The sequence below is a fragment of the Stomoxys calcitrans genome, chromosome 5 (assembly GCF_963082655.1).
Source record: "Stomoxys calcitrans chromosome 5, idStoCalc2.1, whole genome shotgun sequence".
Lineage (NCBI taxonomy): Eukaryota > Metazoa > Arthropoda > Insecta > Diptera > Muscidae > Stomoxys > Stomoxys calcitrans.
Genome location: NC_081556.1, coordinates 129,341,052 through 129,462,282, shown reverse-complemented (window position 1 = coordinate 129,462,282; position 121,231 = coordinate 129,341,052). Strand labels below are relative to the sequence as shown.

General features: G+C 37.3%; 8 protein-coding genes across 15 annotated transcripts; 5 read left to right on the top strand and 3 right to left on the bottom strand.

Moving 5' to 3' along the window:
• The first annotated feature begins 9,686 nt into the window (after positions 1 to 9,686).
• Positions 9,687 to 27,809, top strand: LOC106089401 (ubiquitin-fold modifier-conjugating enzyme 1). Its single transcript, XM_013255240.2, has 4 exons — positions 9,687 to 9,902; positions 9,982 to 10,113; positions 10,176 to 10,343; positions 27,451 to 27,809. Exons 1-4 carry the CDS (start codon positions 9,780 to 9,782, stop codon positions 27,520 to 27,522), a joined length of 495 nt encoding a protein of 164 aa, XP_013110694.1. The 5' UTR covers positions 9,687 to 9,779; the 3' UTR covers positions 27,523 to 27,809.
• Positions 27,810 to 28,059: 250 nt separating this feature from the next.
• On the bottom strand, positions 28,060 to 49,735 carry LOC106089400 (transmembrane protein 131 homolog). The gene is made up of 5 exons (XM_013255239.2): positions 48,431 to 49,735; positions 38,873 to 40,555; positions 37,869 to 38,795; positions 34,425 to 37,240; positions 28,060 to 28,699 (listed from the first exon to the last, which is right to left on the bottom strand). The coding sequence occupies exons 1-4, from the start codon at positions 49,088 to 49,090 to the stop codon at positions 34,454 to 34,456; spliced, it is 6,057 nt and encodes a 2,018-aa protein (XP_013110693.2). The 5' UTR covers positions 49,091 to 49,735; the 3' UTR covers positions 28,060 to 28,699; positions 34,425 to 34,453.
• A 5,226-nt stretch (positions 49,736 to 54,961) lies between these two features.
• Positions 54,962 to 85,908, bottom strand: LOC106080979 (ATP-citrate synthase). 5 transcript variants are annotated; one of them, XM_059370619.1, is made up of 9 exons: positions 85,807 to 85,908; positions 78,941 to 79,197; positions 68,073 to 68,258; positions 67,521 to 67,970; positions 66,878 to 67,460; positions 63,314 to 63,509; positions 56,362 to 57,595; positions 55,944 to 56,284; positions 54,962 to 55,879 (listed from the first exon to the last, which is right to left on the bottom strand). In XM_059370619.1, exons 2-9 carry the CDS (start codon positions 79,097 to 79,099, stop codon positions 55,711 to 55,713), a joined length of 3,318 nt encoding a protein of 1,105 aa, XP_059226602.1. In that variant the 5' UTR covers positions 79,100 to 79,197; positions 85,807 to 85,908; the 3' UTR covers positions 54,962 to 55,710. The 5 variants fall into 5 exon arrangements, with proteins under 5 accessions (XP_059226602.1, XP_013098083.2, XP_059226604.1 ...); XM_013242629.2 differs by lacking the exon at positions 85,807 to 85,908 and adding an exon at positions 79,930 to 80,020; XM_059370621.1 differs by lacking the exon at positions 85,807 to 85,908 and adding an exon at positions 79,930 to 80,020 and having other exon boundaries at positions 63,314 to 63,506.
• A 1,995-nt stretch (positions 85,909 to 87,903) lies between these two features.
• LOC106080986 (probable methylthioribulose-1-phosphate dehydratase) lies at positions 87,904 to 91,075 on the top strand. 4 transcript variants are annotated; one of them, XM_013242644.2, is made up of 6 exons: positions 87,904 to 88,078; positions 88,150 to 88,349; positions 88,645 to 88,739; positions 90,328 to 90,441; positions 90,504 to 90,860; positions 90,915 to 91,075. In XM_013242644.2, the coding sequence occupies exons 3-6, from the start codon at positions 88,729 to 88,731 to the stop codon at positions 90,997 to 90,999; spliced, it is 567 nt and encodes a 188-aa protein (XP_013098098.1). In that variant the 5' UTR covers positions 87,904 to 88,078; positions 88,150 to 88,349; positions 88,645 to 88,728; the 3' UTR covers positions 91,000 to 91,075. The 4 variants fall into 4 exon arrangements, with proteins under 4 accessions (XP_013098098.1, XP_013098096.1, XP_013098095.1 ...); XM_013242642.2 differs by having other exon boundaries at positions 88,131 to 88,349; XM_013242641.2 differs by lacking the exon at positions 88,150 to 88,349.
• Positions 91,071 to 92,197, bottom strand: LOC106080987 (transmembrane protein 208). Its single transcript, XM_013242646.2, has 4 exons — positions 92,001 to 92,197; positions 91,781 to 91,936; positions 91,585 to 91,721; positions 91,071 to 91,518 (listed from the first exon to the last, which is right to left on the bottom strand). The coding sequence occupies exons 1-4, from the start codon at positions 92,004 to 92,006 to the stop codon at positions 91,296 to 91,298; spliced, it is 522 nt and encodes a 173-aa protein (XP_013098100.1). The 5' UTR covers positions 92,007 to 92,197; the 3' UTR covers positions 91,071 to 91,295.
• A 2,544-nt stretch (positions 92,198 to 94,741) lies between these two features.
• On the top strand, positions 94,742 to 96,430 carry LOC106080967 (peroxisomal membrane protein 11B). The gene is made up of 3 exons (XM_013242605.2): positions 94,742 to 95,005; positions 95,127 to 95,242; positions 95,305 to 96,430. Exons 1-3 carry the CDS (start codon positions 94,944 to 94,946, stop codon positions 95,856 to 95,858), a joined length of 732 nt encoding a protein of 243 aa, XP_013098059.1. The 5' UTR covers positions 94,742 to 94,943; the 3' UTR covers positions 95,859 to 96,430.
• A 1,932-nt stretch (positions 96,431 to 98,362) lies between these two features.
• On the top strand, positions 98,363 to 99,729 carry LOC106080968 (protein suppressor of variegation 3-7). The gene is made up of 3 exons (XM_013242606.2): positions 98,363 to 98,531; positions 98,599 to 98,925; positions 98,983 to 99,729. The coding sequence occupies exons 1-3, from the start codon at positions 98,461 to 98,463 to the stop codon at positions 99,566 to 99,568; spliced, it is 984 nt and encodes a 327-aa protein (XP_013098060.1). The 5' UTR covers positions 98,363 to 98,460; the 3' UTR covers positions 99,569 to 99,729.
• Positions 99,730 to 102,731: 3,002 nt separating this feature from the next.
• Positions 102,732 to 107,628, top strand: LOC106080988 (palmitoyltransferase ZDHHC3). Its single transcript, XM_013242647.2, has 4 exons — positions 102,732 to 103,099; positions 103,192 to 103,413; positions 106,803 to 107,015; positions 107,088 to 107,628. The coding sequence occupies exons 1-4, from the start codon at positions 102,830 to 102,832 to the stop codon at positions 107,241 to 107,243; spliced, it is 861 nt and encodes a 286-aa protein (XP_013098101.2). The 5' UTR covers positions 102,732 to 102,829; the 3' UTR covers positions 107,244 to 107,628.
• Positions 107,629 to 121,231: the final 13,603 nt, after the last annotated feature.

The following is a 121,231-nucleotide window of genomic DNA, read 5'->3' as shown; positions in this document are numbered from 1 at the left end:
AATTAAAAATAAAACCATAATTTATATACATTTGAAAACAACAAATATATGTTTCAATTAAAAAATTAAAAATATTTAAAACCGCACATTATTTTGTCCGACAGTAAACATACTAAATGTGGTTTTTATACTCCCACCATAAAATGGGGGTACGCTAATTTCTTCAGGGTTCACATACTACATATGAAATAATGAGACTTTAAAGCACTTCCATTGCCCGAATCTCTCCTGAGGAAGATTCTAGCGATTGGGATCGGACGTTATGCAAATTTGACCTTGAACTTCCATTACGGAACAGGGCCAAACTTCTCACATATCAATGAATGCTCCTTTTTATAGCAGAGTCAGAACGGCGTTCCGCAGTGCGACACCTCTTTGGGGAGAAGTTTTTACATGCCAAAATACCTCACCACACATGTCGCCAAAGTACCTCACACATGTTCTCGCCAAGATTCGAACCCAGGCGTTCAGCGTAGTGAGCGTACATGCTAACCTATGCGCTACGGAGGCCTCCAATTACCAAACCAATAGGCTTATAAGATCTAAAGCTGTGCATTGAACGCTTTACTGAGTCACTTAGTTTTCTGCCAAGATGTCCACTTCCACCACCATAAGCAAAGCATCAAGCAAATTCTGCATCAATAACGAAGCCGCCACATGATAAGTGATAATTTACACTTTATTAACACATACTAATGGGTCAAAGGTAATAATATAGAAGCACAAATCGCAGGCCATTTTTTCCATGGTTATAATTTTAGAAGCACAATTTTGGAAAGCACACCCCCTAAAGTTGATAATTTGTTACAATTGAGGATAGTCAGCGAGACAATCGATTGCCTCTGCTAACAAATAAAACATGATTACCACCTACGTTTAAACAGTAAAAAAAACAACTACAGCCCTATATCATTGCCTCTTATCCAGAAATTAAAATATTACAATAAAAAACACACGCACACACATACATATAAACAAACGTGTTTACATTTAGGGAAGGCGTTCAAGAGTAGTTGTTTAGTGATATTGAATTGACAAACAGATAGACGGAGAAATAAACATGTCTCACAATGTCACTACATCTGAAAGAGTATGTAAGAGGGAGAGAGAGAGAGAGCACACAAATAGGAAACTCCTTAAATATGCCGACAACGACGAAAACTACAACAACTGGCATACACAACAAAGCGTAACGACTCAATTTAGCCTAAAGATGCTATTTAGCAGAGCCCCTGGTGTTTTGTTGCTCTAGCAAAGACGCGGTGGTTTGGGTTTGACAAATTTGTTCTGCTTGCAGAAACAGGAGTAATAAACCAAAATATTATGAAAACTCCCGCTGTTCGACAAGACCTGCAGAGTTCTGCGATTTGCTGTGGTCGGGTCCCTCTTGGGCAAGAGCCTAGCCGACAAGAAGAAAATATATGGAGATATGTCTGAGTACAACAACAATATCATAGCATGTAGGCTTCATTCTTGCCTTGAGATTGGCTACGATGGTGTGGTGACGCTACTGCTACCAATTTTGTGGATTTCCAACAGTGCACAGAGTGTTTCGTCGTTGAGAGTGAGTAGAGTGTGTGTTTGCGAAGCTGTGATGTTTTTGTGCAAAGCATTTCGTTGCCTTCGGGCTTCTCTTCGGTTGGATCTCACTGGGCATAGCAAAATGATCTTTTCAATTTTCGTTATTTTGTGTGCCTAAGGTCTCCGTCTGTTTTTGTCACACAATTTGCAATGCTCATTGAGTGGTCTGAGCCTAGTCGTTTTTTGTTTTTTTCAATCCATATAGTGTAAGTAGAAGTTTTGCAGCCTAGCATGACATTTGTGTAGTGTTGCGGTTGCCATTTTTTCGGTGTCCACTATAGTTTTCCAAATATTTACCACGAATGATTTGTAACGCATGGGAGGCATAACTAAAGCGTTGACAAAACATTGATATCTCCATACGCTTGATGGATGGCTGGATGAACGGCTTATTTTGTCTAAACACAACAAATAGAAGCACAAAATAGAAACCACCATAGCAATCCACCATGGCAAACAAAATTGACTACTTCTTTAACAAACCGATAAGACAGTCGCAACAAAGTTGTATGCCCCCGCAGTGCATTTAGGCCTAGGTATAAAATTCAAAAGCAAATATAAAACCAATGTGGTAAGATAATTTTACACACTGAAATTGTATCGGCCATTGCGTACTGGTGCTTTATAGAAGTTACTTCGTTTTAGTTTCGCAACAACTTTTGAAACAAGAGCTGCTAAATTTTAAGATTTTCCACATAGAACTCAAAATGCTTGTATTTCCGTAAGTGGTGTACAGGGTAACTGACAGGAATTGCTACCAATTCCAGAGACAGATTTTGTTTTATGTGAAAATATTGTTTTTTATTAATTCAAATGCCAAAGATGTCTCGAAGTTATCCTAATTTCTGAATATATTCACAGTTACTCGATAAGACCATCTTTCCCCTTGACTTTTGCTCTGAGTCGGTCAAAAAAGGAATTGAAAGCTACACGAATGTAATCAGCCGGTATTTTGGCCTGTTTCCATTAGAGCTGGCAAAATATCGATGGTACTATCGATATTTAATTTTTTGGCTAAATATCGATTGTTATTATTTTATCGATATTTTTGACAAAGTTTCGCCATTTGTAAAATAAAAAAAAAAACTGCTAAAAGCTTGCTAAGTTCGGTCGGGGAGAATCGTGTTAACCCACCACCATGGATTCTGCTAAAAATTCAGCTTCCTGGTGATAGCAGTTGCTGCAGAAATCACGCCGTCCCAGCGGTATGTATGAACTTGTGTCTGGTTAAGTCTGATTTGCTTCTGAGTTTTTTCAGGCAGACGGCCCACCTATAACTTTACCTAATACGCTTGCTTGGCGGTTCGTCGGTCAATTTCTCTATATTCCTTCGAACTCTTTTTCTTTTCTTGTTTTATTTTGCAAAATCTAGGAATTTTAGACTGAAATGTATGTTTTTTTGTTTGTTTTAAAGTTACTGAAATTAAGGATAGTATAGTTCCTATACAATGGCTTTCTTCAGCCCATCCATAATTGCATATTTTATAGAGCGGCCAAGGACGGTCACAGCAGCTCTTATTATCTCTTAAAATGGAAAATTATTTCGCCGTTCGCAGGTTAACATTTTCGTTCCTTCGAAATATTTCTCATTAAGGCTCTATTACACGGCATTGATTGTCTTATGACATGTCAAATTTAGCACATGTTGAGTTGTACATGTCGTGTGATACAAACGAAATTAACATACCAATATCACTTATGAAAATTCCTTCTGACGAAAACATAAAGAAATAAGCTGTTTTTGTTGTCAGTCGAATGAAAGCAACCCCAAATTAAATCGTTTTCACAAATGTACGCATTAAAAAAACAAGATTTTAATCAAATATTTAGGTTATGTCACATCGTATGTAAATTGACATTTTTGAGAAACATTTTCAATTACATGTGATTACAAAAGTGACATGTTATACGACATCTACATGCCATTTCATAGCGACTTTAGAGAACTCGATGTGCGAAATTCACCACATTCAATTGCCACTACGCACTATGGGCAATAACCGGTTTAGCAGCTAGTTGTGCACAATTTTGGCGCTTGCTGTGAACCTCGGACGAAATATATATATGACAGCTATAAATAAATCTGAACCGATTTCTGTGATATTCACCAGAAATATTAGAAGACATAAGAAAATCCTTCTCGCCAAATTTTAAGAGCATCGGTTAACAAATGAGCACTTTATTGCAATATTTCTCAATATCAGACGAACATATACATATATAGGAGCTATATCTAAATCTGAACCGATTTCTAGGAAACTTCTTAGATATTGTCGTGGTCATCGTGGAAAGCGCTGTACAAAATTTTGGCAAGATTTGTCAATAAATGTGCTTGCAGTGACCATAGAAGTGAAAATCGGCCAATATATATATATGGCAGCTATATTTTAATCTTTACCGATTTCTATGAAATTTGCCACTAAGGTCGAGAGCTATAAGAAAACCCTTTGTGGCGAATTTCGAGAGAATCGGTTAACAAATGACCATTTTATTGCATGATTACTGCAAATCGGACGAACATATATATGGGAGCTATATCTAAATCTGAGCCGATTTCGAACAAACTATAGATATTGTGGAAGCCGTCGAGGAAGGCATTGACAAAATTTTGGGAAGATTGGTCAATAAATGGGCTTGCAATGGCTCTAGGAGTGAAAATCGGGCGATATAAAGGGTGATTTTTTTGAGGTTAGGATTTTCATGCATTAGTATTTGACAGATCACGTGGGATTTCAGACATGGTGTCAAAGAGAAAGATGCTCAGTATGCTTTGACATTTCATCATGAATAGACTTACTAACGAGCAACGCTTGCAAATCATTGAATTTTATTACCAAAATCAGTGTTCGGTTCGAAATGTGTTCAAATTTTGACAAATTTTGTTCTGCGATGAGGCTCATTTCTGGTTGAATGGCTACGTAAATAAGCAAAATTGCCGCATTTGGAGTGAAGAGCAACCAGAAGCCGTTCAAGAACTGCCCATGCATCCCGAAAAATGCACTGTTTGGTGTGGTTTGTACGCTGGTGGAATCATTGGACCGTATTTTTTCAAAGATGCTGTTGGACGCAACGTTACGGTGAATGAACACATTTCGAACCGAACACTGATTTTGGTAATAAAATTCAATGATTTGCAAGCGTTGCTCGTTAGTAAGTCTATTTATGATGAAATGTCAAAGCATACTGAGCATCTTTCTCTTTGACACCATGTCTGAAATCCCACGTGATCTGTCAAATACTAATGCATGAAAATCCTAACCTCAAAAAAATCACCCTTTATATATGAGAGCTATATCCAAATCTGAATTGATTTCTATGAAAATCACCAGTAATGTCGAAAGTCATAGGAAAACGACCATTTTATTGCATAATTATTGCAAATCGGACGAACGTATATATGGGAGCTATATCTAAATCTAAATCGATTTCGAACAAACTTTACAGATATTGTGGAAGTCATCGAGGACGGCATTGTACAAAATTTTGGAGGTATATCCAAATCTGAACCGATTTTTTCCAATTTCAATAGGCTTCGTCTGTAGGCCGAAAAACATGTCTGTGTCAAATTTGAAGACGATCGGATGAAAATTGCGACCTGTAGTTTGTATACAAATTAACATGGACAGACGGACATAGCTAAATCGAATCAGAAAGTGATTCTGAGACGATCGGTATACATATCAATGGGTCTAACTCTTTTCCTTTTAGGTGTTACAAACTAATTCACTATGTTATAATACCCTGTACCACAGTAGTGGTGTAATGTATAATTACTTAAACTGTCAAACATAAAAATCAACGACAACTTTACCATATGATTTCTTAATAAAGAGTTGGCACCTAGGTCAAACATTTTGTTTTTGGACTTGACATTGGTATGTTTAAAAATTTACAGATATACCAGTGTTAACTTGGTAACACTGTATACATCTGTCAAACTAGCACTGTATATATCTGTCAAACCTGTGCATTCATATAAGACGATAGGAAACCTGGATGGAAGGGAATAGGTTTCCGATTGGAGACCTGTGACGGACCATAACGGAGAAAGGGAGAATGAAAGGGCAGATGATTTGGCGATAAAGTCCAGATGACTTCGGTCAATAAACTTGGATAACCCGAAGCCTTTCTGGTCGATGCAGTCCGTGTAAAGGGCGTGGAACAGCGAAACAGTCGGTAGGACGGCGAAAATCCTATAGGCTGTTCCGGACCGTAAGATGATGAGGCTATTACTGAAAGGAAGGAAGGAGGAGGTCAGGATAGCTTATGCAAAATCGGTGCGGCAAGTGATAGCATGTGTAGGGCCTGTGGGAAAGATGACGAGACGTTGGAGCATTTCCTATGTCATTGCTCGGCTTTTGCTGTTAAAAGACACTAGTACTTAGGTGGGGACACAATATAAGATATGAACCAACTTAGGGGCGTGGCATGGAGAGCAATTAAGGATTTTGTAAGTGGCAACGAATTTCTTATTTACATTTTCTTTTCGAGTTTACTTTTTTAGTACATAGAGCGCACAACAAGCCGATTACTGGCTTAGGTGTATGTCCATAGTGGCATGGGGCGGATTAATATCTACACCCTCTTTTTCAACCTAATCTATAAGACAATTGGCCTGCCAAGATCCAGACCTACCAGAATGGTGCTCTATGTATTGCGACGGGCTGACTCCGTCTTTATTCTCATGGGGCTTCCTCCAGACAAAGATTCTTCTCTAGTCTAAACAGTATATGCAGTACTCTTGTAACAACAGTTATTTTAATCTTTATATGTGGATGGGAAACCATCGCCCAAAGATCTTTACGATCTACAGGAAGAAATTCAGCCCTCTCAAAGAGAGCCTCTAGACCAAGCAACGCATCTGACGGGTGATGTGAGCAGTAGAAGTTCTGTCTCAACTAGGAAGAAGCAGATACAGCCGCCTCAATACCCATCGGACTAGGATTGCTACTAACGCTCCAAATTAGTGTTCCGCTTAAAAAGTCTAGCCAGTCCTTACTAACTACCAGATCTACTTGATAGGGTAAACGCCTTCTACAATGAGGCGGGAGCTGTTGCTCTGGTTTGCCGAGTGGCAAAGGTCTTTTGGAGGAAAAAACCGGATAATGGGTGAACAGCACTTTCCGTGACTGGAGTATCTCCAAGCACTCAAGGTGGAGTTACATACCATGCGAAGCACTATTACATACCATGCGCCTTTTGCTTCACAAGAATTTCTAAAAATCAACTTATTTATGTCATTTCCAAAGTTAATTTCAATGGAAATGGTTACACTGATAGAAAAATGACGGTACTTTACTAATACCACCAGGGATTATATTGTTCGCGTCATTGGCAAAGATTTTTAATACCATTTGGTATCAATTCAATATCAGACAAAGGAGGCTATTAAGAATTGACGGCGTCACATTTGTATTCTTGTCATCGCGCCAGAAGTGTTGTTGAGCTTTGTACTTAAAATATTGACGCCATTATAAAACGTTTGTTAAACAAAAAATAAAATGTTTTAACACAGTTGGTAAAAACCTGTTCAAATACTCAAAAGCGGTGGAAATGAAAATATTACAAATTCTAAGGACATTCTACATCAAAAACAATACACGAAGTCTTTCCGGTCGACGCAGTCCGAGTTAAGGGAGGGAGCGACGAATGCGCATGCAACATGTGGAACAGCGAAACGGTCGGTAGGACGACGAAAATCCTATTGGGGGGATTCAGATTGTGAGAAGACGAGGCTATTACTGAAAGGAAGCAAGAAGGAAGTCCGTATAGCTATTGGTATCATAGCGGGACACATAAGACTACGAGCTCACTTATGTAAAATCGGTGCGGCAAGTGATAGCATGTGTGGGGCATGCAAGGAAGATGATGAGACGTTGGAACATTTCCTTTGTCATTTCCCGGCTTTCGCGTCCGACAAATACCGGCACTTAGGTGGAGACACAATATCAGACATGAACCAACTTAGGGGAGTGGTTTTGAAAACAATTAAGGATTTTGTAAGTAGCACGGAATTCCTAACTTAAAATTTTCTTTTTTGAGGTTACTTTATAGTTTTTAGAGCGCACAACAAGCCGATTACTGGCTTAGGTGTATGTCCATAGTGGCATGGGACGGATTAATATCTGCACCTTTTTTTCAACCTAACCTAACCTAACATTAAAAATATGATAGTCTCTTGTGTGGAAAACGTTGCTGTGTTGGTGTATTCATATGAAAACCACTTCTGGGAATCAATGGATATGGAATCAATTGTTGAATACAAAGAATTGAGTTTGATCATAGTGTAACAATACTTTTTGTAATTATTAACATAATAATCGAAATAAAATTAGATTAAAATTATTTTCAATGTTTTTTTTTGGTTAAATTTTTGGGTGAAATAGTCAGTAACGGTTTGGCACCAAACCCAATAACGGTCTGGTGCTTAAACCAATAACAGATTGGTATTTAAACCAGTACCAGTTCGGTAATATGTAACAAAACGGTACTATGGCTAGTACCAAACTGTACTACTCATTTCATGTTTCATCCATACCATCCGGTATCGTTTTTGTACTATACGGTGTTGCTTTACTGTCAATACCGTATGGTACTGAAATGAGCACGTTTGGTTTTTTCTAGGTTTAAGCAACAAACCTGTTATAATGATGAATGAAATGTAAAACACATTTGAAGAAGATAAGCTACAAAACCAGGATTCATTAAAAGAAGGTCAGGTCACTTGAGAAAACATAAAGTGGATTAGTCCTATGGACGCCATTGAGGATGTCAAATTTCATCATATAGGAGAAAACGTAAACAAAGAATGTATATAAAAAAAAACAAGTTGACTTCCTCAATGCCAAAAACTGCAAAAAAATATGTCGGCTGATCGCTTGCCTTATCCTTATTCAGTTAATCCTGCTGCAAAACAAAGTTTATTTCTAAAACCACTTTGACATTTGAAATTATGGCATTTGCTAATCAAAGTAGTTTCGTTGGGTGTAGATTTAAATGTACCATGGCATACTCCAAAAAAATTGATTTACAGGCGGAAAAATTCAAATACAACACTGCGATTGTATTTAATACCGGTTATTATCGGAATTTTCTACAGTAATTTCTCAACATCTGACAATTTCTTATTGAAATTATAATATCTTTTAGTTATATTTAATAAAATCGCTTCCCCAATTTAGTTGTTGACCACATTATATGTGCTGAACACAATAAAAATACTGATAAAAAACGCTGTTAAAAAAATCCCTGTTGACAATTACAAATCACTTGAATCGTAGTGTATCATGGCGCAACAATTAAAGGTGGTCTCATTTGAACAGCAACCGCAAATCATATGATGCAATCCGCCATCTTGTCATCAAGATGATCGACGTTTGCCAACACACACAAAGAACAACACGCGTCCATGCGTAGGGAATATGCGAGAAAGAAGATAACAAAAAAGAGAATGCAAACAAAATGCAAACGAAAATCTGAGATCTTCATACCGTCAAGCCTGGACGGCTGTTAACAGCTGTTTGCGTCAGACCACCTTTATAAATCCACTTTGGTAGTGTTTTTTGCTGATTACAATAAATGCGCTCTAAATAAATTTGTTGCTGCCAATTTTACTTTGAAATACAAATCACTTCAAGCATTTGACCAACAACAAAAAACCGAGCAGACTATCTGTCAAAATTAGTGTTTTGTTTAGCTCTGATTTTGAGTATGTTCTAGTTCGTGCTATTTTTCGTTGTTTGTGTGTTATATTTCTTAACTATAATACACACACACAACCAAACGTTACGAAACCTCAATGACAGATACTCCGAAAGAAAAAAATGTGCTCAGCCGTTTTCAGTACACTACATAGTTTAATTTGTCTTGGGCGTATCTCTATCTGTTTTCCTGCATCTTTATTTCTCTTCTACTTCTTGTCAAGGGCAAACGTAATGAACTAATGTTCATCTATTTGTATAGCATTTTCATTTGTATAGTCTATCATCACCTCTAGCAAATGTTTCAATGTGAACGCCCCCTTTATGTTATGTTGTGACACTTGATTTGGCATCACTTTTATTTGGAAGACTAAACCGAAGTATTTATTCGGCCGGTCTCTATTCAAAATGACATTTAGTTGACATTACGTGGCATTCTATTTATTTTATTCCATTAACTAAACATAAACATATTTGCAAATAATTTATCCAGCCACAATGGTAGATGAGTGCACCAAAAAAACCCTGAGTAGCATACCTTTGCTACAAACCAGAGCCGGTCCTAGAGATAAAGACATATGGGTTCAGAGGCTGAAAGAGGAGTATATGGCATTAATCAAAGCAAGTTCCTTTCACCGAAGACAGCTGTTTGAAATTGTTGAAGGCTTCTAACATTCAAGAAAAAAACTTTATTTTGCAGTATGTCCAAAACAACAAAGAAAGTGGCTCGGATTGGTTCCATTTGGAATCGAACAAAGAGGGCACCAAATGGTTTGGCAAATGTTGGTATATGCATAACCTTTTAAAATATGAATTCGATGTGGAATTTGATGTGGGTGCTATACGTTGTTTTTGTTTTTTTAGCATTCAATTGTTGTTTTTCTTTTTTTATAGATACCTGTAACATATCCAGTGACGGCGCCAGAAATTGCTCTGCCAGAATTGGATGGAAAAACAGCAAAAATGTATCGCGGAGGAAAAATATGTTTGACAGACCATTTTAAACCTTTGTGGGCAAGAAATGTACCTAAATTTGGTATAGCTCATGCCATGGCATTGGGGGTAAGTTGAGAGAAATTTGTTGGCTTCAATTTCGCCATGTAGTGATCAAAAATAGAATTAATCTTTAGTTATGTTGTAACAAGCTTTTTTTTATTGTTTTTGATGACATTTATGGCAATTTCAAATACCTCGCCAAAGATTTAGTGCTAATATTGCTGAAAAATTAATTTAATTAATAATTTACTACTTCGGCGGTCTCTAGAAAAGCAATGGACACATTGGGGATGGGCATAGTTCACCAGTGACCGGTCATCCGACACTGGATTGCTGTGATGTTCATTGCTGTCACGAGAAGCTTAGCTGCGAGCTACCGGACGCGTTCACAGGTTGCGGATAGTGGAATACTCCATACGGAGTAGATGCAACAGCAGCTGCGGACAATCAGCGGTATCGGGCCGAGAGTCTTAGTGAGAAGCCGAGCGGCACCGGCTCTTCTGAAATTCTGAGTGCCTATTATGCTCGATATGACAAGGCGAGTAATTGGCGCCTTTAAATAAACAATGCCCACATTGTTCTCGGGGCGATCGGCCCTTTGGACCGCAACGAACTTGCTCACCTACAGGAGCTTGACGGGGATCGCCACCTCCACATGAAAATGTGGCTACAACAACAACAGTGACCGGTCAATTGTCTTATTATTAGCAATCGACTTGGTTTCTGTGTCAGTAACTCAAGTGCTAACGGCAAGTGCTCCTAGGAACTTGCTTCTACTTCTAACTGTCACAAATTGCTGCAATTAACCATAATTTTGGTGTGGGCATGTTTTCATTCATCGTGCAAAGAGTGAAGCCCCCTATGTGCTCTTCTAAAAGGAACACTACTCGTACCCCCTTGGTTGTCACCCAGGATTGAATGCCAAAATTCGTAATACGCATTGAAGTCTCCTTCGGATGATTATAGCCTGACTGCAGGCTATTGTTAGGTCTATACACCGCGGAATGGTGTATTTAAACAACTAGTCCAAACCAAAGCAACATCTCTTATGCAACACATTATAGCCTGGAGTTGTCGATAAGCTTCGTATAGTGAACCTTTCAACTCATTAGGTCTATGATTTCGTAGATTTTACCTCACTGACCGTTGCTATTAATTTGCAAGAAACTTGCAGAGTAGTTATGGCTTAATTACGTTCTGTCAGATACAGCCGTCTTAATGCCCAGACAACCTTACATGCCCCCTAACTTCTAGATCAATCTGAATGCAACCCATTCAAGTGGCAGAGTTCCTAGAACTGAATATTTAACAGAACGCTGCAAGCAAATTAAAGATGAAGACACAACTGCTTCAACACCAACACACTACCGACTATTCTGGCTACTACTTTCAAGGTTGTTGTGTTTTTGGAGCCTCTAATGTGCATAGGCTGATGATCCTGGATTTGAATTTCGAAAGTCGAAAAGCATAACTTTCGTTTTTATTTTTTTTTTTTTTGCTCTTTTTAAGGTAGCATTTCTAAAAATTTGAATTTTTTGCGAAAAATTTATATTTTTTTGCATTTTTTTTAGCAAAGACTATCCTTATATAAAATTTCAGTTTTTAATGCGAAAATCGAATTGAGTATACAGTATTGTAGATTATGGGAAAAAACTCAGCTTAGCGCAAATCCTATTTTTTTTTTCTTAAAAAAGACAAGCTCAACATCGCAAAATTACCCCCTATGAAAATTGTCAATTTTTGATGCGAAAATATTTTTCGAGTTGAGTATACGGTATTGAAGACTATGGCAAAAAGTTCGGCTAAGTGCAACTCCTATGTTTTTTCTTCAAAAAACAATCCCAAATTCGCATAATTGATATCAAACAAACTGCAAAAAATCAAATCAACAAAAAATCAAAAAAGCAATACTGTAAAGGTTTCAGTTAAGATCATCGTAAAAACCAAATTTTATTGGGAGCGAATATTCAAAGTCGTTTTCAAGGCCTAAAACGCTGCAACTCCTTCATTTTTTCGAACTTCGATGTTTTTAGTGCATTTCGCGGTTCTGAATTCGAAGACGATTCGTTAAATAAACAGAGTTACTAAAAATTTCACATTTTATTTTTTTGCTTTTTTTTTAGCAAGGCTAACCCCTTATGAAAATTGTCATTTTTGATGCGAAAATATTTTTCGAGTTGAGTATGCAGTATTGAAGATTATGGCATAAAATTCGGGTTAGTGCAACTCCTATGTGTTTTCATCCAAAAACAAGTCCATATTCGCATAATTGATATCCAAAAAACTGCAAAAAATCAACGTTAGTTTGAAATTGCTGTAACTTTTTAAGTTTTGCGAACTTCAAAACTCTGAAAACACCGTTGGGTTCGTGAAGAAAATCTCTTTCAATATAGGTGCTGGATAAAGCAACACTGTAAAGGTTTCAATTAAGATAATCGCAAAAAGCTAATTTTTTGGGAGCGAAAATGCAAAGTCGTTTCAACGCCTAAAACGCTGCAACTCCTTCATTTTTTTGAATTTCGAATTTTTTAGTGCATTTCGCAGTTCTGAATTCGAAGACGATTCGTTAAATAAACAGAATTATTAAAAATTTCACATTTTATTTTTTTGCTTTTTTTTTAGCAAGGCTAACCCCTTATGAAAATTGTCGATTTTTGATGCGAAAAAACTTTTTGAGTTGAGTGTACAGTATTGAAGATTATGGCCCAAAAATTCGGTTTAGTGCAACTCCTATGTTTTTTCTTCCAAAAACAAGTCCATATTCGCATAATTGATATCCAAAAAACTGCAAAAAATCAACGTTAGTTTGAAATTGCTGTAACTTTTTATGTTTTGCGAACTTCAAAACTCTGAAAACACCGTTGGATTCGTGAAGAAAATCTCTTTCAATATTGGTGCAGGATAAAGCAATACTGTAAAGGTTTCAGTTAAGATCATTGCGAAATCCAAAAATTTTTGGTAGGGAAAATTCAAAGCGTTTTCAAGGCCTAAAACGCGTGCAACTCCTTCATTTTTCGAATTTCGAAGTTTTTAGTGCATTTCGCGGTTCTGAATTCGAAGACGATTCGTTAAATAAACAGAATTATTAAAAATTTCACATTTTATTTTTTTGCATTTTTTTTAGCAAGGCTAACCCCTTATGAAAATAGTCAATTTTTGATGCGAAAAAATTTTTTGAGTTGAGTATACAGTATTGAAGATTATGGCCAAAAATTCGGTTTAGTGCAACTCCTATGTTTTTTCTTCCAAAAACAAGTCCATATTCGCATAATTGATATCCAAAAAACTGCAAAAAATCAACGTTAGTTTGAAATTGCTGTAACTTTTTATGTTTTGCGAACTTCAAAACTCTGAAAACACCGTTGGATTCGTGAAGAAAATCTCTTTCAATATTGGTGCAGGATAAAGCAATACTGTAAAGGTTTCAGTTAAGATCATTGCGAAATCCAAAAATTTTTGGTAGCGAAAATTCAAAGCGTTTTCAAGGCCTAAAACGCGTGCAACTCATTCATTTTTTGGAATTTCGAATTTTATAGTGCATTTCGCAGTTCTAAATTCGAAGACGATTCGTTAAATAAACAGAGTTACTAAAAATTTCACATTTTATTTTTTTTTTGCATTTTTTTAGCAAGGCTAACCCCTTATGAAAATTGTCAATTTTTGATGCGAAAATATTTTTCGAGTTGAGTATACGGTATTGAAAAATATGGCATAAAATTCGGTTTAGTGCAACTCCTATGTTTTTTCTTCCAAAAACAAGTCCATATTCGCATAATTGATATCCAAAAAACGGCAAAAAATTAACGTTAGTTTGAAATTGCTGTAACTTTTTAAGTTTTGTAAACTTAAAAACTCTGAAAACACCGTTGGATTCGTGAAGAAAATCTCTTTTAATATTTGTGCAGGATAAAGCAATACTGCAAAGGTTTCGGTAAGGATCATCGTAAAAACCAAATTTTTTTGGTAGCGAAAATTCAAAGCGTTTTCAAGGCCTAAAACGCGTGCAACTCCTTCATTTTTTCGAATTTCGAAGTTTTTAGTGGATTTCGCAGTTCTGAATTCGAAGACAATTCGTTAAATAAACAGAATTATTAAAAATTTCACATTTTATTTTTTTGCATTTATTTTAGCAAGGCTAACCCCTTATGAAAATAGTCAATTTTTGAAGCGACAATTTTTTTCGAGTTGAGTATACAGTATTGAAGATTATGGCCAAAAATTCGGTTTAGTGCAACTCCTATGTTTTTTCTTCCAAAAAAAGTCCATATTCGCAAAATTAATATCCAAAAAACTGCAAAAAATCAACGTTAGTTTGAAATTGCTGTAACTTTTTAAGTTTTGCGAACTTCAAAACACTGAGAACAACGTTGGATTCGTGAAGAAAATCTCTTTCAATATTGGTGCTGGATAAAGCAATACTGCAAAGGTTTCGGTAAGGATCATCGTAAAAACCAAATTTTTTTTTGTAGCGAAAATTCAAAGCGTTTTCAAGGCCTAAAACGCGTGCAACTCCTTCATTTTTTCGAATTTCGAAGTTTTTAGTGCATTTCGCAGTTCTGAATTCGAAGACGATTCGTTTAATAAACAGAATTATTAAAAATTTCACATTTTATTTTTTTTGCATTTATTTTAGCAAGGCTAACCCCTTATGAAAATTGTCAATTTTTGATGCAAAAATATTTTTTGAGTTGAGTATACAGTATTGAAGATTATGGCCAAAAATTCGGTTTAGTGCAACTCCTATGTTTTTTCTTCCAAAAACAAGTCCATATTCGCATAATTGATATCCAAAAAACTGCAAAAAATCAACGTTAGTTTGAAATTGCTGTAAATTTTTATGTTTTGCGAACTTCAAAACTCTGAAAACACCGTTGGATTCGTGAAGAAAATCTCTTTCAATATTGGTGCAGAATAAAGCAATACTGTAAAGGTTTCAGTTAAGATAATCGCAAAAACAAATTTTTTTGGGAGCGAATATTCAAAGTCGTTTTCAATGCCTAAAACGCGTGAAACTCCTTCATTTTTTCGAATTTCAAATTTTTTAGTGCATTTCGCAGTTCTAAATTCGAAGACGATTCGTTAAATAAACAGAGTTACTAAAAATGTCACATTTTATTTTTTTGCATTTATTTTAGCAAGGCTAACCCCTTATGAAAATTGTCAATTTTTGATGCGAAAATATTTTTCGAGTTGAGTATGCAGTATTGAAGATTATGGCATAAAATTCGGGTTAGTGCAACTCCTATGTGTTTTCATCCAAAAACAAGTCCATATTCGCATAATTGATATCCAAAAAACTGCAAAAAATCAACGTTAGTTTGAAATTGCTGTAACTTTTTAAGTTTTGCGAACTTCAAAACTCTGAAAACACCGTTGGGTTCGTGAAGAAAATCTCTTTCAATATAGGTGCTGGATAAAGCAACACTGTAAAGGTTTCAATTAAGATAATCGCAAAAAGCTAATTTTTTGGGAGCGAAAATGCAAAGTCGTTTCAACGCCTAAAACGCTGCAACTCCTTCATTTTTTTGAATTTCGAATTTTTTAGTGCATTTCGCAGTTCTGAATTCGAAGACGATTCGTTAAATAAACAGAATTATTAAAAATTTCACATTTTATTTTTTTGCTTTTTTTTTAGCAAGGCTAACCCCTTATGAAAATTGTCGATTTTTGATGCGAAAAAACTTTTTGAGTTGAGTGTACAGTATTGAAGATTATGGCCCAAAAATTCGGTTTAGTGCAACTCCTATGTTTTTTCTTCCAAAAACAAGTCCATATTCGCATAATTGATATCCAAAAAACTGCAAAAAATCAACGTTAGTTTGAAATTGCTGTAACTTTTTATGTTTTGCGAACTTCAAAACTCTGAAAACACCGTTGGATTCGTGAAGAAAATCTCTTTCAATATTGGTGCAGGATAAAGCAATACTGTAAAGGTTTCAGTTAAGATCATTGCGAAATCCAAAAATTTTTGGTAGGGAAAATTCAAAGCGTTTTCAAGGCCTAAAACGCGTGCAACTCCTTCATTTTTCGAATTTCGAAGTTTTTAGTGCATTTCGCGGTTCTGAATTCGAAGACGATTCGTTAAATAAACAGAATTATTAAAAATTTCACATTTTATTTTTTTGCATTTTTTTTAGCAAGGCTAACCCCTTATGAAAATAGTCAATTTTTGATGCGAAAAAATTTTTTGAGTTGAGTATACAGTATTGAAGATTATGGCCAAAAATTCGGTTTAGTGCAACTCCTATGTTTTTTCTTCCAAAAACAAGTCCATATTCGCATAATTGATATCCAAAAAACTGCAAAAAATCAACGTTAGTTTGAAATTGCTGTAACTTTTTATGTTTTGCGAACTTCAAAACTCTGAAAACACCGTTGGATTCGTGAAGAAAATCTCTTTCAATATTGGTGCAGGATAAAGCAATACTGTAAAGGTTTCAGTTAAGATCATTGCGAAATCCAAAAATTTTTGGTAGCGAAAATTCAAAGCGTTTTCAAGGCCTAAAACGCGTGCAACTCATTCATTTTTTGGAATTTCGAATTTTATAGTGCATTTCGCAGTTCTAAATTCGAAGACGATTCGTTAAATAAACAGAGTTACTAAAAATTTCACATTTTATTTTTTTTTTGCATTTTTTTAGCAAGGCTAACCCCTTATGAAAATTGTCAATTTTTGATGCGAAAATATTTTTCGAGTTGAGTATACGGTATTGAAAAATATGGCATAAAATTCGGTTTAGTGCAACTCCTATGTTTTTTCTTCCAAAAACAAGTCCATATTCGCATAATTGATATCCAAAAAACGGCAAAAAATTAACGTTAGTTTGAAATTGCTGTAACTTTTTAAGTTTTGTAAACTTAAAAACTCTGAAAACACCGTTGGATTCGTGAAGAAAATCTCTTTTAATATTTGTGCAGGATAAAGCAATACTGCAAAGGTTTCGGTAAGGATCATCGTAAAAACCAAATTTTTTTGGTAGCGAAAATTCAAAGCGTTTTCAAGGCCTAAAACGCGTGCAACTCCTTCATTTTTTCGAATTTCGAAGTTTTTAGTGGATTTCGCAGTTCTGAATTCGAAGACAATTCGTTAAATAAACAGAATTATTAAAAATTTCACATTTTATTTTTTTGCATTTATTTTAGCAAGGCTAACCCCTTATGAAAATAGTCAATTTTTGAAGCGACAATTTTTTTCGAGTTGAGTATACAGTATTGAAGATTATGGCCAAAAATTCGGTTTAGTGCAACTCCTATGTTTTTTCTTCCAAAAAAAGTCCATATTCGCAAAATTAATATCCAAAAAACTGCAAAAAATCAACGTTAGTTTGAAATTGCTGTAACTTTTTAAGTTTTGCGAACTTCAAAACACTGAGAACAACGTTGGATTCGTGAAGAAAATCTCTTTCAATATTGGTGCTGGATAAAGCAATACTGCAAAGGTTTCGGTAAGGATCATCGTAAAAACCAAATTTTTTTTGTAGCGAAAATTCAAAGCGTTTTCAAGGCCTAAAACGCGTGCAACTCCTTCATTTTTTCGAATTTCGAAGTTTTTAGTGCATTTCGCAGTTCTGAATTCGAAGACGATTCGTTTAATAAACAGAATTATTAAAAATTTCACATTTTATTTTTTTTGCATTTATTTTAGCAAGGCTAACCCCTTATGAAAATTGTCAATTTTTGATGCAAAAATATTTTTTGAGTTGAGTATACAGTATTGAAGATTATGGCCAAAAATTCGGTTTAGTGCAACTCCTATGTTTTTTCTTCCAAAAACAAGTCCATATTCGCATAATTGATATCCAAAAAACTGCAAAAAATCAACGTTAGTTTGAAATTGCTGTAACTTTTTATGTTTTGCGAACTTCAAAACTCTGAAAACACCGTTGGATTCGTGAAGAAAATCTCTTTCAATATTGGTGCAGAATAAAGCAATACTGTAAAGGTTTCAGTTAAGATAATCGCAAAAACAAATTTTTTTGGGAGCGAATATTCAAAGTCGTTTTCAATGCCTAAAACGCGTGAAACTCCTTCATTTTTTCGAATTTCAAATTTTTTAGTGCATTTCGCAGTTCTAAATTCGAAGACGATTCGTTAAATAAACAGAGTTACTAAAAATGTCACATTTTATTTTTTTTCCATTTTTTTAGCAAGGCTAACCCCTTATGAAAATTGTCAATTTTTGATGCGAAAATATTTTTCGAGTTGAGTATACAGTATTGAAGATTATGGCCAAAAATTCGGTTTAGTGCAACTCCTATGTTTTTTCTTCCAAAAACAAGTCCATATTCGCATAATTGATATCCAAAAAACTGCAATAAACAACATTAGTTTGAAATTGCTGTAACTTTTTACGTTTTGCGAACTTCAAAACTCTGAAAACACCGTTGGATTCGTGAAGAAAATCTCTTTTGATATTTGTGCAGGATAAAGCAATACTGTAAAGGTTTCAGTTAAGATCATCGTAAAAACCAAATTTTATTGGGAGCGAATATTCAAAGTCGTTTTCAAGGCCTAAAACGCTGCAACTCCTTCATTTTTTCGAATTTCGAAGTTTTTAGTGCATTTCGCAGTTCTGAATTCGAAGACGATTCGTTTAATAAACAGAATTATTAAAAATTTCACATTTTATTTTTTTTGCATTTTTTTTAGCAAGGCTAACCCCTTATGAAAATTGTCAATTTTTGATGCGAAAATATTTTTTGAGTTGAGTATACAGTATTGAAGATTATGGCCAAAAATTCGGTTTAGTGCAACTCCTATGTTTTTTCTTCCAAAAACAAGTCCATATTCGCATAATTGATATCCAAAAAACTGCAAAAAATCAACATTAGTTTGAAATTGCTGTAACTTTTTACGTTTTGCGAACTTAAAAACTCTGAAAACACCGTTGGATTCGTGAAGAAAATCTCTTTTAATATTTGTGCAGGATAAAGCAATACTGCAAAGGTTTCGGTTAGGATCATCGTAAAAACCAAATTTTTTTGGTAGCAAAAATTCAAAGTCGTTTTCAAGGCCTAAAACGCGTGCAACTCCTTCATTTTTTCGAATTTCGAAGTTTTTAGTGCATTTCGCAGTTCTGAATTCGAAGACGATTCGTTTAATAAACAGAATTATTAAAAATTTCACATTTTATTTTTTTTTGCATTTATTTTAGCAAGGCTAACCCCTTATGAAAATTGTCAATTTTTGATGCAAAAATATTTTTTGAGTTGAGTATACAGTATTGAAGATTATGGCCAAAAATTCGGTTTAGTGCAACTCCTATGTTTTTTCTTCCAAAAACAAGTCCATATTCGCATAATTGATATCCAAAAAACTGCAAAAAATCAACGTTAGTTTGAAATTGCTGTAACTTTTTATGTTTTGCGAACTTCAAAACTCTGAAAACACCGTTGGATTCGTGAAGAAAATCTCTTTCAATATTGGTGCAGAATAAAGCAATACTGTAAAGGTTTCAGTTAAGATAATCGCAAAAACAAATTTTTTTGGGAGCGAATATTCAAAGTCGTTTTCAATGCCTAAAACGCGTGAAACTCCTTCATTTTTTCGAATTTCAAATTTTTTAGTGCATTTCGCAGTTCTAAATTCGAAGACGATTCGTTAAATAAACAGAGTTACTAAAAATGTCACATTTTATTTTTTTTCCATTTTTTTAGCAAGGCTAACCCCTTATGAAAATTGTCAATTTTTGATGCGAAAATATTTTTCGAGTTGAGTATACAGTATTGAAGATTATGGCCAAAAATTCGGTTTAGTGCAACTCCTATGTTTTTTCTTCCAAAAACAAGTCCATATTCGCATAATTGATATCCAAAAAACTGCAATAAACAACATTAGTTTGAAATTGCTGTAACTTTTTACGTTTTGCGAACTTCAAAACTCTGAAAACACCGTTGGATTCGTGAAGAAAATCTCTTTTGATATTTGTGCAGGATAAAGCAATACTGTAAAGGTTTCAGTTAAGATCATCGTAAAAACCAAATTTTATTGGGAGCGAATATTCAAAGTCGTTTTCAAGGCCTAAAACGCTGCAACTCCTTCATTTTTTCGAATTTCGAAGTTTTTAGTGCATTTCGCAGTTCTGAATTCGAAGACGATTCGTTTAATAAACAGAATTATTAAAAATTTCACATTTTATTTTTTTTGCATTTTTTTTAGCAAGGCTAACCCCTTATGAAAATTGTCAATTTTTGATGCGAAAATATTTTTTGAGTTGAGTATACAGTATTGAAGATTATGGCCAAAAATTCGGTTTAGTGCAACTCCTATGTTTTTTCTTCCAAAAACAAGTCCATATTCGCATAATTGATATCCAAAAAACTGCAAAAAATCAACATTAGTTTAAAATTGCTGTAACTTTTTACGTTTTGCGAACTTCAAAACTCTGAAAACACCGTTGGATTCGTGAAGAAAATCTCTTTCAATATTGGTGCAGGGTAAAGCAATACTGTAAAGGTTTCAGTTAAGATCATTGCGAAATCCAAAAATTTTTGGTAGCGAAAATTTAAAGCGTTTTCAAGGCCTAAAACGCGTGCAACTCCTTCATTTTTTCGAATTTCGAATTTTATAGTGCATTTCGCAGTTCTAAATTCGAAGACGATTCGTTAAATAAACAGAGTTACTAAAAATTTCACATTTTATTTTTTTTTTGCATTTTTTTAGCAAGGCTAACCCCTTATGAAAATTGTCAATTTTTGATGCGAAAATATTTTTCGAGTTGAGTATACGGTATTGAAGATTATGGCCAAAAATTCAGTTTAGTGCAACCCCTATGTTTATTCTTCCAAAAACAAGTCCATATTCGCATAATTTATATCCAAAAAACTGCAAAAAATTAACATTAGTTTGAAATTGCTGTAACTTTTTACGTTTTGCGAACTTCAAAACTCTGAAAACACCGTTGGATTCGTGAAGAAAATCTCTTTTGATATTTGTGCAGGATAAAGCAATACTGTAAAGGTTTCAGTTAAGATCATCGTAAAAACCAAATTTTATTGGGAGCGAATATTCAAAGTCGTTTTCAAGGCCTAAAACGCTGCAACTCCTTAATTTTTTCGAATTTCGAAGTTTTTAGTGCATTTCGCAGTTCTGAATTCGAAGACGATTCGTTTAATAAACAGAATTATTAAAAATTTCACATTTTATTTTTTTTGCATTTTTTTTAGCAAGGCTAACCCCTTATGAAAATTGTCAATTTTTGATGCGAAAATATTTTTTGAGTTGAGTATACAGTATTGAAGATTATGGCCAAAAATTCGGTTTAGTGCAACTCCTATGTTTTTTCTTCCAAAAACAAGTCCATATTCGCATAATTGATATCCAAAAAACTGCAAAAAATCAACATTAGTTTGAAATTGCTGTAACTTTTTACGTTTTGCGAACTTAAAAACTCTGAAAACACCGTTGGATTCGTGAAGAAAATCTCTTTTAATATTTGTGCAGGATAAAGCAATACTGCAAAGGTTTCGGTTAGGATCATCGTAAAAACCAAATTTTTTTGGTAGCAAAAATTCAAAGTCGTTTTCAAGGCCTAAAACGCGTGCAACTCCTTCATTTTTTCGAATTTCGAAGTTTTTAGTGCATTTCGCAGTTCTGAATTCGAAGACGATTCGTTTAATAAACAGAATTATTAAAAATTTCACATTTTATTTTTTTTTGCATTTATTTTAGCAAGGCTAACCCCTTATGAAAATTGTCAATTTTTGATGCGAAAATATTTTTTGAGTTGAGTATACAGTATTGAAGATTATGGCCAAAAATTCGGTTTAGTGCAACTCCTATGTTTTTTCTTCCAAAAAAAGTTCATATTCGCAAAATTAATATCCAAAAAACTGCAAAAAATCAACGTTAGTTTGAAATTGCTGTAACTTTTTAAGTTTTGCGAACTTCAAAACACTGAGAACAACGTTGGATTCGTGAAGAAAATCTCTTTCAATATTGGTGCAGGATAAAGCAATACTGTAAAGGTTTCAGTTAAGATCATTGCGAAATCCAAAAATTTTTGGTAGCGAAAATTCAAAGCGTTTTCAAGGCCTAAAACGCGTGCAACTCCTTCATTTTTTGGAATTTCGAATTTTATAGTGCATTTCGCAGTTCTGAATTCGAAGACGATTCGTTTAATAAACAGAATTATTAAAAATTTCACATTTTATTTTTTTTTTGCATTTATTTTAGCAAGGCTAACCCCTTATGAAAATTGTCAATTTTTGATGCGAAAATATTTTTCGAGTTGATTATACGGTATTGAAGATTATGGCATAAAATTCGGTTTAGTGCAACTCATATGTTTTTTCTTCCAAAAACAAGTCCATATTCGCAAATTTAATATCCAAAAAACTGCAAAAAATCAACGTTAGTTTGAAATTGCTGTAACTTTTTAAGTTTTGCGAACTTCAAAACTCTGAAAACACCGTTGGATTCGTGAAGAAAATCTCTTTTGATATTTGTGCAGGATAAAGCAATACTGTAAAGGTTTCAGTTAAGATCATCGTAAAAACCAAATTTTATTGGGAGCGAATATTCAAAGTCGTTTTCAAGGCCTAAAACGCTGCAACTCCTTCATTTTTTGGAATTTCGAATTTTTTAGTGCATTTCGCAGTTCTAAATTCGAAGACGATTCGTTAAATAAACAGAGTTACTAAAAATTTCACATTTTATTTTTTTTGCATTTTTTTAGCAAGGCTAACCCCTTATGAAAATTGTCAATTTTTGATACGAAAATATTTTTTGAGTTGAGTATGCAGTATTGAAGATTATGGCCAAAAATTCGGTTTAGTGCAACTCCTATGTGTTTTCATCCAAAAACAAGTCCATATTCGCATAATTGATATCCAAAAAACTGCAAAAAATCAACGTTAGTTTGAAATTGGTGTAACTTTTTAAGTTTTGCGAACTTCAAAACTCTGAAAACACCGTTGGATTCGTGAAGAAAATCTCTTTTGATATTTGTGCAGGATGAAGCAATACTGTAAAGGTTTCAGTTAAGATCATCGTAAAAACCAAATTTTATTGGGAGCGAATATTCAAAGTCGTTTTCAAGGCCTAAAACGCTGCAACTCCTTCATTTTTTCGAACTTCGATGTTTTTAGTGCATTTCGCGGTTCTGAATTCGAAGACTATTCGTTAAATAAACAGAGTTACTAAAAATTTCACATTTTATTTTTTTTTGCATTTTTTTAGCAAAGCTAACCCCTTATGAAAATAGTCAATTTTTGATGCGAAAATATTTTTTGAGTTGAGTATACGGTATTGAAGATTATGGCATAAAATTCGGTTTAGTGCAACTCATATGTTTTTTCTTCCAAAAACAAGTCCATATTCGCAAATTTAATATCCAAAAAACTGCAAAAAATCAACGTTAGTTTGAAATTGCTGTAACTTTTTAAGTTTTGCGAACTTCAAAACTCTGAAAACACCGTTGGATTCGTGAAGAAAATCTCTTTCAATATTGGTGCTGGATAAAGCTATACTGTTAAGGTTTCAGTTAAGATCATTGCGAAAACCAAAAATTTTTGGTAGCGAAAATTCAAAGCGTTTTCAAGGCCTAAAACGCTGCAACTCCTTCATTTTTTGGAATTTCGAATTTTTTAGTGCATTTCGCAGTTCTAAATTCGAAGACGATTCGTTAAATAAACAGAGTTACTAAAAATTTCACATTTTATTTTTTTTTTTTTGCATTTTTTTAGCAAGGCTAACCCCTTATGAAAATTGTCAATTTTTGATGCGAAAATATTTTTTGAGTTGAGTATCCAGTATTGAAGATTATGGCTAAAAATTCGGTTTAGTGAAACTTCTATTGTTTTTTCTTAAAAAAAAGCCCAAATTCGCATTTTTTTATAATTTTTATTAGGACTGAGTTACACTCATCTAGTAATATTAAAATTACGTATAGATATATAATATAAATTAGAAAATTTAGCCTAGTTCGAATTCATGCTGTGTAAATATTTCAGTAACTACATCGTAGTATCTCCTCGGATTTATGGCCTCTTAAGGAACTAGATCTATCAGTATAGTTCTTTGGAGTCTTCTGGTGGCTGGATAGTTTCGAACAATATGATTTAAGTCAGAGTTAACATGACTCTGTAGTTTGTTTGCATGTTTCAGAGCGTGGATGGATATTTCTTCCGATATTGTCCTCACTTCTAAGTCTCTGTGTAGGTCGGTGTTTCGTATGTACCAAGTTGCATTAGCTATAGTACGAAGTATTACATTTTGATTTTTTTGGATCTTTTCTACTTCATTCTTGGCAGCGCAACCGTCCATTCCGTAGGTCCATATTGGTTGGATCATTTGATTATACAAAAGAAGCTTATTTTGAATCGATATTCTATTGTCAACTAGCATCCAGTACAACACGGAGAATTTTATTTTTATTTCCTTATTTTTTTTCTTCACGTGCTCTTTCCATTTAATTTTTGTGTCTAGGGTCATTCCCAATTATTTGGCTGTGTTTGCGAATGGTATTACTTTACCATTCAGATACAATGGTAAATAACGAGGGTCCATGTTTGTGAACAGTATGTGGATTGACTTATTTTCGTTTAGATTCATTCTCCATTTGTTTATCCAAAATAAAATATTTAATAGAGCTGCTTGAAGTTTATTTGTAGCTTCAGTTTTAGTATTGGCAGTCGTAAGAATTGCAGTGTCATCGGCAAATGTTGCAATTGTTGCATCAGTGGGCTTTGGGATATCTCTGGTGTAAAGAAGGTATAAAACAGGGCCTAGGACAATCCCCTGAGGTACTCCAGCCTGTATTGGTTTCAATTTTAAATACTTTTTTTCTATTTTTACTCGAAAGTACCGGTATGACTCCGAAATTTCATAGTATTCCTATGGAAGATCGTTGTGAAGTTAAATACACAGAATTACTAAAAATTTCACATTTTATTTTTTTAAAATTTTTTTTTATGAAAATTGCCAATTTTTGATGCGAAATTATTTTTCGAGTTGAGTATACAGTATTGAAGATTATGGCCAAAAATTCGGTTTAGTGCAACTCCTATGTTTTTTCTTCCAAAAACAAGTCCATATTCGCATAATTGATATCCAAAAAACTGCAAAAAATCAACGTTAGTTTGAAATTGCTGTAACTTTTTAAGTTTTGCGAACTTCAAAACTCTGAGAACACCGTTGGGTTCGTGAAGAAAATCTCTTTCAATATTGGTGCAGGATAAAGCAATACTGGTAAGATCATCGCAAAAACCAAAATTTTTTTGGGAGCGAATATTCAAAGTCGTTTTCAAGGCCTAAAACGCGTACAACTCCTTCATTTTTTAGAATTTCGAATTTTTTAGTGCATTTCGCAGTTCTAAATTCGAAGACGATTCGTTAAATAAACAGACTTACTAAAAATTTCACATTTTATTTTTTTTGCATTTTTTTTAGCAGGCTAACCCCTTATGAAAATTGTCAATTTTTCATGCGAAAATATTTTTTGAGTTGAGTATGCAGTATTGAAGATTATGGCTAAAAATTCGGTTTAGTGCAACTCCTACGTTTTTTCTTCTAAAAACAAGTCCATATTCGCATAATTGATATCCAAAAAACTGCAAAAAATCAACATTAGTTTGAAATTGCTGTAACTTTTTAAGTTTTGCGAACTTCAAAACTCTGAAAACACCGTTGGATTCGTGAAGAAAATCTCTTTCAATATCGGTGCAGGATAAAGCAATACTGTAAAGGTTTCAGTTAAGATCATCGCAAAAACTAAACTTTTTTGGGAGCGAATATTCAAAGTCGTTTTCAAGGCCTAAAACGCTGCAACTCCTTCATTTTTTGGAATTTCGAATTTTTTAGTGCATTTCGCAGTTCTAAATTCGAAGACGATTCGTTAAATAAACAGACTTACTAAAAATTTCACATTTTATTTTTTTTGCATTTTTTTTAGCAAGGCTAACCCCTTATGAAAATTCTCAATTTTTGATCCGAAAATATTTTTTGAGTTGAGTATGCAGTATTGAAGGTTATGGCCAAAAATTCGGTTTAGTGCAACTCATATGTTTTTTCTTCCAAAAACAAGTCCATATTCGCATAATTGATATCCAAAAAATTGCAAAAAATCAACGTTAGTTTGAAATTGCTGTAACTTTTTAAGTTTTGCGAACTTCAAAACTCTGAAAACACCGTTGGATTCGTGAAGAAAATCTCTTTCAATATCGGTGCAGGATAAAGCAATACTGTAAAGGTTTCAGTTAAGATCATCGCAAAAACTAAACTTTTTTGGGAGCGAATATTCAAAGTCGAAATTCCTTCATTTTTTAGAATTTCGAATTTTTTAGTGCATTTCGCAGTTCTAAATTCGAAGACGATTCGTTAAATAAACAGACTTACTAAAAATTTCACATTTTATTTTTTTGCATTTTTTTTAAGCAGGCTAACCCCTTATGAAAATTGTCAATTTTTGATGCGAAAATATTTTTTGAGTTAAGTATGCAGTATTGAAGGTTATGGCCAAAAATTCGGTTTAGTGCAACTCCTATGTTTTTTCTTCTAAAAACAAGTCCATATTCGCATAATTGATATCCAAAAAATTGCAAAAAATCAACGTTAGTTTGAAATTACTGTAACGTTTTAAGTTTTGCGAACTTCAAAACTCTGAAAACACCGTTGGATTCGTGAAGAAAATCTCTTTCAATATTGGTGCAGGATAAAGCAATACTGTAAAGGTTTCAGTTAAGAAGATCATAAAAACCAAATTTTATTGGGAGCGAATATTCAAAGTCGTTTTCAAGGCCTAAAACGCGTGCATGTCCTTCATTTTTTCGAATTTCGAAGTTTTTAGTGCATTTCGCAGTTCCAAATTCGAAGACGATTCGTTAAATAAACAGAATTATTAAAAATTTCACATTTTATTTTTTTGCATTTATTTTAGCAAGGCTAACCCCTTATGAAAATTGTCAATTTTTGATGCGAAAATATTTTTTGAGTTGAGTATACAGTATTGAAGATTATGGCCAAAAATTCGGTTTAGTGCAACTCCTATGTTTTTTCTTCTAAAAACAAGTCCATATTCGCATAATTGATATCCAAATAACTGCAAAAAATCTCATCATTTTTAAAGTCGAAAACGCTGTTTCTCCTTGTTTCGAACTTGGACAATATAAAACCATTCCCTCTTATCACCATTCGAATAATTTAAAATGGCACAACTTTTCTTCTTACATTTCAGTTGGCCCCCTGGTTGGCGGTTGAAATTCCTGATTTAATAGAAAAAGGCGTTATAAGCTACAAGGACAAGTAATAAGAAGCCCCGGCTGGAACTCACAACCCATAACACAGTATCAAATCAGGAAGTGGAAATAAAACTGCATTTTATTTTGTTTTTTGTCAACCTCTTATAGGCTTCAATGCTTGTTTTGTTTTTTATTCATAGTTAAATAGTTTCATCCGCTGATTGATTTGTTTGAAGGGGGTGTTTTGGAAATAGTATTTGAAAATTGTTAAAATTAAAAAAAACAACAAATTTTCATTTCTTACGTTTTTTTTAAATACTAGAAACAATAAAGAACAAAATTTTGTAAGCTTTAAGGCGCGCTTTTCTTTTTGGTGTATCATAGTTATGCAATTTTGAAAATTTAAGAAAAAAAGAAACTTAACAACTTTTTTCATAAAAAAAAATAAAATAAAAAAAATATATAAGAATATTCCTTTGCTTTAGATATTTAATCAAATGTGTGTGTGTGTGTGTTTTTTAAATACATTGGCCAGTAACAAAAAACGGAATAAAAAAGATAAACCAAAATTTATTGTTTCATGAACTTTGGGAACACACAAGAAATAATTTGTTATCCAGGTGAGTGAGTATTTATTCGAGTTTTTTTTTGGAATTGAAAAGAAAATTTAATTGTCATTTAGATTTGATACAAGTGGTAGAGGATTCAAAATAGGTTACTGGTGGTGTTTTATAAACGGTTAATTACTTAAAATATATGTTGTATAGGTGTTGTATTGTTGTTGTTATAATAATTGTTTGCGTTTGTTGGCTTGTTTCTTTTTGTTGTCGCTGGTTTTTGGTATATACTTTTGTTCGGAAACAACACAAAAATGTCAAGTTCTTGTGGATTTTATATTTGTGGAAAATTCAAGGATTTGGATAAAATTCTAAGAATTAGAAATAACTTTAAAATTAATTAACAAAAAAAGAAATATATGTGTATGGGAGAAAACAAAGGTTTGCAATAATGTCAAGTGTGTATTTTTGTTGTTTTGGTTAGCTTAAAATTGTTTTTTGGCTACGGCATCGAATTTTGTTTGAGTCCTTAGATCATTGAAATCTTAAATATGGAGAAGTTTTGCATGGAAAATTTTGGCAATACCAGCCACAAAGCAAAAATATGTTGGCAAAGTTAGGTTGGACTATATCAGAGCGGCTTTCTTTTATAAGAGTGATGTGCGTGCGTCTGCCATTTAGCGGTCATCTGAAAGGAAAAGCGGAAAAAAGACTATTTAGAAAAATTATATGGTAATATAAGTTAAAATTTTTTAATTCATAGTGTATTTGTATGCCACCTTTCTTAATATATTCAAATATTTATTTTACTTCAAACTTAAGGGCTTGGGCATTGGTGAGAATTTTCAAGAAAATCGAATTTAAAACACAAGGAATATTGAATACTGAACTGAGAACTGATATGCTAATGGAGCTATATAAAGTTATAGTCCGATTCGGACCATAAATGAATGCTGAACATTGTAGAAGTCATGTGTAATATTTTAGCTCATTCGGATAAGAATTGCGCCTTGTAGGGGCTTAAGAAGCAAAATCGGGAGATAGGATTATATGGGAGCAGTATCAAGCTATTGACGTATGTTGAAGGCCATGAGAGAAGCCGTTGCACAAATTTTCTGCCAAATCGGATGCGAATTGGGCCCTACAGAGGCTAAAGAAGTCCAGATACCCGATCGATTTATATGGCAGCTATTGCATATAGGGTTATGAACCGATTTGCGCCAGTTATTGGAAGTCATAACACAGTTATTGAAAGTCAACAAAACACCTTATGGAAAATTTTAGCCAAATCGGATGAGAATTGCGCGCTCTATTGACTCAAGAAATCAAGATCCAAGATCGGTTTATATGACAGCTATACCAGATTATGAACCGATTTAAATCGTACTTAACACAGTTATTGGAAGTGATGCCCCAACACTTCGTGCAAAATTTCAGTCAAATCGGACGAGAATTGCGCCCTCTAGAGGCTCAAGAAGTCAAAACCCAAGATCGGTTTATTATGGCAGCTACATCAAAACATGGACCGATTGGGCTCATCAGGATATAGAACTATTTGGAGCGTCTTTGGCACAGAACAGGCACCACATGCAAAATGTCATTCAAATCGGACAAATAATGCGGCTTGTAAGGACCTAAGAAGTCAAATCGGGAGATCGGTTTATATGGGAGCTATATCAGATTATAGACCGATTTGGACCGTACTTGACACAGTTGTTGAAAGTCATAACAGAACACTACGTGCAAAATTTCAGCTAAATCGGACAAAAATTGCGGCTTCCAGGGGCTCAAGAAGTCAAATCGGAGATCGGTTTATATGGGAGCTATATAAGGTTATAGACCGATTTGGACCGAACCTGGCACAGTTGTTGAGAGTCATAACAGAACACTACATGCAAAATTTCAGCCAAATCGAACAAATACTGCGGCTTGTAAGGACCTTAGAAGTCAATTCAGGATATCGGTTTATATGGGAGCTATATCAGGTTATAGACCGATTTATACCGTACTTAGCACAGTTGTTAGAAGTCATAACAGAACTTTGCATGCAAAATTTCAGCCAAATCGGATATAAATTGCGGCTTCCAGGGGCTCAAGAAGTCAAATAGGGCGATCAGTTTACATGTGAGCTATATCAGGTTCATGACCGATTTGAACCGCACTTGGCACAGTTGTTGGAAGTCGTAACAGAACACCCAATGGAAAATTTCAACCAAATGGGACAAAAAAGCGGCTTCCAGGGACTCAAGAAATCAAATCGGGAGATCGGTTTATATGGGAGCTATATCTAAATCTGAACTGATATGGCCCGTTTGCAATCCCCAACGACCTACATCGATATTAAATATCTGTGCAAAATTTTAAGCGGCTAGCTTTACGCGTTCGACCTCTATTGTGATTTCGACAGACAGACGGACGGACGGACATGGGTAGATCGATTCAGAACGACGAGATGGTCAAGAATATATATAATTTATGGGGTCTTAGGTGAATATTTCGAGGTGTTACAAACGGAATGACTAGATTAGTATACCACCATCCTATGATGGTGGGTATAAAAAGAAGAGACAGACGACGGTCATTCCTACTGATGCTGACAAAACAATTGGCACTACCAAACATAGAGGAACGTGCGCTGAATAACCGCATTTCCAAGCATACGGAACGCAATGGATGCATATGATGTAAAGGTAAGAAAAAACAATTATAATGTTCAAAGCAGAATAACTACACAATTTTGTTCTTTTCAAATATTATCAAGACCAGCAGAAGGAGCTGCACCGTCGTTTGCGTCTAGAACAAACAGATCATGTCGGCTATGCTGTACGGACGGGAGCGGAAAACATGGGCCTATTACCTTTCTTGTAACAATCCAGTTTGTGCAGAGCATGCAACACATGCATCGATGCTACACCAGCACATATATCATTTTGAACGAGAGACAATCTACACAACTATAGGTGTTTTTCATATAAAACTCATAAAAAATTGCTAATGCAAATTTTGCCCATGAACATTCCACTAAGGATCAGGGGCAAACTTTTCACATATCAATAAGTGCAGTCCGATTCAAGTTTAAGCTCAATGATAAGGGCCTCCTTTTTATAGCCGAGTCAAAACGACGTGCCGCTGTGCCACACCTCTTTGGAGAGAAGTTTTACATGGCATAGTACCTCACAAATGTTGCCAGCATTAGGAGGGGAAAAAATTAAAAATTAATAATGTTATATATAAAAAAAATCGATCATTCATTATACACATATAATTAGTAAATAATAATAAAGCAAAACAAAAACAAAATTACAAAAATGCCTTTTCATATAAAAAGGTATATGGTGGACCTTGCACTTCGTATAGGGCCGTCGGAGGGTTAGGTACCTTAATCAGATTTGACCTAAATTGGCCCATACTTGAACATTGATGTAGATTTAGTAGGTTTTTAATAAAATATAATAAATATATACAAGCTCGGCAAGGGTGAACTTAAAGCGTTTTTACTTGTTTTTCAAAATTGCTTTCGGTATATGCTTAAGAAGTAAAGTAAAGAATGATCTGTTTATATAGGAGCAATAGACACGGATTCAGACCATACGTGGCATGGTTGTTGGAGGTTATAGGAGTATTCACTGCGCATTTCGGTCAAATCAAATATAATAATGGCGCCCTCTAGACGCCTTGGGAGTAAAATCGGGAGGTCGGATTGTACGGAAGTTAGAGGCTTTAGATATATATCCGTCCCATGACATACAGATTAAATGTAAGGCAGCCACTGCAGATATGAGACTTAAGGCGATGGGAGAATGGATTGAGGATGGAAGCAGCTCATATCATCGCGGTATAATCGAGAAACCTAGAAGGAAGGGAAGAGGTTTCCAAACGGATACCAGAGATTAATCTTGAAGTCGAGTGCGAGGCACTGCTGCCATCGGCACAGTCTTGGATTGACGGAACCCTAGTATTGCCATCTGGAAGATCATGTTACACGGATGGACCAAAGCTAAAGAACAAAGTGGGCTTGGGGGTCCACATTGAGAAACCAGGGACTGAGGTCTGTTTTAGACTGCCTGACCATAATACGGTCCTGCAGGCGGAGATCCGGGCGATCACGGAATGTGAGAAGTGGTGTGGCGCTAACGCGAGAACGTCGAGTGTGAACATCTTTACCGACAGTAAAATTTCCATAAGGGCAATAACAACCAGGACGGTAAGGCCACGAAAAGTCTTGCAGTCTAAGAAGGAGATTAACGCCTTCTCTGAAGATGGCAAAATCCGCATCCTTTGGGTGCCGGACCATAACTTAGTAAGGGGAAATGAAAGGGCAGACAATTTGGCGATGAGGCCAGAGGACTGCCGTCAATAAATTTGGTTAACCTGAAGCCTTTCGGGTCGACGCAGTCCGAGTTAAACGAATAGGCGACGAATGCGTATGCAACATTGTGGAACAGCGAAACTGTCGGCAGGACGGCGAAAATCCTAAGGGGGGATCCAGATCGTAAGAAAAAGGGGTTATTACTGAAAGGAAGTAAGAAGGGGGTCAGTATAGCTATTGGTATCATAACGGGACACACAGGACTACGAGCTCATTTATGAAAAAACGGTGCGGCAAGTGATAACATGTGTAGGGCATGCGGGGTAGCATTGCCCGGTTTTGCGTCTAACAGATACCGGCACTTGGGTGGGGACACAATACCAGACATGAACCAACTCAGGGGAGTGGTATTGAAAACAATTAAGGATTTTGTAAGTAGCACGAAATTCTTAAATTAAAATTTTCTTTTTAGAGGTTACTTTATGGTTTTTAGAGCGCACAACAAGCCGATTACTGGCTTAGGTGTATGTCCATAGTGGCGTGGGGCGGTTTTATATCTGCACCCTCTTTTCAACCACAGCTAGAGGTTTTAGGAGAAATTATGCAAAATTCTATCCAAATTGCATAAGAATTGCGCCCTCTAGGGGCTTAAGAAGTAAAATCGGGAGATCAGTTTATATGGGGGCTATAAAAGGCTGTGAACCGATTGAGATTTTACAATACAAAAATGTTGGAGGTCATAAAAAAGGCCAGTTTGCGAAATTTCAGCCAAATCGGGAACAAGGAGGCCATAGGTTATTTAAAGACGCTCAAAACTCGCCTTGTCATATCGAGCATCATAGGCACTCAGTATTTGCTCAGTAGAGCCGATGTCGCCCATCCTCTCACTGTGATGCTCTGCTCGATACCGCTGATTGTCCGCGACTGCCGTTGCAGCTCCTCCGTATAAAGCTTTCCACTATCCTCAACCTGAGGACGCGCCCTGTAGCTATGAGCTAAGCTTCTCGTGACAGCAGTGAACATCACACAAATCGGACCTCAATGTTCCAGCCTGTGTGGTGCTCACAGCTATCCCGTGCCGGGAATAGTTTTTGTGACAACAAATAATACTGAGTCTTCCGTGCATTAAAATCTCATCTAATTCGACCTTACTCTCTTTCGTGACGAGCTTAATGATCGGAGATCTTTGAGAAGGAAAGCCAGAGATCACAACTACTATGGGACGTGTTTCGTCTTTCGTTGGAAGACTTTTCAACCATATTAGGTGTGAAGGCTTCAAGCGCCATACATTGGTATGGTCGTACTTATATCAAATATACCACGAAAACGTGTCTACGATGTAAGCACGACACTAACACAAGTTGGACACTTTTCACACTAGCCCTTCTCTTCCATCGCATGTATTCTATAGTAATAGACTTTTTTTCTATATATACTTTCTAGCTTCCATGGTATACACATGCCATCTTTGCATCTTTTGCAAGTTGTTTGATGCCTTCGAACGCTAGACAACGGCAACGGCACTCGCTTTTGCTCCATATGCCCATATACCAATCCCGGTCAGGCACTGCCGAATTTCAATCTTATTTCATAAAATAAGCAAAATATAATTTCTTAATTACATATCAAAATCCTAAGTTCGAAACCCTAGATTTAAGATAAATTTGCTTTCCGTAATGGTGCTGGTCAAAGCAATATTTCGCACTTTTCTTTGAAAACATTTGCAAAAATTGTGTTTTGTCAACTATTATGGCACTCAGATACGAATACAGAAAGAAAAGTAGTAGTTGTTGTTGTTGCTGTAGCAGTGTGTTGTACACTGAGGCGGCAGCTCTTGCCGATGAAAGACTTCATCGGGTCAATCCGATACGTACAACCGGCTGCCTTGGGATTGGGAAAGAAAAGTGACACACCAACATTAAGCCCATGATTAATGGATGAAGATACAACACACTGCTAAAACCATTGTGTTGATGTGCTTGCCAGCATTTTCGTTTGGCAATCATTTTTTTTGTTTGCATTTGTTATTTGTAATAGTTTCTTAATAGATAAGGTTTTTTTTTGTTTATTTGATTGTAATATGAATTTAAATCCATGTACATACCTTAAGAAATTTCATACTCTTCCCCGTTCTTAGTCTTGCTTTGAATTGGGCTTTTGTGATTGCTGCTGCTGTGTGGAGGGTTTTTTCCAATTCTCATCCCAAAGGCAGCTTAAATCGCGACCAAATAAATTAAACAAGGGCATATTGTCAGCAACGGTATTGACATTGGAAGTACAAGAAGAAGAAGAAGCAGCAGCAACAGTATTAGGAATTGAGTCGCCTCCATTCATTGCCAAACTTGTGGCTGTGGCAGTTGACGAAATACCAGAAGATGAAGAAATGCTAACACCAGGTGCCACAGCATCAGGAGTAAGCGGCAAATGTTGGATGACGGCATAATGACTATCCATGGCCGCTGGCGTACTCCTCCAGGTAGCCGATGGTGTTGAAACCGAAGGACCTCCAACAAAGATATCGGCGTTGCTGCATGCCGCCAGATTGTTACCATTGCTGTTTACAAATGGCGTCCATGGTGTTGCATTAGCTGTTGGCCAGTTATTATTGATGGCATTCAAATATTGTTGTTGTTGTTGCTGCTGCTGTTGCAACATTAGATGTTGCTCCAATTGTACCATCATTATTTCATGCGCCTTTATAGCCCGCAATTTTGCAGCAATATCGAATTCATGCTGTTGTGCCTGTTGCGTTTGTTGTTGTTGTTGTTGCTGGTGTTGGTGTTGATTTTGTTGCGAATTGGCCGAAGCAATTTGTTGTATAGTCTGCCTAGCTGTTAACAAATCATTAAAACCAAAATTGTGAGTTTGTAAATCATAGGGCAAAGGGGGTACTGAAGTAGACGTTATGGTTGTATTCAATGGCCTTGGCAATGGCATTGGTATGGCACTATTTGTTGTCTCCCACGGGGGAGTTGAGGAGGGCGACTTCTTGGAACCAATTGGTCCCAAATCACTCGCAGTGGGCTTAATGGGTCTTTTCGGTGTAAGGGCGGCAGTAATTTCCGAATTTTCCATACCCAAATTCTTGCCAAATTGTACAACATTCTGCTGCATCAGCCCTGGTGGCGTTGATGGCGATGACCGTGGGCCGACGTTGGCACTCCCATCAAACAGGGAGCTTGAATGTTGCATGAGATCAGTATTGAGCAGCGTTGAGGGCGAAGCATTCAAAGCTGCCGCTTGTGAATTGGCAAACTGTTGGGTTTGTTGCAAAACATCGCTGAATGTTATTTGACTGTTATAGTCCCACAGGGAATCTGAATTGAAAGTTTGATCGTTATGGCCATTGGCTGCAGCCGCCATGGAGGCGTGAGACACGTACAATGACGAATTCGTCGCATGGCTGTTAAGGGGAGAGAACTTTAGCGAATTCATAGCCTTATTTTTCGTTTTGCGTTCATAGCGTTTACTGGTGCTGGCAACTGGTTGCTGAGTTAGGGAGCCCAGGGAAGATGAAGTCGATGCCGAAGAACAGGATGAGGTGGCCGGAGAGGTATTTTGTGCAGATTGTTTTCTTCTTTCCCTGCCGGGGGTCTTACCCAGTTTGCGTCCATTTGCAGCAAGAGCTTCTTTATGGGGAATTTGCTGATTTGTAATTTCGGCCATGGGAGTAATTAAAAGCGACAAAGTATTAGATTTGGAATTAGTCTGTTGGTTCAGCGCAGGTGGTGGAGTGACATGTGGAGAACTTGACAGCAATAATTCCACCTGTGAAGTGTTACTGCCTGTCTCGCACGGTGTCTCAAATTGTTTCCTGTGCTGCTCTTTGGCTACTGGAAGCACTTCTTGCGCTTTTGGTGATGGGGTCTTTGTTAGATGGGATTTTTCCCTTTTTAGCTCCTTTTCTGTCGCTGTCAGCACCACCTCATCTTTATTTGTTTTGTTCTGCTCCTCTCCGCTGATTTTAATTGCCGCAAAAGATTTTTCCACTATTTTGACTGGTTTTTTGTTCGGTAGCACCTTTTTCACGTCATCGTCCATCTTGTCTATTAGCAATTTTTCATTACATTTTGATTTTGGAACTTTCGCCTCAAAACTCGTCGCATTTGAACCATTATAACTTGCTGATGTTGCTGTCGCCGGTGCAGTTATCGTGGACGTCGTAGTATTATTTGTAAATTCTTTGGCTTTGTTTGTTTTGCTGGACTTTTTAGTTGTTTTGTTGCCAAATGTCCAACTGACCATTTCGGCCAACGTCAAATTGGGTAAAGCAGCAAAACTACTAGGCATGGACGAGGTTGGTGGAGATGATTCACCATTGCTGGCCTTTTGACTCTTACTGCCAGAATTACGTTTTCTCAATCCTGTCTTATTCCTTTGTGCCATTTCGATCCCTTCAGCCTCGGCGAATTCATTGAAATTCTGATTGGTTGAACGCATGGCTATATTTCGCAAATTAAATGTAGGATGTATGCGGCTTTTCTCTCGTGCTCCATATATTGTGGCCTGCGTGTACATTATATTGCCGTAATCTATGTGCACGGCAATTACAACCAAGACAAAGGTAATCATAAGCATGACTATTGTGGCATTACGTATTTTCTCTTCCCACGGTGGTCTTGGCAATAATGGAGTACACTTTTCCATACCCTTGGAAGGCAACTGAGCCACCAACATATAGGTGACAGCATATGTGAGATTTGTTTTCAGTGTCAGCGTCTTTTCCATGCGGGTAACGGTGAAATCTGTTTGAAATAATATCTCTATGACCTTGGAGGAATTCGCCTTCAATTCGAAGCTAGAGCAATTCATTATCTGGAACCCATAGCCCATACAAGGTTGATCTCCTATCCAGAAACTATCTACCCAAATGGGTAGTTCACCTGAATTGCGAGCTGTGAATACACGACGCGAGAAAACCTGAAAAAGAGAAGAACAGTAAAAGAAGTTAGTAAAACGAGGTTAGTTACTTAGTAAAGAGGATTAATGTAATCTGGACAAAACTTTTATAGGACAAATAAAAGCGTGCTAAGTTCGTCCTTGCCGAATCTTATGTACTCTCCTCTATGGATAGCATTTGTCATGTTCTTTGTCCGTAATCTCTTTATAGGAAAACAAAGGATAATGGATAAAAATTGCTAATCTATATCAGGTTATGGAACGATTCGGGCCATACTTGACTTGCACGTTGAAGACCATAGAAGATGTCGTTGTGCAAAATTTCGGCCAAATCGGCAGTAAAATGAGAAGATCGGGAGCTATACCGAAACCATATTCGGCACGAATTAGCCAAATCAGACAAAAACTGCGCCCTCTAGGGGATCAAGAAGGAGATCGGTGTACAGTCTAAAATCGGTGTACAGATTTTAGACCCTTACTTTGCAGTTCATACGAGAGGTCATTGTGCAAAATTTCAGCCATTTGAATTACGGCTCAAGAAATACAATCGGGAGAACGGTTTATACGGGAGCTATATCATAATATGACCGATAAGGCCCATTAACAATCCTGAGAATTAAATTTTGTTGAAGTTTTCATAACTATTTACCTGTGGATGTGTTGTCTGCTTCTCGAAACTTTCCTCTTTTGTGGAACACGCTGCTGAAATTTGTTGCTCACTTATATCGAACAGCAAGGGCGTCGGAGATCCTGGTTTTCGATTACCCAAACGGAATTGGGATTGTACCGCTTTTGCACTTATCCAAATGCCTTCGTACAGTGTCAAATTGTTGCGTATGTGCAGTAGGGTACAATAATTACCCAAAGAAGAGGCTTTGAATTGTATGGGCACCTTAATGGAGGTAAGGCCTGGTATCAGAATGGGTTTCTTTGGCGCTGGAGTGACCATGGAAAAAACCGGTTTGTCGGTTAAATAACAACTGGGTGTCAGAATTATCACTTCCAGCGGCAATGATATTTGCGTTTGTTTTGCCAATCTGGGGTCGGCCAGTAAATAATCTATGAGTATGGGCCTATCTGAAGGATTGGAAATTTTCACTTCAAAAACTTGCGTTTTATTCACTTCAATTGTGGGCAACACTTGTCGACTTGTCACCAATTTGGGCCATTGTATTTCAATCATAAGATTTAGCTGAAAATGTTGCATTGCCTTGGTGGTCATTGTAAAGTCCAAGTTTTGAAAGTAGTACTTAAATTGGCGATACAATTCTGTGCGGCGCCTTAACTCCAATTCATCGAAATGGGGCATATTAATGGAGTTGATGGCGTTGCTATGCGTACTAGGGAATACACTGCTCTCATCTGTGTACTCAGGTATATAACATCGTGTCTCACACAACGCGGAGGGCTCAAAGAATATACGACCCACGGTGGTCACCGAATTCGCGGCTAACTTAGACCCATGGGAATTTTTATCTTCAAAACTTAATCCGGGATCGGTAAAATTAATATATTTCATTTGTATGGCTTGTTTGAATGTAGAACGTATACTCAGCTCCGAGGAACATATTTTACCCTGCAAAAAAAAACAAACACAAAGGGGGAAATTATGTATCAAGGACCCCTTAGTGATGATTTTAGTCAGCCACTTACCGGAAAACAATTTGCAAAATGCAATTTTTCTTGATCCACTTCAAGTTTCCCCAAAGCAATGCTAAACTTTACGGCTATTGTTAGATTCTCATATGGTGTGGCTATTCTTAAATAGGTGGTTCTCAACTCCGAGGTATATGGCTGTAAACGAATGGAAAAAACTGCCGCACCACCACTTGCTTCTATCCCCGAGTCAAGTTTGTAGTCGAACTTTTCTAAATCTACGCTGTAATCATTGCTCTTGTTAATGGCCGCGGCTCGTATAAATCCCACAAATGTAGCAGAAAAATATATGCCTGGTGCCTTTTCTATATTCCAATCGCTCAGTTGTATTGGAATCGCATTGGGGTTCTGCAATATAACATAACCTTGTTGTGAGATCTCACGCAAAGGTACGGAACTTAATTGTAACTCTTTGGTATAAACGGAATTATTTGAGCGCCATATTGACTGTGTCTGTGTGGTCACAAACAACCGAGTTGAACTTATAACAATGGGTATTTCAAAATTTGTTATATTCGTGTAAACATAAATGGCAGTCTTATAATTTCTTGTAAGATCTTTAAGATCTTCCTGTTGTTCTTCTTCTCCTTTATCTTCTTGTTTTTGTTGCTGTTTTCTTTTAGCTAATCTAAAAGCCACTAATAGATCCAGTGTAAGTCCTGGTTGCAATACCAGTTGCCCCAGCTGCTGATTATCTTTTTCCAGAGGTTGATGAATAAGTTGTAAGCTTAGCTTAGACAAAGAATCATTTTGGGTTGTGGTTGTTACATTGTACACGACAAGGGGAACTTGGAAATCATTGCGTAACACTATGTGTCTCTGTTTGCCAGAATCCTCATCCACCCCCTCTTTGTGCTCCCCCAGCATCGACTCGTGCTCTTCCCCATTCTTAATTGGCTCTTCCTGGGCGGCTTGGTCACCCATGGATTGGTCATCAATTGAGGAGTTTATTTTATGATCCAAAAACACCGTGGAATTGGCATCATAGTGAAGTGAGCCCTTGAATATGTGGGCTCGTATTATTAGCTCAACATTATGATATGTAAAAGCTGCTGCTGTTGCTGCTGCTGCTGATGATGACATTGTTGTTGTATCCTTTAGGACCAACTTGAGTTTTTCATTTAAAATTGTAACTGGATTAATTATATCCTCGGGATATATGGTTAATGTTTCGATATCAGCAGTAGGTTTCAGTGTAACCCCACTTATAGGGGTTATTGATTCAAATTTCAAATTATCTGCTTCCAAATGTCCTTTGGAATGTCTTAAAGATAGTTTTTGTTCAATAGGCTTAGTCGCCGTGGCACCTTCACCAATGGCAATATATCCAAATTCTAATACAGGATTTTCAGCGTACAACCCATAATCTGGTAATATTTCAAATTCAACGGGTATTACCAAGACTTGTTCTTTTCTATGAGGTGGTGTAGTCGCAGAGGATTGATCCACCTCCTCCTCGTAGTCTTCATCGTCATCTTTTGATTCCTGAGGATGTTTGTTATCCATGGGTTCGGATATTTTTATGCGTATGTATGCTGAATAATTTCCCGCCAAATATCCCTGAAAACGTATGCGTATTATTGGTTTCGTCGAATACGGAGGTATCTGCCACAGACCCTGCGGAGCTTCAGGATCTCCACTGGGCAATTCTAATTGAAACTGACCACCACTGCTGTATATCTAAAAATAAGAAATGAAAATGAGTTAATAAAAAAAACGGCATTACTTCATAGGAAAAAAAATCATAAAAATTTTGATATCCAGGGAAAAGCAAAGAAAATCGACTGACATGAGTGGCACTCAGTGGTCAGATTGCCAAAATATTGGTCTTAGACCGCAAAAAGTATATATATGTATTCTTGATTGCAATGACATTCTAAGTCGATATAGCCAAGTCCGTCCGTCAGTCTGTGGAAAGCACGCTAACTTTCCAAGGAATAAAAGTAGGCGCTTGAAATTTTGCACATATACTTCCAATCCGTTTAGGATTGTAAAAGGGCCATATCGGTCCATGTTTTGATATAGCTGCTATAAAAACCGATCTTGGATCTTGACTTCTTGAGCCTCTAGACGGCGGAATTTTTGTATGAGGTGTTTTGTGATAACTTACAACTGTTTCAAGTATGGTCAAAATCGGTTCATAACTTGATAAGACTGCCTTATTAATCGATCTCGGATATTGACATCTTGAGCCTCTAGAGGGCGCAATTCTTATCCGATTTGCTGAAATTTTGTACAACAACTTCTCCTATGACTTTCAACATATATGTGTCAAATATGGTCTGAATCTGTCTATAATCTGATACAGCTCACATATAAAGCTATCTCCCGATGTTACTTCTTGGGCCCAACCCCAAAACCTACCAAATATATATATACACCAATCACGACAATATGATACTCAAATGAAAGGTATTTAAGATAAGCAAACGTATCTGATATCCAATTGTAGAACCAAGAGTTTGGGGGACCACCCCAACCCCCAAAACACTCCTAAATTTGACATATTTACCGACCATGGCAATATGGGACTCAAATGAAAGGTATTTGCGAGTAAAATACGAATCTGATATCCAAATTTGGGACGTTTCTGGGGGCCCACCCCTTTACTAAAACACCCACCCAAACAGGACTTATTTACTGACCATGGCAATATGGGACTTGAATAAAAGGTATTTGAGTGTAGAATACGAATCTGATATCCAGATGTGGGACCAAGTGTTTGAGGGGCCGCCCATCCCCGAGAATATCTCCCAAAGAATACAAATTTACGACCTTAGCAATATGGGACTCAAATGAAAGGTCTTTTGAAGTAAAATCACGAATCTGATATCAATGTTCGGGAAAAGTGTCTATGGAAGTATTTGCTGATCATTGCAATATGAGGCTCAAATAAAAGGTTTTTTAGAGTAGAACACGAATCTGATATATATTTTCAAAGCCAAGTCACTGAGTTGTCGCCCCATCCCCCAAAACACCCCTCAAACCGGTCATGTTTATTTTATCTCCAATAAATTAGGAAAACTTTAGAATTTATAACGACATGATGCCATATACGGCAATAGTTGGATGCAATTTGACCGGACATCTTTCCATCAAAAACGGATTTACGATCGATTTTAATAAAGTTCGGAGAAGAAATTAGCGGCATCATTTAAGCAGAACGTAGATGACTCGTCGTAAAATTGGTCAACATTAATTTTTTGTGAAATATTTAACATTTTTAGTGTTTAATTTTTCTTTTAATTTTTAATTTTTTGCGTAAAATTTTATAGAAAAAAGGTGATTTGAAACCAATTGACCGAAATAAACAATAACCTGTTGAAATCATAAAACTAGTTTTAGTGCAAATTAAAATAAGCGCAAAAGAAAAAATTTCATACATATTGGGTTGCCCAAAAAGTAATTGCGGATTTTTTAAAAGAAAGTAAATGCATTTTTAATAAAACTTAGAATGAACTTTAATCAAATATACTTTTTTTACACTTGTTTTCTAAAGCAAGCTAAAAGTAACAGCTGATAACTGACAGAAGAAAGAATTCAATTACAGAGTCACAAGCTGTGAAAAAATTTGTCAACGCCGACTATATGAAAAATCCGCAATTACTTTTTGGGCAACCCAATATATTGAAGCTGATTCGCCAAAACTATCACTATAAAATTAAGATATTCACAAAGACAACCACATTTTGAAGGCTTTGAAAGATTAGGATCGGCCTATAAATAGTGTGTTGGCAAGTCAGCAGTACAAAATTCAGCTCTGACTTTAACCAAATGCCACCGCCGATGGGCCAGTTCTTACCAGAAGAGACCACAATTTCAAAAAAAAAAAAAAATTTCACTGTAACAGAAGAATTTTGGCAATTTTCGATGTTGTACATGTTATGTACATACATACCCAGCCCAAGGTGTGTATGTACGTCGCCGGACTAATACTATGTTATTTCTAAATTTTCTACTTCTACCCTTTTTCGTTCTCCACTGGCAAATACTTTTTATTTGAGACACATGTTGACATGTTCAATAAATATGTCTGGTTTGGTTTTGGTGGTGGATTGGAGTAGCCATACCCTTCCTCCCGAAAGATTAGATTAATACACTATTCACAAATAGCTTTCTTTTGAGCCCCATATAGCCATGGTCTATGTATATATGTCTGGTTTAGGGGGAGTTTATGGGATGAGGCGTCCTCTTACACTTGGCCCCAAAATTGGTTACCAAATTCGTTTTCTACTCTCAAATACCTTACATGTGGCCCTCGTATTGTCAGTTGAGCCTTGAAAAATTATCAGCATCGTGCTTTACTCTCAAATACCTTTTCTGTGAAACCATTGTAGCCAAGGTCAACAAATATGTTCTATTGTTGATATTTAGTGGGGAAAAAGCGAGCAATGCTTGCTGAGGAGTCCTCCTAAACAGAAAATAATCCGCATTTCATAAAAAAAAAATGGAAAAACATCGGTATTGTATAATGTAAGAGTAAAATGGTATTGGGATTCTTTTCGTACCAAGTTATTCATACAATAAATTTGATTAGAATATCTATGAAAGCATGCCAACATTCTTGAAGAATTTATGCTGCCATATGATTCCTTAGAAATGCCTCTGGTATGGATCTTCCAACAGCAAACGAGAAAAAATGAGGTATGCACACAATTTAAAAAGTCTCATAAAGTGGCCAGAAAAGTCACTTAATTTAAACTCAATTGCAAATTTTTGTGGGCAGAAATTAAGAAAAGAAGATATCCAAATGCGCCAACAAGACATGAATGCCTTTGAAATGTAATACAGGATATCTGGGCTCTTTTTTTTCCAAATAAGATACCAAAATCTTGTCAATTCTATTGGAAAACGTTGCTTTGACGTCATTACCCACAAGGGACACGTAACCAAATACTTTTGATTGTTCCAAACTCTAAGAAAAATTATCAATTCGTTGCTGTTTCTATTTTATCAATATAATTTTTGGCCAATTCGTTATATGTGGTGCTATGATTTTAACTGCATGTTTTTTTAGTTTTTGTCAAAAATTTAAGAAATATGATTGCTGTATGTTTTAAGCCCTTAATAAATTCCACTAATTTGCAAAGCTTAAATGAAATGTTTAAAACAAAAACTTAAAGGGTTTGTAAGTAGAATGGAATAAAACCTCGAATTTAAATAAAAAAATTATATTGGTGCTATTGTGTTGGCCACTGCTGTATGTTTACATTTTTTTTATAGATAACTTTGTCGAATTTTGATTTTCATAGAATTTGGTATCAAAAATTATATTTAAAATGCTTTAATTTATTTGGTCTCCATTCATTATCGTTTTCTTTTATTTTAAGTCATTATTACTGCGTCATTTTGATCTATGCAAGTTTGTTTACTACTTTTTCTACACGTTATAATTGAATCTGAATTAACTTTTCATCTCGCATCAGACAAGTTATTGGCAACATAGCACATGTATACATAGATTTATGTATAAGATTATTGTTAGCACGACTAACAAATTCAGTTAACTGTCTGGAGTTCTATTCTAATGACCTTGGCTTCAATGTCAGCTTAAATAAACACAAAAAGCCTTCATGTGTAACAAATACGTATGTATGTATGTACGTAGGTTAACACTTTCAAATAGATTTAAACTGAAGGTAATGCGCAGACTTGACCTTGATTTTAATTGTCCGAGATTAGAGATTATCTTAATGACGTAGTAATAGCTTTTTAATTGTGAAATTGAAAAGTTCTACTTTACACTTTCATAACAGCCACAGAAAATTCCCAAAAATTAAAAACCACGGTAAAATTCAGTGGAACACTATTTTTAAAGGCGACATTTAGCCTTGCGATTTTGACCAAGTGGGTCAATGGATTTGTCGAAAGCTATAGAAAATAGCAGAAAACCGATCTATGGAATCTGCTAGAGCATTCTGAGCTTAAAAATTATGTATGTTTTAGGTGTGGCAGTCTTTAGAAGGCCGCCGTGGTGCAGAGATTAGCATGTTCGCCTTTGACACCGAACGCTTGGGTTCAAATCTCGACGCAAGCGTAAGAAATATTTTCAGCGTTTATTATTCCCTTATTAAAGCAGTCTACCTTTGTGATATATCCTGCCATGAGTAGTATTTAATTCCTGAATTATTTTTAAGAAAACTTTAATGAATTGTTAATTTTGTAGTGTTTTAGTCATATATGGTCTAACGACTTGACTAATAAATGAGCAATTTAAATTAAAATTAAAAAAAAAAACCTTTCTATCAAGTGGTGTCGCTATTCGGTACGCCGTTAGTACTCGGCGTAAAAAAGGAGGCCCTAATCACTGAGCTTAAACTTTTTTCGGACTGTGAAAAAAGTATCCTCTGTTCCTTAATGGAATGTTCATGGGAAATTTAGTAGTAGTCTGTTTGCAGACTAAGTCATTTTTTCCATTACGATACAGGAAGAGAAGGATGATGCCTTCAATTTTTTACGCCTTTAAAAGCCCAATAACTTGCGATTAATCTAATAAGCTAAATCAGACAAATATTCAAAGAATTAAGAACCTGAAGTTGAGAAAGGCGCACAGAATATCTTCTACTTTTTTCTCTTCCTTGGCGTCCTCACAGCAGAAAGTGACTTGCAACCTTTAGTAATGTGAATGCAAATTTTCTCATGAATATTTTATTCAGGAACAGTGGAGTTACTTCTCTCATATCATTGAGCGCCGTTCGACTCAAGATTAACCTTAAGGATAAGCGACCTCCTTTTATTGTCGTGTCCGCAGAGCGACACCATATGGTAGAATCTTTTATATCCTCCACCATGGATCGCATTTGTCAACTTCTTTGTCTGGTATTTCTTTGAAGCTAAACAGAGGACATTGGATAAATGCTATTGGAGCTATATTAGGTTGTCGACCGATTCAAGTTGTGGACCATACGTGGTTTGCATGTTGGAGAGCATAGTAGAAGTCATAATGCAAAATTTCAGCCAAATCGGATAATAATTGCACCATATAGAGGCTCAAGAAGTATAATATGGAGAGCTATATATAGGTTATGAACCGAAATTAGAATTGCCCCCGCTAGAGGCTCAAGAAATATAATCGGGAGATCGGTTTATATAAAAGATTTTGAAACGATTTATACCATACATGACGTTGCTGTTGGAAATCAAAACAACCAAACCGGATAAGAATTGCGCCGTATAAAGGCCCAAGAAGTCAAGATTCCAAAATCGGGTTATATGGCAGCTATATCAAGTTATGAACCGATCTAGACCATACTTAGCACAGTTATTGGAAGTTGGCTCCGGGTGAATATCTGGCCTATGGTAGATTTACTAGGTCTAAAACCGCATTGTTTGGACTTAATAATCTTATTGACTTTAGGTTTTAATCTTTCACACAGTACGCTCGAGAGTATCTTGTATGCTATGGGGAGGAGAGTTATTCCTCTATAGTTGGCGCATTCCTTCTTGTCTGCTTTCTTGTGTACGAGACACAGCTGATGTTCCAATCATTAGGTATGCGTTCCTCGGATCGCGTTCTTGGGATCATAAGGTATGCGTTCGCCAGATCGCGCAGACAAACTGATGCATACGCCTTATCATATGTCGCCTGCGGTCTTATATAATTCAGCGAGCAACCTGTCAGTTCCTGCTGCCTTGTTGTTCTTCAGTCGGGTCACATTTACTTGGACCTCATTCTGACTAGGAGATAAACATTCTATACCACCATTAGGGATTAGCTCTGCGGTATCCTCTTTGCCGCCAATAGAGGACATTCTTGTCTTTGTAAGAGGATGTGCCTGCATCAACGCCATCGGTTTGATGTTTAATTCTTTGGTAGAATTTCCGGACTTCATTCTGACTCCTGTACATCTTAATCCCTTCACTCACACGTCTTTCCATTTCATTTTCTTTCTGCGGAATAGACTTTTCTTCTCTCTCCTTTTTTCCCGATACCTCTCCTTCATTTGCTACTTCTCCTTCATCTGCTACTGAATTCAGGCTCGCTCTGTATGCCACAATCTTGGCTTCAGTAGCATTTCGACACTTTTGGTCGTACCATGGTTTTTTTGTGGGAGGCTTCCTGTACCCAAGTACAGATTTCAAGGCATTTTCGTGGAGTGTACAATGGATTGTCACTGCTCGTCATATCATCGGAACAATGAGTGCTTTCATCAAGCCGGTGAGTCAGTCGACCCACTAACACTCTGGTTTAATGCCTTCCATATATCACAACATGATCTGTTTGGTTTTTCGTGTTTTTATCGGGTGACAGCCATGTGGCAGTGTGAATCCTACTATGTTGGAATCTAGCGTAGGCTATTAGCCTCAATCCATTATCGAAAGTTTCTTCTGTAGTCAAAATTTTCTGATTCTTGGGCCAAAGATATTTTCCTTCCCTATTTTCGCATTAAAATATCCCGATTTTAATATCATGGGCGGGACAGCTGTTAATTTCCCTTTCTAGGCGCTCGTAGAAAAAAAAATCCTTTGTCTGTTCATCCTTGTCTTCCATCGGGGCATGGGCGCAAACGTTGAAGAATTTGGCCTTTATGCGAATTTTGGCTAGCCTCTCATCCACCGGAGTAAACCTGGAGACAAGGTGTCACATTATCCGACTAACCATAATTCATAGCTCGTCTCAAGCCAAATTCATGGCTCGTCTCATTGCAGCTATAATGACAATGGCAATAATGTATGCCCTGTACTTCTCCAATACATCCGCCAGTGAAGAGTGCGGACATTCCAGGTGCAGTTACGCAAATAATGGTCCTTAAAACGTTTTTATTCTTCTTCTTTTTCCAAATCAAAAGAAGTAATTAATGTAAAATGATGGCAGGATTGTGTTGGTGCAGAAAATTTGCGAAAATGTGTTTAAGTTAATTATGATAAATATTATTTTGAAGTTTTTCACAACCAAAAACCGAGTATCCTGCTTACGATTATGCTAGAAAATATTAAACTCTCCAATGAAAATCTCAGATTGGACCTGGTATCACTTAGTGTTGTCTAGGTCTGAAACTTATACAGCAGCGCTGGTAACAACTTCATCCATACTTTGTGGGAAACCTATCCTAAATTATCACTATAATTGAAAAAAAAACATTTTATTAGGACTATGGTATGAGAGAATTATTCCCTATTACTTAATGGAAAATTTATCTAATTACTACTCTTAAAATATTCATAACATCTCGTTGATGCCTTCCAATTCTACTACAGCCTATTCGCCACAGAATATACGAAAAGAATAATTTGAGAATTTATCATGTTCTTCTTCTTAGAAAAAAACCTACCCCAATCCAGACGGTATCAAGAAACACTTTTGTGTGTTAAACCTTAATTGCTGTACAACTTTGTGCCTGTGTATTCAGATAAAGATTGCCCGCCAAAATTCATTTATTCGCATATCAATATCCTACCCAGAGAGACATTTTATATTGATTGTGATCACCCAAACATAGACTGGCATGATTGCAAACAAAATGGATTGGCAAAAACGACTACAAACACAACAACAAAATAAAACAAAACTTCAAACAAATGTAATATAGCATCTTTTTTTGTTTCCTTACTCACCTCCAGTATCTGCAATGTCTTTTCGTGTGGATTGTACATATGAATCATAGGCATTAATGTTGCATTCAGCGGCGCCCGTATGCCCACTAATGGTTTCAGCCTATACGGACACTCGCGTCCTTCTCCTCGCACCATCAGCAGCAGTTTGCCAAAAGATGTGTGTATATGTAAACTCGTGCTCACAGCACCTTGTTCTCGAGGCAGGAATACCACATTGAATGTGGTATTGCCATTTGGGGGCACTGTTTTTGCTTCAAACAGACTACTATAGAATGCCGGTGTCTTACCCACGTACACTGAACCTAAATAGACGCTATGATTACGATTTTGATTGATCAGTGTAACTGTGTGCGATTGTACGGTGCCCACGGACCAAACACCAAAATCCAGATGTGACGGTTCAAAACGCAGTCGATCCAGACGCTCCATGTCTAGATCACTTGCAATTCCGCCTCCTCCTTCCGGCTCACCACCACCGCCGGCATCAGTAATGTCCTTCAGATTGGCCGTTGCCTGTGTATCCAAATGATGGCCGTCATGTTTCAGATCGGCGGTTGTGCTCTCTAAAATCTCCATGTCATTATTGGCAAAACCGCACATTGTAGTTGTGAGAAAAGCTAAAACTAGCATTGATAACCACAGACGATGATAAGAAAACATCGTACGTTCGTGTCTTCACCGCGTATATTATTAATATTTGGTTGAGTTCCGTATATTGGATAGGTAGGTAGGTAGTGTTATTTTTACATAAAAAAAAGCTTCCGAAACGAAGTGCGTCAATTTCAAAATGTCGCCTACTCCTATTTAGAAGTATTTTAGAATTTTATGCGTTATATATTTCCACTGTCGCCTGTCGTTTGTCTCACTCATTCCAAAATAAAACAAACTCAAAATCGAAAATAAAACCTCAATGATGCAGCAGCCAGTCAGCGAGTCAGCCAAGTAAATTGCAGCAATGTGGTGTTGAATTTGTCTCCTTGCTTCTGCTCCTCGCTGTTTGCGGTGTTCGGTGTTCCTTGTATTTTGACGGCAACGACGGCGGCAGCGCTGATGATGATAATCTGATTCTGTCTGTCTGATTATTTTTGTTCTTCCTTTTTGATTGTGTCGTCGTTCCGTTGGTCTTTTTGTGATTGGTGATTGTTTATAGATTCCTTTGTTGTCCTTGTTGTTTATGTACATAAAAATGTTTTTCAAACTCCCTTAAAGCCAGTACAATGAATTCGCAAAAAATTTTGCATAATATTATTGTTAAATAAATATTAAATCGCACTGTGTTACTGTGTTTATGATTATGATTTTCGATCTACGAATCGATTTTCGACTAATCGATTATTTGACTTTTTGTGTGACAAAGACGAAAGTAGACTTCTAGTGGTTAAAAAATTTAACAGTCGATTATTAAACTGAGACATCGATTTATGGCGATTTCGATTTAATTTTCAAAAAGATGGTCTCACGCGAACAGCTGTTAACAGACGGCCAGGTTTGACAGTATTAAATGTCAGAATTTTGTTTGAATTCTCTTTTTTGTTGTCTTCTTTCTCGGTACACACACTACAAATTTCTTTGTTTGTCCTGGCAAAATATCAATCTGATTGATGGCAACGTGGGTTTTTAAGTTCTTATACAAATGAGACAGCCTTCAAAATAAGTCAGCCATGCCAAGATGCTCGGTAAATTAAAATTTTCCAATTTCAGAGTTGTATTAGAATTGTATCTTATGTCAAATGGTTTGTTTAGATTTTAGAGTTTTTTCAACATTTTGTTTATTTTTTCACATTTTTATTTCTACATTTATTATTTTTACTTGTGGAATTACAAATATCTTAATTTTTTGGCTGCGGCAAAGCAAATAAAAACTAAAATGTTAAGAAAAGTGGAATTTCTACCACAAGATGCTTTTCTCCTGACATCAAATACAATATATAGCTGCTTGCCGCCCAGGCAAATTTACACAAGGTTAAGTTGCTAGACCAGCTGCAAGGCGGATTCAATAAGGTGGTCTCACGCGAGCAGCTGTTAACAGCCGGCCAGCTTTGACAGTATTAAGATGACAACTTTTTGTTTGCATTCTCTTTGTTGTTATCTTCTTTGGCAAAACGACAATCAGCTTGATGGCAAGATGGCGGATTGCACCATACGATTTGTGGTTGTTGTATAAATGAGACCACTTTTAATTGTTTCGCCATGGCCCAGATGAAGGAATTGTCTATCCAATCCCACTAGAACTTAAAATATTTTGTTTTAATTTTAAAGGTTTTCACACTTTGCGTCTTTTTTACATTTTTCTTGTTTTAATTTATAATTTAAATGTTAACAGCGGGCCGGGTTTGGCGCTATTAAGATGCCAGATTTTTGTGGTAATCTTCTTTCTCGCATATTCTCTGCACACAAATTTGTTTGCGTGCGTTGGGAAAAAGCCGATCAGCTTGATGACAAGATAGCGAATTGCGACATGTGAATTGTGGTTGTTGTACAAATGAGACAACCTTTAATTGTTTCGCCATGGTCATATACATAAAAAGTTGATAGATTTTGCAACGAGACTGCATCATTATATTTCCATTTTTTTTTAATTGTTTTTTATTTTATAAATTTTTTTTGGAAAAAATTCAATTTTTATTTTTGACATTATTCAGTGCTGTGTTTATTTAGCATAATTTATGCATTTATTTGAGCTCACAGGAATGACTCGTATTTGTGGCAAACGAGTGGTTTTGCCCTTATAAATTGTAAAGGAAAACGAGTCGTTTTCAGGACAATCAACCCCGGTCCCATCGCTCTTTAAATCCGGATTTAATGGCTCGACCATCTGTTTTTCCGGTATAAAATCAGCTGACGAAGCTGATCTTCCCATCTTAACAAATTCAAAGGAACGGTGTTGGTTTCATCGTAGCTTTCCGATGAGAATGATTCCATCAAAACCCTTAAGAAACCGAAAATTGCTCTTTTCTTGATGTCTGGGAGGATACAATGATTTAATTTTTCAAGATTTTCCAAGTAATTCCACAAATTTTGCACTTACCTTCTAATATAAAAAATTAAAATTTCATTTATCGAGTTTTCTGTACCTAAACTCTAGCTGCGGCCATGAATCTTCATTAAAAGTAAATAAAAATGAAACAAACTTAATAATTACCAATAAACATTTATATATTTTACTTACCTCTGACTTTTTGATCCATTTTGCCGTTGAAAATTGCAAATTTTGCCCATGAACATTCCACTAAGAAACAGGGGCAAACTTCTCACATATCTATGAGTGCAGTCTGATTTCAAGCTCAATGATAGGGGGCCTCCTTTTTATAGCCGAGTCCGAACGGCGTGCCGCAGTGCGATACCTTTTTGGAGAGAAGTTGTACATCGTATAGTACCTCACAAATGTTGCCAGCATTAGGAGGGGAAAACCACCGCCGAACATTTTTTCTGATGGTCTCGCCAGGATTCGAACCCAGGCGTTCAGCGTCATAGGCGGACATGATAACCTCTGCGCTACGGTGGCCTCCTCCATTTTGCTTTTGTATTTTCTTGTAAAGGCTGCTTTCATAAAACAGATGACCTTTACAAAACATCTGTTCAAAGTTGCAAATTTCTGCTGGCAAAAAAGTCCCAGTAGAAATTTGCAGGCTCTCTATTTTCTAACTGTCAAAATTTACCATCGCCCTCTTTCTTCTGCTGGCAAATAAAGTACGCGAACGACTTCCAGTAAAAATTTGTCCAAATTTGAACTGACTGAAATTTGACTGATACCATGACCTCATTGGGCTTTATAATTGATTCTGATATTGTATTTTCCTTGCACATTGCAAATATCTGCTCCAAACTAAACTTTATACTTAAAAAGCTCTACAATTTGAATGTTATTTTACCCACACAAATAAAATATATGCTGGCTCATTCGTTGCTGATGCCTCATATATTGTATGGTACTGAGGTATATTCCGGATCCAATAGGCCTTATCTGCTTAGGCTTCAAAAGTGTTTTCATAGCATGCTACGGTTTGTTAACGGTCGTCGTTGTAGACGAGACTACGAATACTTTGCGAAACAATTACTTGGATGTTTCTTTGAGCACTTTCTTCAATATCCTTGAGCCCAGTCACCATCTTCTTTCAATCATGTTGTATTTGAAAGATCATTTATAATACGCTTGTCAAGGCTATGGAATACCTTTCCTGCTAGGCTTTAAAACTTCCCAGTATATCAACAAACTTTCAAGTCTAAGCTTATCCAACATTTCTTATAGGCCACACAATTGAATTCGTTTTCATCACTGATGATATCTCACATTTGCTGCTTTTTCTTGGTGTTTGAACGAATAATAATTTTTTTTTACATTCACTAAATTTGTTAGTTATTTATTTTGGTGATAGTATTATAATAGATTTTAATATTGATTTTTGTATTATCGAAACTTGAAAATTTTCAAATCTATCAATGTAAAGCCCGGTTGGGCGATGTTTGATTAATAATGAATGAACGGTATTAATCTTCGAGCAAAAACTCGCTCGACAGCGAATGCGTGAATTAGGCCCCTGGCGTAGCATAGATTATGAATGGCCGGGCAATTATCTGTATCAGCACACAAGGTTTTGCCGGCAAGCAACCTGAGCACCTTTCTTTCTTCTTTTGACATTGTCACAGATTGCAGTATGTTCGGAGGACCTGAAAAGGCTGTCAAATGTGACCAGTGTAACGACAGGTTTCCCCTCGCGGGGGTTAGGGTTCGTCACAGAAATTTATATTTGCAGCTACCGGAGTAGAGAAAGACAGTTATGTATTATGTATTTGGGTTCACAATCTGTTTTATTGAGGTTAGAGATAGAGTGACGTAAGGAGTAATAATGGATACGGAAGTTGCCTGTAGATTTGGCGCAGGCGGAGCGGTGAGGAAGCGGCCATCACGGAACTCTCCAGAAGGCCCTCTCTGGCAGACGTGGCCTGGTCCGGCAGTTCGTCTGGTCAGGTCTACAATGGTCGCGGCTGCCTCAATGGTGCCGGCAGGAGCGGATGGATGGCGGGCGTGACGAGGAAACTCAAGAGCACGGCGGGGTCCCTGCTAAGTATAAATTTTAGGGTGCTTACGGGCACGTCACCATGTAAGAAGATTCGAAACACGGGTAGAATCACAGTTTACGTTGTCTACGGGTACGCCACCACGCAAGAAGGCTCGGAGACCCGCGAAGAATCTAAGTTTATGTTGCTTATAGGTACGCAACCACGTAAGTCGGCGAAACGAGAAGAATCAACGTTTACCCTTCCAAAGGGGAATGGACCACGTAAGAAGACTCGGAGACACGGGTCGAATCAAAGTTACGTCGCTTACGGGCACGCCACCACGTAAGAAAGCTCGGAGATGCGAGAAGAATCTTAGTTACGTCGCTTACGGGTACGCCACCACGTAAGAAAGCTCGGAGGCGCGAGAAGAATAAAAGTTACGTCGCTTGCGGGTATACCACCACGTAAGAAGGGTCGGAGATACGAGAAGAATCAAAGTTACCTCGCTTACAGGTACGCCACCACGAAAGAAGGCTCGGAGACTCAAGAATTAAAGTTACGTCGCTTACGGAAACGTCGCCACGTAAGAAGGCTCGGAGACACGAAAGATTACGTTGCTTACGGGCACGCCACCACGTAAGAAGGATCGAAAACACGAGGAAAATGAAAGTTGGCACTGTCACTGTTCACTTTCCACTTTTTTCACTGGTTGGGTATACTCACTTGCTTCCTGTGGGCTTGATGTTTTTTTTACCGCCTGACCTGCGTTCAACCACCAGCTGTTACTTCACCGACTGATCCCGTTTCGTCACATTCATCACCTTTTATAACCAGCCAATTCACCACGGCAGCAACTTCAACTCGCTCTGCTGGCATGGCCTTGTTAGCATGTCTGTCTGCCCGTGTGCCGCTGTTTGTCGCCCAACGTTTTGTTGTTTACGAACTACATAACTCCGCGACACTCACATGTGTATGCATTGGCTATGATAATCACAGCCACTTGCTATGATGTTTGTTGCTACTCGCATACAACATTTATGATTGTTGCTGTCGCCAAAGGTATGTTGTTTACGAACTAATATCCAAAAGTTGGAACCAACTCCGCGACACTCAATGTGTATGCATTTGCTATGATCATCACAGCCACTTCTTATGATGTTTGTTGCTAACATCGTACGGTATCTTGTTTTCGAACTATTTTCAAAAGTTGTAACCTGTCATGAGGTAGGGCATTTAAGTTGGAATATGACAAGGGTCGATGACTAAGGCCGAGAAATATGAATTCAGTTTAATACATTTTGTACTAAGTTATTTAATATATGGTTAATATAACGAAACAAAATAATTCAATGGCAAAAATAAACAAAACAAAGGACTTCATTGGGGTTTAACGCTTGTGGTGATTGTGTGGCCAGAAACGAGCGTCACGCCTTCTGGACCGCATCGACTTTCACATCCAACTTCTGACGTTCCTGCACTGCCCATGGAGTAAATTTCCCTCCCTCACTACCATTTTCCGATACATACATATATTGTGTAAGCTTTGCTTCTCTAGCATTTTGCTGCAATAGACATAGATTTGTGTTTTGAATTTATTGAACATTTGTGCATTTGATCTATTATATAATAATTTTTTGCAAGTCAACAATTACATTCATTTAGTTTTATTTTTGTTTTAAAAATATGTAGTACTTTAAATTTCGAGTGCACTTTTGAAACATTTAATGTGGTGTATAGAAACTAATAAAATAATTATATGGTTTTGTTTTGCTTTCTTTTTATATAGAATAGTACGATAAATTCTCTTTAATATCAATACATTTATTTGTTTTGGGTACATAATACACATTTATTTGTGTAATATGTTGTCAATATATTTGTTGTTGTTGTGTAAACGTTGATCATCAAACAATTAAGTATCTTCCTATTAATCATCAAAACAAATAGGATATTAAAAAAAAGAGTTTCTTTTAAAGATATATATATATATATATAAATAACCGATTTGACAAAATTAAATTACGTACAAGCGAAAAAGATTTTAAATGCCATGGCTAAGTATAAAAAATAATAATTTTTAGAGAAATGAAATTTTACACAAAATAAGGAATGAAAAGAGTAAGTAGTAGAAGTAGTATGTGACATGTTTGTGGTATTACACATTTCCTAGCAATGAGTTGAGACATGAGAAGGGGATAACATTGGAGAATTCTGTTGGTTTGTGATGTGTCGAAGCTTATGATGATAATAAAGTATCCTTATGACACACCGCATATTGCTTAATTAAATTGTTCTGGCATTACGTAGGAGATATCATCCCAAGGATGGCGATAAAGGCCTTGTTTCAAACGTTTCTGATCCATGAAGTGGCCAATGAAACCTATACTACGTCCCAGCACGAATAACGAATTTATGGCTCCAATATTTATATACTCCTGAGCTTCCTCGCTGTAACAAAAAAAAGGGATTAGCATATTCCAAATTTTTATGTTATACCTTGTAAATGTCTTACCTGGTAAATGATCCGCAATTGCGCAGCATATCCACAAATGATGTGGCTATAACACCATCAACATTCAAAATTAAATTGGGCTTTTTGCTTGTGGTTATTTTTTCCACTTCTAAGGCATATTTCAGTAGTGGACATGAAGGGAAGTTGTCTATGACAAATTCTTTGATGATTTTCACACGCACATCGGGATTATTTATGGATTTGACACGATGACCAATGCCCATAATCAACTGACCATTCTTACGCATTTGATTAACGAAATCCATGGGATGCAGATTAGAATCATATGCTTCGGAGAACTGGCGGGCAGCCCCATCTAAGGCACCACCAAAACGGTCACCCTACAAGAAGAAAGGTATAAACAAAAACCAAGTTAATGCCAACATAACACTATATTATCAAAATTTATGCAACTTACAATTGTCAACAAGCCACTGACCACCGACGAAACTAAATCTTTGCCAGCACGAGCACACACAATTGTATTGTGGGCGCCTGACACCGCTGGCCCATGATCAGCGGTAACCATGAGACACATTTCAAAGAATTTACAAACGTATGGAGGCAGGCAACGCTGGAACCACAGCAATGAAATAACACCGCCAATACCCACATCTTTGTTCAGCACTTCACTAATTGGCATGCCAGCATAAATCAACTCTTGGCCTCTTTCATCACAAATGGAAGTCATGAAACTGGCTGGTTTGCGAATAAGACCCAATTCACGGGCCCAAGCGTAATCCATGGGTACGGTTGGAGGTGGCACTTCCTCACATGGCTTAATGCGACCCGTTTTTACTAACTCAGCATACACATGTTGTACCAAATCTCCCAAGGAATCAAACGAATCTGGAACATATGCACCGGCTTCACGTAGAGCCTTATTTTTGGCTGTGGCCGTTTCCCGATCCGAATTTGCACATGAACCAGCATGACCAAATTGTACCTCCGATGTAAACATGGAAGCGCAGGTACCAATACACCAAGCCACCAAAGGTTTGTTAATACGGCCATCCTTAAGTGCCGCACAAACTTCATATTCCTCAGTCCCACCTACTTCTCCCAATAGAACTAAAAGTTTGGCATCAGGATCAGCTTGGTAACGCATAATGTGATCCATGAAAGTGGTACCAGGATAACGATCCCCACCAATGGCTATACCCTCCAACACACCATCGGTAGCCTTAGAGATGATATTGTTCAACTCATTGGACATACCACCAGATCTTGAGACATAAGCGACACTACCAGGTCTGTAGAGTTTTGAGTGAAGAATATTGTCCAACATACCACCAGTGTTACCGATTTTGAAACATCCTGGCTTCACACCACCCACCGTGGCAGGACCAATAATAGCTACACCCTTCTTGTTGGCTGCCAATATCATTTTACGGGTCATATTTTCGGGTATACCTTCGGCAATAATGGCCACGGTACGAATCTGAGGGAACTCCAATACTTCCAGTGTAGATTCATAAGCGGAACGCAAAGAAGCAAAATTAACCATAACATCGACTTCTTTGTGTTTAGTAATGGCATCTGACATCTTCTTGTAGACAGGAATTAAGATTTCCGTATGGCCCCAGTAGAATTTTTGCTTGTGGTCACCAGTGAAGGGATAGACCATGGCAACAACAGATGGTTCATCTCGTCTATGCAAAAAAGGTACAAAGAGAAAAACAATTCAATCATTTATTGTTGTATATAAGAAAACAAATTGACTGGTTCAAAGGCAAATGTTTCAGAATATGCTTTATGTTCGTTATTAGAATTGCTACTTTACTGCAAGGTGTCGGCAAGAAACAAACTACAAATTTTCTATTTGATTTAACTCAAGCGAACCTAAGTGGATTGTGTGGATGGAATTCTTGAAGCATTGTGACTCAGGTACCGCCAACCGCTGCTCTTGTATGTTGTTGTTTGTTATTTTTTATTTTAGGATAGGGGTATATTCATTTAGTCATTCCGTTTGAAACACATCGAAATATCAATTTGCGACCCTAAAAAGTATTGGGTTGCCCAAAAAGTAATTGCGGATTTTTTAAAAGAAAGTAAATGCATTTTTAATAAAACTTAGAATGAACTTTAATCAAATATACTTTTTTTGCACTTTTTTTCTAAAGCAAGCTAAAGTAACAGCTGATAACTGACAGAAGAAAGAATGCAATTACAGAGTCACAAGCTGTGAAAAAATTTGTCAACGCCGACTATATGAAAAATCCGCAATTACTTTTTGGGCAACCCAATATATATATTTCGGATCGCCGTAAACTAAGACGATCTAACGATGTCCGTGTGTCTGTCCGTCCGTCTGTTGTAATCACTCTACAGATGCGTCTTTTTGATGCACGCTAGTTAAGTTCTTGAACGGACCAAATCGGACCATATTTGGATATAGCTGCTATATAGACCGATCTACCGATAAAGGGTCTAATGCCCTTAAATGCTTTATTTTTTATCCGATTTCGCTGAAATTCTTAACAGTGAGTAGTTTAAGGCTTCCCATAAATTTTTGATATCTTCCAGGGGTTCAATCAACAAAAATCTTTGTTTTAAAATAGAAACAGAAAAACAATGCGTTCATGTTTGGTCATTTGCGATCGAAATTTTAAATCTTTCAATAAAAATTGACCATAACTTTGATTCCTACGGCAATGGCACATCCAAACACATTGGCCATCCTGCTAAATATCCTCTTTTTTTGAACTCGACGATGTGTTAGTGACACAAAATCAAAGAAATGTTCAAGGCAGTTCAAGGATACCTACACCTAGAGAAAGTAGTCTACTGATATCAACACTGTCTGCTGATATTAAAATAAAAATTTTAAGCTTTTAAATGAAACCATAAAAGAAATTTAACTTCTAAATATCTATTTTAACTTCTAAACATCTATTAAGTCACCCTCGAATACCGGAAGTAGGGATGACAGGACCTAAGTCACTGTTGGCGACTGCGACTGACCCAAAGTTAATGTGCCAGGTTATTCAACAGTCAATTTATTGAACATCCCGAGAATGACAAGGTAAAAAGGAAAGCCACCCGTCGTATATGTGTTCTCTGAGCTGATGGAAAGCCATTACAATTTACCGGGGAGGAAGTTATGTATGTCATGCGTGGCGCCATCATCCAACGCGCGCCCCGACGGTGTCTCTACACTGATACTGAAAAGTCTGCATTTGCCTGAAGTGGAGTATTTAGCTGTCCTAAACCTATCTTTAAACACTCTGCTACTACCCGTTCCATGCCAAACTATTTGAAGACATAGCCAACACGTCCCTCCAGCCAGGCCTAAAATGCTGCGACACGAATATATAGTCGTCAGTAATTTGTGAAATGTAGAGATAAGAAATGGAAACAGGAAGTCCCCCAAGGCGGGATGATATCTCCTGCATTGTTCAACCTCTAACTATCCTCTATTCCCGCCCCTTCAGATGGCATTGAGATCGTATCTTATCAGGGCGATTGTTCGATATTGGCATCGGTCCCTATCCCCATTGATAGCATTTGCAATAGGTTCAAGGTCTACCTGACTGTAACTTATTGTGCTACAAGAGATTTGCAGAGATCTACAAAATCTTCAGCTCCATTGTTTCCTACATACACGCATGAGGTCATAGATGAGTTGAATGTGAAAGTCGATGGAGTCATGTTTCCGCCAGTGTGTTCTCGTCAACTATGTGACACAAAAATGCAAATTTTGCCCATGAACATTCCACTAAGGAACAGGGGCAAACTTCTCACATATCAATGAGTGCAATCCGATTTAAGTTTTAAGCTCAATGATGAGGGGCCTTCTTTTTATAGCCGAATCCGAACGGCGTGACGTAGTGCGACACCTCTTTGGAGAGAAGTTTTCATGGCATAGTACCTCAACTATGTGACACGCAGTGGAATAATATCCAGATTTGTCAGAATGCCGCTCTTCGAACTGTGACTGGCTGTCTCCTCAGTTCTCTGGTGGACCACCTTCATCAGGAGATAAATATCCTATCCGTGTGAAAACATTACTACATGTTGCCTAAGCAGGGACCATTCCAATTATCATCTTGTGGATAGGCATCCATTGCCCAGAAGCCTTTAGGTGGATCTATATGGTTTAGACATTCATGAAGACACTGTAGCAGATGCGGTAAATAGCTACCGGGTGAATGTGGTCCTCGTGAATATTCGGCAGAATGAGGCAGATGAAAGATAGAACACAACATTCTGCTGCAACAAAAACTCAGAATCGTCTACGACTCTTGGAAGAAGAAAATTCGCGTAAAAATTCACAATCGAAAATGTTTGCTTGGCATGTAACGGCATTACAAAAAACGACATATAAAAGCAATCATCAGCAGTAGCTCTTGTTGAATGTATGAAACATGTATGAAAACAACATAAGCTAACGAGAAAATACCGTTCTGGGTGATGATACGCCCCTCATAACCCCTAATGAAGTTAATCTACCTCCGTAAACCTTATCCAATAGAAACCTTAATTTCTATTGGATAAGGACTAATGCTAGATGCGTGTACCGTTTGTGAACAGAGACCACAAAATACACTGCTCCTGTATACCTACCTAACCAAATAAACTCGACTTACAAACAAAAGCCTCCTGGAAGCTTTTCTACGAACAGGTCGATAGCGTTAATAAACTGAAAACTGAAACTTTAGTAGACGATATGGGAGTGAGAGCAGAGACAACAAAGGACATGTTGAGGCTTTTGATGAAAACCCATTTTCCACAGGATACGACGGGACTCACGGAGTCACCGGAATCTTGGAATCTTGGTTCGCTCAGAAACCCATGTCCAAACTGAAACTTTAGTAGACGATATGGGAGTGAGAGCAGAGACAACAAAGGACATGTTGAGGCTTTTGATGAAAACCTATTTTCCACAGGATACGACGGGACTCACGGAGACACCGAAATCTTGGAATAATGACGTTGATCGAAGGTTTATAATTAAGGAATCCTTGAGGAGCTTCAAACCATTTAAGTCACCCGGACCTGATGGAACATTTCCGGCGTTACTGCAGAAAGAGGCAGACTATCTAGCGCCTCATCTGAACAATATTTTCACAGCGTGTCTAGAACATGCATATACTTCAAAAAACCTGGCAGGTGGTAAGGGTGGTATTTATACCCAATCACGGCAAGGAAAATTATGCGACATTAAAGGCCTACAGACCCATAAGCCTTACATCCTTTCTACTCAAAACCATGGAACGTATTGTGGACACCAGGACAAAGAGCAGGACATCCAGCGAACTGCTCAAATACAAACAGCATGCCTATGTCAAGGGAAGGTCGGTTGAGATTGCCTGGATAAACCATATGCTAATGAACAGGTGGATAAATTGTGTGTCCCATGACATAAATGTAAGGGAGACAGTTGCATAAGGCATGCCACAGGGGGGGATTTTATCGCCACTCCTATGGGTGACCACTATAAATGACCTATTACGGATGCTGGCTCAGGAGGGATTTGAACCTGTCTGCTACGCAGACTATGTTATAAAACATCTAAGGGGTAAGGATCCGAACGAGCTATGCAGAAGGGCCGAAAGGGTCTTACATATGGCATATGGCTGGGCTAGACCCAGAGGTCTTAATGTTAACCCAGAGAATACTGAAATATGTCTGTTCACGAGGAAGACGAAGGGTGGCCAATTTAACTCACCACGTTTCCTCAATAAGACGATTTCAATATCTGACAAGTTCAAATACTTAGGAGTGATCTTGGACAGGAAACTGAACTGGAAGTGTCACATTCAGGAGCGTACTGAGAAGGCTCACAGATTTTGGGCACTATGTAGAGGGGCCGTAGTCTCAAAATGGGGCCTGAATCCGACGATAGTCCACTGGCTCTACAGGAGCGTGATTAGAGCAATACTTACTTACGCCTCAGTAGTTTGGTGGACTGCTATGGAGAAAAAGTGCAACATAAGGGCCATACAACAGGTTCAGAGAACATGTTGTGTTGGCATAGGCGGAGCGATGAGGACCACGCCCACTAGGGCACTGGAGACTTTTCTAGATATCAGACCCATTAACACACACATTAGGTGTAAGGCAGCCACTCCGGCTTTAAGACTTAAGGCGATGAGAGAATGGATTGAGGATGGGAGCAGCTCATACCATCGTCATACTGAGGCGACGATAGGACACCTGGAAGGAAGGGAAGAGGTTTCCGATCGGATACCTGAGAAGAACCTTGAAGTCGAGTGCTAGGCACTGCCGCCATCGGCATAGTCTTGGATAGACGGAACCCTAGTATTACCATCTGGAAGATCATGTTACACGGATGGATCAAAGCTAGGGGTCTACATTGGGAACCCAGGTCCTAAAGGCGGAGATTCGGGCGATGATGGAATGCGTGAAGTGGTGTGGTGCTATCGCGTGGACTTCGAGTGTGAACATCTTTATCGACAGTAAAATTGCCATAAGGGCAATAACAACCAGGACGGTAAGGTCAAGAACAGTTTTGCAGTGTAAGAAGGAGATTAACGCCTTCTCTGAGGATGGCAAAATCCCCATCGTTTGGGTGCCGGGCCACAAGTGAGTAAGGGGAAATGAAAGGGCAGACGATTTGGCGGTAAAGGCCAGAGGACTGCCATCAATAAACTTGGTTAACCCGAAGACTTTCGGGTCGACGCAGTCCGAGTTAGGGGAGTGGGCGAGTGGAACGGCGAAAATCCTATGGGGGAGAAGACGACCTCACTCATGTAAAATCGGTGCGGCAAGTGATAGCATGTGTAAGGCATGTGTTGAGATCATGAGATGTTGGAGCTTTTCCCATGTCATTGCCCGGCTTTCGCGGCTAAAATACACCAGTAATTAGGTGAGGACACAATACCAGACATAAACCAACTTAGGGGTATGGAAAACAATTAAGGATTTGGTAGGTAGCACTGAATTCCAAACATAAAATGTTCTTTTTCGGGGTTAATTTTTAGTTTTTAGAGCGCACAACAAGCCAGATTGCTAGCTTATAGTGGCTTGAGGCTGATTAATATCTGCATCCTCTTTTCAACCTAACCTACAAATAAATACCCCTGCTTCATTAACCCTCCAAGTTGCAGAGTTGCAACATCTAAATATTTAATAGAACCTAGCTAATAATATAAGAGAAGCCACCGTGGCGCAGAGGTTACAGAGTCCCCCTATGACAACGAACGCCCGGGTTCAAATCCCAAGAATATGAGAAAATATTCCAGGCATGGTTACCCACTCACTAATGCTGGGGACATTTGTGTGATATCCATCCAAGTAAAAATACGCTACGAAGCGTGTTACAAAAACTACTTTCAATCAACTGCCTAACAAAATTTTTCGAAAAACTGCAAAAACAAAACAAAATTTTTCAAATTTTCACTTACCTGCAAATGAAATCGAAATCCAACATAGATTGCACAGCTCTCTGTTGCATACCCCAGACAATGGCCTTGGTTTTGTTCGTAAAGAATTTGCGTGTTGTACTAACGGCACCATGGGCAGCAACATTATTGCTGAATTTCATATCATCTGCCGAGATAGGTGGTAGTTTAATCGATTGTTGGGGTGAACCTAAACCTTCTTTGATTTTGTTTTGATTTTATTCGATTCAAATTTTGGGGGTGCGGTGGTGTGTGTTTTGTGATTTATGATGGTTGTTTTTTTTTTATTATTATTTAGATTGGTTGTACCACACACAAAAATGAATGGTTTTGATTTTGATTTGTTCAATTTGATTGGATTTGATTTAAGGAAATAGAAATGTTCGCAGGCACACAGTAGAAGAATATTGGTAGTGGAGTAGTGGACGATCACGAGCAACGAGACACAGCGATTACAGGATATATTGTATACGGTAACGGACGTAGGAGATGATGGTGGTGTTGTGATTCAATCCGTCAAACGATAGTAGGGTGGTGGGGGAGGAACATACACAGTAATGGGAAAAAGGTGGTACCAAAATAATAAAATAAAAAATATCTCAAGAATAAAAACGCACAGTACACAATACAAAAACAAAACACAATTACAGATATGGATAATGGTTTCATAGCAATTGTAAACAAAATATATAAAGGATGTATGTGATACGCGAATTGCCGAGAGATGATGGATGAGCATGTATTGTAATACGGTTAGATTATAAAAATAGGCGGTTTTTCGTAATGTCATGGTATTGGATGAGACATTAAATTCAATTACATAAAACAAGAGATTATTATCGACCGCATTTTCACAAACGCACAAAAAATAGACGAAAAAGATGTAAAGTATTGTTACAATATGTTCTGTATAAAAATGTAGGTTTATTAGCATATTAATGTGTTAATTAAGTGAATGAAAAGATTTCATGTGTCGCAAATGAAACACAGTGTTAACTGGATTATTTGTAAAGGTTGTCATCGAATTCGAGAATCCGATAGTGGATAAGATTTTCCCCTTTCTTTTTATTCACATGATGATAATGATTAAAATAAGTTGTTGTAACCACATTTTCATGTGGATCCTCGTTAAACTACTGTAGAAGAGCAAGCTCGTTCCGGTCGGCGGCCATTGGTTATTCGATGGCGCTCATAACTCGCTTTGTCATGTGGTCTCAGTATTTGTGTAAGAGCCGGTGCCGTCCGGCCTCTCACTGAGACTCTCCGCTCGATACCGCTGGCAACATTTGTAAGGTACTATGCCATGCAAAACTTTTCTCCAAAGAAGTGTCGCACTGCGGCACGCCGTTCGGACTCGGCTATCATTGAGCATAAACTTTGAATTGGACTGCACTCATTGATATGTGAGAAGTTTGCCCCTGTTCCTTAGTGGAATGTTCATGGGCAAAATATGCCATAGTATACTTTCTTCTGCACACAGTTGTAAAGCTTCGAAATATTCATCTAAGATCTTAGAAAGTATGTATACGTGTAGTATGTTTAATCGTCATGACATTTTGAGTTCATCTAGCGATGTTCTCTGTTTGTATGTCGAAAACACAATAACTTTCGAACGAGTATATTTAGGCGCTCGAAATATTTAAATTAAATTTATGGGTGTTTAAAATTTAAATGGGTGAAATCGATCCATGTTTGGCTTATCGACTAGAGCGCACAATTCCAATACAATTTGGAAGATTTGACGTCCTAAGTTGTGTTATGACTTCCAACACCTATGCCAAGTATGATCTAAATTGGTCAATAACTTGATATAGTTCCCATATAATTCGATCTTTCAATTCACTTCTTTTTTTTTTTTTTTTTTTTTTTTTTTGGACTTTAATTGAAATGGCAGAGTACGACTCTATATGCCAGGTTGTACTTCCGAAGTTGGTGTCCCCACCAACTGTATATAAAAACACGTGTAATAAAATTACAGAATTAAAAACAATGTACAGTTATAACTGTACTGAGTATAACGATGACTATGCACCGAATCCCGAAGCGTCCACTTCAGACGAATTCTAAATGCAAAGTGAATTCACTTCTTATGTAGTGGATTATATCTTGCATAAATTGTATGTATGATATGCTATGAGTGCTAGAGCTGGCAAAACATCGATGGCACTATCGATATTTTATTTTTTGACTGAATACCAAACGATATTTATCCGATGGATACTATCGTAAAAGTTACATTTTTTTGCAAAAAACAAAAATCAGCAATCCGACAGTGAATGTATCCTTTAAGACACATTACGTCTATAGAGTGCGCAATTTTCATCCGATTAGACTAACATTTTGTACAATGATTTCTCTCATGGGTTCCAACTGACTTTATTAAACTTGGGTTTATTCGGTGTAACTTTATATTGCTTCTATATTAATCGATCTCCTGATTTTTGCTTCTCGTTTTCGTTTGAAATATATCGTAATATCGAAAATATTGAATGTTGCGATTATCGATAGTTTGCCAGTTTTAATGAGAGCTCCATATGTATGGTTTTTAAGCGAAAATGAGCAATATCGCTAATGGACAACAGAATGAACGATTTAGGAGTAAATTGATCAAATTGATAATATTCGACGAAAAAACTTTATACATTGTACTACTTAAATTCTTAAATTCTGCTATATGCGGTGTGGTCTATAAAGGCTCTATTACACGGTATGTAGGTATCTTGTGACACTCAAAAATCAGCGGTTTTTGTTGTTAGTCAAATGAAAGCAACCGCAAAATGAATTGTTTTCACAAGTTTATGATTTAACCGACTTTCTCACAACTGTACCAATTTTTACGTATACAAAATTTGATTTGCTCACATTTTTAGGTTATGTCATACAAAAATAACATACAGGTATGATAGCAAAAATGATAAATCGTATGTAAATAAATAATTTTGAAAAATAGTTTAAATAACATGTGAATACAAAAAGTGGCATGTCATAAAACAACTACATGCCGTGTAATAGCGGCTAAAGCAAAATATACTGTATATGTTTTTGTCTTATGACATGTCAAATATTGCACTAGTTGAAATAGCACACATAATGTGATACGAGCCAGTTGTACGTACCGAATTGACCCGATGAATTCTTTCTTGTTTTCCGATTACATTTGAATGTACATATCGATTATTCTTAAATAAATTTCGAACTGTTGTCGTTTCATGGACGCGTTTAGTCTTTGGTTAGAAGACTTTTCAACCATATTAGGTGTAATGGTTTTAGATCATAAAATGCTTGCTTGCTTTTCTACAATTGTCAACAAAAAAAGTTGTTGTATTGCACGCATATTTATTGATGGTGGTTTTAGTAGATATTAGTAGTGCATGCTGTAAAAACTATTTGACCATGTGTTATTAGAGATATAATTTCACTCCCTGATATATACATTTGTTATGTTACATATTTTTTTTTATTAAATATGGCCATGAAATCTTTTCTATCACCCCCAAATCATACATGTCATGTTCATAAACTGAAAACAAAAAATTTTCTATATATAGAGGGTACGCCTTGACTTACCATTGCCAGTATCTCCAGTTAGATTACGCAATTCAGGCTGGGCATTTTGGCCGCCTGGTAGTAAAAAGTTGGCTGTGGAAAATTCAGCATTCGCTGTTGTTGGAATGGGTCGCTTGCCCAAGGCCATGCCACAAATGGATGTCATATGAGTTTCGGGTCCAAAAACATGCAATGGGATGCCCAATGTACTGCCAAATTCGCGCATCTTGCGTAAGCCCTCTTGATAATTGGGACCAGCACGACGCACAAAAATGGAAACATTGTGCTCCACTAATTTTGGCTGGAATTCACGCAGGGCGGTAATGATGCCACGGAAAGTGGCAGCTACATTTGTGAAGTTTGCAATGCCACCTCCCGTGATCAATACCTTACCATCGGGATGTTTAGGCGAAGATGTCATCAGATTCAATATAGTTTTTGCATACTCATAGGTTTGTTGTTCCGAAGGAGCACCACTATATTCACCATAGTTGGCCAATTCGGCGGCTCCACCCAAATCACAAATTGTGTCGGAATAAATGACACTAGCACCGCCACCAGCGACCATAGTCCAAATTCTACCGTTGCGATTTAGAATGGTCAACTAAAAAACATAATGCCAAAAATAAAATTCGGTAAGTTTCAAACGGTTTATATGACTTACCTTAAGGGAAGCACCACTCTTTGCATCCAAATCGGCAATATATGCCTCTTCAGGATAGGCATCACGGCCAAATGGTGGTGGATAATCAATATCACCCCATTTTGGACGGCATATGAAATCAGCGGTTGAGTCCAGCTTAGCCGCCAAATCTAATATGTATAAATCCTTGTCGGTTACCACCAAGGGATTTATTTCCAAATATGTGAAGTACAAATCAACATAGGTCTTGTATAAGGCATACACAAATTTGGCAACGCGTTCTTTTTTAGCGGCGGGTACATGAGTTAGTAACTTGCTGTTGATGTCCGCCAAAGAAAGATCCGTATTGACGGGCACATCCAATTTCAAAGCCTTGGCATCAACATCGCCGATATCGACACCACCCTGATGATAGAAGAGTATGGTATCAGCGGTACGATGCGAGTAAATGCAAACATACATTTCTTCGGCCTATAAAAAACGAGAAAAAACAAATGCATATTAAATAAAAATTTTAAAATAGAATAAAAATAAGTTTCTTTTAATTGTTTTTAGCAGAATCTATTTACTCACGTCTGTGTGTGGCACAAAAGGTTCTATGATGAAATTTCTTAATTTTCCCACAGCATTGCCGATTTGTTGATCTTTGTTCATACGTTCGCTGATCCATTTTTTGACTTCCTCAAAGCTTTTTTTGACTCCAATTAATCCCAATTTTCCACGTCGCTTGATGAGCTGATCGGGCTTCACCACCAAAGGCTGCAAGAAAAAAATTAAAACATTTTAGTTTTTAATTAGCATTTGCAGGGGGTGCATTTAACAAAGTCGCTGAATGTCCAAGTTGAAATCTATTGCAATAACAGGCGTTAGGAAAGAAACACAAAAAGCAAATGCACAAATATGTACTTATACCAATACATACATACATGTTTCCGTATGTCACCTGATTGAGGACAACAACAAAGACTATTTATAATATAACAAAACTTAAAGTGTACTCTTCATTTGGTTGATAAATACAAATATGCATTACTTCCATTTAATAAAAAAAACCTCATACTATTCGCTAAAAATTGAATTTTCAAGAGATATGGCATCTATAAATATGCCTTCCGACATCTGCTTTTGCTTCAAAACCTCGAAAACCGCAGCCGTTCTCACAAAATTTTATTCTTTAGTCTAGAAGTCCAAGATAGGACCTAGAAGTCCATGATAGGCACTAAAAACACTTATATATCGCGTTTATTGATAGTTTAGCCTCCACGAGATAAATATTTTTTTCTGTTGGGTTTTCTTCCCGAATGCATGTAATTCATACAGCTACTGACTTGCTACTCTTTCTTTTATAATTCGGAAAACAATTTTTTTGTTTAATTTTTGGAAAAAAAACCCCGTAGGTGTTTTGTTTCTAAGGAGTGATCATGGACCCAAACATAATTCCGAAATTCGTGTTCCAAGAGTTTTACATAAGTGAACCATGTTTCATCGAAATCGAGGGAGCGTCGTATGCAACGCTTTTTTTCGCAAAGATTTTAATATAACATTTGAATAATTTTATTTAAATTTTTAATTAATTCAATTAATAAATTGATTGGATATTTCGATAATTTCAATCATTTTTTTATTGGTCCAATTAAAAAATTAATTGGAAATTTCAAATATTTTCAATCATTTTTTAATTGAATATGCAATATTTTTAATTGAAAATTATTTCCATCACCTTTTTCAAAAACTGATTGATATTATTATCTTCGTGATTGAAGCAGTTTCAATTAAAAATTGATTGGATCAATTAATTTCGTGATTAAAACCGATTTTTATGATTGTACACTCATGTTTTTATTGTTCTTATATGGATCTCCCGTTTAACATTAGCATAGTCAAAAACGAAATGGCCTACGACAGGTTATGCTAGGTTTAAGTGGCAGTCTCCCTTCACACTCACTAAGACGTTATAGTCCACTGTGATACCACAAGAACAGGAGAAGGAGGAAGATGCCTTCTAGTTCCTACAGTTGAAACATTGTTCTCATCCGCTAAATCATACAATTTCTCAAAGAAATGAGAACCTAAAGTGGAACTCCTCTGACTGCCAGCGCGGGACACACACACAGCAGATGTTCTATAGTCTCTTCTTTCTTGACGTCCTCACTGCTTCTGCAAAAGTCGTTACTTGCAATCTTCAGTGTGTCCGCATGTTTTCCGATCAGACAGTGATCGGACACAACGACTGAGACGTCTGTTCTAGCCAGCGCCAGCAAAGCGGTAGATGTCTTCAAATCTAGATTTGGCAACATCATTTTGGAAAGTTCATAACCCCCCTTTGTGACCATCTATCATTCGTTGCCCTTCGGGCCTGATTCTGTTAACCGAGCTTACATGTCACCAGAGGCATACCCACAGATTTCAGTTCCCCTGAAATGTGTAAAGTAGTTCCTAGTCTCGCAAGCTCATCTGCTTTACAATTCCCTGGAAAATCTCTGTGGCCCGGCACCCAGAACAGGTGAGTTTTGAACTGTTCAGCCATATGGTTAAGAGATCTACGAAAGTCGAGGGCGGTTTTTGAATTCAGAAATACGTTCTGTAGGAATTTACTGGCTGTCTGAGAAGATATTAATGCCAGTTGTAGTTATGACATTCACACCTATTCCCGTTGTCGAAGGCAAAACCGACAGCAGTCTTATTCGAAGGCGAAATTCATACTTCGAGGTATTCTGTAACTTATTCGCCTTTGACAGTTTGATAAAAAAAAAACTATTCCATACTCTTTCGACAAACAAACGCGATTAAGTTTAGAACGCAATTAACTTATATATCGCTCGTTTTCGTCAAATTTGACAGTCGAATTCGACTTATGTGATACCAAAAATGTACACGAATTTTCGTCTTCGACAACCATAATAACGCTCGTCAACCGGAATAAGGGGGATTACATTTAAACCATCCTGCCACTACTTTAATCGCAAGGATCTTCATTGAATACACACTACAGCGGTCGGGTAACCTTCTCAATATAACCAGTCTTAATTCTTCAGAGAACACCCTAAAGCCTAATCGTCTAGTTTGGAACCAACCGTATTGAACTCTATGTAACTTCTATTGCCTGGGATATTGTAGTTCCAATCGTTACTAACAGGAATAGAGGTACAGTACTTTTTATCAAAATGCGTCTCAGACAGTGTGCCATCCACAGTGTCTGGAACATCGGGCATTGTATCAAGGAAAACCAAAACCTTGAATCGAGAGATCGGTCTATATACAAATCTTGATCGATCTAGGCCAAATAGCGGAAAGATGTCGAAGGGACTAACCCAATCCACTGTCCCAAATTTCGGCGAAATCGAACAATAAATGCGCCTATTATGGGTCCAAAACTTTAAATCGAGAGATCGGTGTATATGGCATGTGCAAATCTAGACCGATCTGGGCCAAATTGCAGAAAGTTATTGAAGAGCCTAAGACATCTTACTATCCTAAATTTCGGCGAGATCGGACAATAAATGCGCCTTTTTTGGTCCAAAACCTTAAATTGAGAGATCGCTCTATATGGCAGCTTAATCGAAATCTGGACCGACCTGTGCCACATTGCAGAAATATGTCGAGGGGCTTTACTTAACTCACTGCCCCAAAATTTCGGCGACATCGGACTAATAAATGCGCCTTTTATGGGCCCAAAAGCTTTAATCGAGAGATCGGTCTATATGGCAGCTATATCTAAATCTAGACCGATCTGGCTTTTATGGGCCTAAGACCCTAAATCGGTGGATCGGTCTACATGGGGGCTATATCAAGATATAGTCCGATATAGCCCATCTCCGAACTTAACCTGCTTATGGACAAAAAAGAATCTGTGCAAAGTTTCAGCTCAATACCTCTATATTAAAAGACTGTAGCGTGATTTCAACAGACAGACGGACGGGCATGGCTAGATCGTCTTAGATTTTTACGGTGATCCAGAATATATATACTTTATAGGGTCGGAAATGGATATTTCAATGTGTTGCAAACGGAATGACAAAATGAATGTACCCCCATCCTTCGATGGTGGGTATAAAAAGCATTTAAAGGTTGTTCAAACAATTCATTAGGGTTCTGCATGCCAGCTATAAAGTCAACTCATTTGGATGTGGTTTAAATTCTTAATGCAGATCAAAGGTTTTTTTTTTATTTTGTATTACTGCGTACTTCTATGGAAAAAATGAAAAATATAAGAAACACAAAACATATAAAGGTTAAACAGTTCAAAGCTATTTCATATAGTTCAATAAGGTAAACTATTAAATAGGTATATGTACGCTTTCCAAGTTTTGGCAAACATCTATCTATCTATTCATATAATTGCTGATGCATACTGAACTTGAATAGCGTACATAAACAACACACTTGACAATAACAATTGGCCGTTATCACTTTAAAGATTTCTATAAAGATTTCTTTAAAGTCAAGAATACAATACTAAGGTGTTTTCAAATTTGACATGACTGATAACCGCAGACTTTGTGTTTAGATTCTGTCGTTTTGTTGCACTACCATTAGCCAGCCCAATACTGCCTGTCTCTAAGCGTATTTTTTTTTTTTTTTTTGGTCCAACGTTAATGTACATAAAAGTATGTATATTGTATATTTAACTATGTATGTATATAGCAAGTAGTCTTAGCAGCATCGTCATGCCACCATACCCATAGAGACACACTACATATTGCAGGCGGTCTGTCCACTCTCAATCTGTAGATCCGTATAGAAAAGCCAAAATATGACAACAACACACACCCGACACTAAAAAATATTGAATTAACTGACAAAAGAATTCTACGTTTTGCAGTTAAAGGGCAAGTGTTGAAAAAAAGGAACTAGTGTCAATCTCATGGCAGCCGGTTGTACGTACCGGATTGACCCGATGGAATCCTTCATCGGCAAAGGCTACCGACGTACTCAGAGTACAACACACTGCTACAACAACAAGAACAACAAATATTGAATTCTACAGCGAACAATGTGATTTTTTTTAAATCTCGTGCGGTCATCGGGGTTTGTTGTATGGTTAATCCAGTTCTAGCTGGTAAATAGATACAGTACTGCGCACAACATTTGCAACAACCACAGATTAGGCATTTATTTTAGTGGCAAATGTTTTGACTTAATGATTTTTCGACTATCTTAAGTAAAATTATCTATTTACCTATTTGCCCAATTTCGTAATTTTAAGTCGCGCGCGGCCATTTGTAAAATTACAATAAAGAACGATCAAAAACATCAAATAATTTATTTTTTAAGCATTGCATTCCTATTTATGTTGGGAAAAAATAAAAGAATGGATATTGCAACTCCTTATTATTGAATTTTTTTTAATTTCTGTTGTAATTTTAATGTTTTGAGCAGCACTGTAGATGCAACATACAATGCAAATGTAAGCCCAACCTTTTTTCATGAAATTACGTTTCCTTTATTAAAGAGAAATAATCAACTTTTCAAAACGTATTTAGACTGCACGTATTTGTGTGTCAAATATAATGTGGCAATTTTTTTTTGCAATGTCATACAGATGGCGTTGATTTTTGTTTAGAATGGCTACATTAATGATTTGAAATAGAACCAACGCACATGATAATAAAACCGCGTTTACACTGCTCTTTAAATCCGGATTTAATGGGAGCCAGACAGAGCGGAGAAATTTTCCCCAATTTCAAGCTCCTGACATAGCCAGGAATGGCGAAAGAAATATGTGCTTGAAGAGAATATAGACAGGAAAAGCTGTGTAGACCCGTAACCATGCGCCTTGTTCCCGTAATTGCAGGGCAGACACAATATGTTGTGTTCGTGTACTCAAAAATTTGTGCAAATTTGCACAATTTGTGCAATTTGCTTACTTTTCCAGAAAAAAATTTCCAGTAAAAATTTGCAGGAGAGTAAGAACAGGCTTTATTCTCTTTTGCTTTTTAATTGTATTAAACAGCTGAATTTCACAAAGCAGCAGTTCGATGGAGGCCACAGCAGCGAAGAGGTTAGCATGTCGGCCTATGACGCTGAACTCCTGGGTTCGAATCCTGGCGAGACCTTACTTTTCGCTTACTTTTCCAGAAAAAAATTTCCAGTAAAAATTTGCAGGAGAGTAAGAACAGGCTTTATTCTCTTTTGCTTATTAATTGTATTAAACAGCTGAATTTCATAAAGCAGCTGTTCGATGGAGGCCACAGCAGCGCAGAGGTAAGCATGTCGGCCTATGACGCTGAACACCTGGGTTCGAATCCTGGCGAGACCATCAGAAAAATTTTTCAGCGGTGGTTTTTCCCCCCTAATTCTGGCAATATTTGTGAGGTACTATGGCATGTAAAACTTCTCTCCGAAGCCGTGTCGCACTGCGGCACGCCGTTCGGACTCGGCTATAAAAAGGAGGCCCTTATTATTGAGCTTAAACTTGAATGGGACTGTACTCCTTGATATGTGAGAAGTTTGCCCTTGTTTCTTAGTGTAATGCTCATGGGCAAAATTTGTATTTGTTGTAGCTGTTCGATGCTACAAATTTCTGCTGAAAAATAAATCAGTAGAAATTTGCAAGCTCTAATTTACCAAATGCTCAAAATTGTGTTTGCTCTCCCGATCTCTTTTGCTGGCAAATAAAGTACGCAAACGACTTCCAGTAACAATTTGTGCAAATTTACACAACATTTTTGAGTACAGTCCATGGATACCAATTCATATAAAGCTGGTCTAGACAACATTCACGCAGACACAGTAGCAGATGCGGTAAATGGCTACCGGGTGAATGTAGACCTTGGAGAACGGACGCCTCCCATTGCACCAGAAGAAATTGACCTCCCCCGGCAAACCAGAGTAGTTCTGGATATATTACGTTCCGGCAGAAGCAGCCGCCTCAACTCATACAGAGCAATCGACGTGAACGATGTATGTTCCGATTGTAACCAGGGACCGCACGATACACGTCACCTGTTTAACTTCACAGCCAGGCCCAATCGACTCAGACCCAGATCCCTGTGGACGCACCCCATCTTAGTCGCAGAGTTACTGGCTCTTGACACTCAGCTGAATCAATCAGACGAAGAATAGAACACAACAAACTGCTACAACAACAACCTATTCCAGGTCAGCCGGTTGTACGTACCGGATTGACCTAATGGATTTCTTCTTCGCAAGAGCTGCCACCTCAACCGCTACAACAAAAAGAACATGGCGACTATTCTATCTGATTTACTGAATGTAATTTTCACTTAATGTTTTTTGGACACTGTCACTAAGCAATATCCAAGGGTCAACTTCTGCTGTATAAGTGTATCCTATAAAAAACTTGGCGGGTCTATTTGTGTCTTTCCAGCACTCTTCACATTATATTTACCACTTTCTCTGGCAATAAGTTTGGTATTTGGGGGAAGAACTATCAGCTTTATTAAGATATAAGAAGAACGTAGAGCGAAAAAAGAAATCTGAAAATATAAAGGTGTGTATGTGTGAAGAGAAAAGATTAATACATATAATAATATGACATTAACCTTTCATTCATGCAAAATATATGTGCCATATTATCATTTAAGATCAATGAACTCGCAAGCGAACACCGTTGTTATGGGGGAAACATCAGATTGCTTTCAGTGATGTAGATGTGCATATTTTTTTCTTTTAAATTAAAATTGCCATAAAATAACCTCTGAGGTGTAAGGCCAACTACGTTACGAACACTAATAAAACAAAAATTATTTCAAAAACAAATATTCCCATTTCGATATGTAACAAAACCTCTAAAGGAAAACGGATATGTAATACACTTTGGTTGTAGTTGTTGATGTAGCAGTGTGTTATACACTGAGGCGGCAGCCCTTGCCGATGAAGGGTCTATCCGGTACGTACAACCGGCTACCATGGGATTGATATACCTTTGGTGCTCAACGTTACTGGCTCAAAAAAATTTTTTTGGAATTTTTTAAAAGTTATCAATATTTCAAAAATAATTATGTGGCGTTTTTATTTATTTTTTAATAAAAATATATAAGCCCCCTCGGCCAAAAAAACGTATTAGAACGATATATACTCCTAAATAAACAACCAAAAAATTAAATAACTAACATAAAGAAAACATTTTAAGATCTTAGCCGTAATTCATTTTAATTGGCTCCCCAGCCATAACAAGATAATACGAACATTTAAACTATTGGATTTTTGAATTTTTAAACCAGTCCCAAGTTCAAAATTTAAAAATAATCAAGCAACAACACTAAGTTGGTTCTGTAGAAAAGAAGTTAATAAGTTTTAAGCGAAAAAAATTATTCGAGTGCGGGAAGAATTTTGGCAGGCAATACATTCCAACACTTAGCCACGCGAACAGAAAATTATTTTTCGAAAACAGACCTAAATATATGGGGCAAGTGAAATGTCAATACAAACACTTATGTTATTTGTTATAGTTATCGTACTTGTTGTTATATGACATGTCGTTAATTAATTTATCACAATTATAGCGATAACTTTTTAATTTGCTGTGATTGGCTAAGTATTAACCTTCTGTCAAAAAAAAATAAATTTTATCATTATACTTTTTTTATTATTATGTCATCTGATGTTGTAACTCTAGATTGGCGTTAATACTAAAAGTAAGAACAGGTAAAGCTATTATTACACTATCAGGCATGTGATATGAGCTGTCACTCTCTGTAGTCTTAAGACTTGTCTTTTATACGTCAAATACGATTTAATCGAAAAATTTTCATATTTATTTCAAAATCTATTTGTCATATTAAGCTGCTATAACACGATCGGACATATCATATGAGCTGTCACTTTCTGTATTTATAAGACTCGCCTTATGTTCGTCAAATACTAAAAGAGCGCGCTCTAATCGGCATGTATTCTCATTTTATTATATTATTTTACTTTTTTCATAGACACGTGTCTATGTTATATGTAATAAAATCTCGATTTAATGGAAAAAGATGCATATTTATTCCAAAATCCATTTGTTATAAATATTAAAATGCCAATACCAAAATACTGCACAATCAGGCAAGAACTTAGTGTGCCAGAGTACTTAGACACGAAAAGTTTCTTTATGAACAGCGTCTTCGTGCCAAACTTATTGCTTTTCCGAGGAGAAGCAAAAGCTTTTGGTCATTCGTAAACAGAGTAAGGGGCCATCGGCAATCCCAACTTGTTAAGGATGATCATGTATTCACTGACCCGGTTGATAAGGCTAATCTACTGGCTGAAGTAATTGCACAAAATTCCTCCTTGCCGTTTAGCAATCATCCACTCCATGTGATTGATAGTGTACCTAGTTGGATAATTCAGATATTCTTTCGATCACGTGGAGTTAAAAGGGTCCTTGCGGATCTCGACGTTAATAAATCTACGGGCACGGACGATATATCAACACTAGTCCATTGCACCGCAGGTGTGCCACAAGGCTCAGTCCTTTCCCTTTTTCTTATTTTCATTGACGATCTATTGGGACAGACTTCTAATCCAGTCTACTCATTTGCCGATGACAGTAGTCTGTGTCATACATATTCATTCGACCATAGGCCCAGTCCTCAAGAAATTGCGGATGAGACGCTCTCCCAGGATTTGTTGGCCATTTCCGAGTGGTGTAGAATGAACAGAATAGACTTTAACGCACAGAAGACGCAGTGCCGTTTCTTGACTCACAAGCGATTTACTGACCCACTATAATCGTTTATATCTATCGACGGTATAGATATTGAACAGTCAGATGCTCTTGATGTTCTGGACATGAAGATACAATGTTATGTCCGTTTATCAAAACACGTATTCGAAGTGTCGAAAGAAGCATTCAAGTGTTTGGGCTTTCTTAAGCGGTGCAAGAAATATTTCACGTCTTCTGATCTTCTCAATATTTATACTACCTACATCAAGGCGAGAATTAAATATGACTCTCATATATAAGCAGGAGATGCAAAATCATCCTTGGAGCTACTTGACCGGGTTCAACGGAGAGCGATGGTGTTGATTTGGGACAGTAGGGTATCCAACTCTATTGCTACTCTTGAACATCGTCGGAGTGTGGGTAGCGTTGTATTGCTCTATCGTTATTTTCATGGCGTGTGTTCCAGGAATATTCGTCTCCTTATCCCTGACGTTAGGATGTTCATCAGGAATACAAGACTTACCAGGAACTCACACCCGTTTGTAATTTATTGGCCAGTCGACCGAACCATGCATTGTCGATTCATTATTCGCCCGAACCATTCGTATGTGGAACCGACTTCCGGCTAATTTCTTTCCCACCGACATCGACGTTCAGAAATTTAAGACGAATATCAATAAACACTACACCCTCTTTCCCCCAACTTTGCTAATGGCCAACGCAATGCACTGCATATATAGGGGACATCCCCTGCGTGTTGGTTACGTGAAAAAACAAAAAAAATATAATTCGATACTAAGAAACGTTTTTGGACTGAAAAGATTCGAGAGTTATTCAGCATTTCGGAAAAGCTTGTATGGTGTGAATATTGCAAACGCCCTGAATATTAAGTCACTGGTACTTTTGCACAAAATTATATATGCCAAAACACCAGCGTATATGTATTAGAGATCTACGTAATTTAGAGCGTGAGGTTCAGCGCTACAAGAGAGAACCTCATATCAAGCAGGTATAGACAACAATTACGATCCGGCAGATGCAGCCGCCTCAACTCATACAGAGCAAGGATTTATGCCCGAAGTGCAAGATGTATGTCCCGATTTTAACCAGGGACCGCACGATACACATCACCTGTTTAAATGCCCAGCCAGACCCAGATCCCTGTGGACGTACCTCATCCTAGTCGCTGAGTTCCTGGGCCTTGACACTCAACAGAATTAAGCACACGAAGACCAATGCGTCATAAATTGCTGGTATCGCAGTGGCAATTTTTGTTCACTGTGACCCTTCTTTAGAGCTCCTTCTTTCAAAATACTTAAAAAACCTGTAAATTGAATTATTTGTTTTTTGTTTTTCCTATTTTTCTTTTTGATTGTTTTCTTTCAAAATATTATAATAAATTCATTGGATTGTCCAAATACATTGGGGCTGGTCATAAAGATAATACATACTGATCTTATTCACAATAACACTTAAGCGACAGCGAATGTAACCCCCTCTATAAAAACAATTTCAATACAATGTCTTGCCATGGATATAGCAACTAAGTCCCGTTATAATTAATTTTCATATAATCGATCCAGATCACGAGTCCACTAGCAAAATTAAGCAAATTGCGAAGTTTCCCTCGAACACTTCATTATACATCAGCGAGGATACCTCTTTCAAATCAAAAAGTGCTATCGGATTCAGTTGAGAATGCAACATTACTCCAAGTTTCCACTACCCAAAATCTGGCCACATTTTTTTTTTGGAGTTGTTTGTTATTTGTGTTCACCTCTAGTCTGTTCAATGGGGTCCTATATGTATATACTTATATGACCTTACTCACCGTGTTCAATAACCAGGGCTGTTCGGCAGCCAATTTGGACCAATCCGTTGTCGTATTGACTGTGGCAAAACGGCATGTCTGGAAACCAGCACCATTTTCATTCAAATGACGATTCAAGATATCCTTTCCGGTGGCCTCGCAAATAGCCTTTGCAGACATTTTTATTTAATTGTATGAACAAAATTTTTGAAAAAGTTTGTCAAAAGTGTACAGCTTCTTCCTATTTCAGCGGCGGGCGGTGCAAATTGTTCCAAAAGCTGATGAAGACAAGAACGAGGGAAACGTTGATTAAAACAAGTAGGTTCGAAGCGCACATGTATACATAGTATTTTATAATATAATTATAATATGACCCTATGCATATCATCTGAGGTGGTTTAAGTAACAAAATGCATCACTGATCTTTTTTTTTATTTACTGCGTCAATCGGCATTGATTGCTAATGAATTTCCATACACAATCTCTGAAAGCAACCACTATTGGTAACAACAATAATAAGGGACAAGGGTATTGATATCAGCAACAGCACAGCAGCAACACCGCCGCGATCATCACACATAATCGTCTAATCCATTAAAATGCAACGGTAAAAATTTCTCTTTTTTTTCTATTTGAACACGATTGCGCCACAACTGTTGTCAGCTATCAGCTCTTCTTTTCTTTTTTGTTAATTATTTTATAACACAAATTTCGAAAGAAAAAAAAAACGTTGTCAAGAGGCACCACGAAAACGTAGGCAAAGAAGAAACAATTTCTTATACCCCACCACCGCCATGGTATGGCATACGACGGAATTGAAGACGCCATAACCATACCACACATCCCTTTTGGATTTATTTGACGACATGCATATATTTTTTGTCAATAAAATAGCGTTAGTGAGCAAAGTTTAAAATGTGTGTTTCTTTCCAAGTCATTGAGGAAAACAAAGTTCACAGTTTTCTGACTTTGAGGTATTTCAAGTGAATACCGACCGTTGTAGTACCAACCGTTTCTATTTGCTTTGTGATGGCAGGGAGCTATTTTGCACAGGTGGCGCTCCAACACGATCTACACCTCAGACGAGTTAAATTAAAACTGAATGGTAGCCGCTTTGGGGAGCTTAGTAAAACAAATCAATTCAACATTCGTCGAAGGTGGTGTGGTTGATGGCCTGAGTCGGCTGATATGGAGCGGCAATCGTGAATAGCTGAGATTTTTTTTCCCAATTCGATCAGCTCAGCAATGAAAAGCAACAACATAAAACGCTCTTTAAAATACTACTATAAAGCGCATTTTTTACTCGGAGACAGGTTTACGTATTCGGTTGCTAGGTTGCCAGATGTATGAGAAGAAACTTAAATCACAATTGAATTGTCGCCTTGGGCATTAAAGTTGGTAAGTGCGCGCAAGTCTCCTAGCTCAATTTTAATGCAGGGACCGAAGTGCATACTTTATTTATTTTTATTTTATTTTTAGGCAATTACAGGCCACAATAACATCAAAAAATAAATAATTTAATTCTTATCTTAAGCTGAGTATTCTGTTCAGTTTTTCGAGCGGAATGCTGTCAAACTCCACATAAAAAAATCAGCGAAAAGTAGTAGTCTGTTTATAGTGAGGAAAATGGCAAAAAACTAACACTATAGTAGCAATACTATAGTACAATACGAAACAATTACAAATTTCAGCGTCTATTCCGAAAGGAGAATTGAATACCAACCCTTAATAGTAAGCCCTATTATTAGACATATAACGTAAAGAATTACCAAAAATATATCAAGTCTCATCTACCGGGCAATCTTTTCGCTCCACTAACTATGGCGCCATTTGCTTTCAACTTACAGAGCTTCTCAATGAGTTATGTAGGTCTAAAACACGCCATTCGAACTTGAAAAAGAGGGTCTTATTATTGTATTTAAACGAGTAAATCCCTTAATAGGTCAACCCGGTAGCCGAGTTGGCACCGTGCCCGCATTACCAGTGATGTTGTCATGGGTTCGATTCTCACCGGAGGCCTGGTCTGAAGCTACTGTGGTATCACAATAGACTAACATTAAGTTTGTTCTTGTACACAAAAATATGTGCAAATTTGCACAAATTGGTACTAGAAATCGTTTTCGCACTTTATTTGCCTGAAGAGAGCGGTAAAGTGAATGAGAGCAAGCTAGATTTTGTGAGATTGGCAATTGTAAGCTGGCAAATTACTACTGGAAGTTTTTTTTCACAGCAGAAATATGCAGCCACGAATAGCTGTTTAATTCAAATAAATAGCAAAATAAAGTAAAAGCTGTTCCTACTCTCCTTCAAATTTTTACTGGAAAGAAAACGCGAACAGATGTATCGTCTAAGTTCGTTTATTTAGGAAATAGACTGCCATTCTAACCCAACACCCCTAAGCTCATTTTGCAAAAAAAAACTTATCAAATATGATCATATGATATGAAAAACAAACATCTATCAATGTCGATCAGCCTTTTCTTATCTGACAATTTTGAAAAGTCTCATTTTAAAATAGCAGTACTAATAGTGGTAACTCTAGATTTGTGACGTTACCTACTTTGTTTACATGAGCATGTATGGACGTAGGCATTATGTTATGTAGTATTATTCATACATGCCATCAATTATAACCGTTGTTGTTGTTGTTGCTGTACAGATGTCGTATGATATTTGTGTCTTACGATTTTCGTCAGCTAAGAATGAGTATAAAATTCACTCTCGCCATGCGTTTTTCTCTTTCACATAAATTGAATTTAAGTATTTTTGGTTTAATTGCATCCCAAGTATGAATTTTATTGTATTTTTAAATAGTAAAAATTAACAATTGTATAAAATTAATAAACACGCGTGAGCAAAAAATTGTTTAGCTTTTTTTTGGTTATTTTCAGTGGTGCTCACACCATTAACATCCAAGCATGGGAATGTGTGGCTCTGTGCTGTCTCGTTATTAACTAAATTATAGCGAAAAAAGCACCAATCGTGTTGCCGGGTTCCATCGGATGATGTTTGTTATGGTATGTAGAGTTTAAACGAAAGATGAAAACCGGTGAAATTGATAAAAAAAAATAAACAAAACAGTAAATATATAGGTAGGAGAAGGTTTTAATTAACCCTACAGCAAAACAGAATTTCTTTTGCATAGGTATATGACAAGACGATGATTTTGGGATTTTTCTGCCTAATTATTATAACAACTATGCAGTTCAATGGCTTACATTAGTATATTTTTAATTGACAAACATTAAAAAAACATTTGAACACCAACCATCAGAGCAGCTGATGGAACTTTTAATGTCAAAATACTTTTAAATTCGTACATAAACAACGTTAACAAAAACTTCTTAAAAATTTTTGATTTGGTTTTCTGTGGCTGCTAAATATACAGTATCGGCCCAGGATTCACTAATAGAAGGTTAGGTCACATGTAAAAACATAAAGTGGATAGGCCCCATAAACATCATTAAGGATGTCAAATCTGACGATTGAAAATGTCATCATATAGGAGAAAACGTAAACAAAGAATGAATGTAAAAAGAGAACAAGTTGACATCCTCAATGCCAAGTACTGTCAAATATTAAAAAAAAAGTATATCGGCTGATCGCTTGGCTTAACCTTATTCAGTGAATCCTGGTATCGGCCAAAACCTAAGGAAATAAGTTTTAAATGATAAATTTTTTTATTTAACTATGTTATGAAATTTGTTATTTTTTATTTATTTATATCTTTATTGTTAAAAAAAAGAACGTTAGGAAATTATAATGTTAAGGCTGATATTATATTCGTTTTTCGCAGTTGAAAACACAAATTTTACACAGTTACTTTTTTGAAACACTACAAATCTCTCTACATCTCAATGAAAACATCATACTTTTATGAAGACTTTCATAAGTAAAGGTTGGTACTATATTCGGTTTTCGCGTTGAAACTCCATATAAAAAAATGAGCGGAAAATATTTATGAAAAGTGTTCATTTCGCCATAACTTATGTTTCCACCTAGGCGAAATTTACATTTCACACACATTTCCAAAAAGAACACAACCACTGTCGCTGCGCAACAAGTCTTTTTTTAACGTAAAATCATGGCGAAACTATTAAAGGTGGCCTAATTTGTACAATAACCACAAATCATTTGGTGCAATTCGCCGTCTTACCATTAATTTGATCGACGTTTTGCCAACACAGATAAAGAAATTTGTGTGCTTGTGTGAATACGTGTGCATACATGAGCAAATAATATCCGAGAAAGAAGATAACAACAAAGAGAATCGAAACAAAAATCTGACATCTTAATACTGTCAAACCTGGCCGGCTGTTAACAGCTGCTCCCGTGAAACCACCTTATTTAATCCGCCTTGATGTTAAATAAACGTGATCGCCAAACTTTTAATTGTAACTAACTGTTTGCTAGAGTTAGCGATCTTGTTCACATGTATTATTATTATTAATAAATTTAATTCTACAACAAATAAAAAATATATGTTTCTTTCATAGCAAGCTATTGCAATAAATTTCTACGAAATAATAACGATAACGGTCTTGATATTACAACAACATTACACAAGTGGTAGATGCTGGCAAAGACTTTTGGAAAGTTGTGCTTATTTAGCTAATGCCAACGAAAACACAAAATCTAATTATTTTTACAAACAAAAGCTGTTTTTGTTTCTTTTTAAATAGTGTGTTTCATTATTTATTAATTTCGAAGGGGTGGGTTTTGGTTGAAATTGCGACAACATATATGAATTTGAGTATGGTACACACACTCACATTTGTTTGTATGCATGTACGTAAGCAGCTGATAAATTGGTTGGTGCCATAATAATTTTTTATGTAAATGGTTACACAGGATTCACTGAATAAGGTTAAGCCAAGCGATCAGCCGATATACTTTTTTTTAATATTTGACAGTACTTGGCATTGAGGATGTCAACTTGTTCTCTTTTTACATTCATTCTTTGTTTACGTTTTCTCCTATATGATGACATTTTCAATCGTCAGATTTGACATCCTTAATGATGTTTATGGGGCCTATCCACTTTATGTTTTTACATGTGACCTAACCTTCTATTAGTGAATCCTGATGGTTACATTTAGGCCAAAAAAAACCCAAAACCACTGAAAGAACGATTTAGGGAAATTTTTCCCCCAAAAAACGTAGTACCAGCCTTAATGAGGAAATTTGCTTCAAAATCTATTATCTAAAAAAAGTAATCACGAAAATATATCGCGAAAAACGAACATAGTACCAGCCACAACAAAAAAAAGATCAAATTTAAAAGATACATTTGATGTTCAAAATTAAAGAAGATTTATTAAAAACCGGAAAATTGCCTGGGAAGCAAATCACACGAAATAATCTGCGTGTTTCATCCAGAATAAATAAATTCGAAACATTGATTTTTTTATATTTTTGTCCACTTATATTTGCGACTTAAAATGTGTTTTGAATTTTAACTTTCTTTACTAAATTCCAGGATTCAGTGAATCCTGACTAAATTCCTTAAGGGTGTTTCTCAATAATAAGGAAAAAAATATAAGAATATAAATAAGACAAATATTCATCAAAACAAAAATTGACAACTTCGTTTTCTTAAAATGTAGTTTAAAAAATATGTAGAGGGGGTGCTTAAGTTTTAGTCGATACTGTATGTAGGTTAGTTGCCTCGATCGGTACAAGGCAGTAGAATGAGAAAGGTGGAAAGGGAACCAACGCTCATGATAGTAAAGGAGTGCTCAACATTTTATCACCCCCCCTTGACCCCACAAACCCCGCAGAAGTCTGCCTCAACCTGTGTCTAGCTTAACGTCAAAAACTTCAAATTGCAAATATCACTCAGGACCGCTATCCGTCAAGAACACATATTTTCCTCCTTCTTGTGAACAGTACCAACTCAGTCGCTCTGAGGATTACGCCAATGATCCGCTTTCCCCACAATTTACACTTTCTCCTCCTCAAAAGTCCTGAGAATCCCATTGATAGCCAAGACCATCGAACCAAGCAGTTACCAAGCATATTGATTATGTTAGGAAAGATTACAGTGGCACAATGAAAACAGTCCCTATCATTCAAATAAAGATTTAACCTACAAATCCTGCATTGGAAATCCGAGCTCATTTCCAACAGTATCATTGTAATATTGTAGGATAAAAGCCCGCTTTCAGTTCATTATCATTGTTATATTTTGCAAAATTAAAATATACCTTCTATTTGTTAACATATTTGTATAATAAAAGAAAATTTCACTTCAAAAGTATTCTACGAATATCCAGTATTCAAAACATGCCACTTATAGGGTGAGCACATAAACACACATCGCCGTTCACATATGTATGTACATGTTGGTTGCAAACAAAATAGGAGAGTGTATACAGCTGCTCTCTCTAGCCGGAGAACACGTAATAGCAACCAAATGCCACAAATATTAATGAAAATGTGCAAATGGACAACAAGCTGACAGACAAACAAATACTCATCATGTCATATGCCACCATGTTCAAGCAAATGTATATATTACATATAAAAAATGTTATTGCAACACCAAAAAGTAAAGTGAAAGTCATCGTTTGCATAAGCCGAACTTAAACGCGCACGCACACACCACCATACATATAACTAGAAAATGTTATAAGAAAAACATTGATGTTTCATTAATGACAAAATATATGTTATAAATCATGTCAAATTCACAAGAGATAGATAAAATATTAGCAATATGAATCACTTATAACTTTTTATCAGCAACTACTAATTTAATTATATTTTTCTTTGCATGGGGTAGATTCTCAAATGGAGCACAATTTACTTTTGTTAGCCACTTCTAAAACTTTTCTATATGATAAACGAATTATATAGGTCTATACATTTTCTTTTTTCATATATACCGCAGATTAACGCCAGATTTAAGACAAATGTCTATAAATTGTAGTGGAAAAGTATTTTTTAAGTTTTCGCGTTGCTTTGCAAATTGAAGGCTAGACACAAATGTGGAGCTGTTCCTATCCAGAGGTGTACACAAAATTGTTTTTTTTTTTTTTTGCACATATGGCTTAGCTACGTTTTAGACGTAGCAACATTTGCTTGCGATTAGTTGCCCAGTCTGTTGAATAAAGACCTTATGCTGGAGTTACATATCAAGAGAAGCACTTATGCGAGTTTAAGTAATTAGATGCGCCCTCATGCGTTTTTTGGGTTGAGTTACATACCATGCGTTTTTTCCTTCTTAATTCAACCATGCTCTGACGACTAAAAACACTTCTTGCGTGTGGCAACACAAAATGACGCTCGCAACGCGACGCTTAAAAACAAAGCTCAATGCGCTCATTCTCTTTAGGCTTAAGCCTAGCACTGACTTCATTCGCAGCAAAAATGCCTAATAAATTATTGCGAAATACGACTCTATTCTTCAGCAGAACACAAAAAACAACAACACACAACAGCTTTAAAGCAGAGTTGATTGTGTGTCGCTAGTGTTGGTGCAACTCTGATTTTGTGTATGTAATTCGCGCCATTTTTCGTTGTTTGTGTGTGTTATGGCTCATAACTATAATACTCACACACAATCAAAACTCGTTGACAAATGGGAGACAAAATTGTACTCAGCTGTTTTCGTTACACTACCTGTTAGTTATGTCATGATCAAGATGCCATTTCAAAAATTACTTTGTTCTCATCATAAAACCCCGTTTACAATGCACATTAAATCCGGATTGAATGTTATCGTCAGCTGTTTTTATAAAGGGAAAACAGATGATGGAGCTATCAAATCCGGATTTAAAGAGTAGTGTAAACGGGGTTTAACCAAAGAATCTTGCGCTCGTGTGTGTACGTGTGCAGATAAAATGTGAGAAAGAGAAACATAAATAAAGAGAACGTGCTCAAATATTCTTTACTTTGGCTAGTAAAGCAAACATAAAAATGGGGTGGTTTGCTGTAGATGTAAGCACAGAACTGACATCTGAATACCGTCGCTGCTATCAGCTGTTCGCGTGAGACTAGGTTTATTAATCCACATTGACTTAAAACCATTTTCGGCGTCATTTTTGTTAATTTTATTGTTTTTAATGGTTCGTTTTTTTGTTTTATTTATTCGCAAAAAAATATAAACCATAAGTGCATAAAAATGTATAAAAAAGGTATTTTAGTATGAAAATAAAAACAAATAAATACTGTCAAATTTCCCTCACGAAACCATTAAACCTTTCAGTGACTATTCCGAAAGCAGAATAGAATACCAACCCATATGTAGTTTGATTGAATTCCGCGTGAAAAGGTGAACGGAATACCCTGTTTTAAAGATGTAATTAGATACGATGCGCAGAAAACACTTTCTCCAACTTATTGACAGCAAAACAATTTTTGAACAGTTAACAAACTCAAATCACATGTTGCTTGGCGTGAAAACGGTTGGAAGTTGGTTAGCTCAGATACATGCCTGTCTTTGTTGTGTGACCAACACAAAACAAACCTACCTATTTTAACTTTTTTGAAAACATGCCCTATTGGATTATAATTTTATTCTGCTTTTGGAATTGCCATTGAAATCTTTATCTGTTTCGCTTGTGAAATTTGACAGCAATCAAATGTTTTTGTTTCCATACCAAAACACGTTTCATTAATCTGCACTATTTCATATATTTTATCTGAAATAAATAAAGAAAAACAAACCATTAAAACCAATAAATGTTTAATATTTTTTTTTTGCCATTTTCACCACTATAAGAAGAGTACTTTTTTCCGTCTATTTTTAGCTAATGATTCGCCGACATTTTTTATATTGACAGCATTCTGCTCGAAAAGCTGAACAGAATACTCAACTTAAAGCTAGTTTTTTAACAGTTCCATAAAGGGAATATATCAAATATAATATATGGGCAATTTGTTTGTACGTGTGAAGACTCAACTTGAATTTCGTTTGCACAATTACGTTACATGCGGAGTAATTAGTTAGTACTATATAAAAAAAAAATCAGCTGAAATAATAGGCCGTTGCTGACTCCCACTTTTGCCGGTCATTAACAAAAATTAGTTTGTCCTATTCGTTATCAGTAGCCTCCAAAACTTAGTTTACAGACCTTATCTCATATAGTCACGTCACATTACAAGTATAAAAATCTTTATTTTAACATGTCTTCTTTATTTAAAGATTTGCCTTCGGTAAGTGCTTTATATTATTTACTACAATGGTCAGGAGTATTTGATTTTTTAGGCCGTCATGTAATTCCTAGATCATAAAAGCCATGAATGCTGCATTCGAAGGAAAATTGTTAGGCACAGATGGGCAGTAAATGTTTTTATATTTTAAAAATCTAGAACCACATTGTAATTTTTTTATAGGCTGAAAGACTCGAAATTTGTCGTTTTAATCTGACTATGTAATCACCCTGTTCAAATTTCACCATGAATTCGTTAATAAAAAGTATTGCTGGTAAATATCTTGTATTACTTGAAACGTTAAAAATTGGAAAATGCCCCAACTGGCACAATTCAGCATATTCCTGCTGAATGTTGTTCTATTATTTGAAATCATTAAAATTTTGATATTTAATTTGATATTCTAAAATTTGTCGTTATATTTCTAATGGTTCAAATTATCCTTTTCTATTGGTTTAATATACATACAAATATTAGTCCATGAAGTTAATCCACTTACTTTTTCTGGAGAAACATTTCCAATACCAAGCTTAAATATCAATTAGACAATATTTCTTTTGTTTTTAAAGGAACATCCAAGAAAGTTGATACCATCTTTATGTCAGCAATTTTATCATTTAGGATGGGTAACAGGAACTGGTGGCGGTATTTCAATGAAGTTGAAGTAAGTACCTATAAGTAGAAATATTTACCAAGTAAAAAATTTGATAAGTTGTGCCAAGTCGTATCTTATATTCTCCACCTTTTACCTTTGATCGCATTTTTCAAATTATTGAGGGATTCCCTTTTATATGTACATGCCAAAAGAGGATAACTGAGGCTCATAATAAAAGTCTACATTTTAATCTTCTTCGGTCCGCACATAAGAATTTAAGCTTATTGGCTGCTTAAATCATGTCCTTAAGGCGTCTGGTGGGAATCGAACCCACAACCCCCGCTGTTGTTGTTGTTGTACACAGAGGTGGCAGCCTTGCCGATGAATGTCTCCATCGGGTCAATCCGGTACGTACAAGCGGCTGCTATGGGATTGCACCTGCATTGGCAATCCGAGCACGCTACCAACTCGGCAACCGGGGCGACCAAAAACATAAATTGAATAGAAATTGGGAGTCACAACGACAAAAGACTTGTAAAGCAAATCAGGAAATGATTGTGCCCTCCATAGGCTGAAGAAAAAAAGTACGAAGATTAATTTATTTTTATTTGGAAGTTTTATCAGTGTTTGAACTAATTTAAACTATTACCGTGCGAAGGCACAACTACTTGCTGTCTAAGCAATATCTACTGGGCTGCAATCGCATCTTCTGCTCAGAAATATTAGGATGGATCTACTTGATCTAGAAGATTCAGGGCTGCAAGAGAGACCCTCTTAATTAGACGGCATTTCAAGCGGTTCTAGAGAGCTTTCACGCAGACACGTTAGCAGATGCAGTGAAAAGCTAGCGAGATAACCCAGTATATAGACATCGAACACCACCCACTGAATGTGAAGCAATTAACCCCTACCTCGGCAAATCCGAGTAGTTCTGGCTCATTTGCGTTCCAGCCTCAACTCCTACAGATCGAAGATTGATGCCAGCGTATTGTATGTATATTCCGATTGTAACCTGGGGCCATATGACACCTGCCACATGCTTAACAGTCCAGCCAATCCTACTGGACTTAGAACCAAATCGCTCTGGACGCACACCAACTTATTCGACAACAGACGAATGGATGTAAAGCTGCAATTACACGATAAAACTTGTCATATTAGCTGTCAATTTGTGTATTCATAAGACTTGTCTTATGTACATCAAATACAAATAGAGCACGCTCAAATTGGCATGCATTCTCATGTGTCTACACGTATGTTAGATGCTATTTTTAAAATTACGTAGGGCAAGGTTTGTCGTGTAATACCAGCTGAGCCCAACAAACTGATACAACTACAACTCAATCCCATGACAGCCGGTTGTACGTACCGTATTGACTCGATGAGTCCTTCACCGGTAAAGGTCAGCCGTCTCAGTGTACAATACACACCCACAACAACAACTCATGCCGTGGGCTACATAAGACTTTTGTGGGACTAGAATTTAAATAATTTATTATATCAATTTGGTTAGCTTTCAAAAAACACATGTCTAACCTGGGACAGGAGGGTACTCAAAGCATAAAATGGTTCCAATATAATTAAACTGAATATATCTACTTTAAGTACAATACAAATGTCAGCCCATGTTAAACGTCATACATTCCCTTCCATTTAGTAATGAGATTTTTATAGCTCCATCCGGTGTTCAAAAGGAGCGTATAGAGCCCGAAGACTTGTTCGTTCAAAATATTGATGGAGAGGATTTGCAGTTACCTCCTGCCTACAAAAAGTAAGAAATTTAGGCTCATAATGAGTTTTTTTTGAAGCATATGTGTTTGCCTCCATTTATAGTTTATCGAAGAGTCAATGTACTCCAATGTTTATGCTGGCCTATCGTCATCGTAATGCAGGTGCAGTCATACATACACATTCCCAGCATGCTGTAATGGCCACTCTATTGTGGCCTGGAGAAGTATTTCGCTGTACTCATTTAGAAATGATTAAAGGCATTTATGATGATGATTTAAAAAGATATCTACGTTATGACGAAAAATTGGTCGTTCCTATTATTGAGAATACACCCTTGGAAAAAGACTTAAAGGACACAATGTATGCCGCTATGATGAAATATCCGGGAAGTTCTGCAGTTTTAGTGCGTCGACATGGGCTTTATGTTTGGGGCCAAACATGGGAGAAAGCGAAAACAATGTAAGCTAGAAATTTTATGTTATGTACTTTTTTTACCTTTTTGCCATTACCTAGGGCGGAATGTTACGATTACCTGTTCGCTTTGGCTGTCGAAATGAAGAAGGCAGGTCTAAATCCCGAAGAAGTACCAAATCAGTAAATCATTTGTTACTTAAAATACAAAAAACTGTATTTTTTTTTTTTGTTATATAAAAATGAAAACAATAATCTCCCGAAACAAATAAAATATAAATATTTTTTCATACAATTCCTTGCTTTTGACCAATAACTTTTTAGAGGAATATAAGGGGTTGATACACTATTCGTACAAAGCCTCTAAAATATTTTGCTGTTAGCCAGCGAAACATAACAAATGGCAGCAAATAAAACTGCAATAAAATAAATTACAGCATGGTTTTTGAACTACACCTAGAGAAGCAACGCTACATATTTGTTTCATCTTTGGCGACGCATTCTGCGTTCCATTTTTCGTTGTTTCTTTTCATTGATTTCAGGTTCTTCAGTCTCATTTTTCTGGGCCAACCAGGGTTTGATAACACTTCCCCACAACATATACACAGCCCGGCAAGGGGCCAACAGTAGCAGGAACCAGAAATAATTCGATAAAATAGATAACAGCATAGTACCAGAGGTTAGGATGATCAAGTCCTTTACATTCCTGAAAATATTATTTATAGGCTACGATTAGACTCTGATTGCGGAAGTACCACTTTTTTAGACTTACTCCGCTATGCCACCTTCCATATTTAAATCATTTCCCGAGTCCAATAAAGCTCCAGTTTCGGAATATTTAGCCTTTGACATGAACGCCATAAACTGGTATGCTGCCCCCAAGGCTATTATCGAAAGTATGCTCATAATCTTTAAAAAAGAAATAAAAAAATTATCGAAAATAACATGACTTACGCTTCAAAACATACCACTGTCGCTTTGCTTATTTCGAAAAGTAGAAAATTGACTAACAAGGATGCGGCAGCACACCCGAAAGCCATATTTCTATAGAAGACTAAAGTCGACTTGTTTTCTTCCACAATTTGTTTGGCTCCCTTAGTGCCTTGTTTTCCCTTTTGTTGTGGCTGTAACATTAAATTTTAATATGTATGATATCGCTCACTTTTTTTATGTTACTGTTGTTCTTACCGCCATTATTTATATTATTTAGTTTTCCTAAAATTTTTATAGAAATCACTTAGATATATTCGTCGATTCTAGATTGAAGCTAATCCTCAAATCCTTTGATTCCTCCCAGTAATATAAAAAATCCCCAAAATCCTAAAAATGCTTTTCCGACCTTCTATGTGGCAGCAGTTATAAAAACAACAACTAAAGGTTATTTGACAGCTGCCATCGTTTTATTTGTTGACGTTGAATTATGTTCGTACCGTCGTTCGTTCCTTCGTTCGTGCTTCGAACAAGGCCAATACCTAATTTCAAACATTATGAGTTAAGGACTGTCAAGACGAATTTGTTTTCAAAAACAAAATAAACAAAATTGTTTTCCAGTTTTTTTTGCCTGTTAGGGCGAGATCATTAAATTTCACAATTTTTGTTTGTTTCTCCTTCGAGGCGAGCTTAATGATCGAAGATGCAAATGGAAAAGGAAAGCCAAAGGTAGCAACACACACCAACCACTATGGGACGCGTTTCGTCTTTGGTTAGAAGACTTTTCAACTATATTAGGTATGATGGCTTCAAGGGCGTTAGTATGCTGTATTTAAATCGTATTTAATTCCTTTATATTTACCCAGGATTCACTTATAGCATGTTTGTGGGTGTCGAACAATGTACATGGTTCGTCACAGTTAAAGCCTAGTACCGAATTCGACTTTTCATCCGAACAACTGTCAAAACGCACTATAAAAAAATGGGGACGAAAATAATGGGAACACATTCCGTACAAGTGGTACTGAGTTCTATGAGCAAAATAGCAGCGACCTGTCGCTGCATCAGGATAAATTTCTCACAATTTTTATGGTAAATGTATTTAAATGTTCACGAAACGGGTCGAAACAACTCTGCTTCATACTGTTGTGTGTTAATGTTTGACTTTTGTTTGTGTTCTGACAAAGAAAAAGAGTCCGTCGTATTTCGCAATAATTTAATAGGCATTTTCGCTGTGAATGAAGTCAGTATTAGGCTTTATATTTAAACCCCGTTTACAGATTTAAGGATCTCGTCAGCTGATTTTATAAAGGAAAAACAGATGATCAGAGCCATTAAATCCGGATTTAAAGAGCAGTGTAAAAGGGGGTTTTTGTGTATGTTGAATTCAATTTGTCGCCTACACATGTGTAGGCCAATGTTTTCATTTTCACTTGCTTGCGATTTTGAGATTGCCATAGGGGTGTTTTTTCGATTTCTGGGGCCGAATTACCGCAACGAGTAAAATCGTTCGAAATCTCTTTTGTGAATTATGCATTTCGTTATTGAACGAGAATTTTTGAAATTTAGGAAGCAATTGTTTAAATCAGTTTTTTTTTTCGTTTGCAGGCCGAACGACAGGATTCACTAATAGAAGGTTAGGTCAGGCGAAAATATAAAGAGGATAGGCCCCATGAACATCATTAAACATGTCAAAAATTTTACTCAGCAGTTTACGGTACGGTGCCGATTGAAAATGTCATCAAATGGGAGAAAAGAATGAATGTAAAAAGAGAATAAGCTGACAATGTCAAGTACTGTCAAAAATTAAAAAAATGTATGTCGGCTGATCGCTTGGCTTAACCTTATTCAGTGAATCCTGGCCAAACGAATGCTCGCGTTCGACGCCAACAAACAGGCTATTAATTTGTTATTAGATTTGTTTCTGTATCCATATGTCTTTCATTTTTATGTTAGATACGAATAGAGTGCGCTCTTAAAGGCATGTGTTTGTCATATGTATTGTACTTTTTTGAAGAAGACGATATGTATAAATTTTACATATGTTTAATTTGACATGTGGTCATTGGCTACTTAAACGCGCCAATAACTCGCCTTGTCATATCGAGCATCATAGGCACTCAGTATTTGTGCAAGAGCCGGTGCCGCCCGGCCTCTCACTGAGACTCTCCGCTCGATACTACTGATATTCCGCGACTGCCGTTGCAGCTACTCCGTAAGCATTCCACTATCCGCTGCCTGTGGAGCTTAGCTGTGAGCTTCCGGGCGACTGCAAGGCGGATTTAATAAGGTGGTCTCACGCGAGCAGCTGTTAACAGTCGCTCAGTTTTGACAGTATTAAGATGTCAGATTTTTATTTAGATGCTCTTTGTTGTTAACTTCTTTCTAGCATATTCTCTGCTCATGTATGCACACGTTTACACACAAGCACACAAATTTCTATACCTGTGTTGGCAAAACGTCGATCAGATTGATTTTAAGATGGCGAATTGCACCATATGATTTGTGGTTGTTGTGCAAATGAGACCACCTTTAATGTTTCGCCTTGAGGCGATCGCAGCAAAGCTTAAACTCCGTTTACACTGCTCATTAAATCTGGACTTAGCTCTCGTCAGCTGATTTTATAAAGGAAAAACAGATTATCGAGCCATTAAATCCGGATTTAAAGATCAATGTAAACGGGGTTTTATCGTGACAGCAATGAAACATCACACAGATTAGACCACAATATTCGAGCCTGTGTGGTGCTATTCCGTGCCGGAATAAAATTTTGTAATTGAATTTAATAAAATCGCTTCACCAGTTAAATTATTTTCCACAATATATATGCTGAACACAATAAAAAAAAGCTGTCAAAAACATCCCTGTTGACAAAAAAAATCACTTGAATCGTAGTGTTAATTTTATGGAAAGGTCCCAAATTATCTTTACGTGGAAATGTCATGCTGTCAAATAGTACAAATTTAAGACCAACACTACACCCTTGAATAATAATTTTCCATCTCTGTTTAACCGTAATGTACTGTATTCATTTGGTAGATTTTTAGATTTGTTGTTTGTTTATCTCGAACCTTTGTACCCAGCCAGCAGTGTAGAAAGCTAAGATAAGCCGTATTAACAAAACTCCTAGAATAGTGCATTATTGTTTTATAGTGGTTGGTAGAAGATTACCCGTAGGTTAAAGAATAGAAGAGCATCACAATGAATATGGACAAATGGGTGCAGCTCAATAATCAAGCCGCTGGCAGAGATAAAATTGCACGGTGAGTTTGTCAAGAAGATGACAAGAATTGTAATATTTATTTTAAATATACATACATATATACTTCTATTTGGTGATCATTTCAAAAATGTGTTTATTTTGCATCGCTAATGGCGCATCAGACTAATACAATATGCCTCTCGAGCTTTGTGGGATTCTCTGGAGGCAGCCGACAACAGTCCGGCTATGGTTGAAAACTTTAAATCGTTGGAATACATTTTGAGTACATTCCGTAAATGTAAGTATTGATTGCTGATGGTTACTATAAAAATAATTTCGTAAATTTTTCATTTACTTTAGTGCTACGTTTTGGCAAGTGTTTGGATGTATTCTATGCCAGTCTGAGAACAATTCATTATCCAGACTTGGCCATAAGGATTACCCTCACCACATCTAAACTGTCACAGGCACTATTCTTGTTTGCGGATCATTTTCTATGGCTGGCCCGCACGGGCCTCTTCAAGAGCGTTGACGCCAAGAAGTGGGGAAAGTATGCCAACAAATATTGGTTGCTGTCAATCATTATGAATCTATGTAGAGATGTTTATGAAATATTCCGTTTAATGGATCTACATAAAGCTTCCATGCGTAGTGGCATTACACGAAGCATTCCCTGTCGCATACACTCTCCCAAGGATTTCGGTCGTTTAGCTTTACAGTCATATGCATTGGCTTTGGGACATAAGGATGTTTTGGTTGATACGATTAAGAACGTATGTGATTTCTTTATACCTTTGACTGCTTTGGGCTATACAAAAATGAATCCACGAACAATCGGCATGTTGGGAGCCATATCGTCCATTGCAGGATTAATTGCTTTAGTCGAACCTACAGCTAAGCTAACGCCGGCATAAGTAATTATTGATTTAGATGTTACACACTTTATTATGTATGTTATGTATGTATATTAGCAGTAGTACTTGTTGAAACGATATACCTTAATGTATAAATTATTTTTTTATATATATAAAAGAGATGTATGTAAATATTTTTATTGTAAGGTTGGATTGGATTCGATAGCAAATCCCACCAGTGGCTTTGATCTGTCGATTTTTTGGTATCACAATGAACGGAAATTGACAGATGGATTGAAACTGCTACAATTAACAGACCTAAACAATGTGTTGATTCCATTAATTCTACTAGGTTACTTTTGATGAATAGATGGCATTGAAATAAGAGTGATAAGGATAGGTTTTATCTTATCTGCTGTGACATTTATTAATATTGCAATACCCATAGGAAATGCCTCGAAGTATTTATCTATCGTTCCTTCCGCTCATCTGCCGAGACCACGAATGCTTTTCAAACGACTATACTTTTGAGCTTTGGTCGGACTCTTATGGGTTACATATGTGATGTTGATCAGTGTAACCAGACAATTTGAAAAGCAATAAAAAAAAGCAAATTAAGTGTTGAATATAAAGTTGTTTCTTAAATTCTGGGATGGCTAAACATATTTTGGGTGTGCTTTACGAAAACTCCAAGAGGTCTAAGGTTGTGGTGATTTTTCAACTACCGGGCGCGTTCACAGGTTGCGGTAAGTGGAGTGCTCTATACGGAGTAGATGTAACTGCACAATCAGCGGTGTCGAGTGGAGAGTCTCAGTGAGAGGCCGGTTGGAACCGACTCTTGCCTTAACTCTGAGTGCCAATGATGTTCGATACGAAAAGGCGAGTTATTGGCGCCTTTAAATAACGAATGGAAGCCTATAAGAGCTTGACGAGGTCTGCCAACTCCACATACAAATGTGGCTACAACAACACCTTGGGAAGAACTATCCCCTTGGTGTCGCTTTGGATTACTATCTCTGTGAGCCAACAGTATTAATTTTCTTGGCCCCCTATTGTTTACGTCCACCGCAAGCAATTTGAGGACCATGATTCTTCCGATGATCTCTCGGTTTTTTCCCGATGATCTCTTCTTGAACGCCTAAACTTTAGGCCCGTAGGTCCAAATCAGAATGAGGGCCCTGAGCATTCTTTTTAGAGCGTTTAGTTGAAAAATGCAACTCTGCAAATAAATACCAAAAAGCAAGACGCAAAAGTTAAAGAATTTTGGCCTTAAAGATTCCAATTCTAGAGTGTTTGCTTGGTATTTGGTATTAAACCTATTATAATTTCTTTAACTTAACTAGACCTATTTTATCTAAACGCCTTGTTTCGCCTTTCCAACACACATTGACAACGACGAGGCCTTTTAAATTTGTTACCATTCTGTTGCATTTGAGTAATAATATAAGTAGCTAAAGAGGGCTGCTGTGGGGTGGAATGCCCTACTAAAGTAATATGGATTTAAAATTGTACTCTCTTTGAGTTCCTTCTCAAGCGGCTACAAATCAAAGTGGCTGTCGAAGTAACGACGGCGGTATTCAAGACAACGACGGCAGCTAATTTAGTTATGTTTCTGCCAAGATATATTAATTTTCAGGTAGTGGCAGTTGCCCAACAACAAAATATTGAGTACACTATCTGTCAAAATCAGTGATTAGTGCAACTCTGATTTTGTGTATGTTACTATTGGGTTGCCCAAAAAGTAATTGCGGATTTTTTAAAAGAAAGTGAATGCATTTTTAATAAAACTTAGAATGAACTTTAATCAAATATACTTTTTTAACTCTTTTTTTTTTAAAGCAAGCTAAAAGTAACAGCTGATAACTGACAGAAGAAAGAATGCAATTACAGAGTCACAAGCTGTGAAAAAAATTGTCAACGCCGACTATATGAAAAATCCGCAATTACTTTTTGGGCAACCCAATAGTTCGCGCCATTTTTCGTTGTTTGTCAAACTACAATTTTAATTGTAATTTAATGGATAAATAAATAGATATTAAATTTAATTATCAATCAGCGTGCTCTGTTAAGAAAGATCAACACGCGCTTCTTCCATTGAGCGTTAAGCAGAATTGTAGATTTTGGAGTGAAGATCAGCCAGAAGTATTGCAAAAGCAACCAATGCATCCAGAAAAAGTTACTCGTGAGATACTAGCCGAAATGTTAGAAAGAGTATGTCAGCAGAGTATAGCATAAAACAATCCTAAAACATTAATGAAATCCCATGGAAATACGGTTGTATTACGTACTGGATTGACCCGATGAAGTCCTTCATCGGCAAGGACTGCTGCCTCAGTGTACAACACACTGCAACAACAACAACAACATTAAATTATGTAGACCGTACTGTCGATTCAAATAAAGATTTTATGCATTTTTCTGAATTTAATGTTTTTTTTTTAAACCTTCCTATAGCTCTTAAAAAATCAACCTTTAACTGTTACATTATTTTAAATAATTTTTGCAACGGCGATAAAAAGACAATTCAATTACGGCATGATACTTTAAAACTTCATTGACTTTGGACTCTGCAGATGCGCTTCTTCTCGTTCGGCACGAATTTTTGGGTAAATTTACACTTATTTAGTCCACAAGAGTGATCCAAAAAACTGATAAATTAACTATGTGTGATGAGGAACCCAATAGTACTCCACAATATGCCGAAGTCCAGTCAGAGCAGGTTGTGATAAAATGGTAAGATTGTTGTTTGGTAAATTCTAAGCACTTTTTGCTACAAACACGTACCCCAAACCTATTGCAGTGAAAAGGTTCCCACCAAAAAGTTTAAGACTGTGGTGCAAAAGCCACCACCGAGCTTGAGCCCACATGAGTTGCGAATCCGGCGGCAAAGGTTCATTCTGAAATGGAGCGCAGAATTTCCCTGGTTAAGGCCAAGTCCAAATGATGATTCTGTGGGCTATTGCAGCACATGTCGCCGGGACCTAGTGTGCAAAAAGACCCATTTGGAAAGACATCAGAAGACTTTTAAACACATGCGGCTGCAGGGATTTGAAAATGTTTACACAATTAACGAACCAGAGGCGGACTTAATTGAAGCGCATACCTCTGGTTATTTGGACAATGAATAGTAAGTGAATAAAATATATCAAACATGTTTTTAATAAACATTTCTGTTTTATAATAGTGAGGATGAAATGCTATTAGATGACGAAAGCTTTGGATATACGACTATAAAGGTGGAACCTGTAAAAGTTAGCCCTACTCATGATATTATGCCCACAAAATTGAAAAAACCTGCGGTAAAGCGTCAGAAGATTGAAAATGAAAAGTCCACGCCGATTTCATATTCCACAACCCACCAAAAGGTTGAACGTGATTCAAGTTTTACAAGTACTCCTCGTTCGGCGGATAGATCCATGAATGATTTCTATTATATGCCACGACAACCACCAAAAGACAGTTTTGATTTGTTCTTCGAATCTGCTGCTGCTTCCGTGAAAAGCCTACCACCAAAATTGGCAGCAGAACTAAAGAGCCGTGTTTCACAGCTTCTAAGTGAATTTGAGTTGAGGGCAATCTGCGAGAAGGAAGCTCAAGAGAAGGCCGCTGCTGCTGGTCCACAACAACATGTGACTACCATATCCACCCCGGTTGCTGTTACTGTAGATCCATCGTTATGTACAAGTTCAAGTACAGAGCCGACTAGAGTGACACAAGTTGATGGCCAGCAGCCTATAGCACACTATGTTTACTCATATCAAGCAAAATGAGTTTATTTCATACTATCACAATCGGATATTTTAATTCCCCTTTTGACTTTTCGTAAATCTTTAGTTAAGTCTAAAATTGATTATTTAGTTGTAATTTCCAAACCTTCTGTCTATATAAACAAAAGTATTTGTTTAATATATTTTATATTATTGATATTCTATTTAGTTCAAACATTTTTATTTAAATATAACAAATTATAAAAAAAGTTTTGAACGAAGCCTATGTCGGACTTTTTGTCTCCACCGCCATAAGATGGGGGGAGGCCACCGTAGCCCAGGGGTTGGCATGGCCGCCTATGACGCAGAACGCTTGGGTTCGAATCCTGGCGGGAACATCAGAAACAAAATTTGTTCAGCGGTGGTTATACCCTCCTAATGCTGGCGACATTTGTGAGGTACTATGCAATGTATTGGTTGCCCAAAAAGTAATTGCGGATTTTTTAAAAGAAAGTAACGCATTTTTAATAAAACTTAGAATGAACTTTAATCAAATATACTTTTTTTACACTTTTTTTCTAAAGCAAGCTAAAAGTAACAGCTGATAACTGACAGAAGAAAGAATGCAATTACAGAGTCAAAAGCTGTGAAAAAATTGGTCAACGCCGACTATATGAAAAATCCGCAATTACTTTTTGGGCAACCCAATAGAAACATCTCCCCAAAGAGATGACTCACTGCGACACGCCATTCGGACTCGGCTATAAGAAGGAGAACCTATATCATTGAGCTTAAACTTGAATCGGACAGCACCCATTGATATGCGAGATGTTTGTCCCTGTTCCTTAATTGATTGTTTAAGGGTAAATTTGCATTACCATAAGATGGGAATGGGAACTGCAACCCTATTAGGTATATGACCACATCTTGTTCGGCTTGATATTCGAACTCACGATAGTACTCGAAGGAAACAATATGCGCTTGAAATTTGTGCACGCATGCCCTCTAAGATCCATATCAAATCCGGTTGTTGTTGTGTGTGCATAGGCGAGTAGCATATGGCCCTTGATGATTAGTGTGGCTATATACATCTGCTCCTCGTATAATCTTCTCCAGCAGGATCTGCCTGTCTGAAAACTCGTGTGGTATTGAATGCTTCGGAGAGGTCCTTTCCTATACTGAGATAGGTGTAGTACCAAAAGCTTCATTCTGCTGAGTTTTATTAATTTTGCAGGGGTACCAAACTCAGATATGGCTTAAAATACCTTTAAACGTCATATCTATGTTGGAATGCATACTCCGTTCAAATTTGTATATTTTAAAAGGAACCTCAAGTGGTATCAAAACAAAAGAAGACTTAGAAAATATTGGCAAAATATTTTTTTTCGTTTCTGAATTCGAAAACCGCAATAGGCCAGGAAGCTTTGTAGTCAACGAAGAGATAGTAATCGTTGATTTGTCCTTCGCAGTTCTTCTGCCGGATTTGAGGGAGTTTGAATATTTGGTTGTTGTTGTAGCCACATGTCTATATGTCGAGGTGGCGATCCTAGTCTAGCTCCTATAGGTGAGCAAGCTCGTTTGGGTCCAAAGGACAGATCGCCGCGGGAACAAGACGGCCATTGGTTTTCATTAAAATTAAAAGGGGTTATTAATTCGGCCCGCAGGCATAGGAATTTATGTGCGGTTATGTGTTGCTGCCCATCTATGATAAAAGGATACAAAAAAAAAACAAGTTATGGTCCATAATGGAATTAATGTTGGAGACCACAGTAGAAAACATTGTGTTAAATTTCAGCCAAATCGAATAAGGATTTTGCCCTTTAGGGGCTCAAAAAGTAAAATAGAGAGATCGTTTTATAGGGGAGCTGTATTAGGTTGTACAAAATTTCACACAAATCAGATAAAATTGCGCCCTATAGAGGCTCAAGAAGTCAAGATCCCAAATCGGCTTATATGGTATCATAACGAAACACGTCGTTCAAAATTTAAGCGAAATCGGATAGCAATTACGCCATATAGAGGCTCTAGAATCAAGACCCCAGATTGGTTTATATGACTCGATTCATCCGTATTTGGCACTGTTGTTGGAAATCATAACAAAATACGTCGTGCAAAATTTAAGTCAAATCGGATAGGAATTGCGCCATCTAGGGGCTCAAGAAGTCAAGGCCCCAGATCGGGTTATATGACAGCTATATCAGGTTATGGACCGATTTCAAACATAATTAACAAAGTTGTTGAAAATCATAAAAAACCTCATACAAAACCTCAGCCAAATCGGATAATAATTGCGCCCTGATGTGGTTCAAGAAGTCAAGATCCAAGGTCGGTTTATATGGCAGCTATATCAAATCATGGACCGATATGGTCCATTTACAATATTAACCGACCTACACCTATAAGAAGCATTTGTGCAAAATTTCAAGCGGCTAGCTTTACTCCTTCCAAAGTTAGCATGCTTTCGACAGACAGACGGACGAACATGGCTAGATCGACATAAAATGTCATGGCGAACAAGAATATATATACTTTATGGTGTCTGAGACGAACATTTCGAGGAGTTACAAATAGAATGACAAAAATTCTATGGTGGAGGGTATAATAAAAATACTTCTGATTACTTAAAAAAAGCTGAGTGAAATCGAAAAATGCATTAAAAAAGAGATTTTTTTCAATACTTTTGAAAGAAGAGGGAAAAATACTAAAATGGATGTTGAAAATGGATGTTGAAGTCTGCCAAAAGATTTTACTCAATAGATGGCACTTATTATCTTGTCTCCCTTCTTGTATCATAGTATGCTGAGGTTCCTTAGATTGGAATTGGGTCGAAGTACCAGTGGCTCTATTTAAAACCAACAAGGCAGTTTGAGTCGATGGATTTGATGCTGATCTATTTAAAACCGGCTTATGCACCAGCTCGTCTTTGCGATCTGACCAGAAAAACGCAAAACCCAACAAATGGAACATTCTATGTCCGTCCGGAGTCAGTGATAACGATAAACACCACACAAGACGTAGCACAAACCTTTACCTATGTGGGACTCATAGTTTTCCCGTGTCGCCATGGACAGATTAACAATATTTACGATCTGCTATCTCGGGGCAGTGCGTTTTTGAAAATTGGTAATGCGTCTTTAAGCATCTGTGCTTAATGGGAAATAATCTAAAACGATTGGTAACTCTATTCGTCAGCTGTTACTTTCGTCATCCCCCCTTTTGGTTATCAGCTGTTGGTGAAAAAAGGAAATTTTGTTGTTTTGTGAAGGTGGGAAAGTAAAGTGAAATTTATTGGTCTCCCACAAGTTGTTCCAAGGCTTGGGCATAATGTATACACCTATGGCAGGTGGTGCCAACTCAAACATCGACACGCACAATAGAACCTGTGGTAGTCGATGTTGGTGTGTCAAAGATATTTGCGGGATCTTTTGTGCTGTCTTAACTTGGCTCCTCATTTTGTTCGCCGAGTTTGTGGTGATGCGTGTTATCCTATTGCCCAGTCCACATCCAGTGTTTAGTACAGTGAATATAATTATTTTCCAAATCCTAGCCTTTTTAGCATTTGCTTCACATTTGCGTACAATGTTATCAGATCCGGTAAGTAGAGACCAATAGTTATGAACTCACTATGGGATTAATTTTAATCTAATTACTATTTTTAACTAATGTTTTGGTTTTTGCTTGACTAGGGCGCTGTTCCACGCGGCAATGCTACCAAAGAAATGATAGAGCAAATGGGCTATCGAGAGGGCCAAATGATTTTCAAATGCCCCAAATGTTGCAGCATTAAACCAGAGCGGGCCCATCATTGTTCTGTATGCCAACGTTGTATTCGCAAAATGGATCATCACTGCCCATGGGTAAATAATTGTGTGGGAGAAAACAATCAGAAATACTTTGTATTGTTTACGGTAAGTGATAGCATTTTGCTAATGTGACATCTAAAGGGTAGAAGGTTAAGTAGATTAAATGTGCCGTTAAAGGAATATGAATGACATCATAGTTTTTTGTAGTTGGCTTGTAAAAAATAAGATAAGAATATGTTAACAATTTATGCACTTCAGCAACTTTTTAACTTAAATTCATAAACTCCATTGTAAGGGGATGCGTGTTAAGATTGTTTTACTAATTTGGTAATATGTTAAGCGTATGGTGTTGCTGCCAGCACCATAATGGTAGGAAAGTTTTAGGGGAAGTTTGCCACAGTTGGGCTATCCAATAACATATTGATATAGTTTTAGCAGCCGCGTTCGATGATTCACAGCTCAATAGGGTTGTTTCCTCTTTGATAACGTTCGTCAGATTTTTTCGATTGATATTGGATGTAATATTTTAAATTTCAGATGGACAAAAGTTGTGAAAAGGGGGGAATATTAATTCAAATAATCATTGTTAAAATGTTAAAAAGCAAAAAAAAAACTATCGCACAAGCAGGTGACGTGTGTTCCCAGGTTACATTCGGGATACACATCCCCCAAGTTGGCATTAATCCTATCTATGTAGGAGTTATGCGGCTGCATCTGCCGTACCACGATTTAGCCAGAACTACTATGTTTTGCAGGGGGAGGTCAACTTCTTCGGTTTCAATGGGTGGCGGTTATCTTTAAGGACCATATTCAACCGTTATCTATTCACTTCGTCTGCTACCGTGTCCTAATGAATTTTATCTAGACCCACTTGATATAGAGGTTCTGGATAAGCATCTGATGGATGCTTATCCACAATAAAACGATTTGGATGGTCACTGCGATAACAGCCCAGAAGTTATTGCTTGCACAGTACCCTAATTTGAACGCTTGTCACCTAATGGAGGTGCTCCACGGGAGAAGTGAGGAGACAGATATGTTGATTCACCTTAAGACTTTTGGGTGGTGGATGTCTATCCACAATAAGACGATTGGATGGCCCTTGCGATAACAGCCCAGAAGTGACAAGTGAGGAAACAGCTCGTCGCAGTATAAGGAGAAGCATTCTGACAGATCTGTATATTTTTTCCACTGCGTATCGCATAGTCGACAAGACCACACAGGCGCTTTATATTTACCACAGACCGGCGAATTGTTTCGTACGTATCCAACAAAAATATTTCTTTGTAAGCACAGAATCTTATTTCTACTTCAGACCTTATGACGTATTCCGACCAACCAGGTTATGTTATTGTTGTAGCAGTGTGTTTTACACTGAGGCGGTAGCCCTAGCATATGAAGGACTCGATCGGGTCAATTCGGTACGTACAACTGTGTATGTATTGAACGATGTTGCTGAGGATTTGGTGGCAGATATTTAAAAATTTCTAGCAGCGAAATAAGAGGCAAGATCGACGAGGTAGACAAGGTAGACAATCGTCCGTATATGATACGATCTTAATGCCGTCTGTGGGGTTAGAATAGAGTATAGGTAGAGGTTAAACAGTGTCTGCGTTTTGGCGATGACTCAAATATTTTGGCACGGCTGACCATGTCAAATGCCTTCGATAGGTGCAGTGCCACGAGCACCGTCCAATCTCATGGCCTGGGCTGATTGAAGTCACGGCAAATGTGTGCGATGATGACATGCAAAGCAGTTGCTGTGCTATGCAGTCTTCGAAATCCGTGCTGATGCTCGGCGAATGGAAATTCTCTTATAATCCAAGATTGTCAAATTTGCTCATGAGCATTAAGCAATAGGGTCAAACTTCTCATACATCAATGAGTGCTGTCCGACTAAAGTTTAAGCTCAATGGTAAGGGACCTCCTTTTTATAGCCTAGTTCGAACGCCGCGCTGCAGTGCGACGCCTCTTTGCAGAGATTTTAGATTGAGGCATTCTTGGGTATTTCTTCTACCAGCATACATTCAATATTGCATGAAGACCTTGTCGTAGAAAGGTTTGTTCTCGTTGGTCTCTCCACAATTTGACAAAAATAAGGCCCCATAAATTATATATATTATTGATCGTCATGACATTTTAAGTCGATCAAGCCATGTCCGTCCGACCGTCTGTCTGTCGAAGCACGCTACCTTTCGAAGGAGTAATGTTAGGCACTTGAAATTTTGCATAAATACTTCTTATTAGTGTAGGTCAGTTGGGATTGTAAATGCGCCATATTGGTCCGTGTTTTGATATGGAAATTTGCTCATTTTGCCCTGAAAATTCCACTAAGGAACAGGGGCAAGCAAGCGTCTCACATATCAATGAGTGCAGTCCGATTCAAGTTTAAACTCAATGATAAGGGGACTCCTTTTTTAAGGCGAGTCCGAACGACGTGCCGCAGTGCGACACCTCTTTTGGAGAGAAGTTTTACATGGCACAGTACCTCACAAATGTTGCCAGCATTAGGAGGGGAAAACCACCGCTGACAATTTTTTTTGATGCTCTCGCCAGGATCCGAACCCAGACGTTCAGCGTCATAGGCGGACATGCTAACCTCTGCGGAACTTGACTTCTTGAGCCACTAGAGGGCTCAATTGTTCAATCTTGGCTAAAATTGTTCATGAGGTGTTTTGTTATGACTTCCAACAACCGTGCCAAGTATGGTCTTAATCGGTTCATTACCTGATATAGCAGCCATACAAACCGATCTCGAATCTTGACTTCTTGAGCCGCTAGGAGGCGCATTTATTACCCGATTTGGCTGAAGTGTTTGTTATTTTGTTGTAACTTCCAACAACTGCGCCATGTATATGGTCTCAATCGGTTTCTTCCATAAAATCGGGAGATCAGTTTCCATAGAAACTGATCTCCCGATTTTACTTTTTGAGCCTATAGAGGGCGCTATTTTAATCCGATTCGTCTGAAATTTTGCACAATGAGTTCCACATTGGTCTCCAACACCCAAATCAATTGTGCCATGTGTATGGTCTAAATCGGTTTATAAACTGATATAGCTCCCATAGAAACCGATCTGACGATTACACTTTTTGAACCTATAGAGGGGGCATTTTTTATTCGATTTGGCTGACATTTTGCACAATGACTTCCATATTGGTCTCCAATAGCCAATGTATGGCCCTAATCGGTTCATAGCTTAGTATGGTTCCAAAAGCATAGCAATAATTATCCATTATACTTTGCTTGCCTGAAAAGTGATATCGGGCAAAGAACTTGACAATTGCGAGCCAAGATTCGGCCCAGCCGAACTTAGCACGCTTTTACTTGTCGGATACTAATGTAGACATAGTTTAGCTATAACAAAATAGAATAATAAATATATCCATGTTGGTGGGCATCCAAAGTCCATCATGGCGTTTTTAATTGTTCTTATTTAAACTTTTCTTTTATAATTTTATGCAAAAACCTCTAAATAATTATTATCTTTTCAGTTTTACATAGCATCTATTTCGGTTCATGCAATATTTTTAGTACTGTCATCATTCGCTGAATGTGTACGCAACGAATGGCGACAATGTTCGCCATATTCACCACCTGCCACCATATTCCTTTTACTATTCCTAACATTTGAGGCTTTAATGTTTGCAATATTTACCATAATAATGCTGGCAACGCAACTGACGGCTATACTCAATGATCAAACGGTAAGTGTAGTGAATAAAATGTATAAAAAACTTCTATTGAGACAGAGTTTCTTTTTCATTTTCCATTAACAGGGTATTGAACAGCTGAAAAAAGAAGAGGCTCGTTGGGCCAAAAAGTCACGGCTCAAGAGTATACAGTCGGTTTTTGGACGTTTTTCTTTGGCTTGGTTTTCACCTTTTACAAAACCGGGAAAGACAAGATTTAACTCCCACTTTTATTCGGTTTAAATGTGCCTTCGAGATCATCAGCATATAAACAAAAAAAAATTTATATGTAAAACAAAAGCAACATTCTTAAATACCAGAAATGAAAAAGACTCCATATTATAACTAGTATATACCTATATAGATATATGTATGTATGTATATTAATACATAACATGAAACAAATGGAAGAACAACAATATGTGTGTATGTATAATTTATAATTAATGAAGCTAAATTGTGTATTTTGTCATTATGGTTGTCCCGGGATACACAATAGATTTAGAATAGAAAAATGAATAGATCTTGTACATTTTCCATGCGAATTACGCTTAAAATCAAACAAAAACCAAAACGAAAAGATAAAAAAGATGAAGATGATGGAAAAAGAGATCATCCCTAGATAATGGAGGACAAAAAAAAAATGATCAAAAAATAATACTTTAGAGTTGTAGTTGGTCGTATATATATTTATTATAATGTATGTGTGTTTATATGTTTAGTTTATATTTTTTCCTCTCTCTTCACTTGCTCTTAATAAAATTAAATACTTTTTAAATACATTTATATACATATATATACATTATACATATGTACGTATGTAGATTATTTACAAATAAACATTTTACTGTTTACGATTCGTGTGTAAAAAGAAATTTAACAAAAACTGAGAATTTGGCATTTTCTTTTCTATTCATCCATTAATTTTTGGTGATTTGTTTTTTTATCGCTCTGGGCGCAGGCCCATGCAAGATGCCGGCTCTTGTGGTGAGCGTAAGAAGGTGAAGCTTTTTCTTTTGTTGTGCTGCATATTTATGAACAAGTATTTTTTTTTTACAAAAATGCCAATTCACATATGTATATACACATGTATGTGTATTGTACCTACTTTAAGAAATGTGTTTTCAGCTGTCGAAAGTGTCATGTAGTTACATAAAAATCAATCATAACCATTTAAAAATAATTCTTTTTTTTTTCATTCTACAATATATGAATTTTTCGCAAATTGTTTTTTCTTTGCTGTGCGAACAGATGTTGTTTATACTTTTAGGTAAAAATATTTTCATTTTGGTTGATATTTTGGCAAACAGTTTTTTAGCCACAGACTTCTTGTATGTGGGTCTAATTGATGATTTTTGCATTTGTTGCTAAACTTAAGGCATAATCTTTTTTTCGCTAAATGGTCATGAAATATTAAGAAAATTATTTTTTTTTTGTAATAAAAGCATATTGACTTAGGAGAAAAAAATGTTTATTTTTTTTAATTTTTCTTAAAAATTAAAAAAAAAAGTTAAAAAAATGTAATGCCCGGATTCGACTCCGGAATCGGAGTCGAGTCACAATTGCTCGACTCTGGAACCCTGATCCGAACATAAGCGGAATTTGTGGCTACAGCACTTGAAGCAATGTAACTTAGGTACCGGTGTAGGCAAGCTGTGGTCTACTGTTAAGTCACTCTCGAACTCTCGAATCCCGTAACAGTGACTGATCCGAAAAAATACGCACCCCAAGTTCCAGGGCTAGAAGGAGAGCCATTCGTTCGTCACAATTTACCGTGGGCGAAATAACGAATGTTGTTGTTGTTGTCGTCGAGCTCCTGTTGGTTAGCAAGCTCGTTCCCGTCCAGAGTGGCCATTGGTTATTTAAAGGCGCCAATAACTCGCCTTGTCATATAGAACATCTTAGGCACTCAGCATTTGTGCAATTGTCGGTGCCACCCTATCTCTCACTGAGACTCTCCGCTCGATACCGCTGATTGTTCGCGACTACCGTTGTAGTTAACCTTCTGGGCTGATATCGCAGGGACCATCCAAATCATCATTTTGTGGATACGTATCCACCGCCCAGAAGCCTTAAGGTGGATCTACACTATCTAGAGCGTGAGGTTCAGCGATACAAGAGTGAACCTCTAGATCATGCAGACGCGGTAGCAGATGCGATGAATAGCTACCGGGAGAATGTTGTCCTTGGAGAACGACCTCTTTTCATTGCACCTGAAGAAATTTACCTGCTCCGGCAAAGCAGAGTAGTTCTGACTCAATTACGATCCGGCAGAAGCAAGTCGCCTCAACTCCTACAGAGCAAGAATTGATGCCAATGTGCAGGATGTGTGTTCCGATTGTGACCTGGCTCCATGTTGTTGTTTTAGCCAAATTAGCATGTGAAGTTGGTGATCCTCGTCAAGCTCTTATAGGAGAGCAAGATGGTTCCGGTCTATACGACCGGCCGCCGTGGGAACATGATGGCCATTGGTTATTTAAAGGCGCCAATAACTCGCCTTGTCATATCGAGCATCATAGGCAATCAAGCACTTAAGCAAGAGCCGGTGCCGCTCGACCTCGCACTAAAACTCTCCACTCGATACCGCTGATTGCCCGCGACTGCAGCTGCAGCTACTCCTTATGGAGCATTCCACTATCCGCAACCTGTGAACGGGCCCGGTAGCTCCCAGTTTAGCTTCTTGTGATAACGAAGAACACCAAACAGATTGGAGCTTAAAGTTCCAGCCTGTGTGGTGCTTATATTTATCCTGTGTCGGGAGAACCGCCTCCATCATTGGTCGGAGTTGGTGAGGTGTAACCGATGCATGGAGTGAGTGCATTTCCGATCTTGCTCTGCCCTTGCGTTACTCCGGGAATGTAGTCGTTCTGAATATTTTGCTAGGTGCTGTGCAAATATAGACAGCAGTGGGACATTGGCGTCATCGCCGTCATCGTCGCCTTCTCGTCGTCGGACTATGTGACCCATCCGACTTCTCCTGCGCGGCGATATACGCAACAGCAACACCGCAGCCCCTATATTGCCGGGAAGTGTATCATTCTTGCAATTGAATTGCAATGGTCTCCGAGTCAAGATTGACGAGATAGTAGATTTTATGTGTCGGAAGGGCATATTGGCTGCAGCGATGCAGGACACAATGCTGACCAACACATGTAGCCTGCACAGTTGTCGCGGTTGCAATGTGCTATGTAAGGATCGCTTAAGTAATGGAGGTGTAGGATTGGTCTTCGTGGTACACCATTCTGTACAGTATAGACCCATCTCGCCTGCGCCTGGCGCAGTGATCCTGGAGACAAAGCTGACCCACACCTGCATCTTGTCACGGATACAATGTTAACAGCTAAAAAGCTATAATCTTTCGATCTGACACCATCTCTTTATGCCTGGTTAAATCAACTTTTGTCGTTAGACTTAACCGATATCGTCTTAGTTGGAATGAATGACTTCATACCATATACAATAAAATTACTCTTGCTATCATTTCAGCTGCAGCATAATCGTCAAGAAAACAAAGGTCAGTGTACCGACTTAAGAAGAACAAGGCACCAGGAGCCGATGGGTTGCCCGCTGAACGCTGATAAGGCGTATACAACAGCTCGTCTGCGGGATCTGGCAAAAAGAATGCATACCCGATGATTGAAACCTCAACATACTATGTCCCGTGCACAAGAAAGGAGACAAGATGGAATGTGTCAACTACAGAGGAATAAGTTTTCTACCATCGTCAAACAAATCCACTGCTACCATTTTTTCGTTGACTAAAAAGCCGCCTTCGACAGCCCTATTCAAAGGTATTTCTAGCCATGTCTGAATTAGGTATCCCCGCAAAATTAATAAGGCTCTGCAGGATGACACTTGCTGATACGCGTTCCTCAGTAAGAATAGGATAGAATCTCTCCGAACCATTTAATATCAAACGAGGCTTCAGACAAAGAGACAGCCTATCGTGTGATCTCTTTAATATCCTGTGGGTGAAGATTATACGAGATGCAGATGTGAATAGATATGGGACACTACTCACAAGAAACACATGCTATTCGCCTATGCCGACGACATCGATATCATGGGTCAGTCACCGGAAAAAGTAACTGCAGCCTTTGAAAGTATCAAAAGAAAATCAACGAAAGTGAGTCTGGCAGTAAATGGAGATAAGACAAAGTGGATGGTATCAACTTCCACAAAGTCCTGCACACCCGAGCAGATAAAGGAAATGGAGAGATAGTCAGCAAGTATATCTACCTCGGCACAAATTCTACGTTCGGCTAGATGAATAAAGGTTTTCTAATGACCAACTTAAGTAAAGTATCTACATATGAATATCAAATTGCGACAAAATTTTGTATCAAAATAATAATTTGACATATTTTCCACATATTAGAAAACATTTTTGATAAAAAATTTCTAATTTCTACATACCAAATTTTCTATGAGAAAAAATATTAACTTTAAAAAGAATCCCGGAAACGAAAGCGAATTACTAAAATAAGGCCCTAGGCCACATGCACACACACACTGCAGTCTATAAGAACGTATTGAGATGCAGTATTCGGTGGATAATATGGGAACGATGTGCAGATGCAACGTCATCGAGTTCGACGCAGACATCGGCTCTTGGTTGTTTTTATAAGAAAATTTTTTTAATATCTTTCGGACATCCCAAGAGTTCCTACCACACATACACACAGACACACACACACACACTTGCTACGGAATATTACCATCGTGGTCGACTTTGTCATTCTTTTTCTCTTGTTGCGGCAAAAGACGCAAAGAACAAATCTATTTTTGTTTCGGCCGCCAACGATATGAACTGCCAAGAGAAAAGTGTAAAGTTTACAGTGGTATGAAAAATCTCAAAGAATTAAATTTTGAATCTTAACAGTATTTAAGAAATTTTCTTAAAGATTATAGAAATGAAATTTTCAAAAAATTTTGTATAAAAATTTAAATTTATCATTTTTTAAGTTTTTTGCCTGTTAGGACGAAGATCATTAAATTTTAAATTTTTTATTTGTTTCTCTTTCGAGACTTTTATTTTTGGGTAGGTCTTTTGGGCTAAGGGGGAGGGTCCGCCCCCTTCTTATATGAAAAAATTTACCTTAATATTGTTATTCAGTCCTAATTTTATTTTTTTTGAATTTTTTTTTTTGGAAAAATTTTGTCAAAATTTTATTTTTGTTTGTTTCTCTTTCGAGACGACTCAATGATCGGAGATGCAAATGGTAAAGGAAAGCCAAAGATAGCAACACACACCAACCACTATGGGACGCGTTTCGTCTTTGGTTAGAAAATGGTTGAAAAGTCTTCTAACCAAAGACGAAACGCGTCCCATAGTGGTTGGTGTGTGTTGCTGTCTTTGGCTTTCCTTTCCCATTTGCATCTCCGATCATTGAGCTTGTCTCGAAAGAGAAACAAACAAAAATAAAATTTTGACAGCGATTGTTTACTGACCATCGCAATTTGGGGCTCAAGTAAAGGCATTTGGGAGTAGAATACGAATCTGGGACCATGTATTTGGGGCACCACTCTTTTCCCAAAACACCTCCCGTAAAAATTTACCGACCATGGCAATATGTGGCTCAAATAAAAGGTATTTGAGATAAGACAACGATTTTGATAACCAATTTTGGGGCAAAGTGTGTGGGGGACGCCTCTCCCATAAACTAATGGCAATATGGGGTTTAAATAAATGGTATTAGAGAGTAGAGCGCGATGCTAATATTTTTTTCAGGGTTAAGTGTCTGGAGAACCTCCTTACACCCGAAGATACCCCTAAATCGGACATACATATTCACCGGTATGGGGCTCATATGAAAGGTATTTGGAGAAGTAGAGCACGAAATTCATACCACTTTTGGGTCCACGTTTCTGGGGGTCCACACCACACCCTAAACCCACCAACCACCACCCTGGGGTCTTCCCACTCCCAAAATCCCCCTGAGAATGTCGGGCTCAAATAAAGTCTCATTAGAACGGAGTAGATCTTACATCCAAACTTAAATGAGCCTTAACCCTACGAGCGAATTCAAAGATCAAAAAAGATCATATGGGATTCAGATAAAGGCATTTTTATTGTTATATAGTTAGTCAAGCGATGTACATATACTATTTTCGTAGCATAGTATGTTATGTTACTAAAAGCTCATTAATTGTGAAAAATAAATATTCCAAGGACATTTTTAAACCCTCCACCATAGGATGGGGGTATACTAATTTCGTCATTCTGTTTGTAACACCTCGAAATATGCGTCTAAGACCCCATAAAGTATATATATTCTTGATCGTCATGTCATTTTAAGTCGATCTAGCCATGTCCGTCCGTCTGTCTGTAGTAAGCACGCTAACTTTCCAAGGAGTAAAGCTAGGCACTCGAAATTTTACACAAATATTTTCTATTAGTGTAGGTCGGTTCGGATTGTAAATTGGCCAAATCGGTCCATGTTTTGATATAGCTGCCATATAAACCGATCTTGGGTCTTGACTTCTTCAGCCTCTAGAGGGCGCAATTCTCTTTCAATTTGACTGAAGATTTGCACGTGATGTTTTGGTATCACTTCCAACAACTGTGCTAAGTATGGTTCAAATCGGTTCATAACCTGATATAGCTGCCATATAAACCGATCTGGGGTCTTGACTTCTTTAGCTTTGAAAGGGCGCAATTCTTATACGATTTGGCTGTAATTTTGCACGTAGTGATTTGGTATCAATTCCAACAACCGTGCAAAAAATGATACAAATCGGTTCATAACCTGATATAGCTGCCATATAAACCGATCTCGGATCTTGACTTCTTAAGCCGCTGGAGGGCGTAATTCCAATCCGATTTGACTGAAATTTTGCATGAGATGTTTTGTTATGACTTCCAACAACTGTGCTTAGTATGGCGCAAATCGGTACATAATCTGATATAACTGGCATATGAACCGATCTCGGATCTTGACTTCTTGAGCCTCTTGACGGCGCAATTCTCATCCGATTTGGCAGAAATTTTGTACAACGGCTTCTCCCATGACCTTCAACATACGTGTTCAATATGGTTTGAATCGACCTAAAGCTTGATACAGCTTCCATATAAACCGATCTTCCGATTTTGCTTTTTGAGCCCCAACAAGGCGCAATTCTTACCCGAATGGACTGAAATATTACACAATGACTTCTACAATGTTCAGCATTCAATTCATTTATGGGCCGAATCGGAGTATAACTTGATATAGCTCCAATAGCATAACAGTTCTTGTTCATCATTCTTTGTTTGCCTAAAAAGAGATACCGCGCAAAGAACACGACATATGCGATCCATGGTGGTGGGTATATAAGATTCGGCCCGGCCGAACTTAGCACGCTCTTACTTGTTATTCCATATATTGTAAAAGAAGGCGTAACGGAGCAGGCCCGGCCCAGCTAGTTATTCATAAAAATTACGTTTTGACGAAAATTTCTATCTAGCAGCCCGAGATGGTATGTAGCGGAGAGTCTCTTGCACAAATACTAAGGGTCTAGGATGCTCGATATGGCAAGGCGAGTTATTGGCGCCTTTAAATAACTAATGGACATCATGTTCCCGCGGCGATCGGTCTTATAAACCGGTACGAGCTTGCTCTCCTACAAGAGCAAGAGGATGATCGGTACCTTCACACGTAGCATAGCTGCGAGCTACGGGGTGCGACCACAGGTTGCGGATAGTGGAATGCTCCATAAGTGGTAGCTGCAACTGCAGTCGCGGAGAATCTGCAGTATGAAGCGGAGAGTCTCAGTGAGAGGCCAGGCGGCGCCGACTCTTGCATATATACTGAGGGCCTAGGATGCTCGATATGGCAAGGCGAGTTATTGGCGCCTTTAAATAACCAATGGCCAGCATGTTCCCGCGGCGATCGCTCCATTGGGCCGGAATGAGCTTGCTCTCCTACAAGAACTTGACGAGGATCGCTACCTTCACAAATAGGTTAGCTGCGGGCTACCGGGTGCGTCACAGGTTGCGGATAGAGGAATGCTCCATAAGGAGTAGCTGAAACTGCGGTCGTGGAGAGTCTCTGTGACAGCCGGGTGGCACCGGCTCTTGCATAAATACCGAAGGTCTAGGATGCTCGATATGACAAGGCGAGTTATAAGCGCCTTTAAATAACCAATGCCAATCATGTGGCCACTGCGATAGATCCTTTGGACCGGAACGAGCTTGCTTTCCTACAATAATTTTACAAGGATCACTACCTCCACATATAGATGTGTAACTACAACAATAACATTTGTGAGGTACTATGCCATATGAAAACTTCTTCTCAAAGAGATGTCGCCCTATGGCATGCATGCTCAAACTTGAATCAAACAGCACTCATTAATAGTTGAAAAGTTTGCTCTCTGTTCCTTAAAACAATGTTCGTGGGCAAATTTGCTTTTTAAAAATTTCTACCACGACCAAATTGTTAATTTAAATTGGAAAATTTAAAACACTGTGGATCGGTTGCCGCGCACACTTTTCACACAATTTTTTTTTCGGAGGCGACCTAATGGTGCGCGGCAATAAACGAGTCAAGAAGAAAGCAAAGAAAGTTTAAGGGGGGTGGTGGCCTATATGTAGAGTAGAAAACAACCAAAAGACTAGAATACAAAAAAAGCAATAACAAGAAAAATTGCTTGGCTGTTTTTCACCGGCCGCAACATATGCGGCTACTCAACTCAGTCTGAGGAAAACTATCGGAGATCCAGGTACTGCTTTGGCTGGATGAGCGCGCGTGCGAAAGTCAACGACTAAAACGAATATTTAAATTTGAATAATAAGAAAAACAACAAAAAATATATATAAATTATAAAAAATATATATAAAGGAAACTAAAGGAAAAAAATACCAACGGTAAAAAAACGAAAGACCCATAAAATGTTGAGTGTTTTTTAACGAAAAAAAAAAATGATTAGAGTAGATTTTTTTTTATAAAAAAATAAATAAATTATTTAAAAAAAATTTATATGTGTGCGTGTGTGTGTGTTTGTAGACAATTCGTTCGTAAAACATGTGATTCGCAATGTGTTTTGGATCGTTTAAAATCATAAAATTAAGTCCACATGGAATTTTGTGCGAATTTCAAATTCTGGCCATTGGGATGACACGTTCAATGGTTTCATAACAAAATGGCCACAAAAAGTGCATAGTTTTTGAAAAATCTCGACGAATGGAAATACCCCTTATAGAAAACAAAGAAAGTAGTAGAAAAAAATTGGAAAATTTCATATTGCAACGGGCCACACAAAATCATATTCTCAAAAACCAAAAAAAAATTTGAACCCCCCCCCCCCCCCCCCAAAAAAAAAAAAGAAAAACAAAAACAACAAATCAAGACAGCAAAATAGTGATATGGCCAAAAGTTCTTCTGGTGGATAGTGCTGCTCCTCGAGTGTGTGTGTGTGTGATAGTGTTTAGAAAAATTAGTCAGTCAATGTAGCATTGGGCTGTGGCGACTGGGTCAGACGGCTGCAAAGTCTGCCGGTCGGTCAGATGGTCTTACGTTGGCCCGTGTTCCCTAAAATTATTAAAAGTGTGTGGTGTAAAACTTAAGGAAACTTGTGCATGTGTTTCCTTATTGTCTGCCTGTGTTTGTGTGTGTTTATGATAATTTAAACTGACTTGTGAGCTCCTCCGTATAGATCATCATAATGAGCATCTTCATCTTCGTCAGCGTCATCCCCTTTCTAATAATGAATAAGACAACAGTCTCATCTCATTTTGTGTGATTCTAAAAATATAAATACTCGCGCTATTCTTGTGTTGTACGGTAAAAATGTGAATTTGAAATTCGAATTTGAATGTTCATAATAATTACACAGTACAACAATGTTTTCTATATGTATTGGAAGATCCAAATAAACAAAAGCGCTATAATTTAGTAAACACATGCAACGAAAACTTTAAATAAACATTTAAATGGATTTGCATAAAAACGTGCCTAACTTCTGTGAAAATCCGGCGCCTCCAATAGGAATACGAAAAAAACTCAATGACTTCATTGGTCGATAAGGCCCCGAAATAAAGAGCTTTACCGATTTTGAAATATTGATACCCTGGAACGTCATACTCGTAAATGTCACTGAAGCCTAAAATGTCGTGTTATACTTTTCCCATCTAGCGATAGCGATCGAACTTGAGAACTTTTGACAATAGACTTCCAGTCTGAATTACTGTGCGGCGGGCCATAGAGCGAAACAATTTTGAGGCAATAACAAATTTTGATAAAACTTTCAAAAAAATAAAATTTATTTTTTTTTTATTGGAAAACAAACGTTTTGTCAAAATATTCTATAACAAGTAAAAGCGTGCTAAGTTCGCCCGGGCCGAATCCTATATACCCTCCCCCATAGACCGCATTTGTCGAGTCATTATCCCGATATCTCTTTTAGGCAAACAAATGATAAAAGAAAAGGATTGCTATAATATTGAAGCTATATCAAGTTATGATCCGATTCGGACCACAATTGATTTGAATGTTGGAGACCATAGTAGAAGTCATTGTGTAAAATTTCAACCAATTCAAGTAAGAATTGCGCTCTTAAGGGGCTCAAGAAGTAAAACAGAGAGATCGGTTTATATAGGAGCTGTATTAGGTTATGGGAGAAGCCGTTGTAGAAAATTTCAGCCAAATCGGATAATAATTACGCCCCCTAGAGGCTCAAGAAGTTAAGATCCCAGATTGGTTTATATGGCAGCTATATCAGGTTATGGATCGATTTTGACCATATTTGGCACAGTTATTAAAAGTCATAACAAAACACGTCATGCGAAATTTCGGACAAATCGGATAAGAATTGTGCCCTCTAGTGGCTCAAGAAGTCAAGATTAAAGATCGGTTTATATGACCATATTTGGCACAGTTATTAAAAGTCATAACAAAACACGTCATGCAAAATTTCGGACAAATCGGTGGCTCAAGAAGTCAAGATCCAAGATCGGTTTATATGGCAGCTATATCAATACATGGACCACTTTGGCCCATTTACAATCCCAACCGCCCTACACTAATAAGAAGTATTTGTGCAAAATTTCAACCGGCTAGCTTTACTCCTTCGAAAGTTAGCGTGCTTTCGACAAACAGACGGACGGATGGACGGACAAATGGACGGACAGACAGACGGACGGATATGGATAGATCGGCTTAAAATGTCATGACGATCAATAATATATGTACTTTATGGATCATAGACGAATATTTCGAGGAGTTACAAACAGAATGACGAAATGAGTATACCCCCATCCTATGGTGGAGGGTATAAAAATCAAATTTCTAGAAAATTCGACGAAATGGTGGGATTTATCTGTAAAAACCGGACCAAGGGTCAGGATTCAGAACTTACACCATGGTTGTGTTAGCCTCGTCTTCTGATTCCGTCAGGAGCTCATCCTCACAAGAGTCGTTAGATCTTGTCATGATGAGCTTCCGTACGCATCCAGGGGCAGGTGAGAAAGCAATGGAACCACTCTTCCTCAGGACACTGGACACTTGCGTTATGGACGATTCCCCATTAGATGCTTCATTAGCTGCTGCTGTCGAGGTACTTTTTGAGTTCCGTCCTTCCCCGCTGGCTCACACCTTAAGCCCATTCCAACCGGATGACCCACCCACACAGGGCTTGTTGGGCCCGTTTCGATGCCTTCCCCTCCAGCCTTGATTGTGGCAGGGGAATTTTCAGTCTCCTGCAATTCGCCATACTTTAGCGATGTGATCGATAGTTCAGCAACTACTGCTGATTCCCCAACCCCACCGCTTCTATAGACCATCAGTTTCAACTTGTTAAACCCGTAGGATACAACTCCCTCAGACTTGTTTAGATCTTCGAGACAGCCGGAGTTTAGTACGAATACTGCATGTCTCCGGTCAGCCTCATCCAATCTACCAATCTTCTAGTCGGTGGTTGAAAGATTTGGATTACATTCCCTTAGTCTTCCTTGTATGGATTCAGGATCTGAGGGAATCCTTGGTATCCGTTACATGCGTCTTAGGTCGAGAAGAATATCTTCCTTCTTGACTAAATCTAGTGCTGCACCTGGCCAGATCTCTCCAATCTTTTTTAGCGCACAACGGTACATTTCAATTGAGCGTAGATCCCCGAAGGCAATTGGTCTGTATCGGCCCCGATACCAGCCTGCATCCTTACAATCTGCAGAAGACCCAGAAAGTTCTGCAAGAAACTTTCTAAAGGGTGATTTTTTAAGAGCTATAGCAAAGTTTAAAACAAAAAAACACATAAAATTCCGAAAAATTCATGAAATCTTTATTTGAATCGATAGTACGGTCCATATTTCATATAAATGTTGACCGTGACTGCGCCTCAAATTGCCCATCCCCTTAGTGCAATTTTGGCATACTCTTTTCAACATTTCGGCTGGTATCTCACGAATAAATGCTTCAATGTTGTCTTCCAGTGCGTCAATTGAAGCGAACTTTTCTGTGTAGACATGACACAAAAAGTTGTCTAAAGGAGTTAAATCGCACGATCTAGGGGGCAATTGACCGCTCCCGAACGTGAAATAAAATGTTCACCGAACTCACCTCTCAATAAGCCCATTGTTACGCGTGCTGTGTGACATGTGGGCACCGTCTTGAAACCACATGCCATGCAAGTCAAGCTCTTGCTTTTTGGACAAAAAAAAAAGTTGGATATCATCTCATGATAGCGCTCACCATTCACAGTTACGTAACGATTCGTGAAGAAGTACGGTCCAATGATGCCACCAGCCTATAAACTGCACCAAACTGTGACTCTGGATGCATTGGTAGCTCTTGCAATGCTTCTGGCTGATCTTCACCCCAAATTGGACAATCCTGCTTATTTACGTACTCATTGAGCCAAAAAGAAACTTCGTCGCTCAATGGAAGAAGCGCGCGAAAAACTTTCTTAAGAGAGCACGCATTTTGATAATAAAATTCAATAATTTGCAAGAGTTGTTTTTGTTTTACTGCCAAACTGAAGATGTTTGACAGTAAAACAAAACACGAAACATGCGTGAGCTGATTAAACCAGTGTTGCCAAAAAGGCAATAGCTAAAAAATCATCCTTTATTATGTATGCAATGGAAAGGAGAATCGACATTAACTGCACTGTCTGCTTTCTTTACGCCGATGTTCAAATCATTAGAAATGGGAGATTGCGGAGACAAGCTGTCCCATACATCGCATCAGCGTGTTGCTTCCGTTTCTAAAAAGTGCAGTATGTAACCTATGGGCTCCTGCTGCCTTGTTGTTTTTTAGACGGATGTACCAATAATTTGTACCAGTAATCATGACTTCAATCTGACTAGAAGGTATACATTCTATACCGTCATCAGCGATTGGGTCCCATCAGGGCGTTACCTCCGTTCTTAAATAGTGCATCTGGTAACCCATCGGCTGCTGATGTCTTGTTGTTTTTTATACTGATTACTGGCACACTGACTTCAATCTGACTAGAAGGCATACATTCTTTACCGCCTTAGCGATTGGGTCCATACGTCCCATCAGCGTGTTGCCTCCGTATTTAAAAAGTGCAGCTAGTAACCCATCGGCTGCTGCTGCCTTGTTGTTTTTTAGACGGATTACTGCTACCCTGACTTCAGTCTGACTAGAAGGCATACATTCTATACCGTCATCAGGGAATGGATCTGTGGTTTCGTTGGATCTTTGGTTTGCTGGAAAATGTGTTCTTTCCATATCCTTAGCATACTAAATGTATAAAATTTTCTGAACCTTGAACAAAAGATTTTCTGCCTTTCTATCTTGGCTTTCATTGCATAGCATGATAGGATAATTTCAATTTCATGTGGAGGGCAATGTTTATATGTACGTTCTCTCCAAAAATATCCTTGGCCTGTTCGCCCTCATATTCTGTCGGGTAAAGGACAAATATGAGACATATGTTGAAGAATTTGGGTTTTATGCGGATTAAGGCCAGTATCTCATCCACCGAATAACTAAAAATCTATAGTACTCATATTTCCGTGTTTATGTGAGGTCTCTCCCAATCCATCGCATTACCTGTAAGGCGATCTATGGGCTTTGTACTTTTCCAGTACATGAGCCAATGCGTATACTGCACCTTCCTACGGGGAGGACAGTGTCTTCAATTGAGATGAAGGATGAATAACTATTGGCTTGGACTTTGTAAAGTTGAAAGTATCTAAACCCGTTCCTTGATCAAAATGGAACGTTTTATCGTGGGATCGATCCATATGACAAATATATTCTTATGTGATACCATCTGAACCATATTTG

What these genes read in the sequence shown, in the direction of transcription:
- LOC106089401 (XM_013255240.2), top strand. Translation starts at nt 9,780, where the DNA reads ATGGTAGATGAGTGCACCAAAAAAACCCTGAGTAGCATACCTTTGCTA. An exon ending in AGTATATGGCATTAATCAAA is followed by an intron (nt 9,903 to 9,981) that starts GCAAGTTCCTTT and finishes TTTATTTTGCAG; the next exon opens with TATGTCCAAAACAACAAAGA. An exon ending in AATTCGATGTGGAATTTGAT is followed by an intron (nt 10,114 to 10,175) that starts GTGGGTGCTATA and finishes CTTTTTTTATAG; the next exon opens with ATACCTGTAACATATCCAGT.
- LOC106089400 (XM_013255239.2), bottom strand. Translation starts at nt 49,090, where the DNA reads ATGTTTTCTTATCATCGTCTGTGGTTATCAATGCTAGTTTTAGCTTTT. An exon ending in AGACATTGCAGATACTGGAG is followed by an intron (nt 40,556 to 48,430) that starts GTGAGTAAGGAA and finishes TCTTATTTTTAG; the next exon opens with ATATACAGCAGTGGTGGTCA. An exon ending in AGCAGACAACACATCCACAG is followed by an intron (nt 37,241 to 37,868) that starts GTAAATAGTTAT and finishes TCTCTTTTTCAG; the next exon opens with GTTTTCTCGCGTCGTGTATT.
- LOC106080979 (XM_059370619.1), bottom strand. Translation starts at nt 79,099, where the DNA reads ATGTCTGCAAAGGCTATTTGCGAGGCCACCGGAAAGGATATCTTGAAT. An exon ending in CTTTTGTGCCACACACAGAC is followed by an intron (nt 67,971 to 68,072) that starts GTGAGTAAATAG and finishes CGTTTTTTATAG; the next exon opens with GCCGAAGAAATGTATGTTTG. An exon ending in AATTGCGGATCATTTACCAG is followed by an intron (nt 55,880 to 55,943) that starts GTAAGACATTTA and finishes TTTTTGTTACAG; the next exon opens with CGAGGAAGCTCAGGAGTATA.
- LOC106080986 (XM_013242641.2), top strand. Translation starts at nt 88,049, where the DNA reads ATGTCTTCTTTATTTAAAGATTTGCCTTCG. An exon ending in TATTTAAAGATTTGCCTTCG is followed by an intron (nt 88,079 to 88,644) that starts GTAAGTGCTTTA and finishes TTGTTTTTAAAG; the next exon opens with GAACATCCAAGAAAGTTGAT. An exon ending in TGGGAGAAAGCGAAAACAAT is followed by an intron (nt 90,861 to 90,914) that starts GTAAGCTAGAAA and finishes GCCATTACCTAG; the next exon opens with GGCGGAATGTTACGATTACC.
- LOC106080987 (XM_013242646.2), bottom strand. An exon ending in AAATAAGCAAAGCGACAGTG is followed by an intron (nt 91,722 to 91,780) that starts GTATGTTTTGAA and finishes TCTTTTTTAAAG; the next exon opens with ATTATGAGCATACTTTCGAT. An exon ending in ATGGAAGGTGGCATAGCGGA is followed by an intron (nt 91,519 to 91,584) that starts GTAAGTCTAAAA and finishes TAATATTTTCAG; the next exon opens with GAATGTAAAGGACTTGATCA.
- LOC106080967 (XM_013242605.2), top strand. Translation starts at nt 94,944, where the DNA reads ATGAATATGGACAAATGGGTGCAGCTCAATAATCAAGCCGCTGGCAGA. An exon ending in GGCAGAGATAAAATTGCACG is followed by an intron (nt 95,006 to 95,126) that starts GTGAGTTTGTCA and finishes ATGGCGCATCAG; the next exon opens with ACTAATACAATATGCCTCTC. An exon ending in TTTGAGTACATTCCGTAAAT is followed by an intron (nt 95,243 to 95,304) that starts GTAAGTATTGAT and finishes CATTTACTTTAG; the next exon opens with TGCTACGTTTTGGCAAGTGT.
- LOC106080968 (XM_013242606.2), top strand. Translation starts at nt 98,461, where the DNA reads ATGTGTGATGAGGAACCCAATAGTACTCCACAATATGCCGAAGTCCAG. An exon ending in GAGCAGGTTGTGATAAAATG is followed by an intron (nt 98,532 to 98,598) that starts GTAAGATTGTTG and finishes AACCTATTGCAG; the next exon opens with TGAAAAGGTTCCCACCAAAA. An exon ending in GGTTATTTGGACAATGAATA is followed by an intron (nt 98,926 to 98,982) that starts GTAAGTGAATAA and finishes GTTTTATAATAG; the next exon opens with TGAGGATGAAATGCTATTAG.
- LOC106080988 (XM_013242647.2), top strand. Translation starts at nt 102,830, where the DNA reads ATGTATACACCTATGGCAGGTGGTGCCAACTCAAACATCGACACGCAC. An exon ending in GTACAATGTTATCAGATCCG is followed by an intron (nt 103,100 to 103,191) that starts GTAAGTAGAGAC and finishes TTGCTTGACTAG; the next exon opens with GGCGCTGTTCCACGCGGCAA. An exon ending in CTATACTCAATGATCAAACG is followed by an intron (nt 107,016 to 107,087) that starts GTAAGTGTAGTG and finishes TTCCATTAACAG; the next exon opens with GGTATTGAACAGCTGAAAAA.